At 39.5% G+C, this 121,896-nt stretch overlaps 1 protein-coding gene across 1 annotated transcript; it reads left to right on the top strand.

Annotated features, from left to right (window-relative positions):
• Nucleotides 1-4,992: 4,992 nt before the first annotated feature.
• Nucleotides 4,993-92,683, top strand: xylt1 (xylosyltransferase I). Its single transcript, XM_030141098.1, has 11 exons — nucleotides 4,993-5,355; nucleotides 54,850-55,435; nucleotides 59,873-60,045; nucleotides 60,227-60,429; nucleotides 65,257-65,337; nucleotides 66,766-66,982; nucleotides 67,426-67,602; nucleotides 71,380-71,645; nucleotides 77,904-78,102; nucleotides 84,963-85,296; nucleotides 89,439-92,683. Exons 1-11 carry the CDS (start codon nucleotides 5,065-5,067, stop codon nucleotides 89,759-89,761), a joined length of 2,850 nt encoding a protein of 949 aa, XP_029996958.1. The 5' UTR covers nucleotides 4,993-5,064; the 3' UTR covers nucleotides 89,762-92,683.
• The last annotated feature ends 29,213 nt before the right edge of the window (nucleotides 92,684-121,896 follow it).

Here is a 121,896-nt window from a genome sequence, read left to right as displayed (position 1 = left end):
CTCTGGAGAAATGATGAAGTCTATTAATAGATCATTTAATTAGTGGGTGTCCAGACTTTTCAGACTTTCAGCAGCCATAGTAATGTGAACCTCTTCTGTTCAAGATGCAATAAAATCAGTTTTATGTCTCCTCTGGACATAAATAGAAATCTGTCATGAATCCCTATGATATCTTTTTTTTTTTTTTTTTGAACCAACACTTCCTCTATCAAAAAGCACACTTGAATGTTTCACTACTGCTAAAGTACTGTATCTACTGTGGAAGTCCCCCTTTTACATCATTTGAGTCTTGATATTTTTGTCGTCTGTCATATTGGATCTTTTCTGTTATTTCAGTCTTTTAAAACTCTACAGTCTCTTCTCTACAGTCAAATGTCTGATATCTATGCACATTTCATATTAATATTATATTATGCATTTTATTCTGATAATTGTGGACCCAATAAAAACAGCTTCAGACCTCACTTTTGGGTCCCCACCCAAATTCTGGGAAATGCGGTCATAGTGGACTCAGAGTGGAGTGTAGAGCTCCGTGTGCGAGTCAGTGAGACCAGCACCGACCACTCTTTTTAACGTGACTTTAATTCCTGGGGCTAGTATACACCTTCTAAAATTAAATTACTTTCCACACAGAATTAAAAGCATAATTCTAATCTTATTCTATTTCATAACCAAGTGCTTAGGTTTTAAAACTTGGTATCAGCTTCTTAATTATTAAAATTAGAAATGTCTCCTACAGGCTTTATTTTGAGGAAAAGGCACTTAGATGGTCAATCCTATTCCATGTGCCGCCAGGTAAAGCTGGTAAGCCAAGCACACTTTGATTTCACTGAACAGTCACTTATTCATTTTCAAAGCCAGAGTTAGTGAGTATATCCCACAATTCATCATGATTTTCTTCACCACATCAGTCAAGCTGTCTGTGGTTACATAACAGAGCTGCAAGCTGATTCAGTATTCATTAAATGTGACGATTATTATGACAAGTTCATGACGTGTCAGCTTGTGTGAACTTGGTGAAACACTCGTCTTCTTGATTAATAAACTGACCTCATATATTTGTCGTACCTGGGTTATTGGAAGAATAATGAAGAACATGGCTCCTGGTGAGTTTGAGGAAGGAGAAGTGTAGAGTGAATAAGATTTTTTTTCATGTGCTATATATAAATGTGATTTTGTTATACACTTATAGTTAAATTTAATATGAGTTATGTGAAAATAACTGTCCATATATAATTAGCTTCATGGAGTAACACCCAGGGTGTGTATCTTTAGATTTAATGAGAGATGAGTGGGCTTTTTGGTGTGTTAACTGTGAATTACATCATAACTTTAGGAACCCTAGAGTCGACTGATTCAGTTTTGGAAGGAGAACTTTTTTTCTTTTTCTTTTTTTATTTACATCAGTTAATTCGCTAACACTCGAGTCACTGCCGTCAGTCCTTGAGTCACACATAGACTTGGCTGTAAGTTTATTTTAGCTTCTTTATGAAAAAAGTGTCATACTTATGAATCATGTGTGTGTGTGTGTGTGTGTGTGTGTGTGTGTGTGTAACCCTGCTTTTGCAGAAACAAAAAGCATTTTCTGGGTGTAGGTGAAACAATGTATTAGAAGCTTCCCTGCTCTCTTAGTCATTGTGTTTGCGTGTCACTGGAGCTCAGTAAGCATTTTATCAAACATCTCTGAATCATTCCTACCCATTTACCTCAGAGTGACTCAAAAAGCTTCCAAAACAATTCACGTCAAGTGGCAGATTTTCTCCTTTCTATGCCATTTTCTTTATGGTTTTTGTGTAGGAAGTCAGAATCTAGCATATTTTTCATTTCATGCATTGACACAAGCAGAAAAGGCCGTCAGTTTTGGCCACCTTCCTTTCACTTTAAATGGGAGGGAAACTACTCAATATTAGTTTATATTGCAAGTTCTGAGCATACACTATGTATCTGTATCATAACCTTTGCTCTCACACCACTTAGGATGATTTTATTAAAAAAAAAAAAAGTCTTCACTGTAGGGTTTTTTTTTTTTTTTTTTTCCATTTATAATTTTCTCTTCTTGACTCTGGTGTCTCCTCTGTGTTTGGATAGCTGAGTTGTCCTAACCTCCCCAGGTGACTATCACAAATTCACAGGGTAGTCATTAAAACTATACACAAAAACACACTCCCTAAGATAAGACACAGAGCTTCAGTGTGCAATAGCTTTTGGCATCATCAGACAAACATTACATAATTACCTTGCAGCATATTGTAACTCAAGTGGTCTGAGAGGAAGTGAGAATTCTGCATCTCCTTTATATTTTTTTAGGCTACAGAAAACCTACCCCGTGATTAAGGCTTTGGTGAGGTTTGGGCTAATCATGTGTTTTCAGAGAGGTAGGGGGTAACAAACATGACAGACAGCTTTAATTGCTGAGCATTGTTTAGATTCCATCAGATGTGACTCTACTGCTCTACTCCATGGCTCCACATAGAAACAATAACCCATTTTAACCTTTTCCACAGCAATATTAAATATCAGATATTAGCTTAATTAGAGGTTATCAGAAGAATGATGATGAACAGGCCTTTTGCTGGCTTCGAAAAAGAAGTGTAAAATAGGACCTTGTCTTATTTTATGTACGGTATTAAATGCAGTTTTATCATGAACTGGTAACATTGCATTCCAGCCCCCCACCCTACCTGGGATATTTGGCTACGCTTTCCATTGTGACATGAAACAGCATCGTCACATTCATTTCTACAATGAATCTTTTTAACCCATTAAGACCCAGTGCTACTTTTGTGTCAGTTCTAAAATGAATTTTTGTTGTCATTTAACCTTCCTTAAGTGAGTTATCACCATTTGTTGTAATATTATCTTCTGTATTTTGTGGGGGGGGTTTTCAGTGAGAATCAGGCATTTTCCTATATTTAATTCACTGATCATGTAGATGTTTATAAAAGCTCAGAGTAAATTCAAAGGTTATTACATGAGAAATTGAGAAAACTGAAGAAAAGTGACTTTTTCAGTAAAATCTATCATTAACTGAACATAAAACAAGCATCTCCATCCACTGTCATTTATCAAACTCCATGGGTCTTACTGGTGAATCAATATTGTAGGAGATGATGGTGTTTCTATGTTCCTCGTGGAGCCTCTGAATGTCCAAATTGGTCGTATCTGATGACCATGAAAAGATGACAAACTGCATTTTACACCAATTATTTACATACAATATATTGATCAGATTAGTGGATCAACAGGTATTAAACAGTTTAGATCAGTAGATGGTTTCGGTCATAGATGGATGTTTGGGTCTTCATGGGTTAATCTGGATGAATAGGAATGAGCTGCAAAAGGAAGCAGTGATGTCCACCTCCTGCAGCTTTGACACTGAATGAATATCTTAACTACGAATAACATGCCTTCATCCCAGCCATTATAGCCATTCAGTGTCAAGATGGTTAACACAGTCACTCAGACGAGTAACTCCCATGATGCTGATTAATCAGTCGTGATGGTGTATCTACAGAAAAAAAAAAAAAAAAAAAAAAAAAGAAATCATTGCATTCTCATCTGCCCCAGAGCACAGCTGTAACTGACCTCCTGGAAAGCTGGGAATAAAGCTATTTTTTCTGCCTGGCTCCAGCTGGGATCTAACCAGTGATGTGTAAATTGGACATGGATTTATTTTTCCAAGGTCTCCTAACAAACACTAGGGTGTGTGAATTAGTTAATAGATGCCCAATAAACTGTGTCAGTGGGGTCAGGATTTCTGGTTTACGCTCCTGTTGGGATGTGTGAAGTGTCTGTCAGGAGCCTCTGGAGAACCTTTAATACAGGGATGTCAAACTCATTTTAGTTCAAGGGCCACATAAAATCCAATTTGATCTCCAGTGGGTCAGAGCGGTAAAATACTATCATAATAACCCATAAATAATGACACCTCCAAACTTTTATCCACTTAAATTACATGAAGAAAATGTCTACATATAAAAACCAGCCTTTAAAAATGTGAATAACCTGAATGACCATGTAAAAGCTGAAATTTCTTCAGAAAAATAAATACAGTTTTAACAATATTATATCATTATTAGGTATACATGTGCATTATAACCTACAGATCACGATCGATCTAGAAAGGCATAAAACATTTAGTAACTGGAAAAATATTGTTGAAATTGCACTTAATTCTGTCAAGACATTTCAGATTGTTCAAATATGTTCAGGTTATTTACATTTTTTGTGAGAGGATTGTTTGTAAATGAAAATATTTTCATTTAATTTCAGGCACAACAGTTGTTCTTTTTCGACTATTCGATTTTTTAAAATTAGGTTTTATTATTATTATTATTATTATTATTATTATTATTATTATTATTATTATTATTATTATTATTTTCCCCTATGTTTTGTATTATGTTTGTGTCTGAAATAAACTAAACCAAACTAAAAAATATATTACATCAAAGCAAGAGAAAAATTCGGAGTTGTCATTATTTATGTTATTATGGTAGTATTTTATTGGATTAACCCACTTGAGATCAAATTGTACTCTATGTGGCCTCTAAACTAAAATGATTGTGACACCCTTATTTGTTAACATATCAGTGTAATTTTTGCATTTCACACATTTATCCATCGGGCCGGATTGAACCTTTTGGTGGGCCGCTTTTGGCACGCGGGCCGTACGTTTGGGTGTCAAACAAAAAAAAAACAAAAAAACAAAAACAAAACATGTCTATAATATGTGCAGGACGTAGGCTGACAATCACAGCAGCCTTTTCACAGATGCTCGTTTGGACTCCATACAACAGATGCCGTAGCCTGGATGCGCGTCTGTCGCTGCGTCCTCGCCGCCTTCCTCCACACGGTGGCCCTGTGCCTCTCCTTGTCGACGCTCCTCCTCGCCTCGCGACCGTAAAGCTCCGACTCCCTCCTCCTCCTCCTCGTCCACCACCACCACCACCACCACCTCCTCCTCCTCCTCCTCCTCGTCCTCCCTCTACTTCCACTCCTTCTTCCCGTCGCGCTGCGCAGAGCCTCAGACGGTCCTCCAGCTCCGTGCAGCCCGGTGCGAAGATGGTTGGCGGCTTGTGCGCTCGCAGGTTGGCCCGTCGGTCTCGGTCCGCCCTGATCGCAGCCCTCACGGTGCTGCTGGTGCAGACCCTGATCGTGTGGAACTTCAGCAGCCTCGACTCCGGAGAAGAGAGGGAAAACGGAGGCTCCAACGTCCGGGAGAAGAGGGACCGGGTCGCGGGCAACAAAGCCGTTGGCAGCGACTATTTCCAACACGGGGTCCGGCGGCAGAAGCAGCAGCAGCAGCATCTTCCTCCGCCTGGGAGGGGGACCTCTCGCCACATACAGCAGCCGGTAAGACACAGCAGCTACCGATGTATTTCACCTAAAATCACCGCTGAAAGGCGACATTCTCGCCGGGATGAAGCCCGGAGGGGTTGTCAGGCAGATCCAAACATCCACAGTTTGCGCGTTTTGGAGACACGCACACATTTGGGCCTTAAATGAATGAGCGACTCGTGTTTGATTATGTTGTCACTTGTAAACGGAGGCAGGATCGAAGGGAAATGACAGAGGCTACACAGATGTATGAAAAGCCCCTGTAGAGCGATGCTGGGAGACGGGCATCCTTAGCTGAACGCCAGCCGAGGACAGGAGCCACAATGCGCTGTTAGAATGAACGCACTCCAGCCCAGACTCCAGCTGAAAATGCCAGAGCTGAGTATGAAATCTGAACTCAGCGTGTAGTTCACTCCGGGGCAGGATGATAGCATGGCAAGGCAAATCCTTTCATAAGGTAGTAGCCGTGGAAGTGCCTAAATATCACTGACTGTGGCTGCCTGTGCCTGTCACGGTCCATTTGGTGTTTTGACTCAAATACAGTAGCTGCATGGGTCAGCAGCACTGTCTGTTCAAGGCCAAATTGAAACATAACCCAATTTGCAAAGTTGCTTCTGATGAGCATACAAAGATTAGCGTCATCTGTTGTATGTTGAAACCCTAACAAACAAATTGGCAATGGCAACGCGATGCATAAGGTCAGGACAGATGTGAGTGTGGAGCCAGAGCTAACACACTCATTTAATGAACATCTTCTACACACTGTGCACTTGAGCCCATTCACTAGTAGAATTCATACCATGCCTTGTCTTTTACATTTAAAATAATGGGCTCCCAAAATCTAAATGTTTATTTGTAGACTCCACTGACTGCTCTTTCACCCCGAGGGCTACACTGAGCAGGTTTTGTATTTGAACAGGGCTTCTGCGCCGCATGTGATTAATTTTCACAACCTGATGTCTGGAATTAAATTCTCGAAAATTGAGCTTCTTGCTTGCATGGTCTCTCAAGCAGTTAGGTTGCCCTAAAGAAATTGGACGCAGTTGTTTCTGGCAAGCGCGCAGCATTTTCCCTTCATAAAGCTGCCAGCCATTCAAGTGAAGCCTATACTCCTCAGCGGCCACGCCACCAGGAGATAACCGTTGTCGGTGTAGTATGATACACTGTGGCCTCAGTGCACAGTCAGTCACTGGATCATCTGTCTCCTCCGCAGCTTTCACCATGAGTCACTTGCTTCATCTGGTAGGAATCTTGTCTTGTCCCACCTGCTGGCATCCTCATAGTTCAAAGTCATGCCAAGGGTGGGTTACATATGAGTGGATTTTCAAAAAAAAAAAATTATTTTTTTGACAGTTTGAGAGTACTCTAATGAAATATCACTATAATCCCCCTAATAGTCCAGTAGGAACAGATATGTCTCCAGTGTTCATCACTGAATTTACATCATGACACTAGTTCTGAATTGTTACAGGATTATTGTAATATTCATATAAGGATTGTCCATAACTAAGTTATACAGTTACATAACAAGCACTGAGGTTCCTTTTCATAGAGGATCTGTTGTGTCAGTACCTATTCATGCTGTGTCAACAATGATTTGTTCAAAAGTCTTTCACTATTAAAACACACAGTGGATCTGCGCCCATGACCTTTTGAGGAGAGCTTTCATCCCCATCGCCTCGAGGCACTTCACACAGACTGTATGCCAGTCCACCAGCCAGCTATCCTGCTGCCTGCCCGTCACATTGTTGACTTCGTCTCTCTCTTCCTCTGCAGTTCTGTGACTCCCAACATTGAACTGGTCACCCTCTGTCACATGCATAGCCTCCTCAACTAGTTAATAACCACATTTTCATTTCCCCCCTTGTGGGCAATGTGTGTGTGTGTGTGTGTGTGTGTGTGTGTGTGTGTGTGTGTGTGTGACTTGGCAAAGCAGAGTTGTCCACCCTAAGGGTGACACATCAGCGCCAACTGAAGCTATATGAGGCACCACGCCTAAGTGAGGGGAGAGCGGCACTTTGATCTGGAAAAGAATGAGCCAGAAGCTACAGTATGACAATAACAGAAAAATGCCTATGTGATAACTTGTGTTGGATGGAAACATTATGCATAGCTTCGGATCTGTCATCCCAGCAGGAAGGAGCTATAGTTGTCATTAGCACTTGTCTCCTGTTGTGTCTTTAGAGGAAAATGCTGCTGGAGAGAGTGTCGACATCTCCTTCTCTAATCAGCTTGTTGTTCCCATCTCAGACACCGTCATATGTATGGATATAATGTGTTGAAACGATGTCTGCTCCGTGAAGCAAATATTCCATTTTTCTACTCAGACTGTAACTACCTGTTGCAGAGTACCCATGAGAAATTCACACACTTATTAATTAGACTGTCTTGTTTTTCTGACATCAATTTATTACAGAAGGTAGCATCATAGTTATTATTAATAGGTGCTTATTAAGGCGGTCGTGGTGATGGATGTGAAAAACTATAAACGTGCCTGCGTTAAACCAATCTACCTTCCACAGGAGCAGGATGTTGAGCTTTACAAAGAGTCTAGCTTCAAGCTTCACATCTGGTCGTCAGCATTTTCTTTTCCGTCTGCCGCGGCAGTCATATACCGTAATGTTCTCAGCGGGTGTCCAGCTCACACATGTTGTAAAGAGTTTCCCTTTTAGTCATGGTAGTACGCGTAACATTACTTCTGATGTGCACTTTTTCCATCCCCACACATGACTTTTCCGAGCGGCTTTCCTCTAGCAAAGATGAGCATCGGACTCCATCGACACGTTTTCCCTCATTTCTTCTTGATTTTTGCACAGTGTGATGATAATGTACTAGCTACACGCAAAACCACAAATTACTATGAATTCTACTTCATTTCAGAAACATTATTTTCCTATAGTGGCACGCTTGGCATTGCTGCAGGAGAAATGAGCGCCAGCAGATGTTTCACTTGAATAGTTTACGGCTGGTAGTAGATGTAGTGTATAACACACAGAAACTGGAAAAGCAAAAAGCAGAAGGAAGTCTCTTATTCTCGTCTCATTTCAGCTCTGTGGGGGATCCCACATGTTACTGTATAAAAACTAGTATTATTGTTCTTTTGTAACTTTTACAAATGTTTCTTCTTCTCATATGGTGCTGGTTACTTTTGAGAAACACTGCACTCACAAGCTGTTTTTTTTTTTTTTTTAGAATTAAATGGGAATAAATGAGCCGCTCCCGTTAAAAACTAATACAAAAAAGATCATTAAGGGAACTGAAATCAATCGTGCCGGATATTCCTTCAGATTGTAATCATGTATCAGTGCACTCTACATATGTTTTGCATTTAGAAGCTTTTCTGAAATCTACTGTTGCTACCAGTCTGTTCTCTAACCGCCGAGCACAACCACGACGTGATTCATCCCATGGCATCCATGATCACAGCGCTGAGTCACACACACACCAACACTCATACAAACATCCAAAATTATGTATATAAGTAGATGCCGCTCCACAGAAACACACCCACTTACATGAATATATTTATAGCTCCACTCATGAAGTATGAGCACTTGCCACTAAATTACCTTTTTTCTACCTGTAGTTGTAGTGATATGCTATAAGCTATGAGGAGGATACATATTTGAATAAAAGAATAATACAAAGAATGATTTTTAAGAGCTGGTTATCTAGTTTTCATGTTCTTGAAAGCTTTATTTCCACTTTGTAAGAGAGCCTCTTTTCTCACCTATTTTTCAGGTGCTTTTTTTTTTTCCCTCTGTCACCTACCCTACTGTGTGTAGTTTGTTTCAGTGCTATTTCATGTGCCAGTCACTGTCAGAGTTGGTTTTTGTATCATACCAAAGCCATTTTAGCAGTGGTAATTGGCAGTTAAATTGGCACTCCCCCAAAAAGTAAATCGTCTTGGAGTGTTAGCTTTTCTCCTTTAAACAGACCTTTGAACATAAATAATTACAGTCCGGGGCCACCCAGAAGATGCACTGTGTGATTTACAATTTCAAACATCCGAATCATCACATCAATAAAGTGTTACTGTGTAAAGTCTGTAATGAGGGAAAAGTAAAGTGCAGCCTACCCATCAGTCCGTCCATCTGTCGCTGTGAATTCGCACACAAGTCTGGGAGAGAGGTTTGAACATACTCAGATCTGAAGGAAGAAGTATACATCTCAGACTTGAAAGAGATATCGAAAACCCGAGACACTTTGAAGTTGAAGTGTAATTTGTATACATGACAGCATCTCACTTCCAAACCTGCAATGGAAGAAAACATTTTATTATTATCATAATGCAGCTTACCGTAAAAAGCCTACAATGTTGTTTCATCGTGCTCATCTGACTCACATGCAAAATATCAATGTCAGTACGGAATCTGAAAATGTCAGAGTATGTATAGTTTGCAGACTGAAGGTTTTGGGTATCCATAGCAGCTCAAACATCACAACAAATCTTCTGTTGCTAGCCTAACAGGCACTTCCCTGCTAAATACTCCTTCTAGCACAGGTGCTGAATGTGTGTATGTAATCTTTTTACAGCGGTGTTTCTCTCTGTCGTCCTCTGTCTCTTTGCTGACTTTGTGTAAAAGAGGGACAGCCATTCAACTTTTCCACAGGTGTCAGGATGTTAGAAATACTATACATACACTCAGGGAAGAGAAAGCCACTCTGGCATGACTCACACAGGCCTGTCAATTATGTTGACTCTTGCTTGGTAGATGAGAGTCGAGCGACTTCCATTATCATATTATGTTTAATAGAGCAAATGGATAACAGCATCATCAAGTTAATAGCAAACAGGGTGCTGAGGGTTTAACAGCAACACAATATTTGTAATGTTAGTCATAAAATGACTGATGCGACAGATATTGGTGCTGAACATACAACAAGCAACTGCACAAGAACTTGTAATACATTTTCAAGAGACAATGAACATGAAGACAACGTCACTGATGTTCTCCAACAGGGTTGAACAAGGAAAAAAGTTATTTACTTCTTCACAGGCAACCGCATATTGCTTCTTCTCCACAGACATACAAACAAATGACAAATTTAAGGAAAAATTAAATCAAGAATGTTATTATGACCACCATGTTCTTGAACAGCTTCACTGAATCTTGTGGTGGGAGAGAAAACAAAAGAGCAAATGAGATAAAACACAGTTATTTTCTGACAGTTTTATGTCAATATTTGGAACATCAGACAGTTGGCAGATCATCTAGTTTAGAGAGAAATCATTTCAAGTTTTCAGACTCGTTTCTAGCCTCTGTATTTCTGCTTCTTATTGAGTCATTGTCAGAGGAAACAAGTATGAATTAAAGAAGTTCACTACTATTTGTGTTTGTTTGTTTTCTAACTAGGAGACCTATTTTAGGATTGTATTTGAGCCATAGTTAAACTGATGTAGCTCAAGTTGTGTGTCAGGCACATGTTAAATGTGTAGAAATGAAGTGTCTTACACATGTATTGGCCTTACATTCATTCATTCATTCATTCATTCATTCATTCATTCATTCATTCATCTTCTGAACAGATTTATCCTAGAGAGGGTTGCAGGGGTGTTGGAGCCTATCCCAGCTACATTTCTTTATTAAATCAAATATCTATATTGATTTTCTGGTGTGAAAGAAGATACAGTACATGTTCAACTAAAGACAAAATTTTTCAATGCAGAAAACAAACCTCAAACTCCCAACAACCAACAATAATAAACAAAAACAGAAAATCAAGGACCATTGATTTACTGCCTTTATAACACTACATGATACAATAAGTAATGAGCTGGGTGTGTTTGCATAAGAAGTCAGAGCATTTTTGAGTTGTGGAAGTAAGTCATAAAGGGGCCCATATCTTGTCAAGTTTTATATCAGAGAAGTGAATAGTGGATTTTTTCCAGACCAAAACAAGACATGAGGTCCTCCACCCATTGAGCATGAGTGGGTGGGAAAGCACCTTTCCATTTGGTTAAAACTGCACGTCCAACCAGCACAGATGAAAATGATGTGACATGGCACTGAGATGGTACTCTGTGAACAGCCTTAAACTGCAAAAGACAGTGGCTGGAACAAAATGATGTTGTATTAATTAATTTGAAAATGGTGTCCCAAGCACTCAGACAGTGACAGACAGTGAAACGTTTAAATCTTGGTCTGAAGCTTTCTTAATTTTGTCCAGAAAGACAGGTCTAATCTGGGTTATCCTGTCATAACTGATATTACCCATTTATGTGAGGGATCTAAACAAAGGAGATTGTCTGCAAAACTAGCATTGGGTGCCTCTGGAAAGGTGGATAACTGTGAACAGAGGAAGTGTCTAATTTGCAAGTATCCAGCTACATTTCTGACAAAGGCGGGGTACACCCTGGGCATGTCGCCAGTTCATTGCCTTACATTTCTTCTGCTATTACCCTGACCATTGCTGAGGTAGATGTTCAAATGTTCAAATGACATGGACAACAGTCAGGTTCATAAGTATTTGGACAGTGACACAAATGTCATTTTGCCTGTGTTCACCACCACAGTGGATCTGAAATGAAATAACCAAGATGTGATTGAAGTATGGATTTTAATTCAAGAGGTTTACAAACATATTGTATTAACCATTTAGGAATTAGAACCATTTTAAACAAGTTGCTAAATTTGTAGAGGCTAAAAAGTAACAGAATAAACTTACTTATGAATCGGATGATTTTTTTTATACTTGGGTGACCACCTGAAGCCAGGACCTCCTGATTACACCCAAACGCTGAGTTTCCTTCCTGGTGATGCTCTGCCAGGTCTAAACTAGATTCACCTTCAGTTGCAGCCTATTTGTCGGTCAGTTTAGTCTTCAGTATCTGAGAAGTTATGCTGTTGGGTTTAGATCAAGCAACTGCCACGGCCATTGAAGAACATCTCATTTATTTCCCTTTAAAACCTCTTGGGTTGCTTTTGGGTCATTATCCAAAACCAAATTTGTGTCACTGTCTGAATAGTTATGGTCCTGACTAGGGCTGCAGGATATTGGCAAAACTTGCGATATGGGTGTACAGCATTACGATAATGATAATATTGCAATATTTCTTGTTCGCCTAAAGAAATACCAATTTCATGTACAAAGAAAAATGTTCCTTAACAATGTTGAAATGCACTTATTGTTTGTATGCTGACTCAATAATTTATAATTTAAGACAAAATACTACTACAATCAGTTACACAGTTCTGTCCAAGAACCTGCTGATGTTGCTACCATAGACCTTCAGACACAAACATAGTCAAATATTTTGTCATTTTATTCACATATAGCAATGTGTAAACGTTATCATGATAACAATGTCTTTTTTTAATATATTGTGCAGCCCTAGTCCTGACTATATAAGTATAATTTACAAGGGGCTAAACAATATGCCAAAGGAACATCTGCCTCAGAGCTATAGTCATTGGAACAGAAAAGTTCCAAGAACTTTTTTGGGAAAACTACCGAATTTAAAGTATTAGCAACTCTACTACAGAGGGGAACTGCATTATTAAAAAAAATCCCTTGTATGCTTTTAATGATAATGGGGGGAATTCTTCCAAGATCCCCCATCCTTACTCATTCAGATCACTTTTCAATGCAGAGCCAGTCTCATTTGCTTTGACTCTGTTCATTTATCATGATTTTGTTTTTGCCACTAGTGTGTACTTAATGTCTGAAAGTCAAAAGACAGTTTTCTTAACAGCCCTTTAAAATGGCCTAAAGTAGCCAGACAAGTCACAGTCCTTTTGAAAGAATATGTACAGGGGGATGTCTGAAAGGAGCTTAAGAAACACTCAAATTATGATCCTTTCTTCTCAGTTTGACTGGGTGTATGCCTGCATATCTGACCACTTTGTGCACAGCGTGATGCTTTTGTATGCCTCATCTGTAAAAGATTGTAACTACTGCTCTTCTCTTTTCTGTCAGACTTATTCAAACAAACCTCACCATTACCACCAATTAGAGATGCCTCTCTCTATTTCAGCACAAATATACACACACACAGTTTTCCATCGGCTACCATCATAAGTCCAGCTCGGACCATTTCTACCGCGTCTCTTAGACACCAGCCCCCACACCCCCAACCTCCAAATCTTCCCCCTCATCCTCACATCATCCTCTGCCGCGGTTACAGATGGTTTCATTCCCCAACACATTAATAACGCATCATCCAGATGAATGAAGCTATATAATACCTAGCGTTGCCAATAATCCCATAGGTAAGAGGCTTAGCAGACAGCACTGAGAGAGAGACATAGACAGAGAGACATAGAGAGAAAGATGGAAAGACGAGGCTGGAGGGGGGGCTGAATTAGTGTGGTATCCATGTTGATATTTAGCACAGGCCTAAAACGCCACACTCACACTGGAACACACATGCACACAGGTTTGGACTAGACTATCACCATATGGAGGGGTTATTAGGGCAATCCCTCAACTCCCTTGCTGTTTACCAGTTCCAGGGTTATCTCTTTAAATAGATCCACTGTATTTTATAAAAAGAGATAAGCGTCTGCAAACACACTACTTGAATTACATAACTGGAAAGTTATCACTGCTTTGTTTTTCTAAAGGCTGTAAATTCATTGCAGCAAATTGAATCTTCTGAGGAATTTTCCACAGACTTTCTGTTACATGATAAGGTTTTATTTGTTTTGCATATGTTTTTCAATTCACTGACAAACAAAACGCAGGCTAAGACCAAGACTTAACCTCACCTGTAAGCATATGACCAGGTAAGAATTTGTAAGTTTTTGCCAATAGCATTAATCTCAGATCTCACTCTGGACCAAAAGGAATACTTTTACCTGTGAAAAATGCATTTAAAATCATGAGTTGTAAGTAAAATACCCGAAAGTTAAAGTTGAATAAAGCACTCACACTTTACTTTTTAAAGCAAGAAATTTAGTTTAACTTGACAGCTAATTTTGTATTTCTGTAGTGGAGATTTTCACGTAGAACCGGTGTCTATTTCATGTGTTGTTGTTAAAGTTTGATCCTTACGTGTGTGAATCTTTGAAATTGCAGCTAAAATATAAATTAATGACACTGGATAAGATGCAGACGTGGACATCACTACTCAGTCCATTCACAAAACTGATTCATTCAACAAGTTATTTACAGCACTTTCTGAATTTTAAAGCCAATGAAGATAGAGTTACTTTAAATTTTAGTAGTGAAATAAAAGATTCTCTTGTTAATCAAATACATATCCTTTTTTTCTGTCCAATCAGTTAACACTATCCCACAAGCTTAAGATAACAGTGAGGTAAACACAACTTACCAGTTCTTTGAACTTGAAGGGAAATTAGCATTCATCAGCACCATATATTTAACACTCAAAATTAATGAGTTCTTGGCTTGTAGCTTGTTTTTCTCTTATTTTCTGAACCTTTTAGACTTCGTGATGGTTGTTGGGGTGAAGGAAGAGTACACCCTTGACGTATCGTCACTACTTAGACAGTGTGACTATATTTTAACAAGCAAGAAATAGGATTCTGATGTGAATTGGTTAGTACCAAAGAGTCAGTTTAGAAAAATATGGTAGTGTATTAATCGCATTTTGATATAGTGATTCTGTGGTATCTTAGATCTTTGGGAGGGTCACATGACTGACTGAATCCTATCACCTGTGGTTGAATTCCATAGTGGTCAAATATTCTTTTTTTTCCCTTTGCAGCTTGTTTTACAGCAGACAGCACACTGTATATGTACCATCTTCATCGTATCCCCTGCAGCATTCCCCATGAATAGACTTCTGTAGGGGATCATTAGACAGCATGGAGTGTGTTTGGCTCTTAACCATAATGGTCACATCACACTGAAAAACACTTGACAGCCTTGTCATTGGGGAGGCAAACGGCAGATTGCCCACTTGTCTGAAAAGTACTGCAGTGCTGCCACAATGACATGCAACACACACTGATCCATATGTAAAACATAGATGCACATGAACATGTAATCACACCCACACAGTCTAATGCCACATGAGCATGAGCTACTGCCATGCTATCTCCTCCTCAACACACCATATACTAATCCCCGTTGTACTGTGTTATTCTAATAAGACAGGGGGGTTTGTGACAGAAAGAGAAAAGAGTACGTAGCAGTATGGTGAAGACACAGGGTGATGACACGACGGCTGGGTAGAGATAGGGCCGATCCGGCCTGTCAGGAAAAGCTTTTGTCCTTCCAGTCCCACAGAGCAAGAGGAAAGGAACTGACAGTGGCACTTTTCTTTCTTTCTTCCTCCACCTCCTCCTCCTCCTCCTGCTTTTTTTTTTTTTTTTACTACTGGAGCTGAATGCCAACGGCCCAGAAGACTTGTCTCTATCTGTGATTAAAAGAGAATAAGAAAGAGAGAGAAGAAAGAAAGAGAGATATAGACAGGCATAGAAAGAGAGACAGAGGGAAGCTTGAGGAAGAAATGTTGGGAGTGAAAAAACGAAAAGATAAATGTCTCATCCCTTCTACAAATCCGACATCGACTAAAATCCCAGCGTAATCCTTAGGGGAACCCGGTTTGGTTTGAAGGCGCGTTAGCGTAGCTCAGGCCTGCCTGGCAAAGACTGTGTGGTTGGAGACTCTTACTGGAAACTAACCTGAGTCCAAATGGTCTCTGTGCATACAAGGATCAGGTCTCTAATTTTCCCCTCTGTTGGTGAAGTTTAGGATTTAATGGTAAACTGATGCCAAGATGCTGATCAAGCCGGTTTCATTGAACACCTCTAAATAGAAGTCCTGATTTGGGATTAAAATGAATAGCACGGATGAGGTAATCTGGCCAATAATCCCGATTCACTTAAACAGACTGTGATTTCCAATGGCTTAATTTTTCACCCTGATGAATGCTTAGTTCTGTTCAACCTTTCTTTGTGTCATACACATCTGGATTACATCAAAATGGTAGATTTTTTTTTTCAACTGAAGAGGAGGGGGAGAGGGGGCTGCAATGTCGTGTAGCAGCTCTCAGCGGGTTTACCACATTGACTGACCCCTGTCACAGTAAACATATTATGCGATCGATGGTTGATTGATCTCAATATTTTTCGATGCAGCTTTAAAGCTACATGAGGGGAAAGTTGAGGTGGATGGTGGAAAATGTTGACATCCTATGAAAATGCTTATTGTGCATCAAGCAGATTATTATCATTACCCAAGCTTTTCTATATCTAAGGCTATTGGTGATAAAGTAGATGTTGGTGGTAAATAAAGACAGATGTGCATAGATACTCTAGTACTTGTTACACAACAGGCATTTGTTGTTGTAAATGTGAGAAATACCAGGTATCTCTGTCACAGAATTGTGCAGGTTTTTCCCACTCGGCTCATTGTAGTCATGGCAATTAAAACTCTAAAACTGACCTCACTCATGCTCACTCTGCCTCTGCCTTTTCCCCACAGCACACGGGAATCACATGATCGTGCATTATTGATCCACTTAACGACAGCAGTGTAATCGATCAAAATCAAATCAAAAAAAGTATTTCAAAGTGCACACAGCTCTAGCCTCAGATGTGTGAAAAGACCAAAAATGATTCTAAGCGGATGACCGATTACTAAAAGTACATCATTTAAAGAGCATTTGTATAGGAGAGGTTATCCAGTGGTGCCATAGTGTTAACTTTATGACTTCCAGCTATTTTATTACAGTGAAATATGTGTATACATCACTAATGCCCTGTCCACTAACACAGATGTTTTCTTCCTTGTTTTATTTTATTTATTTATTTAGTTAGTTAGTCAGTTAGTTAGTTAGTCCATGTTACAATGCAGTAGCGACTACAATCCCCTACAAATGCTCAGGCAAACCACTGTTTTTCTTGGACTTAAAACTGTGGACTTAACACCATGGATAATACTGGACGTAGCAGATGCTTTAATCCAGTGTTTTTCAACCTTGGGGTTGGGACCCCACGTGGGGTTGCCTGGAATTCTAATGGGGTCGCCTGAAATTTCTAGTAATTGATACAAAAACAAAAATAAATAAATAAAAAAACTAATAAAAAATATATGTTGAGTTGAGAGAGACAGTCACAGTACATAAAAGACATGAGAAATTCTGAAGCTGAAACTGAAGCACTGTGGTACTGTTTATCTTTCAAATATTCAATGTGGCCAGTTTACGATGCTGCAGCTCTTTCATAATTCATAGTTTGAGTTATTGTTTTTTCAGTATTAATTGTCAGCCTTGTAAATCCAAGATGGACTGACTGTACATATCCTGACCAAGGAAAATAAAATTCTGACTTTGTGCAGTAATCTACACCTGGCTTTTCTGCCTCTGTCCATAATAATATACATTATATAGATTAAATGTTGTTTAAAATTAACGTTTATTTGCAACATAGTATAGCATGATCAAAAACAAATTAAGTTCAGCAAAAAAAAAAAAAAAAAATCTTCCTTTTGAATATCTGGGGTCACCAGAAATTTGTGATGTTAAAATAGGGTCACAAGCCAAAAAAAGTTGGGAACCACTGGATTAATCTGTCATGAAGCTGAGCAGCAACAACAAATTTAGTTATAAACTGAGGTACCTTAAGTGTTGGTTTGGGTTGTTGAAGTGTATTCTTTATATTATGTTGATTTTGCCATCTTCCAAATGTATCTGTGCTGACCTGGATCTACTGCAGGTCATACTACTGATTATACATCTTGATTTGATGTTTCAGGTGCAGCTTTATAACACAAAGCAATAATACACATGTGCAAAATGGGATGTGAGGCCATTATTTTCCAATCTTCCATTTTCCCTGAACACACAGATACACACTTTTGTAAAACCTCTTCACTTTGGAAAGCGTTTTTAAAAATCTCTATTTATTTTAAGCAAAATACTGTTTATGTGTGGACAAGAGGCCCAAATGTAGAGAAAAATATCCTTTTGAAAAATATCCACATTAGTGTGGGTAGATCATAAATGTAATGTTCTGTATGTTAAAACTCCCATACGTCAGGACTAGAGCTGCACAATATATTGTTTGAGCATCGTCATCACAATATACGTGTGCACAATAGTCACATCGCAGATGTAGGAGACAAATGAAATTGATGTGTTCTCATCTAATTTTAACCTGGGTACCTGACACACACTGCACGCAGCAATCCACCAATCGCAATCATTTTTAATCAGTTTGCTAAAGCAGACCCCACCCCTGCACATGGAGTGAGTTGAAAAGTTGTTGAAAATCACAGAAAAATTAAGACTTGGTGCCAAAAAGAAAAGCAAGGTCAGTTAATTGGAATTATTTTGGCTACAAGAAGGATGATGTTGAAGCCCGCGTCCTGTGTTGACAGTGCCTTTCACCTGTCACCACAACGAGAGGAAACACAACTAATTTTTTCGACCATTTATGTCAGCACTGCACAGCTATTATATCCTCTTGAGTAGTTTTTCATATCGCAATATATATTACAGGATTAAAAAAAATCGCAATGTCAGTTTTTTTTTTCAATATCGTGCAGCCCTAGTCACGACTGTTATTGTTACGATGGACAGTTTTCTAGCAGCAGCGTATTGTTTGTTGGACTATGATTGTACCACAACGGTGTGTTTGAACTAGAAGGTCATAGTTACACTATTGTATGGGTGACATATTAAAGGACAAAAGTGTTTCAGTAGGTTCTGTACCACCATGCACCCCCAATACAGCCTCAATGCTCTTTATTTATTCTATAACTCTGCAAAGTGTACTACAGGGATGAACTTCATTCATTTTGATGATGTTGGTGATGGTGATGAAGACTGCAGTCCGACACATAGAGGCTCACTTGGATTCGAATCTGGACACCAAAACATGTCTCATTCATCAAACCCCTGCATGAGCTCTCACTGTCTAGGGATGTGTTCATTGCCATCCATCAGGGTTTTCCTTTAATTTGTCACCCATCTGTATTCCGCCCATTACCTACTGTACATGTAATACAGTAACCAGAGTTTTGTATGTAAGAAAAATCAAGGTCCGTATGGATTCACGGTCAAGGTCATCATGAATAATCTCTCATGGTGAGGTCAGTGGAGTCGTTCATCTGGGGCTGACTTTGCCTTCAGGCAGGAACCGATGTTGGAAGGTACACTGGAGACGACTGTGGAGTACTAGTTAAATGTTGGACACACACACCTGTGTATATCTACACAAATGCGCACATGAGCGTACACACTCCCACACACTGTTTAGCATCCCCCCAGTACTAAAGGCCTACACCTACAGAATGCATAAAATCATAAAATACTGTTCTTTCAGTATCACAGAAAACACTCACCCACACAATCTCTCTCATGAACACATACACACACTTTGTGCGTACACAAAGTCCTCTGTCTTACTCCTTTTTTTCTTGCTGCCTGATGCAGAACACACATGCACTTAGAGAATAACTAAAATTATAAAACACTTTTTGCACCACAAGAAGAACTGCTCCTCAGTATTCATGTTAAGTTACCAGGACAAACTGAAGTGCTCACACTCATTATTGAACAGGTGTTTTCTACATCCACAGCTCATTTAGATCCCACATGTCCTTCCTGCAGTGTCTTCACTCCCACTACCATCATGTGCAGAGCTTGCAATGCAGGAGGACGTGCATATCTTTACATCTACCCTCTTCTTGACTGCTTCTTCATCCTTTTTATGCCTGCACACTGCTACTCCTCTTCACCGCAGTCGGTCTCTCTTGTCTCCACTTTTTTGCCCATCTTGAGTGGTGGATGTCTCAGTGGCTTCACCGCTGAGTCGTTCACTGGTCCTCCAGACGCCGCAGGCCTCCCAAATCAGCTTCAATGAGGAGCCCTGCAGAGGCTGTCGCTGCCGGGGAGAAATTGCGCTGTAATTGAGCTGCATGATAATAATACGTTCTTCTCTCTGATTTCCTACCAGCGGTGAATCATCAACACCATCATCATCGTGCCATCACATCAGCAACGCTCCACAGCCGCTTCCACAACGCAACCGCCCGAGTTGACCTGCTCTTTCGCTCCGCTCTTTCTTTTTCTCTCTCTCCCGTCAATTACACTCGTTCCACTTATTTTATTCTCACTTCCTCCCTCTTACTTTTCTCTTGCTGCCTCTCTACCATTTGCTTCTCTCATCTGTCTCCAACGATCCTTCCCATTTCTCTTCTGTTCGGTTCCATTTCGTCGGTAGGCGTGCCTCGGAGGTATACAGAAATTACGATGTACGAAAAAGCCATTGTGTTTCCAAGGAGGGAGACAGACGAAGAGTAAAGATAATTAGAACGGGTGATTGTGTGAGCACAATGTCAAATGCCTCTTTTTATTTATTTATTATTTATTTTTCCTGTGTACTTAAAGCACTCATTCTCTTCTGGTGGGAAATGGATGCTTAATCCTTTTTGTGCAACAGCTTGAGATAATGCACAAGTTGTCTTTTGTCGTAAATTTCAATTCCAATGCTTTAAACATCTCACTAGCCCTCTTTTTTGTCACTCTTAGTAAGATTCTGTTACAAAATGCTCCCATGTCCATGCACATACACATAAAAGTTTATGAGGGCATAAAGGTTTCCCTTGATGGTCAGCCATTTTTTAAGGTGAAGGAGTGTGTGTTGTGAATGTTAAAGAAAGAATGAGAAAAACTGAAACTGCGGCCGAGTAATGTTGGAAAGTCAGATAAATTATGAGACAGAGGAAAGTGAAAAAGACTTTGTGGCATAAAAGGGAAAAAACTGAGCAAGAGGGTTAATCGAGTTGGAGACATACAGGCTTAGATGAAAAGAGGGAGAGAGGTTAAAGAGAAGGCTTGCCAAGGCGGGTTTTAGACTTTGTGTGTGCTTGTGCATGTGCAAGTGTGTGTGTGTGTGTTTGTGCAGGCTCATAGTAGGTGAGGAGTTTACATGGCTTTCAGTGCTTTAACCATCCTCATGAGAATTGCCTTTCCATAGAGCAGAACCATTAGGAAAATCATTGACTGCTCATTGGTGTCAGCACTCTATTTGTGTTTTGTGTGTCTTTGCGTGTGTGTAGGCTCAAACAGAGAACAATGCCACTCTGTTTTCTCTCTCTCCTCTCCTAATGTCCAGTCTTGCCTCCAGGATGGGGGGTAACAACTTCTTTTTTCTTTTTTTTTTTCCCTTCTTTGTCCTCAAGTTTCCCCTTAACTGCTCCAAGTGAAATCTGTTTTACTCCAGCGAGATTGGCCCACAACAATCTCTTTATGTAGCTCAGTTTATCTAGTGGTTAGATGAATACATCTTTTTCACAGAGGGCCAAGACAGGTCTCCAGGCACTCCTCCAGTAACTTCAGGTTTCATACATTCTTCATGGTTTCCTGAGGTTATCTCTGGATGAGGCACAGTTTCTTCTCTCGTGTCTTGACCGTGGAGCTGAAATGTGAGTACGCCAACCACATACCCATTCCCGTATATGCAAAGTAGTTGTAGCTGGTGAGGCTTTATATATGTATATATTTACATTTATATATAGATGTACTTTAGTGTGACTTTGTTGGTGCATTTATTCACATTTTCTTCCCACACACATGCATGTTTTTTCAGAAGCATGTATAGAGTTTGCAGACAATAATTGTTTTAACTGCTGAGAAAGAGATTTGGTCAAGGCAATTATGATTCAGCCAGGGCACGTCTGCTTGCTTAGCACTCAGTCTATTTGCCTAAAAGACACAAATGACTGCAATTTAACAGCAATAGAGGGAGACTGTAATGAGTTGGTAACTATTTGCCTGATGTGAGCGTGTTGCTCTAAGGTGTGGAGAATAATCAAAAGAATAGGACTATATTTTCACTGGATTATGTCCAGTGGCAGCAATGAAGATTAATGAGCATGTGGTTTATTAGCTTCTCATAATTATTTTTGCTACCTTTTCTCATCCTTACTTTTTCATTCTTTGCTTCCATAATAGAGTCGGATTATAGCTTATATATTACTTCAGGTGAAATTGGTAAAGATATAGAGGAGGGTTGTGCATAAATATATGTTGAATCGATTAGTCAAAACAGTAGGTATTGTGTGCATCTTTTTTAAGAGTTGATTAATTTTTGTTTGGGTTGTGTGTGGGAGGATGTTTTACATTGTTGCCAAATAATGTTGGAAATAATAACAGCACCTATGCCTGAGTGCTGTGTATGTTCAGCAAATGTTGTACTCATTGTTTGCTTTTATTGTATTTTATTTATTACAAATCAACTTAAATTGGCTTGATTATATGAGTTTAATAAGAAATAAAATGCCTATTTCTTATATAGAGACAGTATGTTGACTATCTTGTAGGCTGTGGGTGTTATTTTGATTTTTATTAGATTCTAGATTTACATAAAATACAGGCTAAAAGCTGGAGAAGAAATTCATTAGTGAGACATTTATATATTAACATGGGGTGGTATTTTCAATCTGTCAGGACAATGAAAAAATATAAAAATATGAAATATATATATATAAATATTTATATTTATATATATATATATATATATATATATATATATATATATATATATATATATATATATATATATTTTTTTTTTTTTTTTTTTTTTTCTTTCCAAAATGATGGACATTTCAGAGTTTACAAGTTATACTGCGTGCACCATGTTCCTGTCTGTGTTCTGAACAGCCTTTGGAGATTTCCAAAATTGAAAATCTACCTTTGAATGTGCTGATTTGCAGATCTATCCAGATTGAGTGAAAATCTCCAACCTCATTAGCATACTGCATTGACAGTGTATTACCGCCCAGCCCTGATTTTAAACTCAAATACATGATTTGGTAATTAGCAGTTTCACAAATGTCTCCTTGCAGCATCTTATTAAACCTGTGTCATATCTGCATCGTCTCAGTTACCGTCTTCTTTGAGGATAACAATTCTCTCAGGTTTCTAGTTGCCTGTGTGGTGCCAATCTGCAGGATTTGGCTTCTTCATCCTATTGCTGGCAATTGGAGATGAGAGTGACAACTGATAAATTTGATCCCCCATATTACTGGTGTCCCAAACCCAAAGATATGATCACTCCTATCGCTTCATAACCTGAGGTAAAACCACAGCTGTCATCCCAGAGACACAGACAGTTTATGTGTCTGTTTATTTTTTTGTCACTTAACACATTTTCTCATATATTTATGTGAAAGCTAGGGGTACAGAACTCAATAGTCAGCTCAGATTTCACAGGAGATCTTTTATTAAATCTTCTGCATTTCCTCCTACACAGTCAGTACAGTATGTACAATATTCATTTAGCTAGTGATGGTATGTGACTGCTCTTCTGAACTTGAAGTCTTTCTAGTGTCAAGTGATTGCTGTTTTTGTTAAACGATGTGTTACTTTGCTGTTGTCATCCCACGAAAAGCCACAGTATTTCCTGAATTATGGTGTGTTGAACGTCAGAGATGCCTTAGATCAAACTCTGTGCTTCCTGCTGTGCCTGTGCTCTCAGACGTGTGCACTGCATACTGTATCTGTATCCTGTGCAGAAATTATGTGTGCTGTGTTGATTAATGGATGAAGGGTTGTGAGTTTATGATTGCCAGTGGACGAGTGTGTTGACTTCAATGTGTGTGTATGTGTGCAGAAGTGGAATGAGCAGTTATGTGTGTGTGTTGAATTGAACATCTAAGGTCAGGGAAGGTGATAGTTCTCTGGTTCTCAGTGTATGTGTGTGTGTGTGTGTGTGTGTGTGCGCGTGCGTGCGTGCATGCGTGTGTGTTTGTGTGTGTGTGTGTGTTGTACTCCACATGGCATCTCAGCCTGCAGCGGACCCAATGATTCAGAGGACACAGGCTGCATGACGTGCACTGTCTTTGACCCTTCTCTACACCAGCTGTTAACATAACGCTGCAGCTGTGTGTTTGTTTATGTTCTTGTTTAGTTGTGATGAGGGGAGAGGGCCATGTAAATAGGACTAAATGTATGTTTGTCATACATTTGTAACAATTACTGGACACTCACAGTGAATGATGTGATGTTCATTTTTGTGTGTTGTCTTTTATATCGCTGCACAGCTATGTGTATTCAATGCCTGCCGGGTCACCCCCAGGCCTCCCGTGCTCTTGCCTGTGCCCTGCTTTGGCTCCCAGGGACCCCCAAGGATTTTTGCTGGGATATGCTGACAAAATGATGCTGCTGGACTGGCTAACTGCTCTTTCTGAGGCTGGCACTGGTCACAACGTACTGTGAATACTAAGTGATGGCTGTGAGCGCTTTCTCTGTGTCTTTGTTTTCCACAAAGACATACAAAAAACAATATGACATCATCGACCAATACCAGAATTTCAGCTGGGTCCAGCTTGAGAAAAAAGCCTCAAATCCAGCCTCAAATCTGGATCAAAAACCTAATCCTCATCTCCGAGGGATCCGATGAGAGTCGCTTCAGGGTCTGGCTATTGGCCATTGCTCCATTCCTCGTTGCCCTCTTTCTCTCTAACTCAGTCTATCCAATTCTGGACAGCTGTTTCACACTGAAAGGAAGGAAAAGTAGCTTTAATTTTGCCAATAATGCCTCAGTCTGTGCATCTGCTTTGTCAGAGTGATTAGCACAACAGAAGCTGTCTTTACTATGGTGACAAGTCCATATGGTTTCCGTATGTACTAGTATCACTTTATATTCAGATTTGTTTTACGTTATAATTATACTCATCAAATGCTTCCCACAGTTCAGTGGAAATAAGGAAGGTTTGTGTATTTGATTTAGGTGAATGTTTTCTAAAAATGAGGCAGTGTTAGTTTTGTTTTGGAGGTCAAAAATGACAACAGAGAAACGGTGTAGCCAAATGGAGTGTGTGCTTGTGTGCTTTTGTTCGTATATTGGCTAGCGATTTGTTGAATGTGCAATAGATTTCTGGCGACATTACAGTGCAGCCTAATCTTGCATACATGGATGCGTGCATTTCCACACACCTAAACAAAAACACACAGAGCGGTCTTTGCAGTCTCAGTGTGACTAAACTCAGTGAACCTCAGCTATCCTGCGCTCTTCAGTAAAGGTACTCGCTGCATTACTCACTCTCTGACACACAGAGGCTGCTCTGTGTGGCTCCTTAACAGTTTCCTCTCAGACAGAGGGAGTTTAGTAGCTTCAGCATGGTTTTGGTGTGCCACACAGAGCACCACTGTAGCCAGCGAGTCGAGCCTTCAGCTTCCGGGCCTTCAGCTGTACCAATAATCAGCTAGTCTCAACCACTTGCCAGTGCTAACCACATAATTACTGCACTCATCTGGCCGAATCGCTTCTCTGTGCGGTGCAGTAGCATGATCCTGCAGTTCCAGAGAGCTGCTTTTGCCAAACCCTCAAGTACACGAGACTACAAGGCTTGAGCTCAGCCTTCATAACCCTCGCCGCAGTATGCTGCAGATAGAGCCGACTTTGACAGCTTATCTTTCTCAGAAGGTCATGGATTAGCAATCCTTGGGCCTTGTAGCAATGAAGCCAAGCTCAGATTCATTCTTATGGATCAGCATTGAGCACAGTCAATAAACCAGCAACACCGTAGGAACTGCTCAGAGTTGTGGTAGGAAAGTCTGATTGGTGGTGGTCGGACTGTGGTGGAACAGGATCTTATTGGCATTCCTCTGGAGACTGGAGAGTCATGCTGTCTGTTAACCAGAGGAACAGACACAATCAAGCTGAGGAAGCTACTGAATACCTCTAGGCGTACAGGGCAATGGCAGGTGTTTATGTATTAGCAGGGTGCGATTTGTCAAAAAAACACAGAGGACAAAGTTGTTGGGTTTTTTTTTGTTTGTTTTTTTAATCATGAGAAAATAAGCAATCAACAGACCTAATTCTTTTTTTTTAAAGTTAGCCCTATTACAGGTCCAACAGTTGAACATTCATCTTTAATGCAAACTAAAAATGCATGAAACATTTAATTTTCTGCGACACCCACACCTGTGATGTGGGAGATGGCCTCATTAAGTTTCAGGACCATGGACAACGGCCAATCATAACAACATGGTAGAGGATTTTTGGTGAACTGACAACTCAATCAGACTGTAAAATGTAATCAGTTCAGATTTCACATCATGTCAAAATAATTCAGCTAATTAGACTAAGTAAACAGTTTTCTCTGATGTCGGACTTCATGTGTTGAACATAATAGTTGTACGTGTACATTTGAGAAAGAGAGAGAGAGACACAGACACACACAGAGAGAGAGAGAGAGAGAGAGAGAGCGAGACACTGATATATACAGAGAGAGATAGGTAAGGTATACAGTGTATTTATGTGCATGGGGACGTTTGTTCAGGTTAAAGTTAATTCCAGCAATGTAAGCTATAGGTGTAAGAAAACTCAGTCACAACCTGTCTGTTATTTCAATTGATTTGTAATCATTGACGGGGTTGTTCCCCTGAGAATGAAATCCATTCAGCAGAAGTAGGGATGTAAAAACCAGAGGGGGGGGTTGATCCCCACCATCCCCCCCAAACATCCCCCCTTGTGTATTAGCACGTGTGTATTAGAGTATGAGTGTCTCAATGTACATCTGTGCACCCAGACAGCAGATGACATAAATTTTCGCTGGCTACATCCTGTCCAGAGACAGGAAGAGACAAAGTAGACAAAACTTAGAGGGGAAACACTTAAAACTGAAGGCTTCTCATGAGTGCACTGATTGACGAAACATGGGAACTTCCTTAAACCGTCTGTTTTTTCCCGCGTACATCAGAGATTAACAGTGCAACCGTCTGATCTAAAGAATCTGGATTAGTGTGTCAGATAAATAAATAATTTGTTATTTTCATGCCATTTCCCTTACCTTCATCTCCCTGCTTGATCTCAGTATCTCACCAGTTGATCAGTTTTGCTCCACAGAGATAAATCCACATTTTTTCACTGTGTAAAAAATGCTGGAGGCAAGACTTGTACCTTTTTCCAAACTGATTGTAGTTTTTTTTTAAAATTTTTATTCAATTTAGGCATCAAATCCAAATTCCAGAATCTATAGTTATGATGCAACACATGGGAAAGTAAAAGTGTAAGTCAGTGTTTTACGCAGTGATAGTCATTTTTCAACCCATGACTTAACTGACATTCACACAATGTCCTATATGTTCTGCAGTCACTAATGTCTATGTTCTTAAATAAATACTGCACCTAGAATTACCTAGAATTTTCTCATGGTTTTTTGATATTCAACTCCAGATTTATTGATGAATTACTTTGAGTTCAATGTTCAGTGATCCAGATTTATGTATTTTTTTTATTATTTACTTGAATAGTTTAAGATGATTTTTCAGTCAAGGTGATATCATCCAGTTTATAATTTTTTTTTCCGTCTCTGTGCTATTGTTAATATATAGGCCTATGAAACATTCATTATCAGTCAACATTTCATTAAAACATCATCACTATTTATATGATAATGTACAAATTACTGTAGCTGTTACAGCGAAGCATCGTCAAACGGCCCCCTTTCTTTGTGTCTAATCAGAGCACTTCAACCTTCGGACTGATTGTAAAACGGAAAGGTAATCACCACAGTTAGGCATTAGACCCCCCTTTAGCAGAGCATCTTGGTCATTGTCAGCGCCCTGCTGTGCCAAAGGAAAACATGTAAAAGGTTTTGCCCTGTCAGGCGCTTTGAAGAAAAGTAATTTCCTCTTGTTTCCATTGAGGCTGGAGATAAGCCAGGAGTCTTGACATACTGAGGAACAACTTACAGATTATACACAGTTTATTTCATAGTAAGGGCAAACATACTATCACATGCATGTGGTAAATCCTGCAAAAGCTGAGCTGAATGCATACATTCCATGTATATGTGGATGCACATTCTGAAAATGGAGCACAGGTTAGGCACGTATGTATGTATGAGTCAGGATCACATCATTATTTTGCACAAATCAGGCTTATTCCCTTACGACAGAGACATTGCAAAGATTTCCTTATTTAAACCTGCTCATTTATTCAATTATGCATTTACCTCTGCTGTATTTACTCTTGGCAGCAGCAGGGTATGTAGGAAAACCACTATACATCATTAGTAAGATAACCCGCTGAGTAAAACTGACAAGTAAGAAAAAGACAGAAAGGCAGAGAATGAGAGACGAAGGAGGCAAATGACAAACATGATGAAATAAAAAGTTTTTTGGAATAACACTGCGTGGGAGGAGATTTGGAGTGACCTAATTAAAATGTAGGAATCCTGAGAGGAATAAATTAAGAAAATGTCAGTTAGGCTGAGCCGGAGGAGGGGAGATTAAGAGGCGCAAGCTCGAATACTGTCTGATTTCTCTTCTTCTCTTTTATCACTGCCGCATGGAACATTGGTCACAAACCAACAACAAAGTGAGTTGGTGTAGCTTTAATAACCATTTTAAGTGTATAGAGAGCAATCTGGTGACACTTGTGGATACCTGCCTGCTGAAAGTTTAGAAATGTTTTAAGCTCCAGGTGTAATGTTGAGGGAAAAAAAGGGTTCCAAGGCAGCCAGACAAAGCTGATGTTCTTTTCTTCTGACTTCCTGTGAAATTAAAAAATGAAAATCTGGGACAGAAAAAGAAAAGAGGGGAGAGAGCTACAGAGATTTAACAAAATAGTCCCACCTTTCTGTTTAAGCGGCTTAAGGTCTTCATATTATTCCTGCACAGTAGTACTATGAAAGCCTGTAGTCTGTTAGCTTCATCTACCCTGACTAGGATCCACACTGACTGCCACCAAGAATCCCAGATACATTCCTGCTGTGGCGAAGCTCCATATGGGGCCGACATGTTTCTGCTGCGCTGGGCTGGACAATACCATATGGGCGCTGTCAGACTGCATGTAGCATGAATTAGAGCAGACGACAGCAATGGCAATGTGTCGATTGTCATCATGGAGGGGGAAAATAATGGGTTGAAGAATGAGAGGGAGCTGAGTGGAAGGTGGAGGGAAGGGGCTGGGTGTGGGTGAGTGGGGGGTGGTGGTCTTAAGATTGGTGTTAGTTAAGAAAGGCTAAGTGACATGTTGACAAGAGACAGATAAGAGGATACATTGGAACAAAGATGAAAAAGCCATATATCAGTGATCCTCTGATGCCACTGTGCTTCAGTAAAGTATAAGATCTTTGATTGCACTACCCTTTGAAGTGATCCATGGCAATAACACCATGTGACATGCATGAATTTGAGCACTGGATGAGGAAAGAAATCCAGCCTGGTGCAGCAGCATCTCTCAGTCTTCAATGATTTGCACAGCCACAGTGTTTCCTGTGTGCTTGGACATCACACCAGAATGGAGCCTTGCGTGTGTGTGTGTGTGTGTCATAAATATACACAATATACAATAAGCATTCTCTTATCTTTCAATTCCAATCGCTTTAGGTATGATGTTACAAATGAAAAACACCTTTAGCAAAAAGAGTGTTACATGGAATCTATTGGACAATAATCACAGGCAAATGAACAGGAGCTTCAGTTTGCATTTTCTCACAAACTGAAATGAAATGGAAGAGATTTGCCTGCTCCCTGCGGTGTTTACATGCCACACACCAGCACTCACACCTGTGCTGTTTAATTCAGGCATATAGTGTGTGTTCAGCAGGGGTCCATTTCAGTGCTACACTGCACTGAACAACAACAAGTCATTTGTTTCAATCTAACACGCGACAGTTGCAGAGGGGAATGTTTTTTTTCACTCTCTCTTTCAATTGCTCCCAAAAACTTAAATCAGCACAGAGTGGCTTCATTTAATTTCTGTCATTCCAACCTTCAACCTCCTGTGTACCGTTTGGTGTGTGGCGCTCTGCTCTCCTTTGCGGCGCTGTGAGGCACTGGTAGTTGGTTTTTATCAGTGATTGTGTAACAATGGCTGTGGGGCTACACTTCACTTAAGCTGTCACGCCTGTAATGAACAGTAGATTTATGTGTGAAGCAGCTCATCTGAAAGAGAGGGAAAAAGATGAAGCATGTCATGGCATACACGGTGCCTTACAGCAGGTAAGGTCTGACTGCTGTGGCACTTTCTACATTTTTATCCTCCTGTTGTCTCGTACCTGTATTATTTGCAGCAGATTTTGCCTTTTTTTTCAAGCAAAATGTGACGCTTACCAACTGCATGTGTCAGAGGTGTGTTCAAGTCAAACCAGGTCTTCAGAACTGGCTTGTGCCACATGATACAAAAGACCAAATATCATGAAGATGAGGACAACATGATAATTTTTTAACACAGCAAGATAAAGAAGGATAATTTCAGTCAGTCATGAGGTAGACATATCATGTTGCAATGGGGAAATTTCACACATGACCCGAAAATGGTTTGAAACTATTGAGTTTGAGTACCGCTTCTTCCGGTTTACTTGTCAACAATGGCTGTGGCGACAGTGTCACTGCTGTTTACCCCAGTGTACATCGAATAAACAAAGCCAACCAGAGTCCTGCACGGATGCACTTTACCAAACCAGCACTCACCCGTACCTGCAAAGCTGAGTACCGCAACCCGACCCACTACCTGCTTATTTTTTCATGTCCAATCCACATCCACCCATACAGTAGACCCACAACCCAACCCGACTCGTGATAAAACCCATTGTCTACACAGTAACTCACTTTTAAGGGCTTTAGTTTTGGCTAAAATGCATGCCATCAATAAGTCTCTAATATGTGCTGCTCAGTGACGTCTTTGGCCAGATGTAAACAGAGGTGAAGCTCACAAACCAGCTGTGGATCAACCATGATGAAATTAGATGATCATCATCATTAAATGTCCTGCAAATCATTTTCATCCATGAAACTTTTTGAAAATTTTTTTACACATCCTTGCCCACTTTAATTTTAACCGTGCTCGTACCCGCGAAAATTTTTTTATTTTTATTTTTCCCATCCCTGCATGTTTTTGCAGGTTGCCTGTTGGGTACCCAACCCAGTGGTGCACTCTAGCGTTTTCCTTAGTTTTAACCTCTTGATTCCCTTCATAATACAGCTGATGTTTCCCAGAAATGCTGGCTTGACACAAACGTACTTCCTGAGTGGATTCTGAAGTTCAGCCCTCATCTCAATGAATTACAGGGACTCATTTCTTCTTCTCAACTAACTCTTAAAGAAAACCATGAAAACTTAAATATGGTTGCCAGTAAACCAGAAGAAGCAGTACTCAAACTCAATAGTTTCAAACCGTTTCTGGGTCTTGTGTGAAATTCCCCTATTGGTTGTTGATGTTGAAAATGCCAAAAATCCTTGTATCAAAAGTGAGAACAAAGTGAGATGTTCAAACCCTGACTCATCTCACCTCCACACAGATCTCCAGTTACGGTGCAAAGTGAGCATAAACGTTACATTGTTGGTTTCAGAAGTTGTGGAATGAAGCCCCCACCTGATAGGATGTTGGAAAGATGTCAGAGGAAGGATTTAATGTAGCTATCAGACCATCCTACAGGCACTTCTGGTGGAGTGAAAATCAACCCAGAGCCATTATTAAAGAGTCTTGCTCCAAGGACCTGTTCAGGCCTGGTATTAATATACGTCCTGTTTGATCCAATCCTTAGTGGGCAGCTTGAAGCACGTCTGTTCACACCTGGTGTTTAAACCCATCCTCAAATGCATTTCCAGTGATCACTTGGGCTCTCAGATCTCACTTCTTCGCTCCATATGTAAATAAACCAGCTCATCTGCAGCTTGAAATATTGGATGCTTTTTCATTTCAACATTAACAGACTGGCTTTGTAATGTGTCTGTGCAAATTTACCACATCGCTCACAGACTATGGCAGCTTGTAAAATAGAATGTTTTGTTGCTTCTTGGTCATTACTTGAGGTAAATGTTAACCTGACAACTTTGACCATTCCCTTCAATTTACTGGTTCTCTTGCATGACATATTGCACGCTTCAGTCATGATTCCATCTTCAGTCACTTAAAATATGTGCCTCCTGTATTATGCAAAGGGTAAATATTCTTTTTCCTCATTACGGTGCACATAAACAAGCCCCCACAATACATCTTTGCGATCTTTTTCATATCTTTACCCTTTAATATGACAACATTTGTGCATAGAGTTTGAGTTACACTGAGGACATCTGCTGAGTATTCAGTTATCCAACTCAGAAGGCATTTGGCAGTATTGTTTTCAGACAGGACTGAAGAGTGAGTCCACTGCAAAATATTGGTTTAGTTTATCATTCTTTGAAAAATTCTGTGTTTAAAGCTGGCAATATTGAATTTGATTAATCAAGGTCAGGCTGTCTGATAATCGTGAAAAATCGTTAAAACTAAGATTTTTCCTTTAGAGGACTCAATAAAAAAACCCTAAATGAACCTGTTTTCTTTTTGTAATATATTAATTGTGAATATGTTTTATATAGCATACACTTTGTGTATTTTTGAGTCATGTTTTAGCCAGAAAGCAACTGATCAATAAAAATGCATGGTTGAATTTTGCTTTTGAGTTTTGTAAGTATAGAATGATGTTTGTTTTTGGGTAAAAAGCTATAACAAAATAAAGGTTTAATCAGTGATAGCAACAACAACTGAGTATAATAATTTATAAATATATATGACACATCACCAAATAATAGAGCCAATGTCAGGTCATCTAATGGACCTCAGGGCACAGGAGGTCTGTATAGGCTTAACCCTCTATCTCCGTCTTAATGGCAACAACATATAGTATATTTACCTTAATTGCAATCTAGAGTTTGTTCTTATTAACACAATGAAGACAGTGAAAAATACCCAACAACAAGCAACAAATGCTTTCTAAGATCTTGATTTGTCAAACTCAGATGTCCAAAGCTTCACATCACTTTGAATTTGCTCATTGGGATTGAGTTTTGCATAATAAAAATACTGGGGATTGTAGTCAAATAATGAGTAATTCTTATCATGTGTAGTTCTGAACTTCTAAAATATACAGTACATATGGCAGTTAATTCATCTAACATTTACTTGAAAATGTATTTATTTTGTAAGAATGCAAAAAATTCCCAAAAAATGTATGCTTCTCTGATGTTGAAAAGTTGATGGACATTGGTATGATGAACGGAATTGCAATCCATAGGATCGATAGTGAATGAACATTTAAAAACACACACATTTAAAAATAGAGAAAACAGAAAACGGAACGCACACATTTAAAGACAAATAGAAAAAACACAGCAAAGTGCAGATAGTAGTAATAATAAATGAATCAGTACAGAAGAGAAAGAGAAATGACTGAATGTAAACAGATTATTGCACATTATATTACAGTAATTGCACTTTATGTTGTAGTAGTAGATTGCATAGCTGAATGTTGTAGTATTATTGTATTTGCACATACTGAGCTGCATCAGAGTGGGTTATTGTTCAGTGGTGGTTTGACTTATGTAGTCTTATTATAAGTTAAGTTTTTCACTTTTTGATGACATTTTCTTCCAAGGTCAATTAAACAAAAGCATCCATGCATTTTATTTTGCCCAGGGATCATCCTTTTGTCACATTTCTTGATCTTGTTTTTAACCCTTCACCCATGTACATTCCTTGCTTTATTTTTTCCCCCTTTTATTACATGTTTGATTCATCTCTTTTTCGTCTTTGTTTCCCTCATCTTTTTTGTAGTTTCCACTTTCTTTCACACAGTAGCTCTGTTGCCTCAGCACTTCTCCCACTATGTGTGTTGACTGTGCTTATGTGTCTGTGCTTATGTGTCTGTGCTTGTGTGTGTGTGTGTGTGTGTGTATACGTTTCTTTTCTTAGTGACATTTCCATGCCAGGTGTGACAAATGGCAGGCAGAGAGGAAACATTTATTCCCTGTGGTGAGCTTAATTAGCCTATCAGCTAAGCCTTGGCAACCAGCTTGTTTTGAAAAACCACACACACATACATGCACACACATCTATCCTCAAGTAAGAATCCACAGACAACAAGTGCACACTCAGACAGACGCACAACAGACAAATCACTTGAGCGCGTGAACCACACAGATAATTGGACAGTACAATTAAATGATGTCTAAATCACAGCTCCTATCCTTATTTTTCTTCTCTGACTTCACATCCAGAGGGACTCAGCTGTAGCCAACCTCATCTTTTCTCTATTAAAAGGTTAAATCATTTACAAATTACAGCTCAGGCAGTTAGCATATGGTGGGTGTGTAGAGGCCATGCAAGGCCAGTAGGCCAGACTAGACAAGAGTCAATGAGGAGATACAGTAGCATGTGTTTGGCTGTTTTGTGTGATTTCTTTTCACATTTGGGGATTTTTTTTACAGTATGTGTTCATATGCATGTGTATGCATGTGTGTGTGTGTGTGTGTGTGTGTGTGTGTGTGTGTATGTGCGTGTTTGTGTGGAGGGAACATCTGCCGAGTTGCGTGTTGGTTCATTGTCATGCCAAACTGAACATCTGCAGCTGAAAGATGGAAGCTGGTGGTTGATGAAGGAGGAGAAAAAGGAGGTCTGTGGGATTCAGCATTTTCACTAAACTGGCAGCAGAGCGAAGAGGAAGAAGCTGCAACATGCTGCTGCTAGTTACACACACAAATGAAAACACACACCGTCGCGTAAATGTGCTTTCAGCTGAATGAGTGGTGTCTGAGGGCCTCTCTCTGTCTTCTCTCTCCTCAATCTGTGGACAAATTACCGACATTATTGGCTGCGAAAGAGACTCGTTGACTTCCTCTGTGTTTTGTTTTGGGGTTTTTTTTAGACTGATCCAGGTCCTTGGCATGTACCTGTGCACCCCTGCTGTGGCACAGGAAATGAAAGCCAAATATGTTGCTGATGTGTCTCCCCCCGCTAAGTACTGGGGGTTTTGGGCTTTGATGCCAGCCAGGTGTTTGACGGGGATATTAAGGTGCCCTTTTAAGGGAACACATGGGGGAGGTGAACGCTGTAATTTGGCCAGATTGTGTTGCGACTTGTTTTAGGTGTGGCACGGTCCGGCATCATTGCTGGCAACAAATGGCTTTTGATGTCCGGGTTAAAAGGTTTTGTGGGACTCCATGCTCTTCTGAGATGAGATTAGTGTTGGGAAGCAAACAGAAAGGAGAGCAGCACAGTGCTTTTCTTTTCCTCCAGGACCTTACCCCATTTCAGCTGATTAGCTCTTATTGCTACGAAACTAGGCTCATTGTTCTTTGTTTTTATTGCATATTTAAACATTATTTACTTACAGTATACTGAGAAATCCATGCGTAGCAGGATCTGGCTCATTCCTAAGGCTCATGATGCAGTGAAAAATGGACAAATATACATTTTGTGCATCTATAAATGTAAAGAACGGTAAAAAAAGAAAAACAAAGAAATAGCAAATTATGTGTTTCCATGAACTGGTTTGGAGTGAACAGACTGCATGAAAACTTTATTGGCTCTAATAACAAGGTAGAAGATGTAGTACATCATGGCTACGTTCAGACTGCAGGCAAATGTGGCCCAAATCCAAATTTTTGCCCCTATGTGACCTGTATCCAATCTGTTAAAAGTGGGGTAGGAGATCTTGGAAAAATGGTTTGAGCAAGCTGCATTTTGAAAATACACAATTCAAAAGTCCAAACCCTTTTCTTCAGACATCCCCCCCAAAGCCACGCCTCCAGAGTACCGGCACACGCAATGCTTGTTCTCGAGGGTTCACAAGTGCTGTGCAGCATCAGTTCGCCTGCCCAGGCCCAGGCCCCGGCCCCGGCCCCGGCCCCGGCCCCGGCCCAGGCCCAGGCCCCGGCCCCGGCCCCGGCCCCGGCCCCGGCCCCGGCCCCGGCCCCGGCCCCGGCCCCGGCCCCGGCCCCGGCCCCGGCCCCGGCTCCAGCTCCAGCTCCAGCTCGCAGATCCATCCATCAGTCTCCTCCAACACCTCCACTCTTACAGAACAGCCCCAGTTCATACATATCTGACTAACGTTGCATTTCCTAGTGATTTATGTTGGTGACAAAACAGTTGGCTGGTGAACTTTCCATCCTAATGTAGCTAATATAGCCAAGCTCTGGCTCTGGCTTTGTTTCCTGTACAAGTGCTCCAAGCCTCTGAGAACACACGATTCATGCACAAAGAGGGGTATGCGCAGAGGGGGGAAGGACAAATGACAGGTGAGTTTGATAGACATATCACCAGTCAGTCATTTCAACTGGGAGCTTAAAATGGTTGGATGGTATTTTTTCAGTCCTGTCCGTTCCACAGGTGACTACATTTTTTCATTTTTGTGTCAGAGCATTTTATTAATTTGTTGTAATCGGGGTGTGAAGGGGATTTTAAGCAATATAGTAAAAAAATGCTCCAGGAAAACATCTCCTACCCCACCTTTAAGACCATTTGAATGGCACAAATCCGATTTTTTTAAATCGGAAAAAAACCAGGCCACTTTCATATGTGGTCTTAAATCTTATATGTATCCGATATTTTGCAATGTGACTTCAGTCTGAACAGCCAGGTTGCATTTATCCAACATTTCCAGCTATTCCTGTGATTGACACAGCAAACGCAGAGATCCGAAGGTACATTAATTTGAGTTTCCAACTAGTTTAATGCATTTACAATTCTCATGCACACATAAATATTGCACTATCCATTGGCTTACCTTTAGCACCACAGTGTTTTCACAGTCATCGGGTTTGTAGATCGCCAAATCTTGAACCCAGCCACAGCAAAACTGTTCATAGCTGCTAAAGGACTTGAGGCTTTTGAATTCTTGCACTGTGTAGTAACTTATGCCAAAAACGAGATAGTTTAGTAACTGCATGTTGGTAAAGGGTGGCAGGGACCAGTCGTTACCGGTGAACACCGATAGCGTGTGGGGTTCTATATCCTTGATATCTCTGATCTTCTCCAAATACCTTTGCTTTTCAGTGGTGTTGAGCTTCTCCCAATAGCGACCCCTTATCCATTTTTAAAAATCTTAAATCTTGATTTATACAACTCTTTCCTGCATGTCTGTACTGTGCTGTTGCCCATAGCAACCGATCACTTGTAAGTTCAAAATGGCGCAGCCTTCCAGATATGTCTCGTGATATGATGTATTTCTTCATTCCTAATTAGGTCTGAGCCTCTTTTATGCATGTGGGTTACTTTAGGGTCGCATTAAGTTGACTGATGGAAGTCACATTTAATGTGTAATATGAACGAGCACACAAAAAATTGGATTTCACTAAAAAATCCGAATTGTGCTTTAAGACCTGCTGTCTGAACGTAGCCTATGTTGTGGTTTTATATAAGAAATTAAAAAAAAATTATTGTCTAAAATAGAGGAAAAATTTGGTGTCACTGTCAGTCCACACAATCTTTTCTATCAGCCATGTTTTAACGCATTATATAAAATCTGGAAGACACTGAGTTAAGCATTCACTATGTAAGAGGTTACTCCAACAACTGCGAACATCTCCTATTATTATTACACACTTTACCTCACTACCTCAAATCAGAAAAGCTGTTTTGCGAAAACTGAGGATGTTTCTTCTTATTTTGTCACGTTTTTTCCAACTTGTCCAGATGCAAAACTTAAAAACATGCTTAAAATAAGCTCATGGAAATTGTCTGCAGCTTTCAGATTCATCTATTAATTATTTTGTCCATTGGCACAGATATACAAGAGTTAAACTTAACATGTGACTCACTGGTTGATGAAGACAATCCACTTAGTCCAGTCAGGGTTTACCATTAGCCACAAGCCATTTGCTGGCTGCCAAGAGATTAAGAGTCATGGTAGAGCTAAAGAGTAGAGGAGAAAAGCAGCTACTATGCTTTGGAAACAACGTATAGTGGGGATTTATTTAACCAGTCATTACAAATATGTAGCAGGTTTTTCCTCTATATATTAAACAACACTTTCATATTCCTAAAATGCTTCCCTCTTTCTTCCACTGTCATATTTCAGTTTGGTGATCCATCATGGGCACCATTTCCAGCCCTAACGTTCTCCTTCTGCGGTGAAAAATAAGAGAAAAGAGCATCAGTCAAAATCCCAATAAAACAAGTGCTTGTTGGATTTCCTGTACCTTAGAAATATGTTCAGTCGTGCACTGTTTGTAATCTTACCGATCAGAGACTAGTGTACGTAAATCTGTTCCTGAGGCAGAGTTACGAAAAAATTTAGGTAACGGTGTACTGGGGTTAAGCAGGGTAATCACTTCCCCATTCCAAACAGGATTAGAATAAATCAATGGTTTCTTTGATAAATACAGTTACTGTAGCTGTTGTGATTAAAAAAAAAAAAAAAAATTCTGTTAGAGGAGGACTTTTTCATGTATTGCCAACACTCTCCCAGGGTCATTAGTGGTTTGGTGATATTTCATTGGATCCATTTAAGTTCTTAAAACTCAAAAAAACTGTCTGAATGTCTTTAATCTTCTTTCTTCACCTGGATCTGCTGTGCTGGACAGTGGCTCTCTCCGTCCAGCACAGCAGTCATTTAGAAGTTTTACTGATCTGGGTCTTAGACCAAAAGATCGTATCAGCCTTCTCTCTACTCGTTATTGCTATAGCTTAGGTGCTTAACTCCTCACCTTCACTTCTCCTCCTCCTCCTCCTCCTCCTCCTCCTGTTTTTCACAGTTTTCTCAGATCTTTATCTCTCTGTCATTCCAACAGAGAGATTGCTTTTCTGACTTTAGAAAGTTATCAGCTACATTCCTGTAAAATTGTACATTGTTATAGGAGTTTTCTCCTCTTTTGGTGGCGAAGCGTGACTGCCAGTGTGTCTCAGAATAACCCAACAGGGATATCACAGCTGTTTGGAAAAGCGCCATTAGTTGTTAGTATTTGTTCCTTGCAAAATGCAAATTTTCCCACACAATACAACTTTCAAATGAATTGATTATAATCATTTGGAAAATTATATTCAAGACAAATGCAAAATGCATTAAGTCATGTAAATGCAGCCACTGGACCATTGACACTTCTGAAAAAGTAATTTTTATACAATTTCTGCTTCAGTAAACATTTGTGCTGCACTCTGACAGATTTTCACCTCTAATTCTCTGAACAGATCCGCAACCAACAACTGTCTCCACAGGCTTTGTCTGACAGACAAGAAGTGATTATAAGACTGTGACTCCCCTCTCAAATATCCCCTCCGGAAATAATTGGAGCCCTCGAGGGGTCTTCAGCTACACTGATATGCGTCATGCATTTATGCATAAATTAGACTTTTGTATTTGTCTGGTGTCTTTAGTATTTCTGGGTTTGTCTCTAAATGTTTACTGTACAGCTCAAATAGATACTGTATGATGGCCAAGCTCTAGACAGTCAAATTTGGCTGAATTCCTGGTGGCTGAGAAAATCCACTCTCCTTGATGAGCCTAGAACAGAAAGAGCCTCGGCGAAATATGAAACCAACAACAGCAAAAACACAGAGTCATCTTCTTTTCATTGTTTTATGACACTGAGGAGGGCTTAACTTTTATCTTATGGTCCGGAGAAGTGTGTTTAGCTAAATCAGGACCAGAATATTTTACTTGTTCTACCTCCCTGCTTTGTGACACTCAAGGCTTTTGGTTGGTTCAAACACAACATACAAAACTTTTTACATCATACTGTATTTGTCTGTGTTTTTGGAAATTACAGCTGTTACTTACATTATTAACACTAATTGCACATTTTATTTGAGTAAAGTGAATATGAAGTGGACCAAAGTAACCCTAAAATGCAGTTTGTAATTTCCGCCACTATTTGTCTCAATCAAATGCAGATGTAATTTGATGACATTGTATCATGATGAGCAAGAGAGTTGTATTCACCACATTGTCTGCAAAAATCATGATTGGAGATAAAATAGTGTATTAAAATGTATTCATATTGTATTTAATGATGTATAGTCATGTCATTTCTTTTTAATGAAACAGCCACAAGTAAGGTTAAATATTAATGTTGGTCAAGGTTGACCGACAGAGGATTTTCAAAGGGTGATATGATAACGGTAACTCATAGTAATGAAGAACTGGTCCATCACTTATTTATATATGATATGATATCATCATCACCCCCTCTCACCAAAACATTTGATTTGAAAACACATACATTTCTGAAATTTAGTGGCAGCTCATTAATAGAGGGCACTAGAACACCGCCCTAATTGTCTCACATGAAGAAGAGGATGAAAGGAATGACATAAATTTTTTTTACAAAAACATTAATAGTTAAATAAATGAGCTATACATGATACAGATCTTTGAGTACCATGTATAATCTGCATTCAAGTATAGTTTAAAAATGTTTTCGGCTGTTTAGTGAGCAATCCAGTCACGTGTTTCCTGTTTGGGGTGCAAAAATCTTGGCACGAGGCTCTCATTTGACATAATAGACTTTTGTTATAAATGGAGCGTGTGCAGTAGGCCCCCTCCAGTACAAGACATAAGAGAGCCTCTGGGCACCAAAAATTGCACCCAAGTACCACCCACCAAAGTTAGCATGTTCGATAGCTAGACAGGTGAAATTTACATATAAAAAATAACTGAGTGAAAACATATGCTGTGGATTTTAATTTTAATATAAATTAGACTAATATTTTAAACTAGTGCTGTACATGCTTCGGGATATCCTAGTAGTGATATGAAATTCAAAATGAGTTGTGTTTTTCTTTTGATTTAAAAAGGGGCCTTGTCATTGCGTATTCCCGGGTGGGATGGCTGTCCTGTCCACCAGGAGGCTGGAACATTGGTACACTTTTTTTTTTACAAGGCCAGGCTTGGACTATTGCCTTCCTATATCTGTAGCTTAATTACAAGAAGAAGTGTTGATTCATACTGTCGGTGATCAAATGATCAATTGTTCCTCTTTGTGCCATTCGCCCATTCAGAGGTGGGTAAAAGGGCTTTTGTCTACTTTGCTCCTTGCACATGGAATATGTTGCTAAAAGTCTGGAAACTGACTGAATTGATCTGCTTAAATGCTTTTAAATCCAAACTCAAAGTGCTAGAGACTAACTCAATATCTTGCACTTGTTTTTCATAGTTTGGCTTGTCCTGTAAGTCTTTGTCTGTTGTAACTGTATGTTGTATGTCATGCTGCCTCTTGGCCAGGACTCCCTTGAAAAAGAGGTTTTTAATCTCAGTGAGATTTTTTTCCTGGTTAAATAAAGGTTAAATAAATAAATAAATATACATAGCTTGAAAACACTGGGGACCAGCTGCAATCTTTAGATCTGGGCAAAGTCATTTAGTGCGTTTTGATGCTCTCCACATTGGTTTTACATGCATTTGACTTAAGTGGTGCCCACATCTGGCTGGGGTGCTCCACCTAAGTCTTATAATTGGAAAACCCTGGGAGGCAATTTCTGCTAGTATAGATAGTTTGTAAAATGTCATATTAGCATTGATTAACCTGCTAAATTGATTCTCATTAAATGGTGATGGTGATATGACAGCGTTGACAGATAAAATTACAGAGTGAAACAAATGTAGGCAATATTTGATTAAATAGAACTGCACAAATCTACAAAACATATAATGAATGGGCCTTGTATTGGACATTACAGATACAGAAAAAATTATTAGACCACCAAAAGTCATCAAAAACAATGATTATGCAATCAAGTATTAACTCCTGTGTGTATCATGTGACTAAAACAGACAGAAAAGAAAACATGGAATGTCTGAAAGCACTGTTTTTGGCAGTACAATGCCATAGCTATTAACGTAAGAACTTAAGTGATTTTGGTTATTATCAAGAAAACATGGAAAATTGCAAAATATCAGCTCTTATGAGCTATTTTGGTTGTTATTATTATATTTGTCCAAACAAATGTACCTTTAGTTGTACCAGGCATTAAAATGAACATGAAATTGAAGAAAACAATGGTGGTCTAATCATTTTTTCTGTGACTGTACATTTTACAGCTTTAAACTTTCCTTGCATTCTGTTCAGTCATATGTATCCAGCGCTTGTCAGTCTCATTTCAGAAGCTCGACTCTCCTTATCTCAGACCATCAATATTTAATCTAATCTTAAAAAAAATGTTGTGGGTGACCCAAAGGCTGAGAGGTTAAGGCACTGGCCACTGACTGCAACTGCAGAAAATGCATTGAACAAGATAAAAAAGCTGCTCATTCCTCATCTTAATTGTAAGAAGCTACTGAACAATATTTGCAAGTCCTTGCAAATTAGACAATACCAGAAGCTTGTTGTCCTCTTACCCTTTTGGTAGCTAACTCTGTTGTTTACCTGCATAACAACAGCTCAGATACTTAAGGAATATCTAGTCAATTGCAGGTTTTGGGCTTTTCTCATCTAACTGCAAAAATGTTTTGTTTTGTGGACCTGCACAAACTGACAAATAAACCTGCCCTTATTTTAGACTATTCATCTCCCTATTCCCTAAAGGTCAGCACTGTCACAAAGTTTGCAATTGTTTACTAGTATAAAATTGGTGTGTCAAAGTATATTCTGGAGTTGTATTCTTTTTTTTACTTAAATGTTGCTTTTTTTTGTTTTGTTTTTTTGTTTTTTGAGTGCACACAATTCATTTCCTCTGCAAGTGTATACAAAGCAGAAGTCTTAACCTCAGTGCATGTTATGTGTGTTTTTTGTGTTGTTAGACTAACACAGGTCACTGTCATTTTTAAAACTGTGTTCCCAGAAAAATGGCTCTTATTATATTTATTCATCCTGACGTAGTCAGGCAGTTTTTTTTCAGAGCTTCTTGACACAGCATAGCATACAGAGAAGGAAACAAGAGAACACTTGTTACAAGACATGAGCCTCATTTCAGCCTATGTTGAGATGTATATTGTGCATATGAGTCACATTTGAGTCTGTGCGGACAGGAAACCAGCACTTAATTACTGGATATAATTAATAGGTGCATAACATTCCCATGGGAGGACTGATGTAACAGATACTATTAATACTGTAGATCAAAACAAATTATAGCACTTCTCTGGACTTCAGTTGCATCTCATAGTCATGAACTCAGGCCTTGATGCAAGGAATATGTGTATTATTAGTGTTAGTCCAGTTTTTAACCCAAGAATGACATCAGAAATTGTTAAACATTCCTGCACTTGAAGTATTTGAAAAAATAAATGTTCCACTTTGGGGCACTACTACCAATTGTGGACCCCATGGAAGGTAAACATTGAGGGCCCTTCAGAAAATAAATTATCTATAAATCTGTTGTCGGGGGGGTGGTAATGAACATCCTGTAACAACTGGATGTATAAGGGTGAAAATGAAACGGGCGTGAAAATGAAATTAAAACTTAACTTCAAACATCCAACTCCACACTTCTATGCCTCTCTTTTACTGCATACAGTACCTTACATGGAAATTTTCACAACTTCTGACCTATATCCACTGGGCCCCCTGGAAATGCTGGGCCCCATGAATTTGTCTTGTTTGCCCCACCCTTTACAGCGCCCCAAGTTCCACTTATGTCCCATGATCAGGAGCAGATCAAAATCAAAAAGAATTTAGTACATATCTCCATTTTCAAGGTATTCTTTGATAACTTGAAACACAACTCATAATAGTTTTGTCAGTTTCATTCAGATTACAGGAAATTTCATTCATATTACAGGAAAAATAGTTATTTTAAGAGCTCTGCAGCCACCAGGGATTCACTGTTTCACTTCTTCTTGTTATTTATGTTTGTTACACAATAATGTACTTGTGCAGGTTTTGCCCACCAGCTTAGTCTGTTGGTTACAATGCAGAAGTGAAACCATAACTCTCACCGCTATGATGAAGTATTTGCATAGTTTTACCACTAGTGACTTAGCATGTGTCCTCTTTTTTTGTCATCTTATCAAACAATGACATGTCATTGAATGGACGTTTGGAGAATGCAGACTTCTGCGATGGGGTGTCATTCAGATATGAAGGAGCTGACCCAGTCTGACCTTTACCGCAGGGTCACATCGGGTCATGGCATGTTGCACGGATGCCTGGAATCTCAGCTGTATTCCCTGACACACTGACTCCAGACCTTACATCATACTGGCCCATTTACACAGAAGAAAGAGAAGGGATGTGGGCCTTTCCTATCGGGGGAGTCCCTCTTGGCCCCCCTCTCTTGTTCTGTTCTCCGACTACTCTTCTGTTTTACTTTTTCTCCTCCACCCTCTTCCACTTGTAGGTTCTCTCCTATAGCCCCTCTCTCTTTTTCCTCTGTTATTCTTAACCCCTGGTCTTTTGAGGGCCTCTGTAAAAAGTTTGTGTAAAGGGCTCTTGGTCTGCGGTGCACACACACACACCTCTTTTCACATCCCTATAGATCAGCTGGTCTTTACACATAGAGGGTCCCTCTGTAGCGGTCCCATTCAGCAGGGGCCCATGATGTCATAGGGAAATCTTCATCTCTCTCACACTCACACATACATACCCACTGAGCGCCGACACAGCCCCTCCCCCACTCGCTTTTCTTTTCATCGCCGTGGTGAATGGAATTGCATGGCTGTGCAGTTCAATCACTGTCAAGTGCAAAGAAAAGGGGTCTCTTGTGCAAAATTTCATGATTCACAATTGATTAAATAGGAGTGTCATTTCATGGCTGAACAGGGAGGTGTGCAGATCACATTGGTGGGGTAGGGGGGCTTTTTTATGCCCTTGTGAGATATGGCTCAGAAATCGCCTGATGGGCCCCATTCAGAGCTGGAGATGTAAAGTTTTTTTTTTTTTTTTTTTTCACAGAAAAAAAAAAAAAGAGGTTGCTATAAGAGAGGAGGGACCCCATTGCAGAAGTCCCAGCATCTTCTCATAGCTTGTTAAAAGGCTTTCATGCCCTCAGGAGATAGACCCAATATACTGTATGTAAGTCATATGATTTTGATTCCTGTTGTCATCTGTAAACTCCCAGGGTTCAGTCAGTGGGGAGGCAGAGGATGACAGAGGATAGGAAGTGGGCTGCAAATGAAAGAAAAGAAAAGCGGATTGTTTGTAAGATGAAGTGCACTGCATCATAGCAAAGGACATTGTCTACTGTAGTAATTAGGTTAGTCACAAGGACAATACTGATGGTTTTGAGTTGCTAACACTCACACAAGGTTTCTTCTGGAATCCTTTTATTCTTAAATGTATCCGGGGTGAAAAGCAGGGGTGGGTAAGATGTCAGGTGAAATGCAGGATACTTGTGCCCTAAAAATATACAAAGGAAGCAATTGAATGAGTGAGTCATTTTAGTTCCTTATTTCAACGCAAGCAAGTGAAAAGCTGCAAAATTACACAGAACATTAGTTTAATTTATTCATAAAACAACATATTTAAGAAGTTCATGTTCATCTCACATGTCCTAAGAATGTGCTTTGTAAGTTTCAGTTCCCAAAACACAGTACAGATTGTGCATTGTACTATGTTTGAATAGTCCTGAATTTTATTCCTGTGACAAATGGGCTGTTTCACTGTCTGTGGATTTAGATGCAAATGAGTTGCTGCAGACCACACCCCTTCCCTGTTGGTGCCATGGATACCATCATGTTGACAGAGTATCAAATTGAATGAGTGTTCACAACCTCCTGAAAAGAAAACTTAATTCTTCAATAGGTATCCTCTTTACCAATGTGTAGGATACGTTTTTCATGCTAACAGGCTAACTGTTACTGAGCACTTCATAAAAAATGTTTAGTAGACTAAATAAAGTACTTCTTATGGTCTTCTTGTATTTTAGGTTTATGGCAATTTCTCACCTCTTCAAATATTATTTTAATAGATATTAGGCACACCATGGATGGATGGATGGGTGACTGTCAGTACTAGAAATATCCTCAGCTTCTTATTTATCAGACTATTATGATATTATTAGATAGTGATGCTACCATGTTGAGAAACTGTTGTGAAATCGACCTCCTAATGTAAAAAATTGTTTTTCTCGACTGCACTGTTATTTAATACATCTGCTATTCAAGTACAAAACACAACAAACCAATATGCTTGAATTTTTACTCTGTTCACTGAAGAATGCAATGCTGGTAGAGATATTAACATTCATTGAAATAAAATGTATGCTATTCTTTGTGTTTCTCCATATATGTTCTCAGTTTTTGTTAGTGTGACAGACAATCACAGATTGAGGTAGACATGAATTCATTCTGTTTTGGTTTGTGAGTGTGGGTATGCAAATTGTTCTTTTGTATGGGGGTGGTTTACAGCTAAGTCGAGTCTTAATTATACATTCACAAGAAGCCTTACTGCCTCACACTCGGTATCCCACTCCTATTGCCACTGCCTGCACAGCATAGAAATCATACACTACTCCGCACTCACACACGCATACAGTATAACTGAAACAAAAACACACAAGCCACCGTAGGATCCATATGACTTGTACTAAACCGGAACTATAGTGCATTCTTGTTTGTGTATTGTGGTGGAGAGGTAGGTGTGTGTGTATGTGTGTAGGTGTGTGTGTGTGTGTGTGTGTGTGTGTATGCTTAGTAATCCATCTATGTAAGCTACTGGAATACCAAGTAAAGGTTTTTAAGAGGAGAAGGCAACTCAAACCTTGTGACAGCTTCACATTTACTTCATACTTTAGGGATTTTAGCTCTAATATTGTTCCCCGTGTGACTTTGCTTGTTGTTGGTACACACTGGGAATAAATCTTTGAGGTTATTCAAGGCCATTTCTCAACTCTATTTCTCCTTAATCCAATTTAGGGGAAAGCTCCAGAAGAGAATAATCTTGATCTCACCACACTTACAGTGTTTCATATTTTTCCATCGCAGCATCCATTTGATTTCAGTTCCAGTAATAGTGACAGTAACAGTAAGCACATTTTAAATTAAATTATGCCCATTAAGGGACTCAGTTATATTTTAAGCATTAATCTGATTTTAAAAGCATGAGGCACTAAAAATGCAATAAATGAAGTATTCCTAGATTTCTAATTTTTAAAACAAGGTTGAAAGGAATTTAATCTTAGATGTTCATTGATGGTTAATATAGATATTGCAGTTTTAATATATTATCTAATTTTTTATTTCCTGTTTTCCACCCAAGCAAACTTCTCTTTAAAAAGTGGTTATAAACACAAACATTTTTGGAAGATCTGCCTCGTTTTTTTTTTTTTTTTCAGCTTTTGTCTTGTAAATTTCAGTGCAAAGGAAAAGAGAAAGAGCTACAGCATAGATTGACCCAAGGTTCAAAAATACAATTACTGCACATCAAATTTTCATCTATTCTCTGATTATATCACATTTAGTTTCACTGGGATTTAGAGTTCATGTAGGAGTCTCCTTGGAATGCACAACTAAGTAAATAAGCACATTTTTAAAAATGTCATACTGTTCATTTAATTTGCTGCCATCTTATCATTTCACCCTTAACCAAATTCCATTTAGAAATGCTGTGAATTGTAACAAGGATGGCAACAGGCTGCACAGCTCTACACTGAGATTTCCTGTCATGGGTCAACTTTAAATACACAGTATAGATCTGTTGTACATGGATATGTATATCTAGATGCAGGCTTCAACAATCATCAGGGTATAAAAAAAAGCATCAATGTTTAAAGTAGGAGGGGAATTACACAGTGTATATGTTCAGAGGCTGAGCTCTGGGGGGAAATCCATGCAAGACTTAACAAAATTATTGCAGTGGAATGCAAACATATTGCAAGGAGAAGTATGTTTTAATTCCACTGTGGCCTTGTAGGAACTCTCAAGAGAGTTCGTGGAGCTCATGAAATTTCCAGTATGTACTAGTGTGTGTGCTTTCAGAGGAGTTTTTTCAAGAAACTCCTCTATCTGCCATATATCTCTGGTTATGAGTGCAGAGGTCTTCCTTATTTTGTCTTGCTGCCCAGATGAAATCCATCCAATCAAACATAGCCAGCGAAGCCATATAATTACCATAAAAGAATATCTAGCATAAGGTGGAAATTCAACAGTCTCCACAGTTCACCTCTGCTCTCTGGTTTTAGTAAATACCAAAAGTTTTCAACCCCTGGATCACTGTCTTGACGAGACTTTGATCTCCTGTGAGATTTGTGTGTTTAAGAGGATTCCTAAAGGAAAGACATTTTTTAAAAAACAAACTATTTTTGCAGCTTTCATTTCAGATAGAGTACCATTTTTCCCAATTTCATTTCCCAAACCGAAAGCTGTTAAGTCGTTTCCTGAGGTTTTCACTTTCTGTCTCTTATAGGTATTTGTAACACATTTGCACCACTTTTGTGTGCGAAAGCTAAACACACACACACAGAAAGACACACTCCCTTTTCACTGCTTTTGCTCCAGGGCTTGTCGCAGGGCACACAACAAGAGGCTTCTGTGCATACCAAACCCAGACTGCTCATTCAGAGCTGCCGCTAATCGGGCATTTGCGCACACACACACGTACACAGTTACATTACATGTGACCAGCATTCCTTCAGTTTTAGCCCCTGTAAGAGAAGGGGATTGAAGGGATTGTCTGAAAGGAGCAAAGGAAAATGAATGGTAGCAGGAGATGAGGAAAATTTCAGGGCTATGAAAATGGAGACATTGTGGATAATACACAGACACATTACCTGTTATGAAAACCATTCCCCTGAGGCATCAAAAAGTATGTCTCATCTTTGTGTTTTTTTATCCCAACAAAAATGTTCTTTGAATATTGCCAGGTAACAACAGACTTCTTTGAAACTCATGACTGTCTGTAATATGTATGGAGTGAAGCTCACTTCACTTTGTGGCTTTGCTGTATTTGGGAAGTCTTTCTATATAGGACTTTTCATCACCTGAAAAACCACAGGAAGAACAGAGAAAAGAACAACGACACTGATCCTGGACTCTACAGCTGATATGCCACAACACGTAAAACTCCAAAGAAGTCACTTAGCATTTAGGTTGTCCCCACTCTGCCCTGGCTCATTTCTCCATAAGGTGTCCAGAGGTACTGCAGCAGCTGTGGATTTGGTCTGTCAGTGTATCCATCTCCCGTGTCACGCCAGATGCCACATTTTGCTCAGAGTATTGTAGGGATTCAGTCCAGGTAATTAATCTGAGCTTGTTAGCCACATAGCAGCCAGGTTGTAGCAGAGGCTGGCCCTCACGCTGCCTAGGTGACTCAGCACCCACCTCACAAATAAGCATGAAACTGCCATAGGCAGTGAGCTTGCCGTAGGCCTTTGAAAGAGAACTTTGGCATATATTTTCACGCTTTATAATCTTATACTAGTTGATTTTCTGCAAAATTGAGGGAATTCTGGTCAAAAATTGGGTATTTTGAAAATCATGACTTTGAGTTTGACCTTTGAAGGTCATCAAAGGTCAACAAAACTGGTACCAAATGAAAGACCATATCTGACTTCCTGTAAGTCGATAACCTGGTGACCCCAGGTCACTTTAGATGCCAATAACTCTAAGTCTATATATACACGCAAGACAGATGAGGTAGGTAATCGATAGAGAATTGAATTTCCAATAATTTGGTGTTAGTTTGAAATCACTACAATGAACAGAATGGAAATTATTAATGATAAACAAATTTTATGTTCTTTACCATAGGAACCGAAAGTCATGCAACCTAGAGTTGCAAAATTTGGCATATGTGAAGGGACCTGCACAGAGATGTTGCATGTTAAATTTTGGTATGATTGGATGAATATTGGCGAAATTACAGTCATTTGAAATTTCAAAAAACTGAGTTTACTGACCCCCCTGATATTTACCCAGGAACACTAATGAAGGCCTGACCCTTATGAAATCATGATGCATACCATCGGATGCAGAATGGAAAAATCCACAATTTGGCTTCAGTTTTAAGTCCATATGATGATTTGAATGAAAGTCATCATGAAAAATCCATTTTTGAACTTTGACCTATATCTCAGCTGTACTTTGGCCTACTATTGCCAAAAACTAATCAGGTCGACTAGAGAATATACCAAATCATTTGGTTATGGTTTGATATCAATAATTCTTGAAATGTGAGTGCTAGACTGCATGCAGACAAACAGACAGACAAACAGGCCAATATGCTTTCCCTCCGGCAAGCAACTAGATGGTCACTCTATGTTTTCTTCACCTGAATATGTAACATATATGTGTTTATGCGAGTGGTGATATGCTTGTGTGCCTGTCTGTACATACAGCAGCTTGTGTTGACAGAGTACGTACAGCTGGCACACGCTGTAGCTTATCTCAGTGTGGCCCCATAGGAATGATGTCTTTTAAAGAAGCGGGCCGGGAGGGTGGGGTGAAACTGATATGTGCTGCTACCTGGCTCTCCCTCACATCTACCATGGGACTGCAACAGTAAATGATGGCATTAGGGAGGAGGGGAGGGGGCGGAGCGGATGAACTGCTTTCCTTCCTAGAGCGAGGGATGATACAAGGACTGGGGGGTTTGGGGGAGGGGTGAAGCTGGACAGGTGCTGAGAGAGAGATATGTGCTTTTCTCTGCTGCACAGGAGATTGGGTATGGAGAGAAAAAGGCGAGAGAGAGAGAGAGACACACACACAGAAAGACGGAGAGAGGTAGGAAAGGGACAGGTGAAATATTTCCCCCTGTGGCACAGGAAATGAGGGAAAGTGGAAAGGGCCATCTCGGTATTGAGAAATGGACTAAACCATTCCCGGAGGGGGTGCTGAAACTCCCAACCCCACAGGCTTCTCTCTAAATGTACCTACCAGTGATGGATGATATTAACGTTTACCCCCTCTGCTTTTTCTTCACTCTTCAGCAGAGCTCAGGGAGTGCTGTTTGTGTGTATTTATGTGTGTGTGCACTGTAGGCAGCACACTGCATGCCAGGCAATCCTGGTTTGGCCTCCCCGACACTCCCACTGGTAGAAAACATATCCCCTCTAACAATCGATAGCTTCCCCCAACTCCCAGATCAACACAACCCTATCTCCGTTGGCCACCATTACTGTTAATTCTGTGTCCTGCTTCCTGCTCAGAGCGCCGTCCTTAAGATTAAAGAGGAATGTAACAACTTAGGTCCTTTGCTCACAGCGCGAGGTGAAAAGGAGGCTAAAAAATCCAGAGGAATCTCGTCAGTGCCAGCTCACAAAGTAATTTCCACTTGAGGACCCCAGGAGGCTGACCTCATCTGATTCTGATCCATGTCAACAGATTTGTAACAAATCAAGAATTTTGTCATGCATTTCCCATTTCTTACTCACAACAAAACAATTAGCTGGCAGGGGTATGTTCAAAGAATCTAGTATCCTACTTTGAAATGTGTTAATTTTATTTATTTATTTCAGAATAAACTAGAAGCACTCTGAGAGCGCAGACCTCCGCCAAGGCAGATCAGTGCCCCGGATTTGGATGAAAATTTCAGGAAATGTTGATACTGGCACAAGGAAAGAATAATTAAATTTTGGTGGTGATCGGGGGTGGGGGTGGGGGGGCACTGATCTGCCTTGGCGGAGGTCTGTGCTGTCTTTTCTAGAAAAGCACTCGTAGAGCGCAGACCTCCGCCAAGGCAGATCAGTGCCCCCCCACCCCCACCCCCAGTCACCACCAAAATTTAATTTTGTTCCTTGTGCCAGTATCAACATTTCCTGAAATTTTCATCCAAATCCGTCCATAACTTTTTGAGTTATCCTGCACACAGACAGACAAACAGATAAACCAGCGCCGACAAAAACATAACCCCTTGGCAGATGTAAAAAGAAAAAAAATTATATAATAAAAAAAAAAAAAAAATATATATATATATATATATATATATATATATATATATATATATATATATATATATATATACATATACATATTTATTTATTTATTTATTTATTTATTTTGTCTTGAAGTTTTTCAGTGATATGGTGATAAGTAAAGATTGTAAATGTGATCCTTTCTTCTTGTCAGGTCTTAGGATTTGCTTTTCTCAATATTTGAAAATGGAACTTTTTATAAAGGAAGTGTTTAAAATAACACAGTAGCAGATGAACCATTATAGATGGATTTATTTCTAATGTGTGTCACTTTTTTTTCCTCTCTGCAAAAATGCATATTATTATTTTTCATTTTTAGGGTGTTCTTCAATGTGTAACCCAAATGTTGTCAGTGTATTGTAATATGCAGCATATAGCAGACAATCAAGCTAAAAAATAATGTCTGTTGTCATTTTGCATAGAATTGGGTTGATTTTAGCCAACTAATAGTAGTAAGTTAGTAGTAAGCTAAAATCAAACATAAGACTCAGTGATGAGAGAATGGTAATTGGGTTGTAAAATCACTGGAGCCCCCCCCCCCCAACTGACCATATCCAATTTGTTATTAGTCTGAACAAACCAGTTAGTCCAATTGTAGTTCACTGAAAAGTTCACTGTACAAAAGATGTTTTTGCTTGAGAGCAATTTTGGTCTGGTATATTTCCACCCTGAAGAACAGTTCTCTAATTTTTTTTCAAAACTGTATTTTTCCTGTTGTAGTGCTGTTGTGGGGGCAGGGTATTTTTTATAAAAAAGACATAAAATGTTCTCATTCTTGAAGTATTAAAAATGAAGAAAAAAAGGTTTCATATCTATATTTCAAATGCATATTGCTCATGAATGAGCATATCTACCATAAAAAACAGTTGTCACTGCAAAGAACATGTCTGCATTAATATGTGCACAGAATAGGAAGTTGATATCTTTTGCTAAACTCTGTTTAATTAGGTGTCACCTCAGTAATCCTGTGTACATGTCCTGACAATTACTGATGCCCCACTTAGATGAACTGGGCCCTCTAGTTGATATTGTATAACTGCAGACTTGAGCCTATCCACTTTTTCTTTATTGTGTAGTTAGACATGTGTCTGGTTAACCTCACAATGACTATGAAATTGAAGCTAATTCTACAGTATCTTTGCTGTAATCAAAGTGAATTTGTTCTATCAAGATGAGACGAGGAACAGTGAATGTCTGTTGTTTTGTACATTTGCTCACTTGGGCATTTTTCCAATTTATCTGCATCCCTTGTCTTGCCATGTTTCGCTCAGTGGGACTCAGTGTGGAAGTGTCCGTTTCTCCAGGGCAAACACATGCTGTCTCTAGTTTGATTCTTACTCAGATGCACACTCACACACACACAGACGCAAGTGACTTTTTTTAGAAGAAATTCCCAAAGATGCATGCACTGCTCACACAAAGTCATGAATGCCCACGGTCCCATTTTACCTCTTCAAACATCAAGCGACGAGCACTGCATGGATTAGCCTCCTAAAGCATTCCCTTTGAAAGTCGGCAAGTAGGGATTTCTGTTTAGATGATCACTGGCCTAAGCAGCTGTTACACGCAGGATTAGCAGGTTCTGCCATTCAGACAACATGGTCTGTTTAAACTGGCAGGATGAAGAAAGTAGAGAAAGACAAGGAGGGGTGGTGAGGGGAGAGGTTGTGACAAGCAGGAGGAGAGATGAAGTCTTGAAGAAGAGAGGCAGGAGAAGAAGGTGAGAGTGATGTGAAATGGAGAACAGATGAAGAGAGAAGGAGTGTGAGATGTGGAACAGAGGAAAGGAGAGGAGAGGAGAGGAGAAGAGACGAGACTAAATGCATCCAGTGTTTTGAGAATCTGGCCTCAGCCAAGGAAGCAGCTTAAAAGGAGCTAACAATGACAATATTGTTCTCCTTCTGTTTTTCATTCCCTTTTTTTTATTTTTTGTTGCTGTTCCATAATAACATCCACCTCCTGTCTCTTTGAGTGTGAAAGTGTGTCATCCCGCCACCTTTTTGTAATTGTGCTGGTACAAGGTGTTTGCAGAGAGAGAAGGGTGATGGGCTGATAACAGGCTTGGCTTTAGGGGTGGAAAGGCATTTCCATGCTGAGTGAATGCCTCACAATAGCATCTCACTTGCTTCCCTTGTGTCTCTCTCACATACCTCATATTGCACTTAGTAATCCCTTCTTTTTTTTGCTTCTTTTCTGTATCTTGTAAATGGAGAAAACACATCAGGGATCCCCGCGGTTGTGAGCACTATCTGTCCACAGCTGCTGTTTGTCATTCCATACTTCTAGCCACCTCTTTCCTCTCGACCACCTTTCTCTCATGTGCGTAGCAAGGTGTATAACAACGCTATGGCAGCCTGGCAGATGCATCGCAGCACATTTCACTGGAACAAAATAGCACTTCCTGAGACATGAACTCATGTATTGTGTCTCTTGCACTCCCCACTTTCACTCATTACCCTTTTTTTCTCTTCTTCATCTCCCCTGTGCCCCTCCTTCACTTTCAGCTTGTTCTGCTGGAAAGATAGGGAAATTGTACATTCAGATATTCTCACATATGCACTTACGTAGTACTGACAACTGCAGTGTTTCCAGCTACAAACCACACCACTACAATTTCCTAACATTCTCTTGTGGCTACAGTGAAAACGAATTGGACAAATGCATAAACACACATAAACACATAAATAGGAATACACACAGTTCTACAAACTCACAGTCATATGCGGGCCCTTTATCCCCTCTTGGTAATCTGTTTAAGGAGTCCCGGGCCTATTTGAGGGAGAATTTAATCGAAACTGGGGCTAATCTGATGATGGCACAAAGTGGCAGAGACCTCAGCCCTGCATCACCTTCAGTTAGGATGCGCCTTGTAGCACTCGCACTCAATACCTTGCTACTTCATTTCATGCCTCACGGTTCGATGCGGCGCTGCCCGCTCATACATGCCACATTGATTGTTAATCCGACATTTGATATGCACCTCGCTCACTCAATTCTGATCTTGTTTTTCTTGTTTGTTCTCCCTCCCCCTCTTTTCTGTCCTCACTCCCCATTCAACCAACACTTCCCGGCCTATTCCCTCTCTCCTCTGCAGGATGGATATTACTCTCACCGACCAAAGGAGAAAAGCAGGGTGGACAGTAACAACGAGAATTCTGTGCCCAAAGACTTTGAAAACATAGACAATAGTAATTTTGGTGCACGCTCACAGCCCCACCGGCAGTCTGTAGGGGCCACCAGCAGCAAGCAGCAGCGGGGGCATCTGCAGGAGAAGGCCCATGCCCAGCAGCAGGCCTGGCGGGACAACTCGCCCAGTCTGAGCCGCAGTTCAAATGAAGTGCTGCCTGTAGGCCACCAGCTGATTGTTGGCAACAACGCATCCTACCTAGGTAGTCAAGGTATCGGTGGAGAGCAGCGGCAGCACTACCGTGTCTCACAGTCCCAGCAGGCCCAGTCACAGCACAGACATCAGCACCCGCACAGGAGGCAGGCAACTGCTGCGCCGCTGGAGGTGACCTATGACCAGCCACCCAAGTGCGAGATCAGTGGGAAGGAAGCCATTTCAGCTCTCTCCAGAGCCAAGAGTAAGGAGTGTCGGCAACAGATCGCTGAGGTGTACTGCAGACACAAAGAAGGGCAGTTAATGCCTGAGAAGGTCACTCGCTACTGCCCCCTTGAGGGTGAGTCAGTCACTAATTAATTTGATTGATTATTTGATTTGAGTTCATTTAGGTATAGTAAATGCTTATGTCTGAATAGTGCAGTGCAGTCACTTTGTATTCTGCTCCAAAACTCACAGTGAATGGTTCGATAGCTATTCAGCTTTCAAGTGTGTGGACATCTCATTTAAGAACATTACATTACATCAGAAACAGTTGTATTCTCAACATGCAGCATGTTTTAGAAGCACCATCCTACATGTTTTAATCGATTTGGTATTCTGAAGTGTCAGAAAATATGTTTAGTCAACAAAATGTTCAGTGGATAAAGGACAATAATAAAACCTCACAGACGCTCATAACAAACACCACAAGATTTTTATCTGTAAATCAATCTTCCAAGTACAACACATTATGTGGATTCAGCAGATAATGGCTCATCAGTTCATTCTTATAGAAACATCTTAGAAATAATTTCAAACAAACTGAGTTGATTTTTTTTTTTGTTGACTTCTTAAAAGTACAAAACACCAAGAAAAGGCAGACAGGTTGTCAAGGTTCTTTCTTGATGTTTTGACTTTTTTCCTGCTATTTCACTTGTAGTCTCTGCTACAACCTTTTTCACAGCAAAAAAAGACAAATATTATCAAGTACAAAGTGTGTTGCCTAAACTGTAGCACTTTATAGTAAAATAGCTCCTGTTCTAGTAAAACTGAACTTCCTTTGAAAGCCACAAATGCCTTTTTTGTTGATATATAATTAGTAAGGTAATTTGTTGGAGAAACAGCGATGCTGCTTCTGTTTTCTCCAAACCATTTTCCCATTCTCATTTGTTCTATAAAACTGGCCACAGAACACAGGTTCCATTTTCTTTGCTCAAACAGATACAAACATGCACAGACATTTTTTGTTTCAAGAATTTATGGACATATGCCGGCTGGAAGTTGATTCTGTAAACACAGGCTGTTGTAGATGGTGCCATCAGTTAGCAGCGCACACCAACAACCAAGTTTAAGTGAACGCCCCATTTGCATGTGCAGACACACACAGTAGCATTTACCCACGTGGGAATGGACTGCATGCAGTATGGACAGCAGGGGAGGAGGAGAAAGCTATTACACATGCTGTCTGTTCTTGTCAGGTACCTTCCTAGCCCTCATTCATTTTATTGGAACTCAAGGAGGTACGGTGACTTAGCAACTTTTGTGCATTCCCCTTCCCAAGAGCAGGAGTATCATGTGTCTTCACCTAAGCTCCTGTCATCTCACATGGCAACTCGCCATCCCACTCAAACTGACAGTATGATCAAAAGAGACAAAGAAATTGAAAAGGGCTTTCCCCTGGTGGCTGGGCTGTAACAACACGACAGCTAAATTAAATCACTTTTCTTTCTTACTCCCTGCCTGCCTGCCTGCCTGCCTGCCTGCCTGCTGCCTGCCAATGTGTTATCTCTCTCTCTCTTCCTCCTCCCTCTGTTGTTCCCCATCCCAATTTAAGTCCTAACCTTGTTAGCAGAAAATTGTCCAATTTGATTTGATCAGCATTCTGTCCTTGAGGCCTTGGCTAGATTAGCAATTGTGTTAGCTCTGGTATTTGCAACATTGAATACACAAGGAATGTGTTCGATCTCTTTGCCTCCCATATGCTAACTTGGCTAATTATGATATGAGTGGGCTGCAGTGCACCAGCAGGGTGCACGCTGGTAGTCACTGACCCGCCACACATTTAGCATTAACCTAATAGCCTCGCACTGACTTGTAGCTACCGTCGAGATGTTCATATGAGTCATAACCACTGAAATGTCAGTGTCCTTTCCGAACATTCATACAAATCAAACAGAGCAATGTGATTTATGTGTCTGTAGTGCTTCTTTCCTTGTGCATGGTGTATGAAGAGCAGGCACAATACCCTCAGAAATGTTCAAATGCAATCTTGTACAAGCTCTTTGGGAGATATATATATACGTAGCTCGCCTCTTGTTTTAACATCCTATATGAGCAGTTAAGATGGAGGGTGTGTAAGACTGAAGTTGCACAAGATGATGAAGGAAGAGAGCAGGGTGATAGCAGATGAAGGAAAGGCAGTTTAAAAGACTGATGGCAATGTGAAGGATGATGAAGAGTGATGAGTTCAAGTGGAGGGCTTCTCTTTTTTCTAACTGCGGTCTCCTCAGGTGCACAGTTGGGTAAAAATACTACTCTTGAAGCTCCTCTGCTGATAAACACACATGTTCAGCTAAACTGACAGCCAAATTTAAGTTCACACGCACGCACGCACACACACACACACACACACACACAGCAGCGCTCATTAGTTCAGCTAGCTGGTATAGCACACACTCTCAAAGTGCTTTGTGATGCGATTGGCCAATTATCCGTGTGCAAAGCAAACCAGTGAACCTTCTTAGCTGGCCACCAATTACCATTCAATCTGATATGGCCCACAGCAGATTTCCCCCTTGAGCTGTCACAGACATACACACACATGCAGAGAGAGAAAGAGCACACAGCGAAAAATCAGCATGAGTGACTGACAGGAGCCACAGCCAGTTGAAGTCAGGGGAGCGTGTCATTAACCTTACCCTTATGGTCAACCTTTAAACAAAGCCATGTTGGACAAGTGCCCTTAAATTTCAATGGATTGAAACAGCAGGGCTAAAGCTTTTTAGTCTTAGTCAACTTAGAAAGAATAAAAATGCCAGACTCATGCCTTTAAATCTTCAATAATGACAGGTCTTGAGTGTGTGGATGTGGAGACGAACTGGGAGGGCCAGTTTTGAGTAAATGTAACCTCAGGGGAATAGACAGCCCCCACTTCAGTATTCCCTCAGTTTCCTCTACTTCTACCACACAAACAGGCTCTTGGGAATAGAAGTTCAGAATTATAGTCATTAATCTCCTTTAGGCACATTCTGTGAAACAAACATGTCTCACAGGCCATGTGCACACATTTGCTGTAATAACCAAAGATTTCTTCAAAAAAACAAACAGTGTCAGAAATAATGCCAGTGGACTTGATAGTGAAAATGCTCCAGGGGAGGTTTTCTAGATTTAGAGTACAAGTGTTTATTTTTTTTTTGTGGATAAGGGTAGTGTAAAACCACACAATGAAGATATTTGAGGTTACCAATGGCTCTCCAGAGATGACTGGAATTGTTTAATTTGATAGTGGCTTGGCAGGCCGCGGCCAGGGCTGTGTTCACTTGCATGCTTATTGTTGTCATTTATGTGAAACTCAAGGCATCTTCTGGGAGTTTTGCATGCGAGGAATTATGGCACATTGTCAAATTGTGCTCCACCCTGAAAGCCCCAGTGGAATGCCTTATAGGATTCCTGTCTGTATGAGGATAGCATTTACACAGTGTGTAGTATTGTATTGAAATTGTCATAGTTGGAATTTCATTATATAACTGTATTTGTGGCATATGTGGATGTTTTTTGTTCCACAGTAGGTGTGAAGGAGCTGCCTGACGGCTTTGTTCTAATTTATTAATTAATTTGATAGCGTAAGTCACAGATACTTGTCAGTGAGCATAGTTACATGAGTCAGCCATGTACTACACATCGCTCTCCCAAGGCATTGTGGTTATTTGTGTAGTAATACTGTCACCAGTTCCTAGGAGATTGTGATTGGTAATTATAAAACAGGTACCTCCTTAGATCAAACTGAGAGCCATCAGATACACTGTAAAGCACCCAGTTTATATTCACATGACATAACAGGTAATTACTATAAAAATGCTCATCAGCACTGCTGCTGACTGTACTGCTTAACAGCCTTATTGTTCAGTTATTTCTGTTTATTATAAAGGTCCAGTGTGTGTAGGATTCACACATGTTTATGATCACCATGATCAGATGATAAAATCTAATGACAGAAATGCAACATAACACTCATAAGTTTGTTTTCATTAGTTCATAGTCCCCTTATAATAAATATCAGTGTTTTTGTCACCTTGGAATGGTATATCATCAGAAGAAGCGGGTGGACATTTACAGAGTCTGTTATATTTCTTCTCCTTTTCACATTATTGTCACTATGTGTGTGTCATACTATATGTCAATTGTGGACCAGAGTTAATTAAACCTTAACTGAGCAGCTCAGAACGACTGAAATAAACAGGTGGTCAAACAAAGGATTATTTTGTGTCTAGAGTCAGGGCAGCCTGACCCTCAGTCTGTGACTTCAACACTAGATGTCACTAAAAGCAGAAACAGTTATTACAACCTTAATTCATTAATTCTTTGCGTCTGTATTATGTTTGACTTTTTACCTGCATTTGTAGGTATTTTTCATTATTAATTAATTTTAATTTTCTCTCAGCTAGTTAAATATCTTCAGAATTGATAAGGAGCCCGTGTAATATTGTTTGCAAGTATTTTGTTGCCATGATAACAAGTGTTTTTGCATTGCAGTACATATAGTCAGTATAGATATGCTGTCTGTGTACCTGCACAGGTAAAGCCAATGCTAATGTCCAATGGGATGAGGACTCTGCTGAGAGCTTTCCACCAAAACCAGTCAGAATAGCGTTTGTGCTGGTGGTCCATGGACGGGCTTCTCGTCAGTTTCAGCGCCTCTTCAAAGCCATCTATCATACGTCCCATTTCTACTACATACATGTCGATCAGGTAAGACACAAACTCACATGATATACCTAATGTGAGACCTGTTAAGTGACTGATAATTCGCTGTATTTTGAATAAAGGGTTACATGCTAAACCTTCAGTTTTTATCTGAAATTAACATGCAGTGATGTTAGACAGATAATTAATCAATGTTATTAAATCAATCTCTCGATCTGTATTTCAGCGCTCCAATTACCTGCACAGGCAGGTGCACACCTTGGCAGCCCTGTATCCCAATGTGAGAGTGACACCATGGCGCATGGCCACCATATGGGGAGGTGCCAGTCTGCTGACTATGTACCTTCGCAGTATGGCTGATCTGCTGGCAATGAGGGACTGGAGCTGGGATTTCTTCATCAACCTCAGTGCTGCCGATTACCCCATCAGGTAACAACATAGGATCTCAGATCAGAGAAAGGACAGCTGAACAAAGGATGATGGGTTAAGGTCATAGGAAGGGAAGTCAAGTGACACCTTAGAGTACTTGAAGAGGGAATTGTGAAGAGCGATGTATGAGCAATATGTCAGCAGCACATCTTTGTACTGAACACAAGTTTCTCCTTAAAAAGGCAAGCAATTACCATGCACAACTTTGAGAAAGCACTCTCAGCCAATATGGAGGAAATTCAATACACACTGGTCAGGGCTCCTGTGGTTAACTGCAAGCTTTAAATAAAGAGTCACTCCAAACCAAACAGATCAATGAAGTAGAACCTCTGCTTTTCTCAAACATTATTCGTTCACACCTTCTCTTCCAAGTCCCTGTTTCCTTTCTTGCACTCCATTGAATGGGTTACATGGTGAACTGATTACAATTTAATTGCTCAGGGTCAATACCTATTGACTTTTCCAGGCCTGTTGTGTACTGTACAGTCTGAAAGCCATCTCTCCACAAGAAACCATCCCTTTTAAGAGGCTGTAAAAGGTAATTAAAAGCCACAAAGTGTACATGAACTGGACATGAAGTCATGGAAATAGGCTATTGGATGAAAATTTTTCAGGACTTGTACCATTTTTATGTGAGTTTATAGTCCTTATGGGAGTTCAGGGTCTGCTGGGTTTTTGATGTAGCTTTGCAGCAGCCAATTAAAAGCCTCCTATTAAGCAGAGAGTTATCTCTTCTGCACAGCCAGATGTCCACCAGTTGAATTTAGACAGGCTGTAATGGCCACTGGGTAAAAGGAAGCTGCATCTGATGTGTCCACAGCTGGAGCCAAGATGCAAGGCAAATGTGGACTTTGTTCTCAGATTCGTTCAGCCTTGTTGTGTTTAGTGGTTTTCTCCATATCGATCATTACTTCTAACTCCTTGTTTGTGTCTATTAGTCTGTGTTTCTGTGTGAGTTTGTGCATGTCCTGAGTTTATGTCTCGCTGTCTGCATAGCTCGGACTTTCTCACTACCTGTCTGTGTACATGCGTGCATATTTATCCTGGCTGTATGCCTGTTGGGCTGTCTGTCTTTGTGTCAGTGCATGATTAAAGGTATTTGCAAGTGTGTGTGCCCAAACACTGTTTTCTTCCTATCTTTTGCCTCCTCATTTGCATGACCGTGATGTTGAGAAAAGGGCTGACAGTGGAGGTTTTAAGCCCCATCTGTTGGGAAACGAAACGATTGATGGAGCGAAAGAGGGAGCCGAGAGGCAGAAATGACAGGGAGAAGCGAGCGAGTGAGGATAAGCAGTTAGGGAAGGGGAACGAGAGGGAACTGCATGTTTTTGGATCCATGCAATATGGAAATATGGAAATTTTAGTCTAGTATCTTTGCTCAGTAAGTGCATTTGGAACCACAGCTTGGATTTGACCAAGTCTTTGCACTGCATATTTACTGAGTTGACTTGCACATGTCATCCTTTTGAATAGCAGGCTAGGTTCAAGCCCTTATGTGAGCTGAGCATGATTTTTGAGTGTCCTCAAGCAAGAAAATGAAACCCATGCAGTTGTTTTGTAGCTGACAGTCCTTTCTGATCTCTTTGAGAAGAGGATCATGTAAAAAAAGAGACATCTTCCTTCAGAAATAAACACATCAGCATTACATTATTTCTATGGACTTGCAGCAGGACAGAAAAACATTGTGTTGTAAACAGATATTTCAGTGTCACCAGACTACATTAGCCCTATAACTACAGGTTTTATTCTTCCACTTCATCGCCAATGAATTACAAGATGTTGTAATTAATGTTGATCTAATTGCATTTATCATGCATAAACTACCCAACAAAAATACGCGCTGTGAACCTGCAGCTGTCTTCCCTCATGTCAGCTTGAAGTTACAGTATCTTGGGTCACAGACTTAGTCCAAATAACAGCCATCTTTTGGCTGTGACTGTTCTGTGTTGGTACAGGCAGGAATGCGGGGGGCTCCCCTGCCCCACGCTGCCCTGACTACTGCTGTTGTTATCAGTGGGACTGGAGACAAGCATTATTTCCCCTCTAATTCCCTGATAATATCTGTCCTGCCGCATGGATGGCTCTCAAAGGCAAACCCAGAGCCCCTCACACCAGCAGAGGGGTTGTGTGTCCAGGGGGAGATGTATATGTGTGTGTGTATGTGTGTGTGTGTGTGTCCATAGAGGCCAGAGGATGAGTTACACGCTTGCTTTGTCAGAGAGTACAACCCTCTTTCCCAGCTTTTATATACACTGTCTCCTTGCTTTTACCTCTTTCTTCCTTTAAAGCCCCTTTCATAGACTTTACAGCAGCTTTTAAGAAGTCTGAGCTCGATGAGACAATGACTAGCTGCAGGCTTCATATCTTCTAATCTTTTCCACTTTGTCACCTGTGCACTGAAAAGGTGTTGCAACCAAGACTTGGTTCTTTTAGTGGTAGGCATCTTTTATCACTGTTTAAAAAAAACCCTTACCTTTCTAGATGACATTGTTCATCTGGAAAATGGAATAAATAAATAAAAAATAATAATAAAGAAGTTGGTAAGGAAGTTTATCGAGGTTTTAAAGGACTTAAGTTGGAGCATTTGGGGAAAGAATGGTGAACTTTTTGAGTATTGTTGCGGTGTGAATTCATTAGTCATCAGCCATAGCATTTAGCTATTACCTCTGCAATGGTATATTTAAAGTCATTGCTGTAAAAAGGATATATTATAAATGTAACATTAAGGCCATGCAAGTGAAACAGTGGCATAATGATGAAGTTTAATCGGCTATGATATTGAAAAGGTGCACATTTTTGAGTGCCAGTTGGAGTTGAAATCAAAGTAGTGTGTATATGCGTGTGTGTGTGTCTGTGTGTGTGAGTACAACTGAGAGACTGAGCAGCCACAGGGCTGACAGTGAGCCAACTAGACCCAGTGGACAGGGTGACCACTCAGGTGGCAAATCTGGAGCTTGACATGAAATTCCCTTGCTCTGAGTCTGTATGTGTGTCTACGTGCCTACAAGCATTTGTCTCTGTGCATGTACTTTCAATGTGCATACTAGCAGATGCACAGCGTTCCTGCATGTGTGAGTGTGTGTCTATATTGGGGAAGTAGAGACAGAGAAAACTGCATGTCTGTACTGCATATCATCAGTTAGGCTTTATGGCTCAGGACCTCCTAAGATAAGCCCCCCAGGCTGTGAAATTGCTCCTTCAAGAGAAAATGACATTAATATGCGCTTGTCCCTCCCCCCACTGATCCTTGAGCTTTTTACCACGGCCTTCCTGCTCTTTTCGAAAGGCAAGCCAAACCATCATGAAAGGCTCCACCACAGATGAAATGTTAGAGCCATTGACTGGGGCATAGCCTGCAGAGCAAAGCTTTTAGCCTGTCTGGCCTGTGTATGAAGGAGTAGACTGCTCTACAATGTAACACCAGCATGAAGTCATTCATCAAAATCATATCTTTTGTATAATCCTAACGAGTCTTAACAGCATGACGGGACTGAAAGTGAGCACAGTTGCAGTCTTTAATTGATTGGTGTGCAACTTAAAGCCCCTAAAAACTTGTTTTAATGTGTGAGGCTTTTCATTACGATATCAATGAATCATGACCAAATGATCAACAATCCATGTTTCCATTTCAAGATGTGAACATCCATGGGTCATTTATAAGCAGAGTGATGCTAAATGCACATTCCCATGTAACTCTCAACACACTGATTCAAGTATTGGTAAATTCTGATTTGTGCTGTCTATAGTGTCACTTGTTATAATTTTTCCATTTGCTCAGAGGATATGCAATAACATGTTGAGCTAGTGAATCTAGAAACTCACTTGTGGTGGGACATAATTAAACACATAATTTCTTCCAGAGCTAGATATGGAAGAGGCTGAGGAGTCATCTTATCATCTCCATTGAGAGTTGCACATGCAGATTAATCATGACAATGTACTTTAGCCTCTGTTGTTTGATAAGTGTAACTAGAGTATCACTATATAATGAGCATGATTGTAATGTGCAATTACATAATAATCAAACAACACATGACGTGCTCTAACTTTTTAGCTGCTACAAAAATAAAATCAAGAGTCACATTTTGTGTGACTAATCTATAAGAAATAGAACATAATTTCCTCCTATTTAAATCAGCGTATGACGTTCATCACCAATTTTTCATCAAATCTGAGTGTTATGAATCCGTTAGTCTTTCCGTTGATTACGCACCTGAATCATTCCCTTCAAAGTGAACAACTTTGAAGTTGACTCCATCACACAAAGTCCGTTTGTTGACATACCAAACCAACACCAAAATCAAACTGTCACTTGGGCCTTTTTGGAATTCCACACAGCTGCAGTATGGCCGCAGCAGCAACAAACATGGAAACAGCTTTATTGCTTCTTGCTGCTGCGGCTGCATGGAATTCCGAAATGGCCCGAGTGACAGTTTGGTTTTGGTTTTGGTTTGGCGGTCACGAATCCCCTTGGTATGAATATATTCATATCTCTAGAGTCCAGTACATTTTCATCTTTGACATAACTTCAAATGCCTTTATTCTAAACACTCTAATGATAATTTTAGGTCATTTTTAGTGTTTGAAAGTTGAAATACTACATATAACCCTCATTCATGAAACAAGAGAGAAGAACAAATACAAATCTATGTCATGACAAATGACCAAAACTTCCAACTGTTACATGGCTTAGGACAAATGTTTTCAGGGTCTCTTATTTTTCTCCAATCTCACATTGTACCTGTGCAGCAAAATCAATATATCACATCCAGCTTGGCCTCACCATATGTTTCCCGGTCAAAACAAAATAATTTCTCTCTATTTCAGGACCAATAACCAGCTGGTGGCCTTCCTGTCCAAGTACCGAGACATGAACTTCATCAAGTCCCACGGCAGGGACAATGCCAGGTGAGAAGCATATTTTAAAACCTCATTTTAATTTATCCCACCTTTATTTGTATCTGGCTGGCTCTTTTCCTGTGCTTCTTGCTCCTTTACTCACATTCCCAGCAGCACCTATGTGCACACACTGTGCACTCCTGCCAGGACGATGTGGTCACTGAATCATAATACAATTAACTCCCATCTGTGGCTTCATTAATTAACCTTCTTGATGGGGTGAGCTTGAGAGGTGACTGCCGGGACACCCGCCTCTTCTGCAACCACCCCCACCGCTCTCCGGTTTTTGTCCCATCACACCCTGGTGGCAGCCGACTCATCGGCCGACACTGTGGGCAAAAACACACAAAAACACATGGAAAAAATGGAAAAAAATCGTCCTTCATGGATGCATGACTCAGTGTGACTCAGCAGTACTTGAGTGAGAATGCACTGAATTTTTTTCAGCGCTATTCAAAGAGACAGAAGCTGTTAATTCCTAATTTAATTTTGTTTTAACAATGATAATAATCCTGCTAATCCACCAATGTATGCCTTTGCATGCAAATATTGGATCGACGTCTAAACACAAACTGGATTGTTCGCGTCTGTTTTTTTTACATAGCACATTTGGAGAATGTCATCTGTGTATGAATGCCTGTATGTGTGTGTGAGTGTGTGTGTGTGTGTGTGTGTGTGTGTATGTGTGTGTGCATATGTGTGTGCGTAATTGTGTGCGTGCATGTGTGTGTGTGTATGTGTGTGCATAACTGTGTGCGTGCATGTGTGTGTATGCGTGTGTGTGTGTGTGTGTGTGTGTGTGTGTGTGTGTGTGTCAGCCACAAAGTCATTACAGCTTTGTCACTTCTGAGAGCGTGAAGGAACAATTTGGCCTGGTTAACCTGAACTTGACTCCCACCCATCAAACACTCGATATGTTCTCAGAAGTAACACCATCTATTATGTATGATGGGTGCCGCTCTTCTCGTTACCTATAAAAGTGTGTACTAACAGGTGTGAATGTGTCATTAACCGGCCAGGCAGAAGACAGATATTTGGTTATAATGAAGAGGAAGTCTAACTCAAATAGTCTGTCCTGTGTTATCTGATCACTTTTCACCAAAAATAAAATAATAACCACATCTGGATTTTGGGGGGTTTTTTGGAAAGTTTAAGAGAAAAATTTTGAGTAAAAACAAGTGGGTCACTTTCTATGTGCAAAAGTCTGAATTAAATGTTTTTTGTAAGTGTGATTTTGACCTAGATTTCTTATTCTCTGCTTCCTTTCTCTTGTTTTCTGTTATTTCCCCACAAAAACACTGAAAATTTCACCAAAATAACAAGCCCCAAGTGTCTTGTGTCTATGTAATATGTGTTTTTTCTGTGGTGTAACTTACCTTTATGTGTGTATGTGTGTGTGTGTGTGTGTGTGTGTGTGTGTGTGTGTGTATTCGCCAGGTTTATCCGTAAACAGGGTCTGGATCGGCTGTTCTACGAGTGCGATACTCACATGTGGCGGCTGGGTGACCGTAAAATCCCAGAAGGCATTTCTGTGGACGGAGGTTCTGACTGGTTTCTTCTCAACCGCATGTTTGTGGAGTATGTCATCAACTCCAAGGACGACCTGGTCACCAACATGAAGCGCTTCTACGCCTACACTCTGCTGCCTGCTGAGGTAACACACACACACATATACACATACATATACACACCTCTTTTAAAAGTATTTTTTATCCTTTGACCAAACTATTTTATGCCTCCACTAAGCCACTTCCAGAAGTTTTACACATTGGCCTCTTTTTTATTGCTGCATTAGATGTGCATATTAAAAAAAAAAGGAAACTCAGGCAGACATAAAATCATAAAGTGAAAGCGTGATGTAAATCCTGACTTTTGAGCCATCTACAAGGATTGGATTAGAATTGAATTAGGAAATTGGATGTTTATCATGAGCGGATGTGACTCTCATTCCCTGCTGCTGATACTCTATTTCCTCTTGTGAATTGGATGGTATACAAAATAAAAGCAATACAATTTTCTTATTTCCCCTTCTCCCCACTTCTCCCTCTCTTTCATGGTCCATTTCCGTGTCCCCCTGTCTTTCCCTGCTTCCTCCAGTCGTTCTTTCACACTGTGCTGGAAAACAGTGCCTACTGTGAGAGCATGGTGGATAACAACCTGCGCATCACCAACTGGAACCGGAAACTGGGCTGCAAGTGTCAGTACAAGCACATCGTGGACTGGTGTGGGTGTTCTCCCAATGACTTCAAGCCGGCAGACTTTCATCGTTTCCAGGTGATTATTACTCTGTGCAAAAAAAGCAGGAGCAATTTCAGATTTATCCCTTTGTTTCATTCATTTTTTTACCCTTTGCTCTCTATTATAATCAGTACAAGGTGTATCATTTTTAGCCTAACATCGATCATTAAACAGTAGAAAATTGTCAGAAATTAAAAAGAGAAAAAAGACAAAGTGGTGTACCATTCTATAATATTTGGTTGACATAAATAGTATACTGAAAAATAAAATGTTTATGTTTTTATGTTTTTAATCTATTCTGGTATTTTTCTTTAATTTTAGTTTTTTCCCCTGTAAGCTGCTTTGGAAAAAAGCATCTGCCAAATGCATAAATGTAAATGTAATGTAAATGTAAAATTGTCCAGTCTAAATTATTTAATAGGATTTTTTTTATTCACTGATATACACTATAAAATATTGGACACATTGAATTGAACATTAAGTTGGACTACAAAACAACAATGACAAATCTCATAATGTAATTTTATATTGCAATAAATATTGTAATAAAAAATGTATTTCATCTTTAGGGTTATTTTACTTCCTTTGTCATGGTAAATACTTACAAAATGCGACGGAGTTCATTGTCGTATTTGTCATGTTTTTATACTCAAGCTCTACATTTCTCAAATATTTGTTACATTCTTACGATGAATAATCATTTTATGGCAAGCCAAGTTAATTTATATAGCACATTTCATATACAAAGTCAGTTAAATATACTTTACATAAATAAAATAAACATCCAGAAGAAAATAGAAATAAAGACTTTTGACAATAAAAGATCAAAATATATATATTAGAAATATAATTAGAGGACAGTATAGGATATGTATAATCATAATAATAATTAATAAATACATTATAATAAAAATAATAAAATAATTTTATAAAATTCATACAAAAAGGAATATACGGTCTTCATTTGCATAGCACTCCATCAACCATTTCTCCAACTCTCACTCTAGAACAGAGGTTCTCTGTCTCAGTCTCTAAACATCTAGAACATATGAAGGCTAACAGTTCTTTAATGTCATCCCATGTTTCCACAAGAAACAAAATGACATTAGGTGTTAAATCCTACAATAGCTAAGACTAAAATAACTCAACATGAATAATTATAAGGGGAAGAAATAACTCTACAAAGTTGTAAACTATAAAATTAAACCACTTAAAACAGTAGGATATTACAAAAGCAGAGCCATATATAGACTTTAGACATATTCTCTACATCAACAGCTCTTAAAGACATTAGAAACAGTAAAACAGGAGCGCATCACTCTTTGCAGATGCTTACTGTGTATTATGAAAAATCTGCAGCAGTCAGTCTGTAAGTTCTCTGCCCTCAAGGTCTGTCATCTCAGTTTCAACATGTTCCCACAGCTTCCACAATCAATATCCCTAAAATTACAGCTCAATTAGTATGACCCCAAAAGAAATACAGGACAAGGATTAATAGGAATAAGATCGTCTGTGCCTTCAGTGTGTAAGCAGCGAATGAGGGTTAGTTAGTTCACTTTTCAAAATGTAACCGAATGAGTGACGCTGACTTCAGGACCCCAGAGAAAGAGCCCGTATCGCAGTTTGACTTTTAATGTGCTCTTAAAAGTAAAAAGCTCCGGTACAAAGCGAAAACGTTCTGCCACAGTTGAATATCACTCCAAGTCATATCCTTTTAGCGCTCGGTGACTCACTTCATCTCTCCCGTCCTTCACATACCAGTCAAAGCCGTCACACTGACCTCAGTTCTGCCTTAGCCAGACTTGTCTGCCTTCTGTCTCGCCTCAGTCTCTGGCAGCTCAGTGCCAACACATTACCACGGGTCCTTGGCACTGCCACTGTGTCTGCTTGGCACCCTGGTATCAGTGAAGTCCAACCTTGGGAACAAAGCGGCCTTTCCAAGAGCCACCCAGGCCCCGGTATTAATAAGACTTAATATCCCATTGAGCGCACAATCCCAGTTTCCCTTTGAACCTTCACAGGCTGAAGATAGAGACGAGTTGAGCGTGCATTAATTTGGTTTGCAGATGAGACGAATAATTTAAGGTACATCTGTCTAGCTTCCCTCATAGTGAATTTACCGCGTACTGACCAGAGGAAGAGCTTCTCTGGAGACTGTGTGCAAAAAGTGAGGTGACATACTTTTTCCTGAGAGCATCATTGTTTAGTAATGCATTTCAGATTGTGCAAGATCTGGGAATGTGTAAATAAGCAGAGGAAAATCTCTCTCTATTTGGTATTTGTAGCCAAAGTAGAGAGGTAATGCATCATCTAGTATCATGTGAAGCCACACTAGCGTCCCACGGTTGCTGCGCCATCATGAGAAAAAGCTGAACTTTGAGAAATGTGCCACCAGTCTCATTTTTTTAGCAGGTAGCATTGAGGTGCTTGGCATTGGGTAGCTATCAGTAAATAGTTTTGTGTGTGTGGGACTGAAAAGATGCCTTTGTGTGCACGGTAAGTTTTTGAAGATGATGCGCCATCAACCACACAAGCAGAAGTGTGGCTGGGATGGAGAGGGTGAGAAAGGCATGGGTGGAGTGGAGGAGGCCAGAGAGCGACCAACCGGGAGGTGTTAAAAGACGTGGAAGACAGAAAAAAAAAGGGGTGATGAATGGCTAGATAGATAAATAAAAAGCATAAGAAAGTAAAGAACAGTAGTGAATATTTCTACAGTTACGTTAATGTCTATGAGGTATTATTTTTGCCACCCAAGACGTGTGCAGCAATCCATACCTTTGTCCACTTCAAAAAGTCCTGACCTAACAAAGTCCTGAAATCTTATATCTGGCCATAAAGGCTTATTGATCTTCTTTTGAACGTGCTCGTAAGAAGTAAAAAGCTCCAGGAGAATAATCCACTATGCAAGAACAGATTATGAAAGTATCTTAAGTAGATTGTTTTAAGAATATGGCTCTTTTTTTTATCATTGAGTAACTGTTAAAGGTAGTTATTTAACCACACATCAAGCTAAGTTAGAGTCAGAGACATTAACATGAATTAATATGACTAAGCTGTCATACAGATGCCCCAAATATTTACATTGTGATGTGATTCATTTTTGAAGGCAGTGTGTGGTTAAGTAATATGTTTTTACATTCACTCACCCGTCTGTGTTTAATACTTGGCCCTTTTTTCTGAGACTGTTATTAGTTTAAGAAGTCAAAACATTCAATGTACAGTATGTTTAGAGCAAAAGACTAGAGTGATTGATACTATACCTTGTGCCAAAGATTAAGACTTTGCATTAAATGTCAGGACTATTGTGGACAATGTGTGCAGTTAGCATTTTGAGTCTATTTGTAGGTGATCAAGGAAAATGCAAAGATTGTTGATAATTTTGAAACATTTATTTTCTTTGACTCAAACATTGAAGTGAAATTACTAAAACAATACAAGTTCAGATTAGCAGCGTGGGTTGTTTTACATTGTACCTTTCTGTTCACTGTTACCATCCATACCGGACCGTTCAGGTGTAACTTTCTCCTCTATAATTGCACAGATGGACCAACCGCGATTAATTTAATGTGTCCAATATTCCATTGACAAATCCATAGGGGAAAGAGTTAGTTCCATTCTCTGTTTCTTTTAAACTCCCTTCACTCTACCTCCTTTCTTTTGTCCTCACACATCACATCACTTCGACACACATCACATTTGTTCCCCTGCCATCCTGGCACACCACCATTTCTTAATCTTCTCCTTTTTTCTTCCCTTTATCTCATCCCTCCCTGCTTTGCGGTTTTGTGCTCTCCCTCCCTCCTTCCTCTGCAGCAAACGGTGCGGCCCACCTTCTTTGCCAGGAAGTTTGAAGCCAGTGTGAACCAGGAGATAGTGAACCAGTTGGACGCCTACCTTTTTGGACCATTTCCCCACGGAACGCAGGGACTAAACTCATACTGGGAAAACGTTTACGACGAGCCAGATGGTGTGGCCAGCCTGTCGGACACGCAACTCACATACTACCACTCCTTCTCACGACTGGGTTTGGCCCGGGCAGCTGCCTCACTGCAGGGAAACCCAAAAGATCACAGCTGCAGGTTGGTTTTGTAAACACATGCATACATATAGATGTACACACACAACCTTTACAGATGCTCGGCTATGCAAATACTTCCCACACATTTGTTCTGCCCTCCAACCACACAGGACACACAAATCAGCACAGTGTCATCACACACCTGCGCCTAGATCCACAGGTGCACTTCAGTATTTTCCTCTTAAAGACCAGCCACACCCTGTTTGCATGAGAACGCACAACTTATATAAAAACCTTTTGTATTTGCGTTGATGCAACATGATCACATGTCACAGCAGTGGCATAACAATAGATCTTTCCAATCAGCAGATGGGAACTGTGAGCCAGGCTATTCATTTTGTAATATGATAGGACATTCTGTCAATTTAGCTCCAAAATAATGACACTATGTGGGGTATAGAGTTGAAAGCTGCCCTTTTAGACCTGGGTATTGTTTGTTAGATGTATGTAAGTGCAACCTACCTGTGCAAACTATGCCATCCTATCATCTTCACTGGTAAAATGGAACATTTTAGACAGCATTTATTTTCCATAGCATCTCCTGGAGGAGTGTTTTCTTTTATGCAGTGAAAAAAGCCAGAAGCAAAATGATAAAAAAAAAAAAAACTGAGTTAAAATACTGTATGCTTATTGAACACACATCAGAGGTGTAAATTGATAATTAGTGTAGAGTCCATGCGACTGAAGCCCTGGTGCTGCTCATAAAAAGAATCTTATCTGAAACTAGAAAGGCACATGATTTGAGTGCATACCTTTACCAAGGATAAGCCCCATAATTAAATCATTGTTAGAAAAAGTGTGTGTGTGTGTGGGGGGGGGGGGGGATGATAATACAGAATCTGCCCACATCTACCTGGTTGGTCAATGCGTTATTTTGTGCGTAATCACAACATAACAAATATATGCACATGAAAACATAACCTTCAAAATGCAAGAACAGAAGATATAGTAGACAAACATAACATCTACAATAGCAACAAATATTGTGGTGACATCTTTATGTTAATCTTAACAGCCTCAACAAACTTGAAGTTGATTTTCCTCCCACAATAAGTCAGGATAACAGGATGGAAAAGATGCACAGCGCAAAGGAAAACAGTTGATTTAACAACAAATGGAGGCAAATTGTCATCTGAGCGGCTGTAATTTTTCATAGTATTCATCCAAGCCGTCAATCTGTATTGTTCTACTCAGCAAAGTTTCAAAAATCATCATGTGATCTCACTGATAGCATCTTTGCAGCAGCATCATTTGCTAACGTGGAGTGAATATAAACGGAGAAACAAATTATGCAGTCAACTCAAACATGTCAGCAGTAGTATGTATGACTCCCTCCTTCCCCCCGTTGCATTGTGGGTGTTATGTAAAGTCTTGTGGGTAAAGCCAAGAGTAGAAAGGAGGCATGTTTCCATCTGTCAAACCTCCAAACCATCTATCGGCTACAGCTGTTTTTACTCAAACCTTACATGTGTTTAAAGAGAAAGAAGGTGGTTACATACATGTGTATATATGTACAGTGTAGCTGCCATCATTTTTTAGGATTTCTGTAGATACTTGAGTCTTGGTACCGGTGAGCTCATTAAAGCATTTAAAATATTTGTGCCTGTGCATGTCTAATAAATAGAGATTCGGCAAATGGCTGTCACGTCTGTCATTGCCATTGTTACTGATGAGAGGCCAAAGGACACAAAGCACAGAAATAGAAAAAAAAAACACCATAGATGAGTGCAAGTCTGTTTTTATTCTGATACTGAATACTGTGTTTATGTGTTTATAGTAGATGCTTCTTGTTAACGTACAGCACAAACTCAAACTCACCATAGCACACCCTACTAGGCTGTGTATCTGCTTCTCTGTGCCTCCTCATGTGGTATATCCGTGAATACATCTAGTAGTCAAATACACACAGATTGATCGGTTGTCTCTGTGTTTGTGTATTTCATGAAACCTTCTGGACAAAATTCAGGTCAAATGTTGAACCATGAGACAAGATTAAAGTTTATGAGGTGTCTGTGTGCTTGCGTTTTAGCATTCCCTCCTAGTGCCATTTTAATAGTGTTTTTACAAAACCGAGACCGAATTCTTTCAGTGCATTTTATTTGCACTTGAGCTAATTGAACGCAGATGAAGTCTTTCTGAAGTGACCGATAGCACAGCTGGAGCTGAGGCTAGCAGATACGTGTCCCAGTAAACAACCTCAACACTATGTAAATGCTGCATCAGACTCATTTAAACAACCTGGAACATACAGAGTACTGCATTTGCACAGCTAGAGACAGCATACCGGGGAATTTACACACCTAAGTGCATATCGTTAGCTTCATAGCATAATCACCTAATTCATACACAAATGGACAAAAGTATTGGGACACATTGAATTCAGGTATTTCTTTTCTGACAGGGGTCTGGGATACTAAACAATGACAACTGTCATAATGTAGTTTTAAATATAAATATATATATATATATATATATATATATATATATATATATATATAAATATCATTGCATTGGTTAGTTTGGTTTAAATTGTTATCTTTGTTTTCAAAATGTCTGAGAGATGGTTTTTGCTTAAGTCATCTCAACATTGATTTTTTTTTTTTTTTTATCCATGACTATGATTTTAAATGTTCTACATCTAGATTTAAAAAATGTTTTTCATACTCTGACCTCATAATAATTTTCTACAACTGACCATCTACTTTCTTCACATCTCACTTAGGAAGAAAAATCTGCCATTAAACTTTAAGGACATAATGATGTTTATAATCTATGTGGGCAAAATATTGGGTCACATCATGGCACCAACTGTAAGATGTCCTGTTCAAGATGATTTGAGATATAAACATCAATATTAATAATCAATATGATATTTATCACAATTTAAAACTATTTTTATTTGACATCATTGTTTTGTAAGAAAAGAAATACCTGAATTCAACGTGTCCCAATACTTTTGTCCACTTGTGTATGAATTAGGCAAATATGCTATGAGGCTAATGAAATGTAGTAATATTCAATGATATAAATTCATCAGTTATGTTTATCCAGCCTGGTTGATGATGTGTTAACATCATATAATTACCTCTGCCAGGAGGTATTGTGATCACTTTGCTTTGTGTGTTTGTTTGTTTACGTATTTGTTTGTTTGTTAGCAACTTCACAGGAAAACTATTCCAACCATCTTTACCAAATTTTACCCACAGATAGGTCTAGGCCCTGGGACGAACCTATTAAATTTTGGGCCAAGTAGGCCAAAGTTCAAGGTCACAGCAAGGTCACAAAATCTCAAATTTTCCTATCTCTCATCATTGAGCAATTTTCGAAAATTCATAAAAAATTCAAAACGACTCCGATTAGCCTCCAATTTGATACACCCATAGCTTATAACAATATCTTGTATCTGGCACAAAATTGTCCATATCCGCTGTGGAATGTGGACTCTGTGGACATTTGAATTTAATATTGAAAATCCCATTTATGACACATTTTTCATTGTAACTCAACAAATATTGATTGGAATTTAATATCATTTGACATACACATGAATGGTACCAAGCTTCAACTTCTTCTGCTGTATGGAACAACTTTGAAACTGTTTAATTACCTCCGCCAAGGAGGTTATGTTTTTGCCAGGGTTTGTTTGTTTGTTTGTTTGTCTGTTTGTCTGTCCGTTAGTGTGCAACATAACTCAAAAAGTTATGGACAGATTTTGATGAAATTTTCAGGGTTTGTTGGAAATGGGATAAGGAAGAAATGATTACATTTTGGTGGTAATCGGGGGTGGGGGGGCCCACGGGGGGGCCCATTTCCAACAAAACCTGAAAATTTCATCAAAATCTGTCCATAACTTTTTGAGTTATGTTGCACACTAACGGACAGACAAACAGACAGACAAACAAACAAACAAACCCTGGCAAAAACATAACCTCCTTGGCGTGGGGGGGCCCACGGGGGGGGGGGGGGGGGGGGGGGGGGGGGGGGGGCACTGATCAGCCTTGGCGGAGGTCTGCGCTCTCCGAGTGCTTCTAGTTTAAAAAGAAATAGTCGATCCACACATGCACACCATTCTGGGTGCTTGGCGGAGGTTTGCATTCTCTGAACACTTGTTGGAAATGAATTCCCTATCATAATTACATGTGTTTGTGAAATGTATTGATAAAAATATACTCATGATCCTGTCACAATTAGAAATAGAAGTAAAAAAAAAAAAAATGATAGTCATGATGATTAATAGCAAATAGCACTGCTACAGTGAGAACAGAAAGGAGAAATAAAAGCTGAAATGTGCTGTGTTGTGAATTTGCTTAATTCAACCACACTCTGCTTTATGGGCCCAATAATTAAATACATAAGATGTGTGGCATGACTACACAGGGCCAGCCGAGTGCGGTCTTTTTGTCTTTTATTGATCTGGAATGATAATTATCAAGCCAAGTAATAAAGAAGGAGCAGGTTTTTGCATTTAAGATGAGACAAGTTCACATTGAGTATCAAGTCTTGTCTTTTGCTGATCTGTACTGTCAAGTGCAGCGTCATATGGAGTGTGTTTGACCTCCTATTTTGCATGCATGTAGAATTCAGATTTGTCACCAACAGATGGACGGGGTAGTTTCGGCCTGAGATCGGAGTAAGAGAGTGGGAGAGGCCAGAGAGGCATTTGGCTCTTCTAGCAGCCCGTTGTGACTTGACTGGAGAGGCTGTGGAGTAGAAGGCTGAATGGAGCTTCTGTGCAGGCTACGCCCTGGCCCCTTCTCGCTGCCTCTGACACTGGCAGCCATGTCTCTTTTGGGAGAGCCAGGACAGGGGGAAAGTAAGAGCAGAGGGGGTGAGGACAGAAAGCCAGGATGTAAGAAAGAGGAGAAGACTGAAGAGGAAAAGAAGTCGAAAGAAGCCAAAAAAGGAAAAAATACACAGGAGAGCAGAGCACGATAGAAGGCGCTGCACACTGTTATCCTTGTGGGTGTAAATATTTGCTGTTCTGCTTGTCAGGGTAGCATTTACCGGGACGGGTTGACTCCTGGTCCTTTTGTGGAATACTGATGAGGCCATGGGCACTGGGGAGCAGGGAGGGACAGTGTGTGTTAATCTGTGTGTGCCTCTGTGCCTGCACTCGTCCAAGAGTAAAATGGGGAGAATAAAGAAAAGTTAAAGGAAGTAGAGGAGACGAAGGGTGAAATATGTGTGAGAAAGACTCATGAAGTGTTCAGATAGCAGCTGTGCAGTGTTCCCCAGCAGTGCCCACCCTGGCCCCTTTTTTGTTTTTCCAGAAGTCACTCGGGCTGACTGCCCTGAGGGCTGGCCCTCTGCATCGTATGAGGCGACACACAAACAAACAGCAGGCTAATCAGAGGGCAGAGCCGTCATCCAGCTACGGTTCCCTGGATGACCCAGTTCAACTTTGTTCAGTCGAGTTGGGTTTAGTTGGGTCGTGTTAGACCTCTCTCTGACTAAGCTTAATCTATCTGCTTATGACTGTTCTTTCATTTTCAGAATCTTGTAGGCGCCTGTGGTCCATCATGTCATTTATCTTAAGTCTTCCATCCACTTCCAAACCCCAGCACATGTTGAAATGGCTGCCACATACTGAAGCAGTAATTAAAATAAAAGAGGGCTCTTATTTACTTTCTTAGAAGTTCAAAGAAGTACTTGAACTTTAATAAACTGGTCACCAATTCATTCATTTTCTTTGCTTAAGTGCAATTGGTCATGTATAAAAGATATGCACCAAAAAGAAATCAAGAATATGTACATTCAACCCAGATCTACCTGTGTTTTGTATTATTTTATTGGTTCTATAATGTCAGTCCTGTTGAATTTCCCCCATAGAGGATCAATAAAGGCTCATCTTATCTGACCTACAGTACCTTATTTTAATAGAGATGGATGAGAATAAAACACTCAAAGTTACCCAAGTGTTATCCAAGCAACAAATTGCTGCCTTTAATCAGAATCATCAGCCGCACAAGTCTTTGTCCAATTGGTATTCTGTTAAAGGTCACTGAATTAATGTCCAGCATGTCACACAATCACAGAGCACACTGACTCCCCACTAACCTTCACTTCAAGCATAAATTAGCATCCAGCAGCATTAGCATGTCCAAGGCTGATCCCTACCAAACGTTATCCAGATAAATCTAGATATTCTTCTCCTCTTACACAGCTGGCCTCTAAAAGCGGCACAGCAGGTAGGTCAGCAGGGATCAGGTTTGCTAATGGATTTTCTCCCTCTAACTCTCTCTGCTGTGCGCTCTGCCAGGTATTTCCCCATGGGCCACCCAGTGTCGGTGCATCTCTACTTCCAGGCAGACCAGTTCCAGGGCTACCTGGTAAGGCACCATGCCACTAACCTGGCAACGAGCAAGCTGGAGACCATGGAGACGTGGGTGGCACCCAAGAAAAACTTCAAACAAACCACGCCTCCTAGCAGCACATTCAGCAGGTTGCAGTTTGCTGAGGTGAGTCAGCATATTGGCATTTATTTTTCATTTGCATTTAAGTCAGTACTTTGGCATTGGGTTGCAAAACAATCAGTCAACCATTGCCAGTGTCAGGAAATGAGTTCCATTAAAACCCTAAGCACCACATTGGAAAAACACAGTGTATTATTAGAGGTGAGATATACAGCTCATTGCCATAGTGACCTTATATTCATTGCTATGGCGACCTTGCCAAGCTTCATAGCTGCACATATCCAGTCAATTAAATGGGTGCCTGTAATGGCCTTGTAAAATGTAAATTGACTGGATTCATCCAAGTTTATAGGGATGAGCGCTTCATGTGCCGCTTATTTGTTGTCTCCTAATAGAACGTCTTCTCACCTTCACACTGGAATGCTTCCCTTGATTGTCTTGTTATGTTAATCTGTGTTTCTGTTTACCACAATGCCTGTTTAGGATACAACAGCTCGACTTGGATGTGACAGCCACAGAGTGTCTTTTTTAAAAGGACAAAATTAACTGAGTGAATGCAAATTGACCTTTTCCTCTGGTTTATCAGGCGGCACTTTGCGTTGTGCAGAAATGTCAGCAAATTTGTGAATGAATTTGTTCTGTTGTTCTTTTTTTTTTTTAATGTGTCTGTCAGCCACTAACTCATGTACCTGGACATCATGTACAGACTTGACGGTCAAACACAGTGACCCTGTTTGACCTTCTGCAGCGGTCTCTCAGACAGGTCTCAGGTCTGTCTTGCGGCTTCCTCTCACAGAGCTCTGTTTGTGTGTCTTGCCTATGAAACCGTGACTGACAGAGAAGTGATGTGAGCTGTGGCTTTTATCTGGATGCTCAGTCTGAGAAAGCATTCACTGTCTGGCACTGTGCAGGGGCTGTCACTCAGTCAGTTTGTCCATCTGTCATTCAAAACCAGAGCAAAAAGAGCTTAAATAAGACGGCATAGCGCGGCTGCAGCAATCGCATTTTGCTTTTGTCAACTTTGCTGATATGACCCATTATACTAACGCTGTATGCAGGAGTTTGCAAGATAAACCATATGGCTGGCTTAACAATGTGTTCCCTGTCCTCCTTTAGATATAAAAGAAGACAGATATGTCTTTTTAAACTCCTCAATAGTTGCCTCCCAGCTGCATTTAAAGGCCTTTTTAGAACATGATTTAGTGTAGGACTGCTTTCAGCCCACACTGTTAAAATTAGTATTTCACCTCAAGACAGACTTGACATTGAGAGGTATATTACCCTGTACTGGATGAATCTTATACAGCAGTGACTTTGACTGATGGTTAAGTCCTTGATATACTGCAATGTATTTACACATATTGCAATAAAAAATAAAAAGGGGTTCCTAAATAATAGTCATGCATAATGTCACGTAATCAAATGCAACGTTTGTCTGACAGTATCAAATATATAACATAACATTATAAGCTTTGAGTGGGTAATAACACAGCTCAGTTGGACAGGATTTGATTGTGCGGCATGTTCCTGTAATTCTCACCATCATTTGTATGTAAACAATGAAACAAAAAGGTCACACTCTAAGACACACTTTCCCAGATCTAACGCCCCAGGAGCCATTATTAATTAACCTCTTGTTTGGAATTTATAAATGGTGTGCGAGTGCTATTTTTTCAACCATGATTTCCCTTAGGATTTTATTTAAGAGTAATCATTCTTAAAAATGGAACATACGTATTGGCTTTTATTCAGCTTGGGCTGATTTTCTTTGTTCTCAGTTGAGTGTCATTTGACTGTGTCATGTCTTTGTTTCAAGGAAAAAGCTTCCATTCCAAAATACAAGCATAAAGCCAGGGAAGATAAGCTGCAACAAACATACTTGACACATACATATGACATATATAAATACTGAAAATATGTCCTATATGCTTTCATTTATGTTTTGTATTTCTGCATGTAGATCATATTACAATTATTTGAGCTAACTAATTTTTTTTTTCCCATAATTTTTGTAATTTCCATTTACCTGTATAAAAATGGCTGGACCACACTAACAAAAATACCACATTTCACATTTGCAAATATTTTTTGTTCATTTCACATTTAAGCGGTGCTCTATTAAAAATATTAATATTAATATTAAAAATATTGTCACTGGCACTATCCAAACTGTACCAGAAATCAATTTGTTCAAATATAGCTATGAATATTATTACTACAGCAAATAATAAATTACAGAATTAAATTAAGTAATGTTATCTTTAAAGGTTAACAGGCAAGTAAACTTTTTTGTCTTTTTTGGTAGTGGATGTCCAATATATAGCGCTAATGAAGCTACTGAAGATTAACTACATTTTCCAAAAATAAATAATTGCAGAGAAGCACATGGCTTCTGGGGCTGTAGAAACATAGTCATCACTGCAGTAATTATCCAATATTTGCTTAGTTAAGTCCAGGCGACACCTTTTTTTTTGGTCAGGCTGTGTATATTTATATGTGCAATTAATCATTAAATACAACAATTTGCAACCAGGAAATAGGTATAATGGCATTAGCTAAGATCTTACATATTTTGGGGGTTCTTCTTCACACATATCTGTACTGTAGAATGTACTGTATGTACTTTGCCACCTCTAATTATAAGCTTTGAACAGGTAATAATAGAGCTCAGTTGGAAAGTATTAGATTGTATAGTGGTCCTGTGATTTCACTCACATTAGACACATTACCTTTTCATTTCATACACAACAAAATTAAAAGATAATTGTTCCGTATATTAAAGTTATTTATGTCAAATCCTGTGCAATTGCTAAATGCTAAAAGTTAAACAGAAAAGCTTGCCCTCAATAGATATACAGTACTGTGTGAAAGTCTTATGCCACCTCTAGGTATACATACATATTTATTTCTCATTCTCCTTTCTTCAGATACAATAAGAAAATACAGGAAATGTGTGCACAACCTTCAAAGACACATAAAAACAGAACTAAATGGGTTGTAAAGATAAAAGTCACAACTTAGTTTGACCCCTATCCTCATGACAAGAAGCAACACAAACAGAAATATCTGGCATGTGTTGAATGAAACCTGGTATAAAACGTCAGAAAATGAATACAATAAATCTAATATTGTCTGAACAAAAGGGTTAAAGACATTTTAAGTGCAAAGGGAGGTCACATGAAATACTATCACTTTGGTTTATCGAAGGTGTTTTTTTTCCCTGAAACTTTTGTCATTACTGCTGTACATACTTCAAGTATATCCAGATTGTCACTTAATACAGAGAGTGAGAAATGGCCATGTGTGATCATTATAACTTTACTAAACCAACAAACCTGATGTTGGCCTAAGACTCTTGCACTTTTGCGCTAAGACTTTTTTTTTTAAATGGCACAATATGAACAGAAAAAATAACAATTTAATCATAATTACTTGTATGACAATTATAAATGTGAATATCATAACAGCCCTATCTGTAGTAGGCATACCATATATAATGACAGACTGATGGACAGTTCCTCTTGTATAAATACATATTACAGAATCCTGAGTCCCTCCATCATTCAAAAACAGGTCTGTTTCTCAGACTGTCTACTCTCCACACTTCCTTCCTCAGTCTTCATCTGTAGTCCATCTTTATTATCCACCATCCATCCATCTTAGCTGCGGTCCCTCAGTAGTGTAAATGCTGCCCCAGGGGACTCCTTGTGTGCTGCACTGAACACCTGTGTTTGATTACCCCCACAAGAAGTGCTACTAATAAGCCACCAAATGGAGCCTCGAGGGGCATCCGTTCGCCTGTGGTTGTGAGTCCGGACAGATGTAGGCTGGGACTGTCCATATTGCTGCCTGATTAAATTGACCTGTCCTGTTTAATAGAGGTGTCAGACTCTAGGCGCCAGTAAGTCGATGACAGGGAGTAAAGGCTTGCAGGGTCGCAGGGTCAGGAGGAAGGAATACGAAAAGAGCTGAATTATGAGTTGGGAGCATTTTATGTCTTCTATTAAGCCAGGTAAGGAAAAGAACAGAGTGCAGTATGGCAGGATGAAAAGTGCAACAGTAAAATGTATAATAAAGAACCCATTAGCAGATGTTCCTACTGACAGGAGAAGCTGCTGCTGTCATTTGCCAGGCCAATAAGAGAATAAATGAGGGCTAAATCTGCTGAAATTAGTAGTGTAAATTAGTTGTTACGATTGGAAAATCTGAATAATTGGTTCAAGAAAGTGTGAGTAAACAAAACAGTGTGGATGAACAGTGTGCAAAGCCAGTTGAAAACAGCAGTAATTCAAAAAAGGTGTAGAGGTCATGACAGGGTTGGCAGAGTAGTTCCACGAAGTGTGTTCTTCTAAGTATAGCTATGAGCAAAAGAAGGTCATAAGCCTGTGCCTTGGTGAGCGGTCGTAAGGCTTGATTGGGTATTGGTCTTAAGCCAAAGCTTACTGGGTAGAAGCAGCAAGGGACAGGTTGAGTGTGGAGGTCACCGTAAGCCATATAGGCTGAAATGGGCCAGAAGTTAATCCCCGTTTGACCCACTTTCATACTGGAAAGACAGAAGTTCTCACTACTGGTGGTGGCTTTGTTAATTACCTGCAAATATGAAGTGGATGTATTAACAAGAAAAAACAATACCTTAGTTTGAGAAAAAATATGTAGTTCTGCTCATGAGCGAAAAAGTTAAAGGTGTAAACTTGGCAAATATAGTTAAAACTTTTTAAAACTGATATGTATTTGTGTGGGTATAAGAGCAGATGGTTCTAGACCTCAACTCTACTGCACAGGCAGGTCAATATGTACTGCATTTATTATATATTGTAACATTTAATACATTTCTTTTAGCAAATACTATCTTCATTTGTCTATTAATGCTGTTAGAACCAGAATTGAACACTGGTCATGCAGCAGGCAACCAAAATAGATAACAAGTCTATCTAATTTATGTACATGTATGTATCATTTGTGTGTGTGTGTGTGTGTGTGCGTGTGTGTGTGTGTGTGTGTGTGTGTGTGTGTCTGTGTGTGTGCTCAGGTGAATCTGTGCAGAGTTAAAAAGCCTGTGGACTGGAGCAGGGACGCTGCCCACTCGTCTGGCCTGAATATCTTGCTCCTACGCTGGCTGTTCAGACTGAACCTTGACACCAGTGGAATATAATTAGTGTTTTGCTTAGCTGATGTTGGTTGTAGAGTAAACCAGGAGCAGGTCCCAGGAGGGGGTTGGGGGTGGGGTGTCCATCATACCTACTGCATGCGAATATTCTCAGTCTTCCTCTTCCAAGTCTAACTTTAGTCTACAGGCTTCCTCTCGGTGGATTACAGTGGGATTCCTCTGTCAATACTGCCTTCATTGTTTTTTGGAGCCTTAGAACAAGACTGCTGCCAATCAATTGGGGATGTAGCGTGTGCCAGGGAGTCAGCCTTGAATAGAGTAATGAGCTACAGAGATGCCAGACAAGAGAGTTGATTAGTGATTTAAAGGGGGAGAACCAAGGTCCATGGGGCAGAAATGGCAGAGGTCAGTCCAATAATCGAGATTAAAGTGAGGTGTCTTTTACAGATAGCCAAGAAACACTCTCTATATGTCTCATTTATGCAAGCAGTGTCTATTTATACTGTACGACGCAAATCTCAACTCTCAAAGGATGCAATACAGAGTCAGTTCCAGTCAGCCATTGATCGTCCAGCAGGGTGAGGCTGTGTTAATCAGCTACCGTTGTAAGGATGAGCGCTTCCGAAAGCCGCCATCCCTCTCACATTTCTGCCAACACCACAGACATCGTTCACTGTCAGTACGTATATAAATGTGTGTGTATGTGTTTTTGTTGACACACTCTCTGTCAACCAGTCTCTGCCATTAATCTCTCAGTCACTCCATGTCTCTCAGTTTGCATGCTGCATTGTTGTGTAACCTTAGTGAAGATATTATCTGCAATTAGAAGCCCTTGAGGTCCTCTTTTTTTAGTCTTCTTATTCAATCCATTTCAATCCATAGAAAGCAAGAAAAGTATTATTGGGCTGTAAAGGCAAAAGGTCAAAAGACAAATCCAATAAACATCTGTTTAGCAGGGAAAAAACTTGCAAGAGAGTGTAGACTAAATGTTAAGTATGCAAAGTATGCAGTTTACAGGATGGAATAATGTTGAAAAGCTGATTGTTTTACTGACAGTCAAGGTTTCACCGCCAAAGGCAGTGATTTACTTAGGTATCTCTGTTTTGTTGTAGCACTGAATATATTTCCATGCAATACCAAGACTTCCTCTTTATCAAAAGGCTGTGTACACAGTGTTTGCATATAATCGGCATCTTCATCTGTTGGGGATGTCTCTGTCTGTATCAGGCTGTAATCGTCTTTTCTTCTTTTCTTCAGTTTCGTCTCCGGACTCATTCTATTTGACCACTGGATGCTGGTGTCCATCTATTTCAGTCGCTCTCTTTTACTTTGCAATAGTGTGTTCACAGAATTTAATCTTCACCCCAGCAGGGCATGGTTGTGGTCTAGTTGTACACCTTCTTCAGGCTTATATTTCTTGTATAAAATATACTGAGGCACAAGGAACTGTGCAAACATTGGCTTGAACATGCAGAACAAAACAATCAGGATTTTGCATATACAATATATATTATATAATGGCTATATGGAGGGTTTGAATATGGTGCTATTTGATGAAAAATGCATGATGATAATTCAGTGCAGATAGTGCTTAACTTAATTGACTGCTCTAATGTTGATGCATGCATTGAATGTGTTATTTATTTATGTTCACTGTGGATTGTGCAGTGAAAACAGATTTTTTTATATCCTTATATTCAGTGTTTTTTGCTGTGTTTCTCACCCCATTCTGTCACTCAATCTTTTCTTCCTGGTTTCTCTCCCACTCACTTCCTCATTTTCCATCTCCCGCTGTCAGATCGGTACAGAATGGGATGCCAAAGAACGTATGTTCAGAAACTTCGGCGGCCTGATGGGGCCCATGGATGAGACAGTGGGTATGCAGAAGTGGAATAAGGGGCCCAACGTCACCGTCACAGTCGTGTGGATCGACCCCACTAATGTCATCGCAGCCACTTATGACATTCTGATTGACGCGAGTGCTGAGTTCACCCACTACCGACCGCCTCTCAACCAGCCCCTGCGACCTGGAGTGTGGAGTGTCAGGATCCTGCACCACTGGAGCCCTGTGGCTGAGATGCGCTTCCTTATTGCCCCATTGGCTTACAACAAGCACCAGCCCATACGACAAGGTGAGAAATAGCCTCTTCGACTGCCGTCAGCGAAGGAACAAGGCTAATTTGTAACTACCACTGCCATTTTTAAGCTTTAGCATAACACAAAATTACTATTGATTGTGTTATTTGTACAAATAGCCTTGGTAGACTTATTGCACTGCTGCAATGTTTCTTGACAAGAGATAACCATTGATCAAAAAATAACCTTAAGGTGTTACTCAAAATGCCAAACATTTCACTACATATGCTGTAGAGATGTAGATGAAACCCTGCACTGCATGGTCGAATAATCTGGGAATGAACACTGCAATTCAATACAACACAGCACTGTAATAAAACCAAAATCTGGGAAGCATATGATGTTGACTTTTTTTGTTTGTGAACACTGTCACAGAGGACTTTTTTGGGGGGGGGGTTCAGAGAGTCTTTGTGGGTCTTGTGTTATTTTATTGTTGCAACAACAGCATGAGGCTTCAAACATTATTACAGATTTATTAAATCTATGCCTGTGTGGAACAGTCTGAGCAAAGTGAAGATTGTAAGCTTTTGTATTTGCGAGTTAACGCACAGCAGAGGCCACCTCATAGTTACAAAAACTTGTAATAAATCCATAACAGACAACCTTATTTTAGCTTGAATGATACCAGCTGCATCCTTGACGTAGTGTAGATGTGTATTTAATTTACAACATTGTAAAAACATTGCATTTGTATGTACACAGTGTTGGTAGAAACTGAGAGAAATCCAATTTTTACGCCTTGCTGTGTTCATGTTATTCTCGTGAACATGATATCTCAGGAATGCCTCAAGAGATTTTCTTCAAATATAGCATAAATGTTTGCTTGAGCTTGAGGAACACTTGATAATAGATTGATGAAAGGTCAAGGTCTCCATGCCCTAACGAAGACACAAATAACAACATTTTAGACAAATATTAAAAGGAAAAAATGATCAGTGATAATATTCTGCCACCAAAGGGTAAATGGCTAACTTCACTTTAAGTCATTATTTGTACAAAAACACTTCTAGCCATTATTTAACTATTGACACTACAATGCCTTGCCTGGACAGACGGTGTGTTGTGATTCATTGTTAGATTCGGCTAACAACAAACACAAACAGCTGATGGTATGACTATTTGTTATCTGTATTGACAAACTTGTTGTTTTTTACTACTCCAGCCTTATGGGATTTTCATACAATCAAATGTCAATCAAATATTAACCATAACACAATTTCTACCTCTACTTTCAGAAAAAATACCATTTATATTTATGCAGCAGCTAAGAAGAGCTAAAAAGCATGACAGACCCAAAATTAAACAGGCAATATTAACGATAACATCTCTTATTTAGCATTTAAATTATGCAAAATGACTATTTTTCCTCAGTAATTTTGATGGCTTAGAGTCAACAGGGGCAAACAGACAAAACTTGACAAAAATCACCACAGATCTGTATGTTGTTAACATCATATGGATATTTAGTAAACAATTATATGTACTCATTATATCTCAAAGACCTAAAAATATTTCTATATGTATTAATATAGTGTTTGCTACTTTTTTTTTTTTTACTGATTTCTTCAACATTTAAGAGTGCAAATTGGAATTAGCTATTAATAATAACATATATGTAAACAGCAAAAGCTAATAATCCAATGAGAAGAGCACTGGAAAACTGCTAACTGTCGAACATTCATCAGGTTTTCCATTCCAGCGTCAAACTTATTCACTTATATAACTCGGGAAAATAAGGCAACATTGTGACCATACTTTGCAATCTTGGGTGCCCACTGTTAAAACTATTGGGAAAAAGTAAAAAAAAAAAAAATCCATGTGCATCCATGCAAACTGCAACTTTACTGGTTTAAAGATCTTTTCAGTGTTTTCTATTCATCAATACAAACTGATGTTTGGCTATGGGCCAACCAGAATAAGTAACGATTGCCAGTTGAGGTGTTCCAAAAGCGTCTGCACACACACAGAGCCTTGTATTTGCTGTGATGCCCTTTCTAATCAAGCCTCTGGGCCTCTGCAGACCTCGGCTGTTTGTCATCAAGTCAACCTTAATAACCCAGCGAACTGCTCATACATACTAAACAGAGTGTTAAACAACAGCGCATTTAGCCCTCCAAAAACAATGACACAATTAAATCAATCAGCCAGCATGGATAAGGGGCAAGACTGCATTGTTCTGGTCCATAAGCAGCCCGTTTGCTCTGAAAGTCACATGAGAGTTGAGACGCTAGCTTCGGCATAATCGTGTCTTTCTCCATTAAATAATCTCACTGAGCCGTTTTAATGACGAAGGGAAACAACAAATGAAGTTAAAGCTTTTGTCTTTAACCCCAGTCTCAGTGGGACTACTATGGCAGGTCTATTGCGCAACAGTGTGAGTAATACATTTATCACCGGTTTACTGAGCGTTTAGGCTTGTTTGCATTAAGCAGTTCTGTTTTGGCTTCCTATTGATCCACGGATGGAGATAGTTATATGGCAGCAATTCCAAATGTATCACCTCATTGCATTTTTCCATTATCAGTTACCTTCTCTATACTGTTGTAGCTCAGTTATAATATTAGTACAATCAGATAACCTCTGTTGCTAGTTTATAAGGTCCACGAAAACTAATCCAATTCAGTAAAAAAGCTGTGAAGTTAGTAAGTGGCTGTTTGGCTAAACCTTTAGTTTACCTCTGGACTACGGAATATGGTTTCCAGTGTGCAGAATTCAGAGGGATTTAGGGGGATCTAACTGAATATATGGAATATGATAGTTTAAAAAAAAAAAAAAAATTATCATCTATTTATGAGCAGCTTATGTCTATAGAAGCAGCAGGTCGCTCTTCATAGTCAGCCATGTTGCACCACGTCAGCTCAGAAAAACAAAGATCTTCTTTTCATTTTTCTGTTTTATACGAGGTGCCTTCAAGTATTAGTCACTTATTATGTTTGACTGTGAACCACTTAATATAATAATATAAAGATATAAAGGTCAGTATATATAATAATTAATTAAACAGCCCCAAAAACATAAATATACATTGCACAAGGGACTTAAATTTTTCTGTGACCACCGTAGCTGAAGGTTAGGGGGGTTCAGTCGGCTGCACCTTCACTCATAGATATCATTACATTTGACACACAGAGCCTTTGATTCAAACACTATGGAAATGATTGACATAGCTTGAGTCTTATTTTTTTATATTTTGCAACTATAAAATTATCAGCTTCTTTCTTGTGGGTTTAGGTGGAGTTTACAGTCATGTAATAATCATGTGCGTTCTCAGGTTGCTGCGTATCTGTGTGTGTGCTGTAATGGGTGCTTTCTTCTTACGGTAGCTGTTCCACCCATCTATAATTTACTGCCATGTCTGGCACCAGGTCTGTTTCTTACACGCAGTGCCAGTAAAACCATATGACGTGGCTTTCCCTCCTTTTCGGCTGCAGCAGTTACATACACACATACTACCACCACACAAACTATATGTATTTATTCACATGAATCTTTATGCGCATGCATGATTTCATAACACAAAGTGCTACCACAGGCTAACTGGCATATTCTGGACACGCCTGTATTGAAGCACCTCATGTCTGACGGCATCTTTTTTGTCACCAGTCCATGAAAAGCGCTGATGTCTGCTAACATCTGGGTGAGAGAAAGTTTGTGTTCCAAAGCCATGCTTAGAAGCGCCCCAGTTAGAGGACCAGTGCGGAATTTACAGCTTCACTGGAGCTCAGGGTGGAGACGGTGTTGTAAGGGGAAACCGTGTCTACCTTTTTTTTTCTGTCTTCCTGCTGGGTTTGACCATCATGGGAAGAAATAATGAGGCCATGTCTGACTATTTCTGACAATTTGTAAAGCATTGCAGTGACTTCACATAACACATCAAAGAATGGGAATTACGCAGTGGAAATCAATTCAGGCAAATTAGCAGCCAGTTAAATCACTTCAGAAAATATTAAAACAAATCACGTTCTCTGCTTTGATATCTTAACATCCATGTTTCACTTTCACTGTTTTCTTTTTCTCCCTCCCTCCCTCTCTCTGTCTTCCTCCTTTTCTATGATCCCTTCTCTGTCCACCGTATATCAACTCTTCCCACATCATCTGTCTTCTCCTCTGTTCTCTCTTTCTTCCCACGTTTCTCCAGAGGATACTCTGAAGCTTCACAACGGGCCAGCAAAGAACAGCTACATGGAGCAGAGCTTCCACGGCCTCAACCCGGTGCTCAACATCCCCGTCAGTCTGGGCTACGTGGAGCAGGCCAAGAGGAATGCAGCCCTGACCGGCCCCGAGCTGGAGCACTGGCTGGACAGTCTGGTAGGAGAGCTGTGGGAGGCGGCTGATATCTGCGCCGTGGGCCCTACCGCCTGTCCCGTCATGCAGGCCTGCCCCAAGAACCCATGGAGCTCCCTGAGCCCAGACCCCAAATCTCATCTGGGAGCACCACGGGTGGATGGGCGCATCAGGTAGCAGCGAGGCCTCCAGCTGGACAGGAGGTCACGACAAAGAAGATTCACTATTGAATTTTATTTATTTAAAGTGTGTGTTGCCGGTGGGGGAGGGTATTGTGTGCTTCCTCTGTCTCAGGAGGAGAGTGAAACAAAGGAAAACTTTTTTTTTTTTTTTTGCTTTCCTGATGTTGGTGAGGGTGTCCGAAAAGAAAGTGAGGGAATGATTTTGACACCATCCCAAGGGGTTCCTCCTTTTAGGGGATTATGCTGGCTTTGCTATTTCAGTTTCTCGATGTATTTATTTTTCTTCTCATGGCTGAGTTTTACTGTGATCAAACGTTGCAATTTTCAGCATTTATTTTGTTGCTGAATGAATTATGAAGTCAGCTTTTAAAGCCCTGCACAGGGCACAGTGGTCATGTGAGTGTGGATTGTCAACACTGGTAGCAGCATCAGTTCTGCTGCAAAAAGGCCTTAGCTGTATGACATACAGTATATGAGGAGGTAGAGCCTGGTACTGGATTAACTGATGTGCCTCCTAAAGTTTATGTCAGCATAAACACAAACTGATGATATTTGAGTGCTCAGAAACACCCAAACAGAGGGAAATATCATTGTTACATGACTGATATGCATCATGGTTAAGGCAACTTTTCCAGGGATTTCAAGCAGAAAATATTCTAACACTGTTAAAGCCTGTCACTTCAAAACACAGAGTTCCTGAAAGTTCAGTGATTCGCTTTGTAAATCAGTGAATAAATCAGTAACAGCAACACAAGTTCTTTAAGTTCAGTGCCTGATCAGAATGTTGAACTTTTGTGGCTGGCACATAAATGAAGAAAAGAGAAACACAAATACAGAGGCCTTCTCGGAATAATTAAATCTGTTTGGGGGACGATAGAAATTTAACATAGACATTTTAGTGTTCTAAATCCATAATATATTCATTTGTGGTATTTCAACACTCACCATTCACATAGTGTAGTGGTCTTTAATGAAACCCAGATGTTGTGACAGGCAGAGGGCGAAGACAGAAATGTTGTCCCTTTTGGTTTTCTTACAGATCTGCCTCAAACTTGAAACACGATTATCTCAAGCTGACCTTAAAATTCTCATCCCTGTTTTCACCTTTGTTACTTTCTTTCAATTATTGCAGTAATGTTGTACATAATTATACAAGAAGTCTCAAAAGTGTGTGAATGAGGAGAATGAGTCCATGAGTCACTATTTATTTATAAGTTTATATTAATACTGATATTTTTAGTCAGTGACTAAATAACTGCAGCGCTGCCTTGGCAGCATGATAAATATTTTTTTGTAAAGAAAGCCGCCTTTATTTACAAAGGCCAACAGCCCAAACTTATACTGTACCTTTATATGGCCCGCACCTGTGTGTTAGTCCGTGTTGTCCTGTCTGAATAGAACTTAGTGTCTTGATTTCTTACATGGCTGTTTGCCAAGTGCATCACAAGAGAAAGCCACCTTGACCTGTGAGGTCAAAGTTCAGCTACCTAACAACCTCACCAAAAACAGAAGGTGAACAAAAACATTCTCCACATATATCACATTGGACAACATCTGGATTGAAGGAGAGGCTGTGCTTTTTAGTGTTTTATGGTTCCTCTCAGTTTCAGAACGATTGTGACTGGTAGTGATTTTCATGCTGTGACAATAATGTGCGATTTCAAGTGAATATTATATTGTGTCTTGATTGCAAAATGAATAATTTATTTGATCGGGTTATGGCGCCTTTTTGACTGTATTTACATTTGAAGTACCTTTTCTACCATCAAGACAATCTTTGGACATTTCAGACAAGTTAATCACACTGAGGAGTAGCACAGTACCACAACACATCCTGAACAAGAGGTACGGTCACACTTTTATTTTATTTCTGAAATAATTCCCATCTGAAGCCAATTAGAAATTCAGTCTGTGACTGTCAACATTGTTTAGCCACCATATGAGCAGAGTGAGTGCTTCAGCAAAGGCTAATTAAAAGACATTACCGTTCATTAATGTCAAGTTCACCTTGCCTCTCTGTCAGATGTGTTTGTTATAGTAACTGTGATCACTCCTTCCCAAATCAACACTGTTTCTGGGTTTGGGTTGTAAAGGACAATTTCGGTTTCCACTGGCTGCTTCTGCTGCCATCTTTGAAACTTGTAGTGCCACCATGCTCAAATAATTACTTCACACACAGTAACACATTATTACATACATTCAATGAGAGTTTTAGAAAAAGGTGAATTAAATAAATGTAACTCAATGTGAAAGTCCTATTTTGTAACAAAATGATTAACAATGATGAAAATGTACATAGGTATTTTTTAATGAAATATTGTTTAAAAGGTATTGTACATGTAAATACAGATGTGGTTAAAAAAAAAGACATGAATTATTAAGAGGTTTTGAAGTGTCAATAACTGGGCACAAAGAGTGAATTGATGGTGTTTATTGATCAAAGTACATAATCTGTTTCAGTGTTTTGGACAGCTGTGGCAGCAACCTTGTTCTCTTTGCCTCTCAGAGAAAATTTCATGCCAGATTGTTGTTGTTCTTGCTGGAATGTATTGTTGAGCAACTGTTGCACAAATTCCTCTGAACTAATGTTTCCCCATTGTTTTATTTCATTTTATTTTATTTTCTCGGGGAGGCTCTGTGTGCCTTAGCTAACTTTTAGAACCTTCTCAGTCCATTAAATAAAATCCTTATTTTTTTTCTCCGTTTTGACCTTATGTGAAGAATACCATGAGTCTGTCAAGTGATTCACTGGTACTGCAACACCAAAAAGATGTCTGCTGTTGTATATATCATCAGGCCTTCTGTCTTTATCAGCTTTTATTTTTCTGCCCTTTGGGGATTTGATTTGTTGTACTTGACTGGCTTGTTTTACTTTTCTCTGACTGCTTTTTGGAAATAAAATTCTATGAAAAACAGATCATGTGTACTCTTGTGCTACAAGGGGAATATACCAGAGATAGTGTTACAGTTGGTATAAAAAAATCAATACAGAGCCTGATGAAGTGTTTTTACCCATTATTCTCCTGTTACCTGTATGATACAGGTAACTTTACAGATATAAAGTAAAGCCCAAGGCAGCATGGAGTTATAGTGAAATAATATTTAATGTTCTTAACAGTAATAGATGTGTATTTATTCCCAGCCAGGAATCATTAAACTCTGTGTTAAAGGCCCAGTGTGTAAGATTTGCTGGGATTTAGGAGGATCATAACATTTATAATTCTGTTTTCATTGATGAATAACAACATGGAAACAAAAAAATCATTATTGTGTTTTCATTACATTAGAATTAGCTGTTTATATGTACACAGGGAGCAGTCTACAATGTTTATATATGGTACTAGTATTATTATGTTGGATTGTAGACTAAAGTTAGTATCTCCTACAATGGAATGAAAAGTGTTGAACACATCAACATTTTCCCAGTAAATTTATTTCCAATGAGGTCATTCAAGTAAAATTTTCACCAGACTTTGATATTAACTCAAGAAATCCAAACAGAATCTAAATTGTAAAGTCTATATGTAAATGAAGTTATGTGTAATAAAGTTGAATAACATAAGAAAAAAGAATTGAACACACTAACTGAAATTAATTCAGTGCTTTGTGGTGAAGCCTTTGTTTGTGACGACAGCTTCAAGGCCCTTCTGTATGAAGTATTCAGGTGAAATTTTGGTCCATTCCTCTACACAGATTGTCTTCAAATGTTGAAGATTGCGGGGGGCCTCTTGTGAATCTGGATCTTCAGACGCCTCCACAAATGTTCAACTGGGTTTAAGGCAGATGATTGACTGGGCCATCCCAAGTTGATTTTCTTTCTCTGAATCCAGCTGCGAGTTTTCTTTGCTGTATGCTTTTGATGGTTATCCTGCCAGAGGATCCACCCGTGTCTCATTCTCATCCTCCTGGTAAATGGCAGCAGGTTCATCTCAAGAATCTCTCAGTTCACAGCTCCATCCATTGTTCTGTCAATATATGAAGTCTACCAGTGCCACAAGAGGAGAAACAGCCCCACACCATGATACTTCCACCTCCAAACTTCACTGTTGGTATAGTGTCATTCAGGTGATGTGCAGTGTCATTTCTCCTCCAATCATGGTCTGTTGTGTGACAGCTAAAAAGTTCAATTTTGGACTCATCTAACCACAGCACGTGCCCCCAATAGTTCATTAGCTTGCCCAAATGTTGTTTGGTAAACTTTAAATGAGCTTCAATGAGTGTTGCAGAATGAGCGTGCTCAGAGGCCATGGTGGTGGAGTGCATTGCTATTGTCCTTTCTGTCACAGTTGTAACTGCTGCCTCCAAGTCTTTCTGGAGCTCTTTGCTAGTAGCCCTTGGTCCTTTGACCACTGTAAGGTGGTTAGTTCATGTGTGAGATGATAAGTTCAGATGACAAAGTAGCTGGAACTAAAATCTACATATGTATGTCTACCAAAGGAATGTGGGTATTATCATTAGGCATTAAATCCAGTTTCAGATGATGGACTACAAGGAGACCGAGGGATTTTGAAGACCCAAGTCATCAGGTATAAAAGGACAAAGACAAAAAAGATTCGAGGAGAACTTTGCTGTATGTCTCCCAGCGCTGTTTGAATAAAGACTGACCAATGGAAGATTAATGAATCAGTGTCTTTCGTTTTTAACACCCAGAAGTCGATCCTATCAGCCGCTCTTCTAAGTATCCTTGTGAGACCCTGATCAGAAATCTTGCGAGGAGCTCCTATGCTTGGCCCGTTAAAGGTGGAGTTATGTTGCTTCCACTTACGGATAATGCCCCTAATGGTGCTTACTGGAAGATTCAGAAGTTGTGAAATACATCTGTAGCCAATTTCATTTTTATGTTTTACAACAATCTAGTTACAAAGGTTTTGAGAAAGCTCTTTGCTTTTACCCACCATTAGATGTTTCTTGTGTGGTACCTTGGTAACAAAAAAAACCTTTTGTAGCTCATCAATATATTTTAACCCTTGCTGACATTAAAAAGCATGGATTGGAGGTAGAATTGCCTCCTAATTAGTTTTGGTTCTCATCTGGTTCCTTGCCTTTCCTTATTGTTGTGTACTGAGCTTTTTTAGTATGTTCAATACTTTTTTCCTGTTTCATTCCACTGTATTGCACATAACATTTTTTACATATGAATTTTAATGTTTAGATTTTTTTTGTGGATTTTTTTGAGTTAATAGTGCAAATTTCACATGAATAGGCTCATTGGAAATACATTTATTGGACAAAATGTTGATGTGTTTAATACTTTTTTCCCCCGCTGTATGTGAATTTTATGTATTTTGAAGTTTTGCATAAGGAAAGTTTTATAGGAATGCCATAACTTCAGCAGGAGGAGGCACATATAATGGGAAAAGGAAATACCTCTGTCAAATATATTTGGATGTAGTAAACATTGAACTCATGTGATTGACGTCTGGTATCCTTTTGGATGGACAACATGATGTGGTCTACTTTATTCACGACAAACCTGCAACTTTCTTCAGATTCGCTTGTCATTTTATGTAAATTCAGCTCCAATGTTTTAGTTGCCACAACAAGTCAGGGTGAGGACGTGTGCAAGGCTTCTGCACATGCTCTAAATATTACATAGGGAACATTTAAATGTGATTAAAGGGGATATATGTAGTACTTATGTTCACATCTATCAAGAGTAGGAGGGAAATTGTGAAAAGCAACACACACATGGTTACCAAAAACCACCAACAAATCAACACTATGTATTTGTATAAAGTATCACTCAGTGGATAAAGTGTGAAACTCACTCAATGTTCACACACATCTGTATTATGTGATATTATACGCCTTCAAAAAAAAGCTCAGTTCAGTCAGAATAACAGTGTCTTCACATGCTGTGTCAGCTGATAGTTTACATTATAGCTCTGTAATCTCAGCTCTGTTTTTAGACAGAAAGCAGCCACTGTAAAACCATACATCAGCTCCATAAAGTTTGTGTTGTCAGTAGTTGCACTAAAGATCTGTTTGGAATCATCCCAACAAGGTCAGAACTGTCACAGTTTAATCTGGTGACGGCAGCAAACGTAACAACGTAACACATAACTTTATACCTTCGTAAGAAGAAAAGCTGCCTTTTCAGCATCAAACTTAGAGCTGTGTCCAGCAGGGAAAACAATGGCAATCCTCTACTTTTTATCATTTTCTCACTTTCTGTAACTCTAAATTTTGTTTCTCAGTGGTCCTTACCCCATCTTGTCACTTTTGATATTTTCGTTTAAGATCCCCTAGTTTTTCTCAGTGACACATTGGCCCGTGGCTGTGAATAAATTCAGTGAATTCAGTGCAGCAGAATACAATATAGTAACACCTTTGTCATAATGTCAGAACTCTTACCACTCTAACATTTAAGGACTATTTTTGAATATTTTAAAAAAAGAAAAAGGTAAGAAAAAAAAATTCTATTTAAAAAACGTATTGTGAGATGCTTTAAATGACACAGGCTCAGTAAAGATATATCCCATGTATTCCATTCAAATAATCAGTTTGGGTGGTATGCCACATTTTCTACTTCTGAAGATATTTTTTGAAACTCATCACCTCTTTGTGATAACTGGAAACTATAATCTTCTGGGGAAGATCATGCAACATGATTAATAGCTCCAGAACGTCTGTTAAATGGACCACTTTTGTAACCATTTCCCCCAAAAAGAAAGACTTTCTTTCAATCTTTTTAAACATAATTCCTTTAACATTTGCAATATGTTCCCTGACATCCAGTCTTTGTAACCCTAACCCTCACAGTTGGAAATCATTTCAGACTTTTAACCATCTCTTCATGCCCTAAGTATTTTCCCGAGGTAGTCGAATCATTAACTGTGGGTACATCTAGTTGCTCCCATATGTTTTCCACTAAATTGGCCTTAACAATTGTCCTCTCACAGAGATTCGCGCCCAACACCCACATCGTAACAGCTATTTAATGTGTGGCTACAGAGACAGTTCAGTGTTTCACATAGAGTGATGGTTTCCGATAAAAGGGATAGTCCAAAATGTACTGCACTGCCATAAATCCTGCTGTGGCGGATACTTACACATGGAAATATTTCTTTACATGAAATGTATGCGGCTGCTATTCTAAAAAGGCAGAGATGTAACTAGATAGAGGAAGAAAATCTTAATCGGAACTCATATCTTTTGGTGTGTATGTGTGTGTTTCCCCAGAGACGCTTCAACACAAGGCAGCACTGTTGAGTGTTTGACAGGCCGTGATCAAAGCAATGCTACAGTGGAAAAGGATCCCATCTACTGTCCCATAAGACTTAGGACTAATTAGCCTTGGCTTACTCTGCTTCTGTGTGTGTGGGGGAATGTGATATGTGTTGTGCATAAGCTGGTGACTAACTGAAGGAGCAAAACCCATCGCATGCAGGCTTGTATGCATGTTTGCAGGTTAAGGATGTGAATAGAGTGAATTGCATGGCTTCATGCTGGTGAATTGGTCTGAAGCAGGATGACTGTTACATTTACTCAACTGGGATGTAAAACACTAAAAGCTATTCTGCTGATACAGGAGGAAATGAATGGGATTAATGGCAGATACACACTCATGATGATCATTTCAGCTTTTAACTCTTGCTCACTGTCACGCTTGTTTGATTAACTGATCACCCCTGAAACAGAGAGAAAATATTATGCAAGTTGGCATTTCTATCATTTATTACATCAACCACACTCATGAACACGTCAGACAGGTAGAAATGACCCTGGGCATTTTACACATTATTATAAAGACAGATGATGGGTGAAACATCAATTATTCACCAAAATAAAAATTAACAAAGTATGTTTAAATGTTTAGTTCTTGTCAGTGAGCATCTGACAGTGTCAGTTTCCACAAAAAAAAAAAAAAAAATTTAAACATGAGCATCATTTGTTCTTTTATTCATCTTCTGACAACTATTACACTTGAGGGAGCAAACACTTAACAGACTATTGTCTTTGACAGTAAAATAGCATATTAAAGCATTTCAGATTCAACAGTGTTTCAGTTATTTTAAAATGAACTTTAATGTTGCACTAAAGTTCTGAATAAATCAGACTGGAAACCAGTTTACAAGGAACCCTTCACTGGAAGACAGTGATAAATCTTTGCATGCTGTCTGTCTTAATCATTCGTTTTACATATAAATTCTTCAGTCTTAAGTCCATGATTTTATGATTTTCTCTTGTCTTCATTTCCTGTCTCCATCTTGCTGTAAAACAGCATTATAAGAAGTTCTGTGAAAAAGTTGAAACAACGTTTCTAGTCTGTATGTGCTCATCTCTCTGCTCCCTTTACACATACAGTGCATACATCCAGTGCAAGTGAAGAACAGCTTATACAGTGTTTAAAGTCAGCAACCCACCTAATCTAATAGAAAGATGGTTTCTGATTGATTTCACACCTCATCCTCTGTCTGTGTAGCCTGCAGGTCTGAGATACTGAATATCAAGATATTCACATCAAAGCTTCAAAAGCTGTTTTGGAATCAAACTTATCTTTAAGAGAAGCCAGCATCCATATACGTCGAATACAAACTATTGAAAAAGCACAACAAAGTAGAATTTCAACCAAAGCAAAGGGTAAAAATGTGTTTACTTATTCTAAACAGGTACATCAAGTATCATGCAGTGCTAATGTATGACTGAATAATTGTCACTTGTCTTAAATTTCCTAATATGCTGTTTTTATGAAGGCATATTTGCTATATATTTATAATTTGGCAGTCAAAATATCTCCTGTTGGAATGCGACATTGAAACTTTGCACTTAACAACTAACAGAGAAGTCTGCATTGTTGGAATATTTGGACTTTAGTACATACACTGTGATCTGCTTCATGTCCAGACTTCTGAAAGTCAGTTTGGGTTTGAAAACAATGTAGACTTTATCTAGTGTGAAAGTTGCTGCCAAGTCAAGTGTTAATCCAAGAAGGCATTGAGTATCCATCTGGTCATAAGCGGCGGTCAGCCTGTGAACACACAGATGGCCAATTTTCCTTTTCCATGTTTGATAATCTGATCTCAACATATCTTACATAAGTGTTTCTTTTACAAACATGTAAGCTTAGTTAATAATATTATTCTTATTTTACAGTTGAAAATTGTGTTTAATAAATTTAAGTAAAAATACTAATATACACAGGCTGGTGAAAAAAAAAACTGTCCCACCTGAGTTGAGCTAAACAAATAGTTCAGACCCTTTCATTGTACAATTGTGGCAGTGATCGCTATGTTTAATCTACATCAAGATTTTTAACTAACCGATACAGTAGCTTCTCATTTAATAAAAAATAATCAGTTTGTTACAGAGCATAAACACTGGACTATGTTTCAGTGGTGGAGGTCATGTGGTCTGATGAGTCCAGACTGACCCTGTTCCAGAATGACAGAAGCATCAGAGTAAGAAGAGAGGTGGATGAGGTGATTACCCATCATGCCTAGTGCCTACAGTACAGGCCTGTGGGGGCAGTGTTATGATCTAAGGTTGATTCAGTTGGTCAGGTCTAGGTTCAGCAACATTATGTGTCCATAAAATGACAGAAATAAATGTTGCGACATTGCAAATCCTCAGCTGGTGTGTTTTGTAATCAAAGTTAAAGGCAAGTAGTTTGTAAGACCTTTTTGGCCAGGGTGTATACTGTATATGTTTTTACAACAAAATGATGTGACAAATATTAGAGTTTTGATATCACAGACAGATGAGCTTAGGTTGTGTCCTACTGTATGCCTCAATCTAATCAACACTGTATATTTACTGTACTTTAAATGTGCATAAAAAAGATACTGCTGGCAAGTACATGGTACTCAGTTACAGATAATAAGTTATTTTGTTTAACTGGATCATTTTGTTATAGTTTTACCAAATCAGTTATTCATCTTTTGAACCTGCTCTGTCCTCATTAGGGTCACAGGCGGTACTGGAGCCTATACCAGGTACCTATGGGCGAAGGCAGGGTACACCCTGGACGAGTCGCAGGGCCGACATGCAGAGTGGAACAACCAATCACTCACATTCACACCTATGGGCAATTTTAGGTTGACCAATTAACCCATGCAAACATGAGGAGAACATGCAAACTCCACACAGGATGGTCCCTGGTTGGCAAATCAGTTATATTCTAAATTATTTTGTTCACCTGGCAGTCAGAGCCCAAAGCGTCTTCTTTGTTTCACTTGCTTTAATTATGTTCTTTGATGTATCTACTGTTTCATCCTCGACTCACACACACACACACACAAACGCACGCACGCACACACACACACACACACACACACACACTTATATATACACATACCTTAACTTATTCTGTCCTCACATATTCAACCACAGGTCATTTACTTAATGTCTGCACATGTTTTCTACCTTTTTTAAGTAGCATAACGTCATTGCTGAAGCGTATTGTTTTGTCTGGTGTTAGCTTGTTTGTCTCCTGGAGTAAAGACCTGGGCCTGCATATGGGTGCATGTATCAAAATGCCTGTTTTCAGGTGTGCTGAAAATGTTCATTTATGCTGCATGTGTCTCATCCCTTTGTGACTAATCTTCATCCAGGAGAATGAAGCATTGTGGTTGCACACTGAGGAACTTGTTTTCCAATTTCTCACTCATTTCCAAGGAGATTCCTGGAATTCCTGATTAGTTGTATTCCACAGTAACACAACACATAAGTCCACCAATTACATTTCTGTTGGGAATAAGTAATCCAGTTATTATCCTCACCTTCATCTTACCCTATGTGTAGACTAGAGAAAAAAGGCTGATACTGTCCTTTATCTGTGCCATGAACCTTTAAAAACTATAAAGCACACAAACGTATCACCATATTGCATTGAGATGCAATGTCTTTAGCATGGTGAACATGGCAGGAACATAACAATTCTATGTTTCTTTAAATCTATTTTGTACTACTTTTTAACTAGAGAAAATAACATAGAATATCCATTGGTTTTATTTATCTAAGAGCTCAACCATATGATTATCTTAGAGTGGCAAAGCCTGTCTTTTATTTAAGTTTTATCAAAATGTCAGCAGTAGTCTACTCTACCATTTTCCTGTCTCTCTCCCTTCAGTCATATAACTCCTACGTTTTAACGGTTTTGACTATGAACATGTTGTATATGAAAAAGGACTGAAAGAACAACAAGTGCAAGAACTTTGAAATATGTTCAAAGCTGAGGTTAGGAACGGCCACAGATTGAGGTACAATTAGAACTCAAGCTGTGGCTCACCTTCTCCATCAAGAACAACATGTCATGTGGTGCGTGCGACTATGTTCAGAGCAATAACTACCACCATGTCAGAGAAAATTACAAAACTGTCCAGAAGTGCCCTTACTTCCAGTTGCGAATACTACAATCTGTATCTTCTATGAGGACAAAGGTACAGCACAGACCTACCCTGTGTAAAAGGTTCAAGCTGAAATGCAGACAGACAGATAGACAGACAGGTAGATTGTAATGCCCTCCCTAGGCAAAAGTAATAATGATAACATTTTAAAATATATTAATTTCTGCAATTAATGTCCCTATATCTTACACACTGGACCATTTAGTCCCATGACATGTTTCATTTTTTTAGTGACATACTATGCTCCTGTTCCTCACTCTACTGTTGCATCTCAGGGGCTGAAATGTCTTCAGCTTAAAGGCTCTGTGGCAGCTCAAGGGTATGCATATATTCCTTCATCAGCTACACTGAATATGCGACGAGCTTCACTGACTTTCTCCTTCTGTGTTTGTTACGGTCCAACCCCGCTGTTATGCCTTCTTGAACAATTCCTTCCTGCAATTTCTGGCACCACTGAAAATGTTGTTTCCCTCTGACTTTTAAAAATCCACCCTGGGTCCACTGAGACAAGTCAAGCTGAGATGAGAATCGACCTGAGACAGTGGACTAGGGAAACTACCATTCAAGCCCCTATCAAATCATGAAAAGATTTAAATGGAATGGAAATAGCTAGACTTTGATCACCCGCTGGCTGGTAATGACACTTATCTCTCCCATCTTCTTTCCAGTCGACAAAATAATGACATCATCCTTCAGAGCCAATACGCTGCTATTCTATAAAGTGCATCAGCAGCAGCACATCCACTGAACGCAGGAAAAAAAGATCCTTAACAGTCAAATCCTATTTGAAGCACCTCCAAACTGCACAGCTCCAACTTATACTGCCAAGCCAATATATTTCCAGCCAGGCAGAAGAAAGGCAGTACATGCTTGTGAGCTAGAGTGGGTGCTAAATATTTCAGTAACAACTCAGACAGTAAGAAAGAGAGAGAGAGAGAGAGAGAGAGAGCAGGATATACAGGAGGGCGGCTTAGTGCTAGACGTGGTGGGAGCTGTGAGAGGTGACAGGTCGGTGCCGGTGTTACATGAGGAAGTGTCTGAAAACATCAGCGGCTGGACAGATAACAACACCACCAACATTAAGAGCGAGAAGTGGGCCAAGGCCACATGGCACATTGATCAGAGATGCAGGGGGAAAGCATTCCTCAAGTTTCCACTTATACACCTGCTGGTACAAGGTGTGCGAGAGCAGTAGAGAACGAGGACGAGACAAGCTTTTACTCTCACAGACAACATGACCACTGCTGAGGAAACCCAGCTGAGAATAATGTGAGTTCATAGGCAGGATTCATAAATTTATTTATAGAGAAGAAGAACAGAAAGTGTCTGCTGAGAATGGCTGTACATCAAACAGACATGAAATCTAAAAACCAGTGGAGAAGGTTTATGAATGTTGGACAAAGATCCCATTTTCTTTGAAAGAAACAGGCTTCCATCATCCGTTGTCATTTATCATGACCCAGTCTGCTACACAGCAAGTCATGCATTTCTAAGTCTGAAACAAAAACATGAAAAAAGAAGTGGAAAAACCTGGAGAGAAACACTTCTGTGGCAGGTTTTCTCCCTGTCTGCCTTTCATTCACCCAAAGCTGAACCATCAGCCCCCACTTGACATCTATCTATCTATCTATCTATCTATCTATCTATCTATCTATCTATCTATCTATCTATCTATCTATCTATCTATCTATCTATCTATCTATCTATCTATCTATCTATCTATCTATCTATCTATCATCCGTCCGTCCGTCTGTCCGTCCCTCCATCCATCCATCCATCCATCCATCCATCCATCTATCTATCTATCTATCATGGAAAATAGATATGACACTGAATATTCCGTAATTTTATGCACAGAGAGCATATTCATGATATTTTATATTTGGATTAGTCCCAGAATGGGAAATATATCACACTTGGGGTTTAAAAATATAAAACTAGCATTGCATTAACGCATAAAAATTATGTTTTAACAGCTCCCATACAAGTACAAGAGTTTACAAGGTAATTTGGGTAGGTTACTAGACAGGTACTTGCTACCTGAGGAAATAAAATGAAATCTCTGACTTTAAAATTCTTTAAACATGTCTTTCCTTTGAGGTTTGTTGCAGGTACTACTCCTTAATGGCTGCATTAGAGTTGTATTACAATACTCCAATGCAAAAAAAAAATTCTGCATCAAAGAATTTAAAACTAACAACAAGGCATATATTATATTTTGTTGAAATGTATACATCTGAGTGGCACAGTGTTGCCATGGTTAGCACTGTTGCCTCATAGAAAGAAGTTCCTGGGTTCGATCCTATGGGTACTTTGGCTTCCACCCACCATCCAAAGACATACACATTAGGTTAAGTGGTCGATCTAAATCACACCTAGGTGTGAGTGTAAATGTGTGTAATGTGGATGTTTGTTAACTCTGCAATAAAGTGATGACATGTCCAGCATGTGCGCCGCCTTATAGTATCTAAGTAAGGCTCCAGCTCCCCTGTAACTCTTCTGTAGATTAAGCATTTGGAAAATGAATGAATGAAACATGTACTTATACTATGAAATTTAGGGAAATGCAGACTTTTATTCACTGTCTCATTCAATGTAATTTGATTTGGTAGACTTGGATTTAGCAGTAGTTCACCCATTGCACCACACGCCATACTGGTTCTGCTCTTTTGTCTGGATACGTTACTTCTTTCTCCAAAAAACCAAGATGTTGCTGATCAATATGTTAAAAATCTCTGGGGTAATTTCACAGCCGTGCTGTATAGTTCTCTTGTAGAGTCTCTGGGTTAAACATGTTGGCAAAATTCAAAAGTTAGATAATGTTCATCATGATCTAATAATAAACTAATGCGTCTGTTACATATAATGGCATGGTACTAATATGATGACTTTAGTGTTTGGTGAAATAGGTAACTCATGGTGGAATTTTTATTTTACATATTCTGGAAATTGGAGATTCTCACAGGTTTAAGGTCACAGATGACCTCCACACAAACTATCTAATCTCCCCATGTAGTCCCATGTGAATTGAGTCATTCTAGTCTCATTCAGTTTGTTTATTGTGAAATCTTTGTCCAACCCTTATAGGAAGTCAGTGGTTCATGACTTTTCCAGTGCCTCATACGACCAACGTATCAACTAATTATAGTATAGGTTTAATGTTATATTAAATTTAACATAGAAAATAAGGAAAAGCCATACAAAATGATGCATAATGTTTTTATTTATTTATTTATTTATTTTTTTTACCATCCTCTAGTTTTACAATACCTATGCCCCCCATCTACCCCAACCAGTCTCTTTCCAGTCACAGAAAATGTAACACTCGAATATTAAATTACAGAATTACATAGCCTCAGAGTATGATCCGCTATTGATTATGTCACTAACAAAAATTTAATTGGAGTTGCCACATAGTCAAGTATGAATGTGCTTTATGTGAGACAGGGGTGGGATTTACATATCAGGATTACTCAGTCCCACACTAACACAGCCATTGATTCACTCGGAGCAAAGGGCCTGAGGTCGATTTTAAAATGCTGATCGGCTGTATGTTCAAGTTAAGATGTACAGTGGAAATAAGTCAGGCAGGGTGCACAGCGAGACTGAGAGGAACGCATGGAGAAGGAGACGGGAGGAGGGTGAAGCAACTGAGAAAGAGACAGAGACAAGGAGACAGCTCCCAGCAGAACTCTAAAACAACACCGTGTCTTGCTGACGGATGATACGCACAGGCCGGCTGGCCAGCCATGCGAGCAACCCATTCCCTCCTGAACAACCCGTCACAGAATAGGATCCACATCAGCAGCTCACGAGAGGAGAGGAGAGGAGAGGAGAGGAGAGGAGAGGAGAGGAGAGGAGAGGAGAGGAGAGGAGAGGAGAGGAGAGGAGAGGAGAGGAGAGGAGAGGAGAGGAGGAGTGGTCAGGAAGGTCAGAAGGCGAAAGTGGAACGAATAGGTGAAAAGTGAGGAGTTGGCAAGGGGAAGACGTAGATCAGGAGGAAAGACGAGAGGGAGGGGGGTGGAGTGAATCAGAGAGGAGGCCGGGGAGATTTGAAAAGGGCAGTTAAGCCGACTTTCTCAATTATTCATTTAGAAATCAATACAACCCCCATGCAGCGGGGAGGGAGGTTAAAGAAAGAACATCAGACGAGGAGAAGGTGGATGCTAGAATTTCAAGAGGCTTTGTTTTTAATTTGTCAATTATTTATCTTTGTGATGCTTGTGGTTTCCTAACTGTCTGTACTTTCTGATAACACCCCCCCCCCCCCCCCCAGCTATTTAAAGAAAATCTCAAATACAGGATGGGAGTTCATGTTGTGGCACAAGAGGTCAGACTGTCCTCAGTGGCATTTTACCACAGATGTAAACTGGAGCTGGCTTTGACTTGACAAATCAACATGAGTGCTGGAAGAAAAATGTGTTCTTAAATGACTTGCCTGGTTGTAAAAAACAAAATAATAAAACATGGAAAATGGTAATAAATACAACAATGAAAATACATCAGTACTTCCAGTGCACTCCTTTCATTTTATTAACAGGAATCTGTTAAGTCAGAGACAGATGCAGGCCCTTCTTTAAAAATGCTTAAAAGGGGAGGTATTATTTTCTGTTGGTGATCAGATTAACACAGTAACCCCACCCCCCCACCCTCCAATCCCAGGCTCATGAGGTCCTCACAGCCTCCTCTCCAAACGTTTCCTTTGTGCACTGTGGCCAGAGGGATCGAGGGATAGATCCCTTAAATGTCATGAAGACTGATGGCGGGTGTGTTAAAGTGTGGTGACATTACTGCTTCTACTCTCCCTCTTCCTAAGTCAGGCTTGTCTGCCTTCTGCACTGACATTTCACTGGCCGTGTTTACGTGGGACTTGCCGGCCAAAATGTCACTCCAAGATTTATAGCTGTGAACACCGACTGTTGGAGCGAACAGGAGGTGTGTGCAACCAGGTAGAGAGGAAGAGAACAAATGAATTTTAGCATTCATTGGTTCTCCATCTTCTCACTTTCCATTTTTTACTTCCATTCCATTCCTCCTTCCCTTGATATCTCCTGTCATCTGCTCCTATGTACTGTGAAATTCTCTTTCCCTCCACTGTAGCTCATTTTTTGGTCCAAAACTGATACTCTTTTCTTCTATTTTTCCACCGACTACATTGTTAAATGGCAAAGTTTTTTTCTTTCCATCTTATATATTTAAGCTGTCCCATAAGAAGTGCTGAAAGTGAAGTTGTGATCACAAGGTGTCAGTATCACAGTTCCTCGGAAAAATCTCAAGTGTGCACTTGCAACACAGATTTTGGTAAATATTCTATTTTTTCCTTTCCTTTCATTAAAGGTGTAATATGGTACATTTGCACATCCTTATGTGCTTGTGTGAACTTTATGTTAGTCTGTGATCCAAGCTGACTGTATGTAAATGTTAGCAAATTCTTTTGCTGGATAATTTTGGACACTGTTGCCATTGTAGAGGAGCTGACATGAGGCGTTCAAGGACATAAATCTCACCTTCTGGATCAGACAATTCAGCCAAAGTCCACTACATAGAAATACTAGGCTGTTAGCATCAGTGATGGCCACTAAAAGAGAAAATCATGGAAGAGGTAAAATTTTTACGTTTCATTACAATCTGTTCACACATTGGAAATAAAAAGCTATTAATGCATATAAATGAATTCACAGGTGTCAAACATAATATCTTTAAAGGTTGAGTGTGTAAGATGTAGTGGCATCATAGGTGTAAGATGTAAGGTGGCATAGTAGCATGGTGGTTAATTCCTCTACATCACAGTTAGAAGGTCAACAGTCTTTCTGTGTTGAGTTTGCTTGTTCTGTGTCTAAATCTCCTGTCAGAGCATGAGTGAAAATCTGGGGTTGGTGCCTGAGCTCCCACTGCTTCTAGTGTGCTAGGTGCTAATGCTAATCACTACTGGAAATGCCAGGGGCTTTATGTATTGGACTGGGCAAAACACAGCCACTGATTTTTCCCTTATAGAGATAATAAAGTCAGTTAACCTTAACCGTAATCTAGTGGTAAAGTTGCAGAAAGCTACCAAGTGAATACCCCTGTCCTCACCCTCACCTACGGTGGCACCAAAACATTTAAAGTTGGTGTTAGAGCTGGTTTTGGTTCACCTGTGCTGGGATTTTTAGTTAAAGCTGGGTGTCCACTGCAATGTTGGGCTGGTAGACTGGAGAAAATGTAGTTTTATGTTTGAAGGTGAAAGTTGATGTCTTTGTGTGATCCCTTCAGTCATGTCTAAAGAATAGATGTTTATGTCATACAGTGAGGGAGGTTCACAGACATAAAGACAGCCTTGGAAAAAAGTGTTTTATTAAAAGTAACACAAACCTTTGGCATATAGTGACAATACGTTTGTAAAAGAAACCATGTGAAATGTTGGCCTTCTCATACGTTTCTGCACTAACAGTGTTGACACAAATGCATCATTTGTCCATAAGTTACTCACTCCAACTTACAAGGATGTGTATTGATGAAATAACATATTTCCTAAGTGACTTTGTTTTATATCGGAGCTGCAAGCCTTCCATATTTCCCATAATATATTCCACTTCCATTTTTGCATAATGAAGCTAAAATACAGCTAAAGAAATTAGTATTTTATAGACTGATGGGGGAGAGGGGTGATTTTTGTCTTGAGGCTGAAAATATATTGTACTAAACCGACTCTAATATTGCTTCTTGTGCTACCCTGTCACAGATGATTTTCCAGCTTTCATCAATGATTAAATTTTAGTAATTTTCATAAAAAAATAAAAAATTCTGACAGTGTCACAAATTTAAGATGCTTTGACTTGCATTAGTAAAACAAGTCCACATGTGGTTTTTTATGTTTGCCCTTGGATTATTTTCTATACAGATAAGAAAAAAAGCCATCTTTAACTTAACTTTGTTTACCACTATAGGAGTAAAAGTAGATAAGGATCAGAATGAGAAACACTTTAATAATGTAAGGATAAGAAATTATTGGATCCAGTGTACAGAGAACTAAGAGAAGACAAAATGCAAAGCAATAGGCATATATACAATAATACAATACACAGAGCCATGACATAGATGACGTTGTACTATTTAACCTTGATGGGCATAGCAGGCTATTACTTAGTATTAATAATACCAAGTTTATTAGATCCATTTGCAGAGTGTGATTTACAATAAAGTTGTGAGCCTGCTGAAATCTCACAGTCTACAGGACCCTTCTGAGAATATTAACTCTGATCCACACTTAAACAGCAGGTGATGGTAATGTACCTTAATGCTGGATTCCACAAGCTGTAAAATGGAGCAATGGAGAGGAAGTAGGAACATGGTGGACTCCATACAAGAGCACCCATTCCCTCTGCACATATAAATGGTTCATTCTTACGTAACAAAAACGGAACATTTATTTTAGGTGATTATGCACTAATGAACTTAATTATATATGATATAATTCCATTAGATCACCCAAATGTTACACACTGAACCTTTAAATGACTCTTGTAACATTCCTGGGAGCAGGATTAGCCTCAATGAAAAAAGAAAAGTCAGAGGGGAAAATGTGACTAAATGTAGTGCAGAAAAGGAGGAACATACAACTCCTCTCATAGGTTCAATGTCACGGACGTGTACCACATAACTCTATGCAGTGATTTCCTTTGAGACAAGGAGCCACATCTCAAGGGCATTGTTTTTCTTTCCTTTATGGGTTGCATGAAAAACGTCCTTTCTCCCATGCTGCGCCCCAGTACGCTGCATGTGACCCACATAAAACAGTCAAAAGGAACAGCACCCCTTGCCTATGTGCTAACTGTTTGTACACACATCATATGTCACACCACACTGAGTGTCATCATCGCATGGCGAGGACATCAACTTCCTCTGTGGGAGCACCTCTGCTGTATAATGTGGAGGATGCATCATTCCTCAGCCGTTGCACCAACATCCCACTACCACAGTCTCTCAGTGTGAAGAAGTGATCTGTCATGTTGGCAAGTTGGCAAACTGAGTCCCACTAAAACATGGACTGTAGTTTCTTTATGTAATGAACTACATCTGCTGATGCTGATGTCAGCTTCTGTTGAATATATTTATCATATATGAGAACATGTACGGTATATATACATCTATTCACCTCAGGTATATATACTAACAATGCAACTGAATCTTTGTAGATATACTTCCAGGGAGTACTTTTCTATTTACAGTCAGCATGTGGAATACTGCATTATAAACTATAAAACTACACATCCAGCCCTGTCCCCACATTTTGTTAGCTTTGTGCAAATGCTGAATACAGGACCAGCACGTGGATCTGGAATCTGGACCCCAAATGGCACATGTTCAATTCAATGGCAACATCAACTGAAAATGTTTCTGGCTTCCACGTTTCATCCATTAGCAAATGCAAATTAGATCCACTCTGTATGTTTGTTTGTTTTGTTTTATTGTTGTTGTTTTTTTCAGTCTGAAGAACAAACACAGTCCACAGATCCATCCAATCCATAGATCCAACAGTCACTCCATGAAACAAAAATTTATAATACATGCTTCACTACTTAAAGAATTAATTTATACAGTCAGACTGAAAAGGAGTAGGTTGAAGCTTTCCGCTTATTTTGCCTTCCCTTTCCTTTATATATTTTCTTACAAGCACGTTCATAACTTTAACAAACACAACATAATCACACTAATAATGAAAACAATATGAATGCTGAAATTAATATTAAGTGTTGCATACAAATTTAAGACTTAAAGTTCATATATCTATCTATTAAGAGTCATATTTATAAATGTTTTTTCAAGGAGAGAGAGAGGTACATATTTATATTTATATATTTTGTCATTTTCACACAATTTTCACACATATAACTCAGATACTATGGCATATGTTCATTTAAGACTTGGCTAAAAGGGAAGGTCTTAAGTTTGGTTGTAAAGGAGCATAGTGATGGACTAAGTCTATATGCTAAAAGTCATCTCCCCTAACTTCGACCATGCTCTTCCACACTATGATCGAAGAGACCTACAACAATTATAGAATGACATGTCTCATCATGTGCTGTGGAAGCAGATCAGCACCATTTATACAACAAGAGGAAGATTTAACTCTGTGAATTACTAAAACAAACACTTGTATATCATCTTTTTTTTTTTTTTTATCTTAATTTCATGCCATCAGACAGGCCACAAAAAATGGAACTATGTTTTATCTGAGTAAAACTGTGCTGTGCCTCATTTTCCTTGGCCAAGTCATGGCTAGGATTAACAACACTCTATTTGGCACTTCACTATCTTATCTGGCACAAATGCTGAACCTGACATTTTTGTGTTGACTGCTGCCAATGTTCACATGGCCTAAATACTATAGTATACTGCAGCATATAGTAAAAAATATAACACAGAATGGGCCCCAAAGGTAATAATAAAGTTATATCTGCAATGGTCGTCATATCTTGTAAAACTTTTTGCTTTCAGTAGGTTAGTGTTCTAACACATCCTGGCCTGCTGCACCAGCTTTCATAGTGACACACCATCAGCATCCCAGACTTGCTCTAATGTATTTCCAGTCCTGTGAGGTTCGATCTCCCCTTGTCTCCCCTTCTTCCCTGCCAGGCGTTACCAGTCTTTCAGTCCTGCCTGCTCTCCAGACTCACAGGCCCAGCCAGTCATGATGAATGTGGAACAGGGCCCAGCCCAGGCTCCTGCCATTACCCTGTTACAATTTATTACCCGTTATCTGTAGGCACAATTAACCCAGGCCCTGGAAATAGGGACTTATCAGTCCTTCATTACCAGGACCTGCCCATGTCCCCATCCCTCTCTGTCACCTCACGCACGTACACACGAACGCACACACCTCAGTCTGTGTGGGTTTTCAGTTTCTCCTTTTGTACATGGCTGTCTGTTTCTATCCTTTACACTCAGTCTCTCTCCTTCTAACATACTCTCTTAATCTCTGCTCCTTTCACATGTCCTTTTGTTCCCTGTCATACACACAGACTGATGTTTGCAGAGATTTGAAACAGTGAACTAAAACACCAACTGTAACACGACAGTATATGAATGAATTTGTGTTTTTATGATCCATTACATTTATTCACAGAATACCTGAAATAGTAAATGAAATAGAAAAAGCCACTTTTCTATAAAAGAAACCATTCATGTTTAAACTGTTGAGGGTGTGATGTGAGTACTTTAGTGTAATGGGACACTGCTTCTGTTGGGAACATGTTACTGTTTGATTCTTTTTGCAGTGTTGTAAATGGGATAAATTTCCATTACTCTCCAGTGTATTACTGTAATGGCAGAAATCTAAGAAACCAATTATAATGGGAGAAGGTGCCCTTTAACACTAATAAATGTTTTCTTTCCCACATCTATGAAACTTAATAAAACCTGAAAATTGATCAAATTTTGTGATAATCTTGATGATGTGACCATATCTTTGTATAATATACCTTATAACAGGATAGATAAGCAGACAGAGAACTTATTATATTTCAGATGTAATATTTTATAAGCTTAATGAAAGGCACTGCCGAGACAAAAAAGTGACACAGTATTTCATTAGACAACCTTTAGCTTTGATTAAAGGATGCATTCACCATGGCATTGTTTATACCATGTAATGCTTATGAAATGTAACAATAAATGTCACAACATTTACATCTGTCCAGAGTTGCATTCATTTTTGTATGCGTTTCTTTAATTGGTGATAGGAGAGTCAGACTGCTGTGTAAAGTCTTCTCCATCACATCAAAAAGACCCTGCAAGTGAAACATATTAATCACTGCAGGAATTGTCCAATAGAAGGAGATGAAGTATCTGTTTTATAAGGTGGATTTTTTTATGTAATGTAATTAATTTGAGGATGATGTGTGGTCGGTTCAGTTTTTGCTTTTTTTTTTTTTTTTTTTTTTTTAACTAAATATCTATGTGCATGTTTCTCATATTTGACAAAACACTGCAAAGATGTACGGGCATCACCACTTCAGAATTGTTGCTGAGGGATGGATCAAGGACAAAAAAGGGAAAAAGTTGGTATTCCTAGATAACCTAGAATGGTAACTAATTAAATATTACAAAAAATAACTCAGATATCATTTCAAATAGTATGACGCGAAACAACTCCACTCCAATATAGTGGAGGTGTAGCTCTGTTATTGTGCGGTAATGTTGCCACAAAAGCCAAAAAGTAGGTTTTTCTTCTCACCAAGGTAAGTTCTTTCACGGTAGAAAAGAGTAAAGACTCAGAGATCAGAGGACAAAAACTAATCTGTGGTGCTTTTTGAGAACACTTTCAGTTCAACATGGCATAAAAATGGTTCTGTTGTGGTCTGATTCTATTGCAAAGGAACAATATCAAAGAATCTAGACTGGCAAGAACTGAAAGTCAATAAAATGTTGCAAAGCACCAGAATTACCAAGCAACTTTTCCACCATTATGGACTCAAAGTGGTTTTCAGAAAGCACCAGTTTCACCTTTTCTTACTAATTTCTGAGTCACCGGGCAGAAAAACAAGTAAAGAGAAAAGCAAAACTTTATATTTGAATCTGTGATAAAAATTGCACTGCTCTAGCCTTGATATGGCTGTAATATAATCCATAGGAGTCCTTTTGTATGAACAATAGGACTAATCTGTCTGCTTTATCCTTACATGTCAAGGGGAAATCCTCCTACTGTGCTTTCAGCCGTCACACAATGGCCTACTATGTACACCACACACCAGGTCACCATTAAGGCTTATTCAAGGCTAACCAGTGCCAGCCTATGAGTGATTGCAATTGGCACACACAGCTGGCAGTTGCTGACACTTTTAGACTCTGTGCTTTAATGCAAAATGGATGAACAGTATAAAAGCCACAGTCAATCAGGCTCGAGGTCAGCCAGCTCTCCTGCAGTCACAGCAACAACCAAGCTTCACTGGAAGCTCTGGGTCTCTGCAGTCACATAAACTGCTGCTTGTAAATATTATATAAGAGTATGAAGTTGACTAATGAATGCAGGCCCTGTCCAGTTTGCCAGGAGCAGAAGGATGATGACAGCCAGGCTTAACAATACAGACATTTAGGGCTGTTATGTATTTGTGTGTATGTGTGTGGGTGTTGGTTTGGGAGGTGTTTTTCAAGTGAGCAAAACTAAATTGATGTGTTATATAAACTAGGTATGGTGGATGATTTATAGAAATTAATCTGCCCTTTGCTCAGACTTTTTTATTCTTCTGACACATCCCAAATTTTCTCTTTATCCAGTTCTAAATCTCATAGAGCTCTTCTTCTGACAGAAGGCATCGCCCATGATTTTGTGTCTGTGCGTCGCTATACATTAGAGCTACATACACTATCTAAATCCACTTTGACAATGATAAGTTTCCCCTTTAAGCTGGTGGAGAACGGATTGAAAAGCTGGGGTCCATGTGGGAGCTGGCTCTGGAGACGCATAGTCGCCAGAAGCAAAAAAGGAGTCAGAAAAGCCAAGACTCCTGCTTCTAACTGATAACACCATAAACAAATAGTCCGCATGATACATCCTACTTTCCTTGCATCATATATTTGACGATATGGACTTTCCATAACATGAACAGATTGGGGGCCACGTGCTACACAAGTCTACACATGCTACATAAGTATGTCCACCTGTGGCCAATGCAGATGCAATGTCATGAAAGATTTTGTTCTATTTTTTAATGTAAGTGGTATTATAGCCCTCCCTTTAGAACAGTGGTTCCCAACCTTTTTTGGCTCGTGACCCCATTTTAACATCATAAATTTCTGGTGACCCCAGACATTCAAAATGGAGACTTTTTTTTTTGCTAAAATTAATTTGTTTTTGATCCTATTATAGTTTGCTATACTGTTTCAATGTTTCAAATAAAGGTTCATTTTAGACATATTTAGTCTATATAATGTGTATTATTATGGATGGAGGCAAAAAAGCCAGGTTGAGATTACTGCATAAAGGGAAAATTTTATTTTCCTTGGTCAGAATATGTACAGTCAGTCCAGCTTGGATTTACAAGGCTGACAATTAATACTGAACAAACAAGAACTAAAACTATGAATTATGAAAGAGCGGCAGCATCTTAAACTGGCCACATTTAACATTTGAAAGATAAACAGTACCACAGTACTTCAGTTTCAGCTTCACAATTTGTCTTTTATGGATTGGGATTGTCTCTGTCAACTCACCATAGATTTTTGTTAGTAAGTTGTTTTTTTTTTTTTTATCATTTACTAGAAATTTCAGGCGACCCCATTTGAATTCTAGCCGACCCCACGTGGGGTCCTGACCCCAAGGTTGAAAAACACTGCTTTAGGCCATAGAAAGAGACTGACAAGGATCTATGAGAGCAGGCAGCCAGTCATTTGGATAAATGGATGAAGTCAACCCCAAAAGGACAATGGAGCAGAAATGTTTTTAAAGATACACTTTGTGAGACGTAACTCCACAATGGCATCAAAAATGTCATCGAAAAATGGTGAAGATCAGTATATGAACACCAACAAAACAGCCTTCATTTTAGAACACTATTCCCAAGAATACAGCTTTGAAAGTCTCTTTTATTGATTAATGCACAAAAGGGATTTCAAAGCTTCTCTTTCAGAAATGCATCACTGAAGCTGGTCTAGATCATGTGCTACCATGAAAAGAGAAGGTAGCAGACATCAAGGGAGGCAATGTGCCTAAACAAACGTCCACTGGCAGGCACCTTATTCTTTACAACTTACAAACTGCATCCTTAAGCAAAGATTAGCTCAAGGATTACAGGGCTGGATGCTTTTAGCTTCTCGAGAGTGCTCGATCTGTTCCCTCTGAGAGTTATCCTGCTTCCCTTTCTACTCATCCTTTCTACTCATTAAACAGAATGGAGATGTGTGATAGAGGAGGAAGGGAGAAGAAGACAGAGGGAGAGAATGACAGAGAGAGAATTAGATTGCCTGACACCCCGTTAATTGAGCGATCTCCTTTGTGCCCGGCCCAGCCTGCCAAGTTTTAATTAGCAACTAATCAAATCAATATGGAGGCTGCCAAGCGAAAAGGAAGGTACCTAGATCATGGGATGGCTGCCTGGATCACAGCTGCCTCTGACCTCTGGACCTGGAGGTTGTTTCTTAAGGCTGCGAATGATGAGGGGCAGCAGCATTGATAGTGGGTTGATCTTTGTGAGAGAACAACAGAGCAGATCTAAGAGGCAAGGAAATGAAACCTGGCATTTCCCAGAAACTTCAGTAGTAAAGATAAGATAATTGAATAAAGGGATGAGATGTGGGAGCTGATATTCTGAACAAAGTGCTGTCTCTTAAAATGGCTGTTTGCGTGAGAGGAAAAAAAACAACATACTTACAGAGTTATGATTCACAGTGAATATACAAGCAGGAATTTATGTATTTGTTCACCACTGAATTTGTGAGATGAAATGATGTACAAAAAGTACATTGAGTCTCTTTAACACACACTGAACTTCATCTTCATTTTTCTCATGGGCCATCATTGCAAGAAGCAGTGAGAATTAAGTCAAGTTGGTAAAGGTTAATGGTTATCGCACTTCATAATCCCCGCAGAGAAATTCAGTCTCTGAATTTGATCCATTCTAATACACACACAGTCCCTAGCATTCACATTAGCATCAGCACATAGCACACATTAGAAGCAATGAGCTTCCAATGAACACGATCAGGGACCACTTCCACATTTTCATCAGCACCTATATGTACCTGTTTTTGATGGTGGGGTAAATTGGAGTACTGAGAGGAAACCTGTTTAGCACAGAGATATCAGATAGGCTGAACACAGAAGGGTCTGATCTGGCTGAGAGTAGGACCCAGAATGTTCTTGCTGTGAGGAGTAACTGAATACACCACCAGAATCTGTTGAGATTGCCAGTATGCTTTCATTAAAATACTGATAAAAGGCAACAGTATGATGACATATGCAGCAGGTAGGGTTAACTTTGCAATATTAATTGTATACTATCCCACTTATTGAATGGGTATTTACAAAATAAACTATAATTTGATATTGTCGTATAAATGATTTGATGATATATTCTTCTAATTCGTTCTACTAATAATACTCCCACACAGAACTAAACAATTAAACATTACAGATTTTTTGATATCACTGATTTCCACTCTTTGGACTTTCACATTCAACCATAAAAGCCAAGGGCATTTTTAAGTGAATGAGGCATCAAAGCAGTGGGTGTAAGAAGGCACATCTGCTCCTCATGCACACACTTAACTGAATAAATTAGCCCTTTTTCATATGAATTGATGACACATGCCTTTAAATAACCTCAAACCCACCACCCCTTCATCTGGCACACCTACCCCCAAAAAACAAAGGCTTGAAAAAGTGTTAATTAAGGCGAGATCTGATGTGATGTGTGGTGCCACCTTCACAGACCTACCATACGCTGGAGCTGATTGGCAGAGCCACTTCTGCTCCCTCATCTACCCTAAGAAGCTGTCAACAAATTCTGACCTCCCCTGGAGGCGTCCAGCTGGGTCTGACGTCTTCTGGAGCCCAGGGGCCTTCCCCGGCTCTTACAGCTGCTACCGCTCTCTCGTCTGTCAAACACACACAAATAGAGAAACGCAAACACACTTACATAAAAGCACAAACATTCACATGTGCCCCAGAACACTAATAGCCGCCCGGTTGTGCTCGCTGGAGAGTGCACATCTTATCACATGGGCCCTCGGACCACTAGTGTTCTTCATTCCCATCAAACACAGAGTCAAAGCATTCATTGGCTCATCGGCTGGCAGCATTTATGTTTCTTTTGCCCACAAAAGCGGAGTGATGTCATTGGGAAGTGATGTCATTTCCCAAAGTCTTTGGCATTGAGAGGGCATTGACAACAGAACACAGCCCAAATTACGCAAGCATTCTGCACAACAAATTTGTTTTCTGTCCTCAGAGGTACAAATTAATAAAGTACATAATGCTTCATCACTGTGCTTTTTACTTTTCACTGACATTTTACTTTTAATCCCTGCATTTTAACAAAACTTTTGGCACTTTCTACTCCTTACATTGTTAAATCAGGTTTGTCATGTCAGATTTTAATTTAATTTAATGCATTTGAGGGAGAGTCACAGTATTTCAACCAAAATAACACTGCATCAACTATTGCATGACAAACATACTCAGATGTACAGAGTGAGATATGGTTAACTTTGCACAGACACAGCTATTGCAAAAGCAGAAATACTTCTTAATTTTACCTTTTGAGTACATTTCACAATTTACACTAGAGTAAACAAATTGAATCCGTCCTGTTTTCTACAACTTCACAGTATTTTACACACATATCCATACTTCTCCTTGAGTAAATGTCAGTGTGTGTACTTGCCACCGCTGTCTGTATTGGAAAGTCCATATTAATGAGTTGCGCAAGGTCAGTTGTTCTGTATCCTTCAACTGCCAATGATAAACGTCCCTGCGTAACCTCAACCAAATCGTAAGGTAAAGGCATTTCCTAATCACACACAAAAAAAAGAGCGCCAATGAGCAACAAGTGCACCCACAGCAAATTGTTCTGAGACAAAGATAAGAAAATACAGCTTAAACTAAATGAGGGATGCCAAGCTGAAAAATGCAGCTGCTCCTATCATTGGTTTTTAAGATAAGATTGTATGTGCAGTAAAGACTTTATTGTGTAATACTCATGAATCCCCCAGAATGCTTGGAGTAATGTTAAAAGAATTAATAGATTTGCAAAAGAAAAAACACAAAAAAAAACAAAAACAAAAAAAAACTTGGCTTTCGGAAAAGATGCTTTATTTCACATATTTTCCTAATCTTTGTAAACAAAATATTTATGTTTGAGGGGCATAATAGAAAAAAGGTTATTCTGGATATACAACGAACACATGGCTGCTTTAAAAAGGGTGATTCACCACCTGCAAATAATAAACAAACTTGGGTATCGGGGCAGATGGCAGCCTGCAGCGGTGACTGCACAAAAAATGTCCATCAAGTATATGATGCCGGAAAAATCTGAGGATTTGCAGCAGATGTGGGAAGCAACTGCCCAAACACTGCAGGATAGTTCATAGCAGACTCTAAAACTGTGTTAATTTAATGGTGTAGCCGTGTTAAACAATGATAATACAATACATGAGATATGAGGCAAACTAACTCATTACCTGAAAACAAATGTATTGAGGTATTGGTATTGAGGTGATTAAAATGTCTGTTCACAATCTATGGAAATGGTTCCTATCATTTCTGATGAAATTATTAATCTGTGCAGAAAAAAGGCAAAAGTCATAATGAATTATTTGACTGCACAGCGTATGGGATGAATTTCAGAGATTTAACAAACGTTTACCAACCTGCTGATCTTCACCACAATCATAAACATTGCCTAAACTTAAACGCATATGAAAATATGATTATAAGGATGACAACGCTGTAGTTAAATGAGTAAATCTGACATATAACATGATGGACTGCCATTTAACAGACACGAAACATATCACAGATATAGATAGATAGATAGATAGATAGATAGATAGATAGATAGATAGATAGATAGATAGATAGATAGATAGATAGATAGATAGATAGATAGATAGATAGATAGATAGATAGATAGATAGATAGATAGATAGATAGATAGATAGATAGATAGATAGATAGATAGATAGATAGATAGATAGATAGATAGATAGATACTTTATTAATCCCAAGGGAAATTCAAATATTCAGCGGCTTACTTACAACAACAAGAAGACAAAACAGGCAGGTTAGTAACCAGGTTAACATTAATGTCAAGGTTAGTATATACTCTAAACTAGAGGCACTCAGAGAGCGCAGACCTCCACCAAGGCAGATCAGTGCCAAAGATTTTGATGAAAATTTCAGGAAATGTTGATATTGGCAGAAGGAACAAATGATTAAATTTTAGTGCTGATCGGGGGTGGGGGGGGCCACTGACCTGCCTTGGCGGAGGTCTGGGCTGTCTTTTCTAGAAAAGCACTTGTAGAGCACAGACCTCCGCCAAGGCAGATCAGTGGGCCCCTGTGGCACCCCTGCTGCCCCCACCCCCGATCACCACCAAAATTTAATCATTTGTTCCTTGTGCCAGTATCAACATTTCCTGAAATTTTCATCCAAATCCGTCCATAACTTTTTGAGTTATCTTGCACACAAACAGACAAACAGACAGACAAACTAACGCCGACAAAAACATAACCTTCTTGGCAGAGGTAAAAACAATTTGTTGTATAATGCTATAAACAAAACACTTCTAATTTAAAAATCTGTAAAATACTAAATGTATTAAGAGTCACTGTACAGTCTTTACACATTTCAAGGCACAGTGATTTAAAGACAACACCAAAATGGTCATTACCTCAGCATATTTCACCTTATTCTTCAAGAGTGAGGTTAAAACCCATTAAAAGAGGTGGGAATCACCATATGTCTGTTCATGTTGAGGTTATGGACACATCTTCACTGATTCTAATCAGACTGTGGAGAGTGAGTTATGATGGCATACCTTCTGTGACTTTCAGAAGCTTTCTCAATCTAATACTTAGTTTCACAACAATCTGTGTCTTGTAAACTTTTTTTTTAAACTTACAAACATTATATGTGTAAATTATGGCATAGTTAAAACAGGATAAAAAAGTGCATTTCTGTAAACTTTTTTTCTGAAAAAAAGTCCCATGGGCCACAACCAGAGGGGATAAGTCTACAGGGTCAAGGGTCAAGGAAATCTTTATTATCTCCAGGGGGCAATTTTTGCTGTCAGCAGTTAATCACTACATATACCTGGAAGAAGAGACAGTAAATATATCAATAAGACTAACATGGAGTTGTTTAAAAGGGCAATATCACCAGGAATAAGAGTTCTTAAATGGGTTGGCACTGCTACTCTGCAACACATACCTGTGGCCAGAAGGGGCCAGGGCCAGGACAGAATGGGCTTTCCTCAGTGTTCTGGTCTCTTCACCTTCCAAAGTAAGAATGCAAGTGACATAAAAGCCTATATCCCAAAAAGCTCCATGTTCTCTGTGTGTCTATGAGTGATCTCTCTCAGTATTCTGGCTTCCTCCCATGCCCAAAGACATGTACCTCAATAGGTTAATTGATCAATCTAAATTGCCCATAGGTGAAAATTTAAGGGTAAATGTTTGCTCATCTGTAAAAAATCAGCCCTGCAGTGAACTGATGACTGGTCCAGGTTGTACCACAATTTCACCCATTGGTAGCAAGGACTGGCAGCGGAAAGCCAGGAGGATGATACATATTTGTGAAGTTTACTGTTTGATGTTGCACAACTCAGACCAAACTATAGTATAGCATTTCAAAACTGATCAGTGCAGTCACTTTTCACATAAAATGTATGGCAAAAATGATCTAAACGGATGTTATTTATGATTTATCAGGTTTTTGGTTTTTTATGCTAAAAACTCAGCTGAACGAGCTACCACACACTTTGTGGACTGGTGTGATCAGAACCACCTGCTCCTGAACACCAAGAAAATGAAGGAGATTGTGCCTGACTTCCGTAAGTCCCCTCCACAACACACACTGGTGAACATCCGAGGCTTGGACATTGAGATAGTGGACTCTAATAAGTACCTGGGTTTTCACCTAAACAATAAACTGGACTGGACTGACAATACAGATGCTCTGTTCAAGAAGGGCCAGAGTTGCCTCCACCTGCTGAGGAGACTGAGGTCCTTTGGAGTGAGCAGGGCTCTCCTCCTGGCATTTTTTGACACTGTGGTGGCCTCTGCAGTCCACTTTGCCATCGTGTGCAGGGGAGCAGGCAGTACGGACAGAGACAAGAAGAGACTCAATAAACTGATAAGGAGAGCCGACTCTGTCCCAGGCTGCCCGCTGGACTCCATCGAGGAGGTGGTGGACAGAAGGATGTTAGCAAAGCTGGCATTCATCATGGATAACCCCTCCCACCCCCTGCACCACACTGTAGAGGCCCTGAGTAACTCCTTCAGCACCAGACTCTTACATCCCCTCTGCAGAAGGAGCGCTTCCACAGGTCGTCCCCCCCCACAGCCATCAGACTATATAACAGTTCCCAGTGACCCCACCACCACCCCCCATCACACCATGTACACATGCAGCCATGATGATGATAATGTAAATATGTCAATAATATCTCATTTTTAATTCAAATTCTTTATTTATATAAACATTTATATAAAAACCAAATTTCGAATTTTTATCTTTATAGCTTTCATTTTTCACTCGTGCGTTTTCTATCTGTCTTTTCTCTCTGCACTTGCTTGTTGTATGTTGCTGTTGTTAACTGTGAAATTTCCCCATGATGGGAGAAATAAAGTCTTATCTTATCTTATCTTATCTTATCTTATCTTATCTTATCTTATCTTATCTTATACATTTAGCAAGTTACCATTGTTTAATGGAAAAAAAACTGTTCTCTAATGGTACCAATACCTTCTGGTTCTGTACCACCCCCTGCTGGTATCTGAAAACTGCAGATAGCTCCTTTAAACAAAGCCAAATATTGTTACAATGCCAGATAACAGTCACATTCATCATCTTTGTACTTGCAAACAACATTGCCCTGCTAACATGGGCGCCTGTATGTGACATTATCTTGCTCTGTGATGTGACACAGTGACAACATACTGTATATACAGACAAAACACATCATTGCATAGTCACTCATCATTAATTATTTCAGCTTTCAACAGTAATCACTTCTTTGCTTGTGATTTACTGAGGAGTATACTGTACATCATCCACATAAGAGGCGAGCTGCACTATAATGCT

This window comes from Sphaeramia orbicularis, chromosome 1 (genome assembly GCF_902148855.1).
Source record: "Sphaeramia orbicularis chromosome 1, fSphaOr1.1, whole genome shotgun sequence".
In the NCBI taxonomy this organism is placed as follows: domain Eukaryota; kingdom Metazoa; phylum Chordata; class Actinopteri; order Kurtiformes; family Apogonidae; genus Sphaeramia; species Sphaeramia orbicularis.
Note: the sequence above shows the minus strand (reverse complement) of the source record. Positions and strands in the feature narration are given on the sequence as shown.

Bases quoted from the DNA above. Each gene is read 5' to 3' on its own strand.
- xylt1 (XM_030141098.1), top strand. From the start codon at position 5,065: ATGGTTGGCGGCTTGTGCGCTCGCAGGTTGGCCCGTCGGTCTCGGTCC. The intron at 60,430-65,256 runs GTAACAACATAG...TCTCTATTTCAG, and splicing joins GCTGCCGATTACCCCATCAG to GACCAATAACCAGCTGGTGG. The intron at 71,646-77,903 runs GTTGGTTTTGTA...GCGCTCTGCCAG, and splicing joins CCAAAAGATCACAGCTGCAG to GTATTTCCCCATGGGCCACC.